The sequence below is a fragment of the Epinephelus fuscoguttatus genome, linkage group LG2 (assembly GCF_011397635.1).
Source record: "Epinephelus fuscoguttatus linkage group LG2, E.fuscoguttatus.final_Chr_v1".
Taxonomy (NCBI): domain Eukaryota; kingdom Metazoa; phylum Chordata; class Actinopteri; order Perciformes; family Serranidae; genus Epinephelus; species Epinephelus fuscoguttatus.
The window spans coordinates 39,220,878-39,363,921 of record NC_064753.1 but is presented as its reverse complement, the minus strand read 5'-3'; the positions used below and the strand labels follow the sequence as shown (position 1 = coordinate 39,363,921).

Here is a 143,044-nt window from a genome sequence, read left to right as displayed (position 1 = left end):
TAATATTTAATTTACTAACTCCATAAAAGTTGATTTAGAGTTGAGTTACTCAGGAAAGATGCACCTTAATTCCAGAGTGATTTGGCTCGCCCAAAATCTTCATAACATAAAAAACAGTTGAACTTCTGCTTTATTAAAATGAAAGTTGTGACATATAGATTTAATTGTTGAAGGTATTACATATATAAATGGGACATAACAGTGTTATTTATTTGTAATCCATCAGACTGATCTCCACCAAAAGTATCAGTATATAGTTCAAATTTTGAGGTATTTATTGTCATATGCACAACAACTACAGAGAAGCAGTTATTGGCAATTATTTATTTCTCATTAAATATGTATAGAAAAAAATCATACAAGTGACAAATTTGAATCCAAGACACAAAATAGTGCAGAAGTTAATACGTAGGGACAACATAAATCATTTTTAATTTATTTTATTATATTAGTATTTATTTATTATAATTTATATATATATATATATATATATATATATTATTTTATTTTTTATTCATTATTTTATTTTATTTATGCTATTAATTTATATTTATACATGCAAAACAATCAGATTCATAATCAAAATAATATTAATACACATTTCATGGCCTAAAATGAACAGGGAGACAAAAAACTATTATGCCTGCCCCTTTCTCAAAACACACACAAAAAAAGAAATAGATAATCTGTCAATTATAGCTTTACATAACAACCAATACTTACAGTAACTTAAAAAAAAAGAAGAACAATCAAGCACCATAGACTATAATTCATATTCTACTAAGGGGACAGATATACATTTGTTTAAACTAAAAAATATTTATATGATATTATATAATATTATGTTAAATTATGTTGTATTATTTTATTTTATATAATATTAACTGTTAAATCAATCAGTAGAGAATTCAACACTTTGACACCGACCACCGAAGTACACATCTGCATTGAAATCGTCTGTACATACTGTTCCTTAAAATGAAATTTCTTTCCATGGGCATCATCCTCTAAGATAAAATCAAACATCTTTTGCCCCTGTACATAACTAATAATGTTAACAAAGCATATAAAATATAAAATCATATGTGGTAGATGGTGTACAGTACTTGCAGAATGAATAAACTATTATGTAAACAGGGATGTAGTAAATATGTATGCATTAAAAATATATACACAGAGATGTAAACAGTAAAACAGTAAAACTATATAAAGGTAAAGTGACAGCGTGATAGGGCAAACAAGGGAAATCAAAATAAATATTCAATTTTGATAATAAATCTACAGTTTCTTGTAAAAAAGTTACATTTTTTCCAAAGCATATATGATTAACTGTTATGCAGTTTGATTTATTTGGATGCTAAATATAAAGCTTTTCTATGATATACAGTCAAACACTCCAAAACTCAGTAAATTAACATTTTTCATGACTCAGGAGCATCACATGTAGGCGCTCAGCCCTCCACTGAGCGGCCTCCTCCTACAATAAACACTATGAGCGTCCTCTCTCCAGTGTTCGCAGGAGGCAGAGCTCAGGCTGAGGCTGTAAACAGTTAATCCACAAGAGGGAGGCAGAGACACAACTCTGGAGCCAGTGACCATCGGCAGTGTGAGTGCTGAAATGTCCATTTTCACTTTAACTCCTGATTCAGGTTTTAAAAGACGACATGTATTAAAGTTACTGAGATGAGGCTCTGATCTCATTCCAAGCACAAAACACTTGTGATGAACAGAAACTGGTCTAATGAAGCCACAAGCTGCGTTTTAGCAAATTAAAACCTAATGAGAAGATAAAATAATGTCATATATCAGCCTGAATGGAGCATCTGTCTGCCAAATAGATACATGTCAGTGGTTATCAAGAGGCAGGACTGTGTCGCTGTGAGGAAAAAGCTTTTAGCTCAGTGTTAACCTAATCCTTCTCTTTGATTGTTCTATCTGCTGCGTGCTATTACTTTTCTTTGGGAAGGTTGATATAGTGGAGCCAATAACAATCTGTAGTCCAGCAAAAATCTCACAGGCTACTGCAGATATCAGGAGCCTCACAGGCCATGTAGGAAGTTAACTAAATTCATCCTTACAAGTGATATCCTGTTTAAATTCGACTTTACTAGAAGGAGGGTTAAATATTCTCAATTGCCCACGTTTGAGAATTAAATATCATTCAGTTTAATGAACAGTCTGTGACTGTTTTGACCCCACTCGAGCCCCTGCTGTCATCGTCTGCATTTACCATCTATGTTTTCCGTTTTGTCAGTTAAAAGAATCCTGTAGTGGCCCATTGTGTTTGTGAAGGAGGCGCAAGTTCAACTCACAATAGAGGAGGCCCCTGACACGAGATTAAACCCCCCGTGTTGTTATAAGGACAAAACATAGCTCCGTGGGTAACTCTTAAATCCCTTAAAACACCCATAGAGCAGTCTCAAAGTGTTTAAACAGTTAGATTTTTTATTGTGTTGGCTCTTTACTCCAGAATACAGAATACAATAGTGGAATACAAGATTTTGTCACATACTGTTGAGTGCTTCAATTTTATGCTGATTTAAACTTAAAATTTAAAAGCAGCACAGGTTTAAGTTAAAGATCGAAGACTTTTCTTATGCACACAAAATACTTTTTTTCTCTCAAATTTTGGTTGCAAATTTGTTAAAATCCGTGTAAGTGAGCGCTTACCCTTTTCCATGTCACACTGAACAAGGCACATCAGATCCTAACTGATTCTTTCTCTAGCGCTTCGTCATGTGAATTCCCTATAAATGTATTTTTTCAAGTTAAAAATGCCCATTTAAGAGCGGCCTTTTATTGTGACCATTCCAGCACGCACCTGTGTTGTAATCATACTGTTTAATCAGCATCTTGACTTGCCACAACTGTCAGGTTTATGGATTATCTTGGAAGAGGAGAAGTGCTCACTAACACTAACTTTTTAACACTTGGTACCAGAAAAAGTCTTCAGTGTGCAGGAAGATATTTGAATTAAACCTGTAAAAAATGGGAGCAAAAACAAAAAATGTGTGTGTGACAGCTTTAGTCACTTTACAGATTAAGATTTAAAATGCAAGGCAAAATGTATGATGCACTGTTTGAAAATAGAATACACAACAGTATCTACAGTAGTTCATATTGGTGAGTAAAATGCAACATTATTGCACCAGTACTGATACAACAGTAGTATACAGAGGTCATTTTTCTGGATGATGAAAGTCAGCCACATGGTGCTAATAATACTTACATATTTTTACTTAAGTGACATTTTAATTGCTGGAGTTTTACTTGAAATAGATTATCCCACTACAGATTTCATATTAATCCATAGTGGAAGTGTCATTTTAAGCACATAGCCCCCAACCCCCAGTTCAAGAGTTCAGTAGGCTATGTGAAAAAACATTTTTTTTGTTGGTGATCCTTAACTAATAAACTGATGTACAATAATATCTCCAGGATCAAATGAGCTACAAAGCAGCACCATAACAGATGTTAAGCATGGATGGATTTCTGAACAGGCCTACCAGACACAGGCCCAGGGGCCAAAGTGTCCCTCCTGGTCTTCACCTGCAAAATGTCACTCAAAGAAACATCTACCGACCACGATGAAGCTCAGTGTAACGACAAAGAAACGTAAAATAACTGCAAAGATGCAGAACAGCTGCAAAGAGACACATAAAAAGATACTAAACATAAAAAGATACTAAACAACTACAATGAGATGCAGAATGACCACAAAAAGAGGTCAAAACAACCACAAAGAGTTATTAATGCAAAAAAAAAGTTTACAATGGGCCTCAAAATTACTATAAGAAGACAAAAAATGACTATGATGACCACAAAAAAAGGTCAAAACAACCACAGACAAAAATATTTGATACAAAAAACCTTACGAGCCTCAAAATTACTACAAAGAGACACAAAACACCACAAAGACACAAAATGAATGCAAATGGACCCAAAGAAACTTAAAAGACACTAAAATTACTACAAGGAGATATAAAATGATCATAAAAAGACAAGATGACCACAAAAAGACACAAAAGAGCTACAAAGAGACTCATGATGACCACAAAAAATGTCAAAACAACCACAGACAAAAATATTTAATACAGAAACACTTTACAAAGAGCCTCAAAATTACTACAGACACAAAATGACCACAAAAAGGCACAAAACACCCACAGTGACACATAAAATGAATACAAATGGACCCAAAGCAATTTAAAAGACACTCAAATTACTACAAGGAGGTACAAAATGACCATAAAAAGGAAAAATGACTACATAAAGACACAAAAAGGTCAAAACAGCCACGACAAAAAATAACAGCAATAAAAAAGGGAAAACAGCTATAAAGTGTGTGTGTCTTGCTCCTATGTAGGAGAGGTGGTGGGGCCTTTTACATGTCTGTGCCCAGGGGCCAAGTGTCTGATAATAAAAGTTACCTGTACAGTAAATTTAAACTGTAGGAACCACAGACATTTTAAAAAGAAGAGGGACATGTTGTGAGACATGATGATTGTGTTTCCTTGGAGTTCATGAGTAGATGGTTTGAACAACTTGTCTCAGAAACAACTTCTTAGATCAGTTTCTTGTTTTCACTTGGCACAGAGAGCTTCAGAGTTTTCTGGCTGCAGTTCGTTCACTTTCCCTGGATGACAAACACACGATTGTTTGTATGAATCTTGGTTAAATTGCCAGAAAGACAAACGTGATATGAGATAATGTGTATGTGTATTTGGCAGACTGCTACCCTCCTCACGCTGCCTGGAATCACGTTAGGACACATATTAGGGTGGTCTGGCTCAAAGTAAGCAACTTATCTTGAATACTGGAACACTAGAAATGCTGCTTTAACCTCATTACTGCAGGACACACAGCAGAAATCCACTCATGTAAACGCTTTGTTTGTAATAACAGCTGACTCATCACTACCTCTGGTGTCCTATCATGTCAGAAATTGCATCTGTGAAATAATTTTTAAAAGGCTTTAATATGCCTGAAGCTGTTTATTGTCACAGGAGAGTTGTTAGTTTTTTAGATTGTTTGCAAAATACGTGTCTCATCCAAATCCAAATAATCCCAAACGTATTTAACTCACAAGTTGTTGCTGCTGGAGAGCGCAGAAACTAAAGCAGCGCCTACACACACACACACACACACACACACACACACACACACACACACACACAGTCTTTATGCAGACATGTTTCTATAATTCTGTTTGAGGAGGATCCTCTGATTTTCTGTGCAGGCGTTCTCTGTTGAAGATTCTCTGCTGTCAGACTTTGAGTTCAGATCTTCATCCACCAAAACAACTTGGTTATGACAGAATCTCAAGACTTGCATTTTTAAGAAATGCCAGCAAGGAAAATAATTTTTCTTGGATCTTACTGAGGCATCGGCAGTGGTCGAATTGAGGGGGGGTGAGGGGGGATGTCATCCCCTTTGTTAGAAAATTGACCAAAAAGCATTCCCCTTGTTAATCTAGAATCTGTCTGTGCAAGCACAGACGTAATTTGAAGGGGGGACACAGGGGACATGTCCCCCGCACTTCCCATATCTGTGCCCTCCGTCCCCCGCACTTTTTACAGCCATTAAAATTGTTCAATTCGTTTTTAACATGTGGTAAAGTGTTTTTCCAAGTTTTTAAATGCACCAGGAGTACGGGTGCCAGGTGGCAGACACACGCTGTCATGTTGTTATCAACCACACTCAGACGAGAGGTGTGCCTCTGGGCAGTACCTCTGTGTTAACTATGTTCAGCAAACCAGCCAGCAAGAAGCAAAAAACCTTGCACAGTTTGTTCCAAACAAACCGTTTAAGTTGAATAATGCTGTTGCATGTAGATAATGTTAGCTAATTTATGACTAATTAATAGATGCCAATATATCAAGTTAAGGTAGTTAATAAGAACACTAATGTTATTGTTACCTATGTTAAATCGCTTGCTAGCTAGTTTCATGCTCGGAAAAAACCCACTCCTCCTTAATAAGAACTTGTGCTCACTATTGCTTTGCACACATTTGTTTAATCTTTATTGCCACAATAGAAAGAGCAGGGTCAGGGAGGAGACAGTGGACCAGAGGTCAGCATGGATGATCATGCAGGGTCTTCACAGGAGAGGGTTTTTTCGGACCTAATTGTATTGCGGAGTTTTGCACAGCGGCGACCGGATCTTTGCTCTCACACCACAAAAAATGTGATGGCACAACAGTCTCCTTCAGTACATTATTCTATGCTTTATTTTGATTTTCACATTGGCTAGTCATCCTGTTTAATTTGTCTTCTGATTAAATCAGAACCGTTGAAACAAGTTGTAGGAAGCCTCTGCAAGTAATTGGTTGCTGGCTGACACTCTGTGCTGCAATAAAATGGTTAATCAGCAGTGCCGTGTACTGTAGAGCCGATGTGCTGCTGGTTCTGCCGGCCTGAATAGAATATAATGTCTATAGCCTTACTGTTGTGTACAGCCTTTATAGACTGAACTGAGTAGTGATGCGCGGGTCGACCCCTAACCAGCGGGACCCGCAAATGGACCTGCAGGTCGGGCATCAGTGATCGTCTGTTAAATCGGTCTGTAAATGATATTTTGACATTACTGGCTATTACTGTCATGGCATCCGAAGGTACTGATGCGTTGAGCTGGTGACAGTCCGCAGTCGTTTTCAAAACACACCTGTGTCACGCACTCCAAAAGAAACTTGTTGAAACTTTAAACAGTAATTTATTGTACAAAACAGGGGAAACAAACGTTGACAAAAACGGTTCCATAACTCATATTAAGTTCAAAAGATAACGAAAAAACAGCTACAAGTTAGAGGGAATAGTGATAAAGTGGGAAAACTTGGCATTGATCCACAGCCAGGTAGGCTATACTATATTTTCACATTTTTAACAATGCAATTTAAAAGTTTTGATTTTCATTGATAGCCTATGTTTACCAACAACAAAAAGACAACATTTAGCACCAAAAAAAAGTAAAAAAAAAAAAAAAAAAAAAGTAAATAAAAAAACAAATATCGAATACCAAATTTTCATAACGAATACCTACCCATAGAAATGAATATTCGTCTATCCGAGTATTTGGGTACAGCCCTACTGCATTATTTGTGTTTTTTAAAGGCAGCAGGTATAGGTCATGCCATTTTTCTTTATCTTGATTAATCTTGCACATGTGTGGTGTCATATTTGATTATGTGTGCACGCAAAAAAATCAAAGCTACATTGCATCCCCCTTGTTAAAAATTAACAATTCGATCACTGGGCATCGGATACTTCTTTAATGAATGTGTGCTACCCAGTGAAATATAAGATAACTATATTGGCAGTACTGAGTGATTTAAATGAATAATATACATTACGTCTCTATTTCTTTTGTGAATTCATAAGGGTTGTTGTTTTCAATAAAACAGATTCAGTCGGATGAGCTCTTACAAGTCAATGGATAGATAAAACAGACTTAGGACAACAGATTAGACTGTGTGCATGTTTTACGCATTAATATAGAGGTTTGAGAGCGAGTGTGTGTATACCTACATATATATATATATATATATATATATATATATATATATATACACTCAGCAGCCACTTTATTAGGTACACCTTGCTTGCACCAGGTTGGACCCCTTTTGCCTTCAGAACTACTTTAATTCTTGATTCAACAATGTGCTGAAAACATTCCTCAGAGATTTTGGTCAAGAAAATATCCCCCACACCATTACACACCACCACCTAATATATCTATTGCGACTATTCAAAAGTCTCAAAAGTGTTTACATTTTTTTTGCAGTTTAAACCACCACTGTGTGACAAGTGCAACCTTTATCTGACAAAGATGAAAAGCAGTTTTGCACCAGACGTGCACCATTATGATGCAGAGCTATATAGACATGACTGTGTTCCAGGCCCCATACTACTATACTGTTAAGCATGCCAAAAAAATGTTTAGTTTGTGAAAATGCAATGAATGTCAAATGCAGTGTGCCAAAAATACCAGGATGTTCTGTTTGTTCTTGTTTCTGTCTATGTAAGCCAGCATGCTCATCTGGCTGTTCTGACCCACAATCCTCTGCACAGTGGACACTCTGTCACATTGACTGAGCCTCAAACATGACAGCTTATTGACAGCTGACAGAAGTCGCAATGATGGATGACAGCACATTCAAGTGACTGATGACCCATTGAACAGTAATAACTGTAATAATAATCCTAATAATAATAACCTTATTTATATAGCACATTTCATACAAGAAATGCAGCAAAAGTGTTTCACAATAAGGCCAGTATAAGCAATGAGGGCTTCACATGAAAAAAGACAGAATGAACATGAAACAGATCTGATTCATAAAGTCATAGAGTTGTAAAACTAAAAATCGTAAAATCAAGTAAGATTTTAAAAGAGTTGCAGCAACGTGAAGCGTAAATAGAGAGTAAAAATGTAAAAAGAAAGCGTTTCAGACCTGTATCAGGAAAGTCAGAGCTAATTAAAGTCTAAAGTGAACAGATACGTTTTTAGCTTTCTTTAAAAATATTCAGCGAGCTAGCTTCCCTGATATCTATAGGTATTGGGGCGTCACTGACAAAGGCTGTTTCGGAACCTCCAATAAACCAGCAGCAAATGATCGCAGTGTTCTTGGAGGCAAATAGTTAACAAGGGAGTTAGCAATGTAGCTCAGTCCCAGCCCATGAAGGGCTTTGTATACAAGGAGGAGGAGCTTAAGAACAATTTTAAATGTAACAGGAAGTCAGTGCAGAGCAGCTAGGTTCTGGTTCATAGCCGAGCTACGGAGTTTAGAGAGGAATATTGACAACCAAAAAAAACGAAATTAACAATGACAGAGAGATGAATATATGTCACTTTACTGTTGTGAATATATGTTAGAATCTACAGTGTATGCAGTTATAATTTAAAAATACATACTTTGCAAAGTAACAGCAACAAAGCTCCTGGAGTTGACTTCTGTCTCTGGGAAGCTCAGCGATGGGCATTATGTTTAATCTCCAAGGTAACAGGTCTATAACCAAGAAGGACAAAATTCAGGGTGCGATGTTATTACAAAGTAGACTGTGTGCAAACTGCATTTAACAGTACATGTTTTGTGAGAGCAGCTGCAGTACCTGCTAACAGTATCAAGATAAAGGATGTGATGCAGAACACAGCCTTGTTGTCTTTCACCCACAAACCTCAGAGCACAGCCCTCACAGATGGAATATAGGGCCCAGTGGTTATTTAAGTGTAAAACTGCTGTTTTCATTTTCTGTTAGTTAGTTTTTATTTAAAGGCCCTGTACACCCCAACAGGCGTTTTAAATCTGAAAACAGTGTGCACCGTTTCTGGGTTGAGCGACATGTTTCCTCAAAGTGGCGTGTCACAGGCTTTAAGGTACGTTTTCTCTGGTTTGATGGGTGTGTCAAGAGGTGTGACCCAATGAGTAGCAACGTGTACAAAAAACAATTACTCATTGTTCATACTTTTCAAACTTGCTTTGGCAATGTAACATGTTTACCATATTAATAAAGCCTATTTTAAATGAATGGAATTAAAACCTGCGGTATTAAAAGGCAGCGCGCTTGCGTAACACAACAGGGCGTTCAACACACCATCTTTTCCATTTAATTACACATTTTGCAATGTTTTGTCAAGGCTGAACGCAGCCCAGTACTGTTTGGGCACATACAGGCTGAGTTTGATCGACATCTCTCTCCTGTTGCACATTTTTTTATTTTCATTGATGTATTAAGTTTGATGACGTGTGATTTCACTTCAGTGTCATGATCCCGGGTTTTTGTTTATATTCTGGTATCATGTGGACTTTGTTTTGGGTTTCTCTGTTTGTGTTCTTCCTTGCTTTATGTTAGTCACTCATGTTTAATCTACTTCCTGTTTTATTTTGTAGATTCTCTCCTCGTGTCGTGTCTGATTTTACTTCCTGTCCTTGTGTGTTTTCTCGCCTGTTTTCTGTCACACCTGTTTTAAACCAGTCTCGTTAGTCCCTCCCTGTTCCCAGTCTTCCCTTCACACCTGTTCTGTATTAGTCTTGTCTGCTCCACCCTAGTGTTCCCCTCCACATCTGTGTTGTTAGCCAATCCCCATTTTCCTCCTTTTGCCCATGTCCTCCTCCTCCAGCTGTGTCTCATTCTTGTGATCACCTAATAGGTAAGCTATGTGTCACAGTAAGAAAAGCACAGGTGTGTGTAAATGATTGAGTCTCATCAGTGATGTATGTAATTGTCTCTATGCCTGTAATTATCTGGCTATGTTTTTTTCCATTTTATCTGCTGTACTCAGGTCTTTTTTTTAAAGATATTTTTTTGGGTATGGGGGAGCTTGAGTCGAACTCAGCCTTATACTCAGGTCTCTAATGCCAAAAGACACTTTGCTCTCAATGAGTTTACTTCGCTTTACGTTCGCTTCTGTTCAACTCCAACAGAGGGCCGAATAAAACATTTCTTTCCAATGGCAAGCAAATTTGTATCTCTACATCATGTGGAGTTAAACCAGCCAATATTGTATGGTAATGGCCATGAAAACTAAAAACTTCCCACATTAGAGATGCTGCCTGGCTGGCAGTGAGTCAGGAGATGGGCATGTAATGTAAGAAAATGTAAAATGTACCAATGACATCAGATTTTGTGATATTCATCAGTAAGCTAGCTAACATGAGCTTGCAAACTGGCTTTCTGTGTGCATCACACCCTGCACTGCCCAAATTCAGCATGAATATCGTCTCTGCAAGTGATTGTCGCTCGCCTGCATTCACACGTGTGACCATGCCTTTAAGGTGATAGCTAACACTGTCATCATTAATGATATTAGTAACATCTGTTCTTTTCCCACTGTGTTGAGTCAAAATGTCTGCTCAGGTGTCTCATCACACAGAATAAGTAACACCTGTGTGTGAGTGTGCAGGGCTTTTAATCTCTTGTCATAAAAGAAATTTGAGGTGATTAAAAAATTTCTTCAACCTGTTGATCAACTTCAAAACCTGCTGCAGAGTTTAACAAAATGCATCAGGAACTTATAGTGTTTGGCAAATGTTAAGTCCCTGTGGTTGTGTTATATTAGTGGCTTTTTTTTAACACATAAATATAATAAAGGCAAAACAAGTATAAATGTAATTGTTGTCATATATGACAGAAATGAAGCATTATCTAAATCTATAAAAAAAATAATACTGAAGGCTTATTGAAAATGTGCTTGTGAGAGAGTTAATGTACCACAAGAGGGCAGTATTTGTAAAGCAGAGATGGCATCAACAGGCAAAATGATGAAGGTGAATAATATCTATTTAATGTTTAATATTGTGGATTAAAGGAGCAAAACCTACAATACAAGCTGCTGATTGTACAAACTCAAGCATGTGTGAAGATAATGAATAAATTCAGTTCTATTTTTATTTCACTGTTGAGAGCAATTCATCACCTTCTTCCTTCGCTATTACATGATCACAAAACCTTTAGACCTCTTTAAAAATGCATTATTTAATGATATAACAAGACACGTTAAACGAAGACATTATTGTCATGGCACAGTGATGGCAGGGAGGAACAGTTGCTGCAGAAATAATCACACTCTTTCACTTTTCTCCACATGGCAGCACTTTATGCCTGTGGTAACCCCGAACTAAAGTGCTCACACACGGGTAGATTTTGCATTAAATCTTTCTCATAATGTTACTTAGTTGTCAGTTCTAATTAACTCATCTCCCACCAGCAGCTGCCTGAAAATTAAGGGAAAAAACCTGAACAGACTTGATTAGAGTGAAGGTTTTCCTCTGCTGGAGTTTGGAGCAATTTGGCAGCTTTCCTGGGCAGCAACCAGGTTTTTTAGATGCAGAATTCAGGCAGGTGTGCTTATAAACTGTGTAAAATCAAAACAGCAGCTGCACTGTCAACGCAGACTTATAGGAAGCAAGAGAAATCTTTCAAGTGTCAGAATAACTCTGCATCAGGACAGGATATAAGAAAATAATGCCTTGATGTTGTAATAATAGGTGAAGAATAAGTGTTGACAATACAATGTGTTTCCCTGTAGTTATATAAGTGATTCTTTTTATTGAGATGTTTCCTTCAGATAAAAGAGGACTTGTTTGGGGTTTGGCTCTGGCCTTGATCTTTAAACAATGCTCCTCCTCGATGCTTAGATCCTCTGAGAGCAGCTCAACTGTTACATTTTCTAATACACCCTAATACTCTTCACAGTATCTGGAGCTCCTGGTTTAACCTGCTGTTGGGTAAAATTAATCACCAACTTGTTAATTGCTTATCGACATAAAAGTCAATAATGGAAAAGCTAATAGATCGATTCAGCTATAACCTGCGGAGCTGCAAAAACACTAACTAATCAATGCAAATGCACAGTGCACTTTACATTAAACATGCCTCTGATAGTGTACTACTAATATGGGAACAATTGCATGGCAACAGTGGCAGATGTTCCTGTAGGTTGTCCCCTCCCCAAATTAAAATTTATAATTAGAAAAAAATGGAACATTAAGGAAAACAGACCCAAACATGTAACGCTAACAATCGGTCTGTACTCCTGACAATGCAGTTCACCTTCACGTGTTCATCAGTACAGAGATCCACTGTAGGGCTTTTTTTTTTTTATCGCTGTTCTTTTTCTATGAGTTAGCTGCTAACTGCTGCCTGCTGCTTTGTAAATCTTCTACAATGGATCGTCAACACGTCACACCCATCTCACCCATGGTCCTGTCCTGCTGGCTGTCCCTCGAGCCTGGTCACTACTCTGAAGTCATCGAAATCCAGCGCTTGGGCAGTGACTTGCTGTGTCCAATGAACGAAGAAAGACATCCTTTAACATTGGCTTGACACGCAGCCGGTTGCCGGTTTAGTTTAACGTTGCCCGGCGGCATTCGGGGGAAATTGATTATAAAACCAAACCATGTTCTTTTTCCCTAAATATAACCACTTGCGTTGTGTTGTTGATGGACAAAAAAACCATCAATTTGCTGTGTTGTACCGATGTAGTGAGTTTATTTTGAAAGAGACTGTATGTAAATGTTAAATTTCCTATGAAATCAGAAGTTTATTTTGAAAGAAGACAGTGCATGTAAGAGGCAGAACTTGACACATCGTCCCAGAACGTCAACAACCAACGCACCCAGGGTACCTTGCACGCATGTAGACGTGGCAAGTCCATGACCAAATGTCAATATGTGATGAGGTCGAAGTGAGAATGTGTTGGTCCCTTTTACACAGATGTTTTTTTGGCACTGTTAGTACCTCCACTGCCAGCTAAAAAGCGAGACAACTCTGTCCTCCCATGATGCGATCATACCTTCCATGCAGAAAGGCAGAAGATAGCATGACAGTATGACAGTGTGGCATGATGACACAATACTTCTGCCTTGAACAGGTTGTGTAATAGGGGCAAGTAAGTGATCATCACTGTGAGAACATACTGTAAGACAGTGAAGAGTAGTTCAGTTTGTGCCTTCTCTCTTCCCTTACAAATGTTTTCCTTGTTGCTAGATGTAACATTTTGAGAGGTTAGCTGATGTGACAACATTATGTATGAGGACATAAAGTTTCAGCAGGCGCCCGTTAGTAAAGGTTGAAAGGTGCTCGTGGCTCATTGCATGGACAGCGCCAGCTTGCTGTTCTGTGCCTGAACTAATGACTGCAATCCAGCAGAGTTTCCCTCACTGATGTAAATAGCTCAGTACTCACCTGCCGAATTTAAGATAAGTGCAGACATTGAAGATTCCTTGTCGTGTGAAGTGATTTCCACCCACGCACATTCAGACAGAGTAGACCAGCTTACTTCTGAAACCGAAAGCAGGACGATACTAGAGCCTTGATTGCACATACTGTATTCTTTTATTGCTCTTTTATTATTGTTTGTAAGCGCCGGGGGGGGGGGCTTGCATAGGGCACTGAATTTGCTAGGTACGGCACTGCATTGCAATCCTTTTGGTTTTCTCTGCTAACATTTCTCTGCATCTGAAAGTCTGTGTCATATGAATGTGTTATATCTTCAGAATCATTTGTTGCATTCAAGATTTTTATTTTATTGCAGTATTTAGGTTCATCAACAAAATTCCAGTCACAAAATACTTTATTAAAATTCTCAAGGTGTCCAATATGACAGCTCATTACAAAACAGTAAGTAGTTTAATCTGTGAGGCTTTCAGTGGAAATGACAGCAACTATGAGCTGAACAGCATCTTAATCAACCAGTAACATAGGCATCAATTGATGAAGCGCCACAGAAAACTTGAAATCAAGCCTTCACAGGGTCAAAGGTCAACACCTTGAATGTTACTTATTTACCGCAGAACCAGAACCAGTAGCAGAACACTGGCTCCTAATATCAATTCCAATGAATTCTTTATAACCTCTTCCCCTTCCTCAGGAGAGCGTGACACATGCAAAATTGATGCGTCCATGTTGCTTGGATCATCACCATAGCAACATACAAGGAGGAGTGCCGAGCGAGCATGAAAGCTCAGCTTCCTTTGTGAGGAGCAGCACCACTGCCGTGCACATAGACAGTAGGGTTCACTAATATGTTCACACATAAAGCCTCACTGTAGCACTGGGTGGAGCAGCAGTGTTCATATCAGACGAGACTGATAGGTACGGAGCCCCGAAGGTCCCAGTGATGGTATTTTTTGTGCGCAAAAGATAATTGTTTTGTGTGCACAAGATAATAACTTGGTTCCACAAGATAATTATCTTGTGCACACGAGATAAAAAAATATCACCTATCAGAACCTAAGGGGCTCCGTAGGGAGGCAGCTTTAGGGGGGTCTTTTATTTTTAAGCCATGTAAGCGGCATGGGTCTGTCGGGCAGTCCGTCACTTCAGTCAAGACTCAAAAATCTCTACAACTATAGGATCGATTGACATGAAATTGTGTGCAGAAATTCATGGTCCCCAGAGGATGAAGCATACTGTCTTTTGTGATCCCCTGACCATTACTGTGATCAGTACCCCTGGCAATGGTGAAATATCTCAACATTGGTTTGATGAATCAGCATAACATTTTGGCAGTTTCCAGATGATGAATTCAAATGACTGATTATCCCCTGACTTTTCATCTAGCGCCAACCAAAGATGTATAATGATAACTAGGTACCAGACTGACTCATGGACTTTACATTGTGATGATGTCATGAATTTTAATTTGCTTTTCTTTGCTTCACAAAGTTTTGCAAGTATGAAACCTCCATGGATGAAAACTTCATTATAGAAAGAGTCATGACTGACCTTGTTTGTAGTTGTCATTTTTACAAACATGGCTCTTACAATGGTGGTAAATGGGGAAAATGGGCTGCAGGGGATTTTTTGGCTGCAATACTGCAAGTGGCCACTGGGAAAAATGGAAACAAACCTCAACTGCGTTCCTGGGGTAAATATCATAATTTGTCTGATACTTGGCCAAACACCTGCAAAAGTGATGACATTTCCATCACCTTAAGCTGTACTCTGTATTTGACGCTAATTGGCAAATGTTAGCATGCTAACACTCCAAGCTAATATGGTTTATATTGTATAGCTGCCTGCTTAGCATCAGCATGTTTAGGGTGATCATATTTTGATTTCCAAAAAAGAGGACACTCGCCCCGGCCACGAGATAGCCTACTTAAATGATACTCGCAGTTTACTCAAAGATGCCTTATAATTTTAATATATTTAAAGTTTATATGTATGGATAGAAAATTCAGTTATATTACAAAATAATATCTCTCAAAGACAGAAATTTAGACAGGCTTCTCAGAGGTTACTCAACTTGCTTTTATTATGCCTAAAACAATAATCTTTTTACAAGTTTCAATTGTACAAAAATAAATATAAATGTAAAATCTCTGGAATGAAATAATGATAGAAATAATGTCTCTTCTGTAAAAAATCAACTTCTAAAATAATAGCTATCTTATTGACAAACTTTTGGTTTGTTGTTTTTGTGTTGTTACACACCTGGTGTTTCTGTGCTTTAGGCTCCTGGTGTTTTTGCCAGAGCGCTCTGAACTCCTCGAGTTGAAAAATCTTCAGCTCAGAGCGGAAAACTGTCCCACGTCATCTCCGCTTCTTTCTCATTGTCCAGTCAGATGATTTGAGAGGCGGCCTCCTGTGGTGGTCATGACAAGTTTGCAGTTGGCAAACAGTGGAGGAGAAACTGGTGGTGCTCAGTCGCTCAGCGGGACCAATAAACTCCCTGCAGTTAGTAGTAAGTAATAGTACAAACTATTTGCTGACAGCCTCTCACCCTCAACCAGAGCTACAGCAAGCTACAATAAATAATAATAACAATAAAAATAATAATGAAAAAATAAACGGTACATTGAGGGGCGGCACGGTGGTGTGGTGGTTAGCACTGTCACCTCACAGCAAGAGGGTTGCCGGTTCGATCCCGGGTGTGGGAGCCCTTCTGTGCAGAGTTTGCATGTTCTCCCCGTGTCAGCGTGGGTTATCTCCGGGCACTCCGATTTCCTCCCACAGTCCAAAGACATGCAGGTTAATTGGTGAATTGTCCGTAGGTGTGAATGTGAGTGTGAATGGTTGTCTGTCTCTATGTGTCAGCCCTGCGATAGTCTGGCGACCTGTCCAGGGTGTACTCTGCTTCTCACCCGATGTCAGCTGGGATAGGCTCCAGCCCCCCGCGACCCTCAAGAGGATGAAATGGTTAGAAGATGAATGAATGAATAAACGGTACATTGATTACACAGGAAGGTTAGGGTAAGGAGGTGATGGGGTGGTTGCCTGGCAACAATGAAAAGTTGCAGTAAGCCTTTTTTTTATTTTACTAGTGGCATTCAATTATATAAAAAAAAAAGGCAGTGCTGTGCGCCTCACATTTTGCAACCTGCAAAACACTTCCTGTGTGATCGAAGCCTAATCGTAGGTGGAGCCTCGTGCAGATATGAACTCTCTTTACATAGTCTTGATCTGATGTTTCTTCTCTATTTATTCTCAGCTTTTTTCACTCAAAGTTCATTACATAAAATGGTTTGCTTTCTAAGTCTTTGAGATCTGTGGATGCAGTTGTTTTTCACTTGCACTATTAAAGTAGCTTGGTTTACGTTATTTAATTACTTAGTGAATTCTTGCCAATAATAGCTTGGATAAGCAGACTTTACATCAGTGGTCTTACTGAACACTGAGCAGGAAATCAGCATTTTAAAGCAAGCTGTGAGGCTGTGAGAAGCCAAGTGTGTGCTGGTGCTTGGTGACCACTGTTTAGTGCCTGTTGACCTGGCTAATATGTGTGACTCCTCCAGCTGTGGCTGCTGAAGTGTGTAAAGCGATCTTAGTGGGGTGAGTAATGCCCTCGATGCCTCTTGATTTCAGTCAGCGGTGTCAGTCCATATGTGAGATGAGTTCTCCTTTCTAAGAGTCAGGATAGTGCATATTTAGCAATCGTGGTGCTGGGAGGAGTGTGTGTTTGTGGGGTGTGAGGCTTGTTGAGCGGTGTGGTGCCCCAAGAATATTTCGCTTTTATCCATAAAAGAATTAGCTTCTTGTACCTCCTGCAAAATTAAACCGCTCTGCATGTGCAAGAACAATGGGAGGTGGAACAAAATGAGCACTCACACAACCAACACCGTCAGTCGGCATTCATTATTCATATTAATTGATTCTGGCAGTTTGGAGACAATACCTTGTAATGCAACACCCATCCAGGACAGGAAGACGATAAACACACACTAATCTCCTGCAGCATGCATACTGAACAGGCTGCTTCCTGCTGACTCCTTCCTCTCACATCAACCTGTGAAGAGTGGTGTGACTCAGGTTTTATTGTTGATGCTGGTGTGTGATTTGTATTGTTATAGAGCCTTGTGGGGCTTATTGTGTGTATATACACTTGTCTTTAAGTGGGAAATTGCCTATATCGAAACACTTGTTAGGCAGTTTGAAGGACTCAGACTCTTTTTAAGGATTTGGCTGAAGTGTTTCACATATTAATCCAGCTGCACATTTCAACACACTCAACATATTTCAAGCAGACTGGTCCCATATTTGTTTATTTCTGTAACTTACTGCCATGGGTGGATTACCACATGGGCTCCTAAGCAAGAGCCTCTGAAGTTGCTGTTATTTAATATGCATTTCTTGTTGCATTGTCAAAGAGCTTATACATTCATGTCAATAACAGAGGCCCAAAACTCCTACAGAAAAATGTAAGGAAGAGCTTAAACCAGTCATACTCACTTTACAACAGAGTGCAAAGTGGCACAGAAAATAAATAGATTCACATACATTTTTATATTGTACTTTGAATGTAAATAAGGTGCCAAAGTGCATGAAAAAGCGTCAAAATAGAGCTTCTCTATTAAAAGATTCAGAGTTAAGGCTAAGCCCAGAATGTCCTTAAATGCTAGAAACACCTCTGTGTACACCTGACCTGTGCGGGGCTGCTGTGCCTGGATTTGCCTCATTTATTCAGTTTATCTGATAAATATTAATAATGTGTGTTTATTAACTGGCCCCTGGCCTCTTGTCATTTTGCAAAAGTGGCCCCCAAGCAAAACAAGTTGAGTATCCCAGGCCTAAACATTCACTCTGAAGTTGTAAGAAAGCATGGGTGTAGATTTCAGGGGGCACACAGGAGACACATCCCCCTCAATATTTAGAACACGTGCATTTGTCCCCACAATAAAAACATTAAAGTAGCAAAATTAAAGACATTTTTTACCATAAACCGATGCAGAACAATTCACCAGAATGCATATAATTCCCCCCAATGTGCAAACAAAACCGGTGCCCTTGTAAGAACGAAACCATCATTATACATTTTAAGTGAGTGTTTATCACCTCAGATTAGAACTGTATGCAATACGGGCCCTTCAGCATTAAAAGCTCTGTCTAAGTAGCCTCTTAAAGGTGCCCTCCAAGTCCATACATAAGGGCCAATTGTCTTATTATGCGCAATGCCATATGCTTCCTGCGTGTTACCATTTTCAACATCCCAGTCGCTATGTGAAACTAGTCTCACATAGCCCGACCTAACTCCACCAATATCCTCTAAGCTAGCAGCCTACACGCTAAAATGTGTTTTAATGTTTTAATCTTTTGCTGGGATTCAGCTATTTTAATGCCAGGTCTCGCCTGCTTACGTGCAAAGGTTTCACCAAAACAAGCTCCCTCCTGACATTATTTGCGAGGGCACTGTCACTGCATCCTGATTTTAGCGCTGCCCAAGACAGCTGTGATTGGTTTAAAGAAAATGCAAACAACCCAGAGCATTATTTTTCCTTAGTGTGGAATTATGATGGGCTCAGCCAGACCTTTCTCCAATGCAGGCACAGTATAAGATAAGCTATGCAAGACTATCGCTCTATTCGCACAGGACTAGCATTACCTTGGGACCGCTGGTAATTTGTAATGAATGCGGAGGTTATTTATGATATTAATCCTGTGCAAATCTGCCATGTCATTAATTTGTCAAGTAAAGTTACCATATTTCACCAAACACAGAGGCCATGTGATGATATTAGACCCATGTAAATCAGCATCTCTGTGATTTGGGGTTGTACTAAGTTTTGTGTTTTCTCCACACCTCGTTTCTGCATCTTTACTGTTCAAGAATTACGAAGGCTGCAATTATAAATAAAAGTTTTGACAGCATTTTGGGTGCAGGAGGCTCATCTCAGCATGGAGACCCATTGGCAAATAAAGTAAACTGAAGAGCATGATGAAAAATGATGAGATGGATATAACGTGACAGTATGTGGAAGAGACAGTGCTGTTTGTTTAACCCAGATTTGGAAGACAAAATAGGGTCAACACTGTACAGCTCCAGTTGTGATGATGTGCTGTGTTTCTATGTTGTGTAGAGTGGAGTTACAAATGACTGTGGGGGATAACGTCAGTAAATTACTTTGCTGATCCCGTGTGAGTGCTCTGCACGGAACTCAGACATGAGAGGTAATTTCAGAATCACATGAGGTCCCCAGGTGATACCAGTCCCATGCAAATAAGGCTTAAGGTAAATTTAGCATTGTGCTGTTGGCTGAAAGTCAGTGTACCTGCCCTGCTGGGGGGTCCTTTATGCATCCAGGAGCCCTTTGTTTCATAATTCATCTATGCAAACTGCAACACCATATGCAAAAGTTCTAATGCCTGACACATGTGCAACAGTTTCCACAACTATGCAAAAGACGTCCTTATTCACGGACGTAGATTATTTTTGTAGGAAGCTGAAAAGCTTTGAGAGCTTTTCTGTTATCATTAAAAACTCTAAATGGTGAAAATTACCTGAGTGCGTGTTTTCTCCGACATCCTTTTACTGAATCACAAGGCTGCTAAGCTGACAAGAGGACAGATGAGATTGTACACACTCACATTTGGTAGAAGTAAAAAGAGAAAGAAGAAGGTCACATGCGTCTTGATGTAGATGGCAATGCACTCAGCATCGCGCTGCAATTAAAATTTAATGAGGCCTCTCCATTCTGCTCAACTACAGCAGTCAGATGTTACTGTGCAGACTCTCTGCTCTTCAGCTTCCCCCTTTCCCGTCACCTGCTAGCTTTTACCCTCCGCTGGCATGCAGTTTCAAAACAAACCGCATGAAAAATAATATTCAGGCTTCTTTAAAAAGCACAGATTGATCTTGATCTTTGGAGTCGGTGCTTGTGTTTCATCTGCTGCGGGATGAGATTTCTTTTGATTATCAATGTGAGATCTAGTTCACATAACAAGGGAAGATTTTAGACCTGCCTCTCCTTGGTTTACTGTGACTGAGACATTTGAGAACGTTAGGAGTACTTATCAGAGAAAGAACATCATTTCTGGTATTGAAACATTCACCATTGCTTCTTTAAGACTGAAAATACAACATGTTCTGCTTCATTCTTTTCAAATACACCCCCATCTCTGTCTGCTGTTAGGTTACTGATATTCTTCCATGTGAAGTGTCACTGTGCACATACAATCGTACATACAGGCAGAACACACTGACACTTTACATATATCTCTCTGTCTATATACAGTATCTGTCTCACACACACATTTACACAGAACATCCCTGCTTGTCCCTAATCATATTTCAACACGGTGGATGATGCATAATTACATATTTGTCTACTGCTAATCTGCAGCAGTGTCCTCGTGTTTATAATGAGGTGGAGGAGCATTTGACACAGATCTGATAATCTGTACAGTATGCAGGAATTAGCCAAAGAGGCTCAATTACAGCACATGAGGTGTAATTTCATAGAGCAAGTGGTTTCTGCAGACTAGACACTTGTTACTTTAGTGTTTTAGCCAGGCTATCGCCGTGGCCCCATGACGGGCAATGACAGATGATCAGTCGATCCACATCCAGACTGAAATGTCTCAACGATTATTAGATGGATTGCTATGAAATGTTGTACAGAGACGGCTGAAGCCTATTGATTTTGGTGATCCACTGACCTTTCATTTTGCACCACAGTGAGGTTTTTGTTTTTAAATGAAATGTGTCAGCAACACTGAACATTGAATGGATTGCCATGAAATTTGGCACAGGATGAATCCTATTGATTTTGGTGAGGCTCCACACAGGTCAAAGTTTTCTCTTATCTCAAGAAATCTACTGAATGGATTGGCTCTAAATTTTGCAGCAACATTAATGGTTCCCAAATGATGCCCATACTGACTTTAGTGATCCTCTGATTTTTTTTCTGTGGCTCTTCTCTGAGTTGGTTTTGCTAATTAGCAAATGTTAGTATGCTAACATTTTCTTGTGCTAATAACATTAGCATGTTGTATGTGTTTGTAAAATGTGTTTATGACAGTTGTTTTGTAGTGAACCTGTCCAATGGAGCCAAATTATGTACCGTTACCTTTGTTAAATGTTGCCTTTGTCAGGTTCAAAATCAAATCAGCGTGTTTCTGTATCCAGTGTGAACCTGGCTTAAAGCTGCCTACTCTTAGCATTAAACATTACGTAAAGCCCATTGCAGGTTGGAGACCATGATAAATAAATGTGTAGGAAAATGATGTAGAAACTCGATTAAAACAAAAAACATAAACATAGACACACTACAGTGAGTTTTGGGGTCGTTTTTGTGAGAGAATTTTGCTTCTGCATCTAAAAACCCACTAACCGGAAGTGACGTAGCGTAAGGGAGTCCAGCCGAGTTCGACTGAGTGTAAATATGGATCCCAATACTAGTTTTGAGACTGAAGAGGTTGAAAGTGTACATTCATATGCATATGACGGCCCACAGGCTTATAATCATGAGCCTGCTAGGTGTCCAAGAGACCAGGAACAGATCAGGGTTAGGAGAAATAACAGCCACAGGAGAGAAATAGAGCTGTGGTGTGAGGAGAACCAGTGGAGAACTGGCAGGTGTCTTGGAGAGCGACCAGCGTTAGCTAATGACAGCTAACGATGTCTAACGCTGTGTTCACATCACAAAATTAAGTTTGCCATCACGTATTAGGTTATAACAAAGCTACCAATAGTTTTGCCACTATTAGATAACTAATGCTACTTACCCATAACAGAAACTATATGCGCAAATGTCAGCTTGTATCAGACGTATCTTGCTATGCGTGTTATAACTCTGCATTACGGTGTGTTGACGTCTGCAGGGGAGAGAGGGAGAGAGAGAGAGAGAGATCGAAGATTTCCTGATAATTTTTTGTATGATAGGTGCTTGTGTGGGAACTGCCAGTCCATGTCCTCTGCTGCGGAGAGTATGTGCTGCAGGGAGGTGGATGCCTTCTGGGCTCTGGTGCCCAGAAGGCAGCAAAACAAAATCCTCCTGTCCAAAATGAGCGCTGCACACGACCACATTTTTGGTCACAGATGAAGCCGTAAAATCGCGCTTCTTCACCTGCACAAAACGCACCCAGGCACGAAAACTAACTCCACTCCTTTTTCTGTCCGGAAAACGGTGGACTCGAGGTCCTGACAGACTCGAGTTTGTGCAACCTGCACAAACACAATAATTCAGCATCATCACAAATGGTGAAATGCACTGTTAACAACCGAAAAAATACTAACTCACAAGTTTACTACCGCTCAGACTCACTACCACCTACTACTGTGCATTGGACAGAGGCAGAGTCAAGGACGCAGAGGCCCTCTTGTGACGTAGTATCAGGCGATGTTGGAAAAAAAGCGTTTTTTGTGCCCTTATGTCGTGTAAACCATAATAAATTCTGAATTAACTTCTCATATGATAATTTCCAGACAAGGTTATGTATATATTTTTAAAAAAAATTAACCTGCAAGTTGCATTTTAACCCTGTAAAATAGGGGTGGGCACAACATTTGGTTTCAATCTGATACCAAGCAACACAGGGCCAGAATCACGATATCAATAACGATAAACATACTTTGTATTTTTAAAAGTGGCTTATATACTGTCATGTAGGGTAAAGCAGTGTGATTATGAAGTCAATAATTGTTGAATAAATTGCTCAACATCACCTCCAACCCTTCAGTTTGAAAATGTAACATTAACCAGTGCTGAAGATCTGATGAGACTAAAATATTGATTTCATAGACACCTGGATATTCTGCGTCTGAGCCTCTTTGATCAGACTCTGCCAGTGAACTCTGTCTCTCCGTCGGGGGTCTGGATGCTGAGGCATTTCCCTCCTCCTCTTATTTTCGGTTGCAGCTCCCAGTTCCTCTCTCATGTTATTTTTTTTCCTCCTTCATTAAGCCATCACTGAGGAATACAGTCATTTATGTGTCGGATTAAACTGGTCAGAGTGCACGCCGCAGTGTGCTGCATGTGTGCAATGCATATGTTATTTGAGTGCAGACAACACAAAAGCAGTGGAGAAGCAAACAGAACATGCACTAGATGTGTTCATGAAAATAGAAAGTTGTTTGCACAGGCAGTTTTACTATTGAAATACAAATAGGTGCGTTGTAGAAGAGAATCCCTTTTTGGTATCAAGCCTATTGATGCTAGGATCGATCTTCAAAATGAAAATGTAGAATCTATACTATCGATATTTTGGTATCAATCCACCCAACTCTACTGTAAATGTCATGTTTATATTAACTCACCCTGTGTGACACTGAAATGGGAAGAACACATTGTTTTTCTCACATGCCTCTGGTGAACGAGGAATCCAAAAACTGAGAAAATTCTTGATGACTTGGATGTCATGATCCAGGGTTTATTTATATTCTGTTATCCTATGGACTTTGTTTTGGAGTTTCCTCTTTGTGTTCTTTGTTTCATGTCATTCATTCATGTTTAATCTGTTTCCTGTTTTATTTTGTAGATTCTCTCCTCATGTGTCGTGTCTGGGTTTTACTTCCTGTCTTTGCTTGTTTTCTGCCTGTTTTCTGTCACACCAGTCTCGTTGGTCCTTCCCTGTTCCCAGCGTCTTCCCTTCACACCTGTACTGTGTTAGTCTTGTGTGCTCCACCCTAGTGTTCCCCTCCACACCTGATAAGTCTACAAATCTAAACATTGTCAACAATAATAAAGTCCCAGTGTCTTTAAAAAAGATGATAATTAAGTCCCAATGTCCTCAAACAAGACGTGTTTAAGTCCCAGTGTCCTCAAACGGGACCATAATGAAGTCCCAATGTCTAAACGAGATGATAATAATGTCCTGATATCTTCTAACGAGACGATAATAAAGTCCCAATGTCTTCAAATGAGACCATAATAAAGTCCCAATGTCCTAAAACAAGACGATAATAAAGTCCCAATATCCTCAAACGAGATGATAATAATGTCCCGATATCTTCTAACGAGATGATAATAAAGTCCCAATGTCCTCAAATGTGACGATAATAAAGTCCCAATGTCTTCAAATGAGACGATAATTAAGTCCCAACGTCTAAACGAGATGATAATAATGTCCCGATATCTTCTAACGAGACGATAATAAAGTCCCAATGTCTTCAAATGAGACGATAATTAAGTCCCAACGTCTAAACGAGATGATAATAATGTCCCGATATCTTCTAACGAGATGATAATAAAGTCCCAATGTCCTCAAATGTGACGATAATAAAGTCCCAATGTCTTCAAATGAGACGATAATTAAGTCCCAACGTCTAAACGAGATGATAATAATGTCCCGATATCTTCTAACGAGACAGTAATAAAGTCCCAATGTCTTCAAATGTGACGATAATTAAGTCCCAATGTCTAAACGAGATGATAATAAAGTCCCAATGTCTTCAAATGAGACAATAATTAGGTCCTCAAACGTGACGATAATAAAGTCCCAATGTCCTCAATCGAGTACTTCCTTATTAACAGTGTCTTAGCTGGTTGCTGTTGCTAAAATTGGCCAAATTTGTTGCCATATCAAACTACAATCATTATTAATCATAAACAAACAAGTTTCAACCATAAAATTTGATCAGGTTTTGGACCTTGTCCACTTTTGTGTCGGGATCAGCTGTAGACTGACTTGGCAGAGATGGCTGCCATCTTGTTTTTACATGGATTAGTGTATTGTGCTCTTACTACCACTAGATGGCACAAAAGTGTCCACAAATGAGGACAACAGGTCTGAGTTAAGTAGAATGAAGTACAAGGTCAAGTAAACCCAAAATGTGATGTCCTCATATGAGAACACAGGGTCTCAGTAAAGTAGCAGTAGCACAGTCCATAGGGGCTTGGGTTGGGAACTGGAGGGTCGCAGGCTTAAACCTCTGTCTGGACCAAGTATGGAGCATGGACTGGTAGCTGGAGAGGTGTCAGTTCACCTCCTGGGCACTGCTGAGGTGCCCTTGAGCAAGGCACTGAGCCACCAAATGCTCCAGGGCAACCCTCTCACTCTGTGTGTATTTCAGGCCTGTGTGTATATGACAAAGGAGTGAAAAAATTTAATTTCCCCTCAGGGATTAATAAAGTATATCTTCTTCTTTCTTCAGTAAACTAATAGATAACATGAGATGATCTATAAAATACATCTTCCCAAACATAAATCTCATCTTACAGTAGTACAGCTGTATTTTCAGTCTCCACTGTAATGGCCTTCACTAAATAACTATTCCTTTGTTAAAGTCTTAGCACAGCAGCAGCAGCCAAAGTAACATGATTGACATTCATGAAGGCAACCACTTGTTCCTCTCAGAGAGAAGCGCCGTGTCCTCAGTCTCCTGGCAGTGGAAAGTTTCAGTTGAGCTCCTTCTGAAAAATCACTGCGGTAAAAACTGTGGAGATAAATGAAACTATAATTTATCTGGTATCAAGAACTTTTGTAATTTTCATAACTTCTCCCTGTGTTAATGTTTTTAACGTCGGGGCCTGATTTGCATAATTTCCATTATCCCATAAGAAGCTTCATAAAGCTGCTCTCTCCTCTTGCACTTGTTCTCATCTGTTCCCACTCTGCTCTTGTAGGAGAATGATCTGCTCGCTTAGTTTTACGAGAAAAGGCAGTTTATGAGGGAAAAATGCATATTGGTCAAACTTAACAGCTCGGGGTTCACAGAGTTTATGTTGTTTTACTTTACGCCCATCTCAAACCTTTTCATGGGGAGATACCGCAGCGAATGCGATGTATTGCTTTCTTTTTAGCAGGCAGTTCTTTGTTATCATCAAGCTCTTTCATGGTCCTCCAAAGTAATTCTCTCTGGCAATTGTAATCTTTAAAAAAAAAAATCCCATTTTCATGAATTTAACAGTAAACAAACGTAATGGATTGTATTTGAGTCATGGGGAAGCTGCAGTGCACTGAAGATGAGCACAATATAGGAACAGCAGATTTCATTGTCAGCTGTCTGAAAAGCTTATTCTCTCCTGAAACCATTTCTATTTAAATTCTTTAATATTTCTTCCTCACTGTCTGCACAGCTGTAACAATGGCAGCTCTGATTTGCCCACACAGTACAGCTCCACTCTCCTATTCTCTCTCAGTGTACCCGAACTCATCCTTACCTCTTGATGACTTTTAACATCTCACCTGTAGGAGGTAGAGACACAGGCTTCCGTTGGCGGAGAAATATGTGAGCACTTACTGTTTTCTCACTGCTGGAAAATTGGTACTGCTGACAAGAAGAAAAAAATGTAATGATAAAGTAATCAACTGTCTTTATTGTTTGGGCCTGAACAAACAATTAGCAGCCACTGATTCAGTGTGAGTTTGCAAAGACTTTAAAGAGAAATCAATACCATTCTTGTTTTGCTCATTAAATATGTCTATAGAGCTGGCAGTGGGTTATCTTAGCATAGAATAAGAAATTACATTGAGAGATATAAAGCCAGTTTATGAGCTTTGGAAGTGCTGTTCAGCAGGCTGTTTGGACAAAGCCAGGCTAGCTGCTTCCCCCTGCTTCCAGTCTCTATGGTGAGCTAAGGCAGCCCGCTGTTAAATGTAACCTTAGATAAAGTCTAAACAAATATGAAAGTAAACTTATAAGCTAACTCTTTGCAAGAAAGTAAATAAGTGTTTTTCCCAGAATACTGACTTATTGCTTTTAGACAGACTGGCTTAATGCCTGCTATTTGCTAATTGCTCCAAGTGCACCAATTTAGCACTCCAGTAAAATTGTTGGACTCATGAGGGGTGGCTGTGGCTCAGAGGTAGAGTGGGTCATCCACTAATCAGAAGAGTCCTCCAAGTCCTCCAGTCCACAGGTCGAAGCATCCTTGGGCAAGATACTGAACCCCAAATTGCTCCCGATGGCTGTTCCATTGGTGTGTGAGTGCGAGTGAATGGTTACTGAGTAGCAGGTGGGACCATGTGTGGTAGCCTCGGCCATCAGTGTGTAAATGTGTGTGTGAATGTGGCTCATAGTGTAAAAGCACTTTGAGTGGTCTGAAGACGAGAAAAGTGCTATACAAGTGCAGTCCATGATGGGCAGTTTAAAAAAGAAGATTAAAACTTGTCATCTTCAGTCCTTACCCTGGATGTGTAAAGAGAACTCAATGCAGCATGGACGTGGAGCCCCATAGAGTAAGCACATTAGAGACTTCCGCAGGGCGCCTGGCTAATTTCAGGTTTAGCCCTCGGCTCACTTGAATGGTGATAACAGTTATTTTGAAATTTTACTTGACAGAAGGGATCAAATTCTGATAATGTAATAAAACATTCTATGGCAGTCGAAATGCTAAAGAAAATGTATTCACTGACTTACAGACTTCTCTTTCACAATGTAAGTGTGCTTTAAGACCTAGAGTTGTCTTGCTTTGGTCTGAATCAGGGACTAATTTTGTGACAAAGTTGTATAATTGCCTAGAGTTGGTTTGTGTTCTCACGGCAGTATTTACAAGCGGACCAGATCAAATGCCTTGTGTGAGAAAGTTGCTCTTGATTGGTCAGAATCTCCATGTGGCAAAAATCCAGGAAGTAAACAAAATGTCGAAGAAGAGTACACTTGCAAGATAAATGCAACACTTTCTAATGTCACAATGGAGGGACAACTACGCAGGTTGATTTTAGCACTGCTCATCGTGGACTATATTGCTGTCATTGTTCATTTTAGTCAAACCATACAGTTTGAAAACGAGGCGTGGCTCCAACTAGAAAACAATGTTTTGATGCATTGGATGTGCTGAATGTGCATATTAAGGCAGTACAGGAGGAGGTGCACATTAATAATCCTCCAGGACTGTAACATGCTCATGTTTAACCCAAACAATGTGTCATGTGACTGCAGTTGGTTCAGATCGAGGTCGGAACACCTTCTCACCACAAACGAACCACACCAGAGTTTGTAACAGGACCGAGACCACCTCTTCAAGAAGGTCTCAGTCCAGTTGTTTTTATGCACATCCGAGTGTGATTGCTGTGTTCACACCTGCCCAAACGAACCGCACTTACAAATTTAAACAAACTTGAGTTCGATTCAACCGAACTAAACAGGGCAGGTGTGAAAGCACCCTAACTCTATGGGAAAAAAGTATTTTTGGGCCCCGTGGCATCATGTCACAGACCAAGAAGTTGTAATTCCATGGCCGCTATGTAAAATTGGCTTCAAAACAGGGTCAGGCTGCGAACAACATTCTGTTCTGGCAGTTTTCCTTTGGACCAGCCCCATTGCTACCACCTAACCACCCCAGTTCTTAGCTCTAGTTTGTTTGTTTCTAATCTGCTCGACATCTGACATTACATGATCAACCGATCCACTTGAGGGGAAGAGGACGGTGAGGTTGGCCACTAACACTGCACCTATGCTTACAATATAGGTAGTCTATAGACAATTTGGGGCCCTGTAACCCCTAATCAGATTGACTGTTCCGTCATGTAGTGGGTCGCAGCCAGCAGTTTTTTTTCCCCTACAGTTTTTTTTCCAACATTGCTGGCCCACAAGGTAGGCCCGCCCATTTAGCATTTGCCAGAATTGCGCGATGGCCAGTCTGAGCCCACTTCGAAGCCCAGCACTGTTCCTGGGGGCTTGTTCCAACTGACAGATTCAAATGACACCATTTGAGGCAATTCATTAGACTTTACGCAGCTCCCTTTGGAGCCACGAAAGGCTTGAACTACTTTTTTTTAAATACTAGCTACTCCCCATGACCTGCACACAGGCTTTGATTTGTAAACTTGGCGCAGTTTCGCTTTAAACTGGGAACAAAAAGCTCATCCATGCTCTTCTCCTGCTGCTGCAAAAGAAAAGCACTAAAGGAAAAACTTACTTGCATACACACGACTGGTTCAGGTAGCCGTTAATCATCCAGGTGTGTATTGACTGGTGTGTGAGGGAAGGTGGGGCCTGGTGACAGTGAGCCATGGGCTGTAGTTTCCCCCCAACGACCAGCTGCACCACCCACCTCCATTACAAAAGTATCTCCTTGAGATTATCAGCAGGACTGCAGCTGTTTTAGAGGCAGGACCCCCCACTCGCTTCTCAGTTTCTGGGATTATTATATATTCTAAGATAGCGCTGTTGGAAAGATGACACATGACTCTGGATTAGCTCTTAAAAACAAATCACGACAGGTTGCCTTTCGGTGAAACTGTGGATGATTCAACATATGCATCCAGTGAAAAGTGCACAGACTCAAATTTGTCAGAGCACGCTTTAGCTTAGTGATGGATTGCAACTGAAAAAGCTGAGCTTTCATTCGGCTGTCAGGAGGAGCTGCCTGCTTCAGCAGTTCTATAACCTCTTTAAAAATGAGCAGCTTTATGGTAATTGCCACAGAAGTATTAAAGTAATACATAACAGAAGCTGTTTTCTGGGGGAAGTTTTCATGTGTTTTAAGAAAGGCAAGAAATCATATTCACATTAGCGGGGCTGACAGCTTTGTCACACTGCTGTTGTTGATTTTGCCTTGATATAAATGGCTGTGATGTCAAATGAGCTGAGCTGTTACACCAGTTAACCAAGATTTATCATCATTTTCACAAACTATGACATCACATTGCATCATTACAACTCTTATCTCTAAATCTGTGGTATGGTTAGCTGCACTGGGGATGCTGGGGTATACAGTCAACGAGACAACTAGTGAGTTTGTATTAATTTAAAGTAAGACTACAAGGCGTGGAGTAGATTTGCTTTTAGAAAAAGAAAACTGAGATTGCTTCTTGGATACTTCTTTTAAAGAGCTTGTTTTCCTCACTCATCAGCCAGCTTTATTTCACTTTGTTCTCTGGTTAAGCAGAACTTTCTTCAGGGGGCTGAGAAAATATTTATAAAATCAACACACCAGTGTTCCTCTCTTGGTGTCTCTCTCTCTTTGCAATGCTCTACTTAAAGTAAATTAAAAAACACTGGAAGCCACAGCACATGAATTTTTTATGACCTTGAGAGAGCCGATAAAGTGAAAGACAAAAGAAGCTCTGCTCACGGCGCACTCTGGACGCTTAGATCAATCAAATGTCGGGCAGACGGACTCATCTCTGGGAGGAATCTTAATCTGAGCGTCTGTGACTCAGTCAGTGCCTTTAAGGGGGAGCATCAAGTGCTAAAGTGCTGTTGTTACACGCAAACTAATGAGATGCTTTTGCTGACCTGCAGAAATGTGGAGATATTTTTCAGATGAAGTTTACTTTTCTCTTTGCGGAACGTTATTCACAGATCTGTTAAGAAAGTCCATCTTTTTCACTTACATAATGTCAACCTATGTTAGAGTTAAGCGTAAAGTACAACATATAGTCAGGCATAGATGTGACAGGGTTTGCTTTTTGAACAGACTTGTGGCTCATTGTTATTACTGTTGTTATTTTGCATGTAAAACCCTGGATTCTTTTATTTTTGCTAGAGACCAAAATTACGAACATACTGTCTTTACACTCACAGCTGCACTCAGGTACATTAGCATCAGCTGTAAAAAAGGTTTACTGGTCTCCCCTATGATATTATAATTTAAAGGTCTGGTATGTAAGATTTAGAGGCTTATATTGACAGAAATGGAATATGATATTCATGATGGTGTTTCAACAGCATATAATCACCTGAAATTAAGAATCCTGTTTTTGTTACCTTACAATCAGCTGTTTATATCCACATCCAAAGCGGGTCCTCTTCCACGAAGTCTGCCATGTTTTAATTTCAATTGGTTGCAGCATTCAAAATTAACTTTTTGACTCACAGGCCAAAGGGACTGGTAGATGAAACGAACCACCAGTCAAGCCAACTCAGTCTCACTTGGAAGTTGTCTAAATCCGGCGCTTGTGCAGTGACTTCAGCGCCAGACACTGATGAGAAAAAGCCCTCCTTTAACAATGGCATGATACGCAGCCAGTCGCCATTATAGTTAAACTGCACTTGGTGGGGGGAAACGCAGTGGGACAAGAACAGCAAAAGTACGAGTTGGATGGGTGGTGGATGGGTCCAACAAACACCAGCCTTCACTCGGGAGAGCAGTGTTCGTGTCCGGCAAGATTATAAAGCCATACCCTGTTTTTTTTCCTAAACCCAACCATGTGCTTTTTTTGTTGAAGGAAGAAAAATGTCAGTTCACAGTGTTGTATAACGTAGCGCATTTATTTTGAAAGAGACTGTATGTAAACAGTGAATTTCCCAGGGATAACTTGACACAGCGTCCCAGAGCGTCAACATCCACCGCACCCGGGGTACCTTTCGTGTCGTATGTGGACGTTGAAAGTCCATGACCAAATGTCAATATGTGACGAGGTCGGAGTGAGAATGTCAAGCATATTTTTTACCCATCAGAATAATAAACTGCCTTTTTGTGCCACATATAATCAGTTTTAGTACATTTCATTGAGATTAGGAGGCCAAGCAAAATTATTTTTAATATGTTGATCAACAGATCGCAAAAGAGGTCCTTAAAGATCAAATATAAAAGTAAATTTTAAAGTTTCATGAACCAATGAAATGCTTAATCATTTTAATCAACTGAAGCCTCCTCATCATGCTCCTCACTCTCTACTGCAATTGACCTCTTCTTTCCAGACCGGCGGCAATTTGTAGTTTAGCTGACCAGCTGATGTTCTGTATGGTAAACAGCGCCGTGGAACCAGGAGGGCTCAAGATGGTCATTTTTCACTGTAGACACACTATTTAGACAAGTGTAAAGACAGATCTGATAGTGTGTGTCCATGTTTGTCCATGTGTGTCTGTGACAGCCACTCTGCTCCCACAGACAGACAGTAGAGAAGCAGCAGAGCAGCGCCTGTTAATGACACCAAAATGTGGTAATGACTCTTTGCTGAGTTTTTTTCTTGTTTTTTTTTTTGTTTACAAGACAAAGTGTTTCAGTTATGCTTACCAACTGCGTATGAGGGCACAATGTTGCTCTTGTTTGTTATTTGGTGTCATGGAAGCTCATGTCAGATTCACCCATTCACAGGCTACCATACATGGTACCACCTGCAACTATGTTTTTAACACACACAGCCATCGGGAGCAATTTGGGGTTCAGTATCTTCCTCAAGGATACTTCGACATGCGGACTGGAGGAGCCGGGGATCAAACTGCTATTCTTCTGATTATTGAACAACCCGCTCTACATCCTTTGAATCTGACGTGACTATTCTGGTGCAAGCATTCACCCGCTAGCGTAGCCTCTTAGATTTACTGGCCAAACGGAAAATCTACCTGCATTTGGTGTTGGCGGATGTTAATTCCGGACCCTGGTTGGTTGTAATCTGCAACCTCACCACTAGATGCCACTATTTCCCACACACTGCACCTTTAAGAGCCACACTATTTTTTTGTAAAATATCCGTCCTCCTAAGGTCTAGACAGACGATTATATAAAAACTCGAGCAGTGTTCATGTTATATCTAAGAAGTTGTGTTCTTGTCTGATAAATCTTTCACCACAGCGACTGTAGTTTTGGTGTCTGATAAGTCCGTGTGATACTGTAGATGACATCTCAGTCTCAGTCTAACTTCAGTGTCTGTTCTCTGTCAAACACACTTTTCCAACACTAACTAACTCCCTCAGTCCCACTTTTTTTTATTTGCTGTTGATAAATGTGTTTCAATGCACCACTTAGAAATAATATAAAACAAGACAGCTTTGCAGGGAATTAATTTCTAAAGCCAATTGCATCAGGGCTGTATCAGTTATGTCCCTCGGTGCCTTGTGTGAAAATTAGCATTTGATTATTTCCCTTTGCTCTCCTTCGTCTTCCATTAGCAACACAACTATCGTTCTCAAGGACCAAGAATGTAAATTAGCAATCTTCCTAACAAACTGTTATCAATCTGAATGGTCTCGGTGGGTTTTTCTGTATTTTATGAGATGGTGAAACTACTCTTCATTAGAGCAAATTATATTACACTCAGCAAAGTTTAGTCTGGTGCAAAGTGTGATGTGGCAAACAAATGCTCAGCATACAGCTCACAGATCACCGAGTGACATTCCAAGGCTTTGGAGAAGAAATGGTTAGATGTTGTCGCCGTGATAAAGCTGTATAAGAGAGACGTTTATTTTGAATGTCTCCATCCACAGCGAGACACCCTCCCCCCCGCCATCTCTGTCCACACAGCGCTGTCAGTCAGTTCATTTCTCTTTCTTGTGCTTGAGGTTGATGTCAGATACGGAGAGAGCACCACATTAAAGTGTCGCACCTTCTCTCCTTTTCCAAAAGTTGAAATGAGAAACAGACTTAGAATACCAATAGCCATAGATCAAATGAATGGTAGGGATTTTGAGCGCCTTATCTCACCCAGTCAGTCAGTTTGGAGTTGGCGCTTGCTACAAAGACCCAGAGAGAGGACTATGACCTCAGAGATCCTCCCAGCTATCCCTCTGGCTGCAGGGGAAACAGCACACACATATTACATTCAATTTTGCCTCCAACATTTTATTATATTTTTATGACTTTCTCAAAGATTTTTTCTATTTTCCTCTCACACTACTTTGCCAATCCTCTGCTGACAGACATTTTCGAGAAAAGTTCAACCGACTCCAGTTTGTACAGCATTTTAAAGGAGGGAATTTGATTTTTAAGACAGAGCATTAAGCCCGCTAATCCCTATTTTCTGCTGCTGTCGCTCTGGAATGATTTCTGACAGGTATTAAAAGTAGGACTGGTGTTTGAAGTTCTTTTTAAAGCTTCAGTGAGTTCACATTTTGAACTTGGAGGTAAGCACAGACTTTGAGAGTTTGAGCCACAGAAAAACACCCTGAAATCTTTCAGCTGTGATGTGTTTAATCAGCCTTTGAGTGGGAATTTAAAAAATAAAAAAAGCGCTGGTTAATTTCCATTAAATTCCTCAGTTTCTCCTCAGCGAATGGGGTTTGATGGAGACGGCTGCTGCGGCTTGTCAACCAGAAATGTGATTAGGCTCGGAAATATTCTCTGTCGATGGAGGAGCTCTTGTTGAGTCTCACCAAAAGCGACTTGCACATTCCCCTTCTCGTTATGCATTCTGCAGTGGAGGGAATGAAAAGGGGAAATTATCTGCTTTGAACTGCCTCTATTTAATCCCAAATTTAAATTCTTGGGTCTGCACTTTTGCGAGCAGTACATCTTCCTTTCAATAGTGATAGTACAGAATATTACTCTGCACAAAGGGAATGACTGGATTTGCATGCTGTATGCATGTTGAGTGGAGAAATGAGCTGTGACTCTACGTTTCCTTTACATTTCAATCTGTTATCAGTCCCATTACCCTCACACCTGCTATCTCTTGATATGATATTATAGTTTTTCTAACAGTTAAAGGTGTTGTGTGTCTCTTTATGATGATAAGTTTCTTGTTCTGGGTCAACATATAGATGCACTGTTCTCCTTAATATACAGTATAAAAAAATAAAACCTACATGATCAAATTACCTTCGGCAGCTCATCTTTTTTGTCACAATCAATTATCCTGGTCAAAGCTTTCTATATTGATTTAAGAATCTCTTGAAAAACTGTCCAGTAGCTTTGGTTTCTTGTCCCTGAACTATTGAAAAACCCCTCTAATAACTAATATAGAGTCCCCAGGCAAGCTGCACATAATCAGTGTACAATATTTCACACTAAAAAAAAAAGCACATAACATTGTCCTCCCACAGTCGCTTTCACACAATGCCTCAAGAAAAAAACATCACCAGGAATTTCCTTGTTTTAGTAATAGAGGGATATTAGACGACTTATAGGCCTAGAGGAACAACAATTAAAAAGAATAGAATGTGAGGTAAATCTAGCTTTAAGGATTTTTCTGCTTTTGGAAACACCAACACCTCAGTGAACAGATATACTCCCATCTCCCTGATACATTTTCATAATCATCACTGAGTTTTTATCTAAGGAGCAAGACAAAGTATCTACAGAATGCTAGCTGCTCTGTAAGGCTTTATATGGCATAGTTAAATGTCAGTGTGAGCATTGTAAAATGCTCACACTGACAAGACTAACATTACTAATGTTTACAAGGTATAATGTTTACCATGTGCACCATCGTAGTTTAGCACGCTAACATTTACTAATTAACACTGGACACAAAGTTTGGCTGAGGTTGATGGCAGTGTCTTTAGTTTTGCAGGTATTTGGTCATAAAGTCAGTCACCCGACAAATTAAAAAACATACCTGATATTAGTGCAACACATTCTCACTCTGACCTCGACACATATCAACATTTGGTCATTGACTTTCCACCTCAAGATATGATGTGCAAGGTATCCTGGGTGTGCTGGTTGCTGATGTTCTGGGACGCCGTGTTAATTTAAGCCTGTTACATGCATTGTCTTCTTTCAAAATACACTTCTGTTTTCACAGGAAATACAGTTTGCATGTTTGTCTGTTTCAGAATAGATGCACTACATCAGTACAACATGAACTGACGTTTCTTTTCCTTCAACAACAAACACGTGGTTACGTTTTGCAAACACGCACATGGTTGGGTTTTTTTGGCTTCATAATCACGGGAAACAAACATCAGCCTCCCAGGTGAAAGTCGGCAATTGTTGGACCCATCCACCACCACTCCCACCTGCTCTTCTCAGACTTTCGTCGCCTTAACTTTTGTTCTTATCCCATAGTGTTTCCACCTGACGCTGCCAAGCGCCGTAAAACTATAACAGCGACAGGCTGCTTATCATGCCGTTGTTAAAGGACGTTTATTTTTCGTGAGAGTCTGATGCCACAAGTCACCACCCAAGCACTGGATTTTGACGACTTCGGAGTAAGACAGGGTTGGATGGAAAGTCAGGGGATCACCAAAGCCAATAGCTTACATTGCTTGGGGACCATGAATGTCTGAAAACAGGGTGGTGCCTTTTCATGGAGTACATGTTAAGATAATCCACTGAATAAGTGAAAATTTGGCCCTCTCGTGGAGCTAGAGGAAGAGTCTGGGGATCATCCCAAAGTCACTAGAATCCATCCACTGGGCACCATGAATATCAAAATTTCATGTCACTGCATCAAATATTTGTTGAGATATTTCATTCTGGACCAAAGTGGTGGACTGACTGAGACACCAACATTCACATCTCTAGAACCACCCTGTCATATGGCTATATACTCATCAACATAGAGAATATCTTACTCAGGGTCTCAGTAACACCTCAATGTTCCTAGTTCCTCATAGTTTTGCAGTGGTGTATTTTTTGTGATTGAATATCAGACATTTCTTTTGCAGCATATGTTAAACATACACAGAAGAAAATCTTTAATTCTCTCAAAGTCCACATGTAGCTTTGACCTTAAACTATTCTGAAAAGAACCTTCAGTGAATATGTATACCTGGTTTTAATTAGCAACCTTGACAAGGACCTCTGCAGCTTCCTTACTACCAGTCAACCGTGGGCATATGACACTCGAAGTGAAAAGTGTGAGAGCAGTTACACGGTGTTTTCAAAGGCGAGATGTTCTATTATTGCATCATACATGCTGTACCCTGAGTTCAGTTTGCCTGTGATGATATCATCTTCTTTTATTCTTTCTTATGGAGTATTTCATAAGATCTGGAATCAGCATATACTAAAGGGAGGAGAATATCTCATTTATTTAAGTCTTCACTGAAATACCCTCATGCAGCCTCATGAAAAAGACATTAGAGCTCAAAGAAAAGCTTGAAATTGCACTTTATGTAACACATTTCAGCAGTGTTTCCTCATTCCCATCAAGAATACTGCAGCACACTCTGCCTTAATCATTAACAATAACGTGCATATATTCCCTGTATTCTTTTTCAGGGTTGCATGGAGGCGTGGGAGACAGTGAATAGAAAGCATAGGAGATTCTGGGCCGGTCACCAGTCTGTCACAAGGCCGATTCCACATTCAAAATCATAATCAAGGAAGAATTATACTCCAGGCTACTCTCTGACATCACAATAAAAATCAGAATCAGCCTGATTGGCCAAGTATGTTTGACTCTAGTTTCCATTGCCTCTCAGTGTTCTTACACACAGTGCCAAGGACAAATATACAGGAAGATACACAAAGACATGGCGCTAAGACAAGCACAACAAAGCTGAACAAAGACAAGCATGCAAAAGCATACATGTAGTCTGTGGAAGGAGAAAACAAACCATTGTGAAGCAACCCACACAAACATGTGAACAACATGAAAAGCGCCAGTTTTTGATGACTTCCAAATGAGACCAGGCTCCATAGTGCTACATGAAAAGTTAACGGAGCTGTACATAACATTTGGAGCAATAATATAGCAACCATTTGATTTCTATGTAGAGACATAGTGGAGTAATGGCTTTCACGCTACTTCTGTGTGTTGTCATCCGAGCTTCTCTTTTCTTTGTTGTGGCAGCCGTGAATGCATGTTAATGCATGTGAGTCCCGTCTGTGTATCCCACTGGCTAGCTGTTGGACTGTGCACCATGCTTATATGGTTACCCCTGATATTGGGTTTGCGTCATTGCATTAGTGTAGCCTCCATCCTTAGCTTCCTCCAAGGTTAACGATATTAGCTGAACAATGATGCCACTGTAAGCACAGTTTACACTGTTAATTGCTGGCTGCCAGCTCAGCCACCTCCATCTTGAGAACCATGTTCAGACAACCAATGAATCATAGTAATAGTGCCTTTTAAAGGAGCTATATGTAAGAAATCTAAAGCAAATAGTCGTAAAATCCTCCTAATATGTCACAGAGACTAAGGAATAATGTTCATATAAAATACTGATCTCACCGACAGCAATAGTACAGCCAGAATATTTGCATTTAAAAAAAAATTTTATGGTCTGCAAATCATGTTTATGTTTTGAATTTGTGTTTTGGCATGTCGCGCCACCCACCGCTGTCTACCAGTCACACAGTCAGTAGAGTATCAGCATCAGTTACAGTTACGACTGAGCTACAGCAGCACGGGAAGCAGCATTAGCAGTGTCCCGGTACATAGCATTAGCAGCCGGCTCCTCCTCAGCTGTATCCTGGCACCAGCGTTAGCAGTGTCCCGGTACATAGCATTAGCAGCCGGCTCCTCCTCAGCTGTATCCCGGCAGCAGCGTTAGCAGCAGAGAAGCCGGACTTGCTTGAACAGTCCGCTGGAAAACTGAAGATCAAGGACACAGCGAAACAGCCCTGCCACGGCAGCCGCCCGTGGGCAAACAAATCTCCAGCGTGCCGCTGTCCAGCAACCTCGAATCTGTAGGGGGGCGGGGGACACGACTCGCAGCAGTATTTTTGAATTTCAATTTTACATACAGCGCCTTTAAGGCAACGGCTCTCAACCAGGTGTCAAGGGACATCCAGGGGATCTTGGGGGACTTCCAAGGGGTTGCCAGAAAAATGGGGAATAGTTTGTTTTTGTTATATAATTCACTGTATAAGAGTCATAAGAGTGATTACTCTGATCATAGGTTTCACTCCTTCTAAGGTTATCACCTCAACTATAGCTGATGTTTTTAGAATTCTGGTCTTAATCATATCTAACAACCAATGGTTGAGAACCACTGCTTTAAGGGATGACCAAAATCATTACAGTTCATCTTGAGGGGGACACAAATATATGTACCATTTGTCATGGCAGTACCGCTACCACTGGCTAGCTTTTTGTTTATGCACTGCACTTTGGTTACTGCTGATATTGGGCTTTGGTCATTGAGGAAGCGTAGCCCCAACCCTTTGGTTCCCCCGAGTTAACACCGTTAGCTCTGTCAACACTGTTGCCATTGTTAGCACTGTTAACACTGTTCATGTTGTAAACACCATTAGCTGCTAGCCGGCTCAGCCACCTCCATCTTGAGAGCCGTATTCAGACAACCTCTGAATCATAGGTATACTCTGAATATGGTAAGAGATTTTTTTAGTCAGTGGATCTCAACCAGGTGCCCAGGGACTTCACAGGGGTCCCAAGAAAATTGGGAAATTTTGGGGAAGTTTGTTTTAGCTCTATAATTCACTGTAGAAGAGTCAGAAGAGTAACTATTCTGATCATAGCTTTCACTTCCTCCAAGGTTATCGCCTCAACTATAGTTGATGGTTTTAGAATTCTGATCTTAATCATTTCAAACAACCAAAACCTTTTCAGATGAAGCAAAGTCCCAACAAACGGTGATCTGTAAGGCACAACGTTTTTTTCAGAAAGAACACATGAGAATAGGAGCCTTCTTTCTCAAGGCCGATTTCACATTTAAAATCATAACCAAGGATGAATTATACTCCAGGCGACTCTCTGACATCACAATAAGAATCAGAATCAGTCTGATTGGCCGGGTGTGTTTGACTCTAGTTTCCATTGGCTCTCAGTGTTCTTACACACAGTGCCAAGAACAAATATACAGGAAGATACACAAAGACATGGAGCTAAAACAAGCACAACAAAGCTGAACAAAGATAAGCATGCAAAAGCATATATGTAGTCTGTGGAAGGAGAAAACAAATAATTGTGAAGCAACCCACACAAACATGTGAACCACATAGAATCTCATCACCAAATTCAGGATGGAAAGGGGAGGGGATGAAATGCACTGTAAGACAGGAATCAAACTCCCACATCACCTGGGGGCCAGACAAATGTTGGAAGCTGGGATCAATCTACTTTATATTGCCACTAGTTTTGCAACAATAGTCATTTTGAAAACAAAAGGTCAGTGTGATGGTGGCGACATTGATCAAAGGTCCTCATAATTGTTTCCCACTGAAACAAAAATAAGCAAAGCTGGAACCTGACAACATTGTTTTCATTCCTATTATTTCTGCCACAAGTATTGTCTGCCGTTGCAGGATTTATAATTATGCAGCGTGGTGTCATTAATGCTCTTGGCTTATCACCAAAGGTAGACGCTTTGTCGCCATGCGAGAATCAAGTGTGTCTCTCCGACTGGAGTGATACAATGAACAAAGCTTGGACTGAGCAAAGTGAATAATGCATTACGCTGAGAGACAGAAGGCAGAACATGAAATGATATCAGAGTGCTGGGTAACATATATGACTCCTCCCCAGGTGCCATTAGAGGACGAATGACTCGTTTAGAAAACAGGATTGTTTTGATTTACTAATTAAATGCTACTTTTTTAGCACTTCATTAATTTTAGTCTTTCTTAGATGTTATTAAATTAAAGCATCATTTATCTTCCCAGTTAATCTCTATATGCCACCTGGGGCTAAGTGTGTCTGTTCTTACAGGCTGTTCGTACAGTCAGTCCAGTCTATATAACCTGTTTCATTAAGATTCAACTCAACTCAACTCAAATAATCAGTTTTAGTTTCATATCTTCCACATTATTTAATCTTAACACAACAGTATAATTTTGATATGACATTAAAGGAGTTTAAGTACATGAAATGCATTTTCATGTACTTAAACGGATACAGTTCTTATGTAATCTCTTATAATCCTAATCCTGAGGATCTGTAATTGATCAAGACCAAGATATAGTGACTTCAGATACAGGTTGCAACTGTTAATACTGACACTGGAAAGTCATCTTTTGAATATGCCGCTCTGATTTACAACAGATCCTGAAGCTCAACACTCCTGTGATCCCTAAGTATGTGCAGGTTGTAGTGATTATGCTCTTGACTAATACATTAATGCAGCTCAACATATCAACGCAGGTTAATATGATTTTACACAAAAGACAAGTGATTATCTTTACTTTTATTTTATCAACGTGATTATTATATTTTGTTTTGTTTTGTTTTATTTTATTTATTTGATTCATTTATATTTATTTAATTTTGTTATTAGGTTTTTATTTTTGTTTCGTATAATTCTATTTATTGGATTCATTTATATTTATTTTGTATTTTGTTTTATTTTATTTATTTATTTATTTATTTTAATTTTGATTTTATTTTATTTATTTATTTTATGTTGTTTTACACTGACCACCAGCAAAACAAATGCTTGGCTCCAGCCGGCTAATTTGATTGGTTCTTGGATATCTCCGAGTTCTCGTCCTGTATCGCGATACCGCAGATCCTTCCCAGTGAGTGAGAAGCAGATCCTGAGCTGTAGTCAGTCGCTGTTGTGGCGGGGAGGCAGCACAGTCAGTTAGTCTCTGTGGTTGAACCGTGATTCAGCCTGAGGTTAAACAGGAGTCTTTTAAACTACCCGACCAACCGAAAACAACTACTTCTGATGTCCCCGGAACAAACTCCGGCTCTTTAGGACACCTTTAATCCCGCAGGTAAGACTGCTAACGTTACGTCTTGTCGGCTCCCTCTGTCCAGACACTCGTATGCAGTGCTAGCTGATATTTCCACAGTTCAGTTTCACATCAGCGAAGCAACATTTAAATACCACCAGTCCTCGCTTCGTCTCCTGTCACATCTCCCTCGTGACACACTCAAGCGTTAAAAGTCTCCAATACGAGCCTCGGCTTGTCGGGTGGCGTTAACGGAACCGGAGGGGGAATACATGAACTTCAAAGCTCAGTGTTGACTCTGTCTCTGGAATGCAATACCCCTGTTAGCTTGTATGCTAACGATACATCTGCTTAGTATAAAGTAGCTGTTGGCTGGCTCACTAGCTAGCTGGCTAGGTCTTCTGTCAGCTCAACACCAAAATATACCAGCGGTTTACGTTGTTGTCCTGTTGGAGAGGTTGTTGTGAGGTGTCTGAGCCAGGAAGCCATGACAGGTTTTTTTTTTTTGTGAATGGACCAAACTTAACTTGTGCCACCGGTTAGCTAACGTTCAGTCACCTCAGGTTTTTAACGGCAGTTTTGTTGTTAGTTTCCAGTTAAGATCTGTTTTCACTCGCGAGCCGTTGCAGCAGAATAACTACTTTTCATTGTTAGTTTACTCTGGTGCTCCTCCTGTCTGAGGGATAGTGTCTGTCTTATGTGCAGTAACTTCTCCATCCTCAAAGATCTCTTCCCTATCCACACCTACAAGCGCCACGCATCACTGTAGCTGTCCTGTTATTACAGACTGGAGATGAAAGACCACTTCTGTGCAGCTGTGCTTCTGGGAATCCAGCAATCAGAAATACAGTGACACTAAATCTACTTGTTAGTGGTCCTTGAATGCACATCTTGAATTTTCTATCCATACTAGTGCTTTGCAGTCTTAACCTAGTGATACTCAATTTACAGCCAGTGGGGTCAGGGTGCTGGGTGGCCCATTGAGCATTTTCCAATTTATAGGGATGCACGATAATTTTGGTACGTTATCAGTATCGGCTGATATTGGCTTTAAAATGAAATATCAGAATCGGCCATTGTGCCTTTTCTTAATTTGCACAATTAATGAATATTGTATACATTAAAAGTATTGTAATTCATGTCTCCTTCTGCTGGTGGGTCATCACGATAAGAGTCTGCATGCACAATATGATGTTTATTTCACTACAGAAGAGACTTGATGATCTCTAACTTTAGATAGGGAAAAATGGACATATTGGTAACGGTCAAATGAGTTGTTACATATTGGCATATCAGATATCAGCAAAAAATCCGATATTGTGAATCCCTACTAATTTACAATGTAAATAAATTGATTCACACTGGAATTTTTTTCTGTACTTTTAATGTCAATGAGGACAGAGTGCAAAATAAGCATCAAAATAGAGCTTGTTTATTTGAAAAAAAGTGCTAGATACGGATCCCCTCCACACCCCCCAGCAGAGGTCCAGGCTTAGCCCAAATATTCTGAAATCCTCGAAATGCCTCTGCATACACCTGACCTGCACGGGGCTGCTGTGACTCAATTTGCCTATTAGCAAAGATGAGTAAGGGCAGCGAGCGTCGAGACAGGTTGAAAACAGGTTGGCTTTTCTGTCATTCTGCAAAAGTGGCCCCAGGCAAAGCACGTTGAGTATCCATGGTCTGTAATCCCTTTATGTTTTGGTAACTTCACAGCTGTTAACAGTGTGCATTGTTTAAGAGCAGCTGTAGCTGGCATTTGGCTATTTTCAGGATACTGACATTCAGTGTGTGTTTGTGCGCATGATGCTTGATATACATGGTTAAATAAGCATGCACTTAGTTTAAAATGTATGCACATACATAGTTAAATAAAACGTACATAAATATACCAAAAGGATATGGGTGTTGGTTACAGCATTCCAAATTATAAGCAATGGATAAACTGCACAGAGAGGTGTAATGGTACAGTATAATTAAAAATAAAGAGAAAATGGAGCTGTATGAAAATAGTTATAATAGGATGGAAACAGCGAATTAAGTTTGAGGCATGTGATAATAATCCCTTCTTGTCGGAGTCAGTGTCCAGCTGTTCGGAAGGCTTTGTACATACTGGAAGCCAGTGGAAGGGAGGATCTCTTGTGGTGTTCAGTGGTGCACCTTGATTGTGTCAGTCTATTGATCTCATATGTTCAGAAAGGCACCAAGGGGCTGAGAGGAAAAAGCCGCAACTGGGTAATAAGCAGTTTAGCTCGGCTGTTTCGCAAAAATTATATAACTGTACTTTGGAAGAGAGGAAATTATTTGAACATGCGCCATGTCTTAACATTGTCTAGATAGATACAGGAAGTCTTATTTAAAGCCTGAATAATGTTGGATTGTTTTAGGATGATATAGATATGATACTTTGAGAGTTAAAAAAAAGCTTACAACAAAATGTCAGGTGATAGCAATATTTATAAACATAAATATGCAAACATTTCTGATACCAATCCCTCGGTTGTTGTTTTATGTTGTGGCCAAAATATGTACTAAGCGAGACATGTACACTTGAAAAATCAACTGGTCACGGTTTCGCTTTGTAATGTAAATGAGCACAGTATATGTCAGGAGAGTTGTAAGACATGTTTTTATTTTGACTTCTCTGTTGGTTTACACCTTGCTAAGTATAGGCTCTCTGAATCTGTGATTTTTCCTCTCAAGAGACGGTATTAAAGAGTGTCCTGGGCTCCTCATGTGTCCTCAACACAACAAATAACCCCATGACTATGCTATCAAATAGCCCGTAAAATGAAAGAAGTGAGCAGATTGGCTTTTATGGCTGGTTTAGGGAGGTCAAGTTTCAAATTGTTATGATGAATATTGTGCATGAGGTACTTTCTGCAAACTGCCTTGATTTGGATTTCATATGTCAAACTACACCACAGGCTATTCTGAGTATTTTTTTTATCACAGCGGCGGACTATCAAATACCTGAAATGCTTCACATTGTGCTCAAGAGCCAGCTGAAACATGTTGAGTGAAATATCAGAATGAAGTTGAGTTAAGGTAATACTCTGATTATGGAAATTGTAATGTATTTGCCATAGTCTGACTACATATCTGAGCTGTGTTGCTTTCATAATCAGTGTGCGCCCAACCTCATTAACCCAGATGGATTATTGTTTAGTCACCGAGTTTATTTTAGCATGTAATAGTCTGGCAGGGGTCAAGACTAATCGTTGCCAAATTTGGACCACATCAAGCATTTCATTTACTCTGGTTGATGCTGTAAACAACCACTTTTTGTGTGTTGAAAAACTTTTAAAAAATCAATATTAATCATTGTTACTTATTTACTCTGTTAGATATACTGATTCTCCATGTATGTGTGAGGTCAGCAGTAATCAGAGTCGTATCAACGCTGAGGCAGCTCCACCCAAATGAAAGAGAAGCAAAGACTTAAGAAGCAAAGCAGAGCAAATAAAGCAGAAGGCAGCTGAGAAAATCAAAGGCAGATAGTTGTACGAGTGTGGACAGCGGGCAGCACACTTGAGAGTATGAACATGGCAAGTCAGACAATCCTGGCACAAGTGTTCAAAAGCACTTACTGAATTCTGAAAAAGAAAAAATCATCTTTACTAACACTTTTCTGTGTATACCACCACATGAAAACATCAAAAAGGATTTTGCAGAAGGGAATAATTTCTCATAGCTAAATCTACCCTTAACTTCGGGATACTAACTTGAGTATGGACGTTCTTTCCTGACCTTGTCAATATTGAGGAAGACTGAGATGTGGTTGAAAGGAGAGCTGATTAATTGATTAGTTGTCAACTTTTAAATACACTTGCTGGTTAATTTGATACTAGATTGATTGGTTTGAGTAGTTTTAAAGAAAAAAGGACCAAGCTCTAGGATTCAGGCTTCTTGGATGTGTATTATTTTGGGGTTTCTTTACACGTCTATGATAGTAAATATCTTTAGGTTGTGGAGAAAACATTTGAGACTGTCATCTTGGCTTTTGGAAAACACTGATTGACATTTTTTTTACCGTTTCTGACATTTTTAGACCAAAGAATAATCAGTTAAATAAGAAATAAATAGATAGATTAATCGGAAGTGAAAATAGTCGTTAATTGCAGCCCTAGTTCAAATTCTAGAAAATGCTACTAAGATTTCATGAGCCTTAGTAAAAGGTTAAACTGAAATATGAGGTGGAATTGTCCATGAACATTACTGCTCCACTTCTAATCTATGATATCATGGCCACCATTCTGTCAACTATGGCAAACAATGTTGATCTCTGGCAGCCAGCCGGGCTACCGTTTCTAAAACTTGCCGTTGGGCGCTGTCTGTTTCCATTTGATACTCTGAATTTACACATGAACCAGAAAGGCAATGGAGTGAAACGGATGCAAAGTAGTATTTCCCCTAGTGGAAAGTGAAGTGGAAGACACTCGCATTTCAGAGGCCCAAAAGTGAGGAGCATTTGTTTTCATGGTATAAATAAGGAATGCATTTATGCTGAATATTGCTCTTCATATTTCTTCTTCAGATATTTTCTGCAAGCTGCCACACATACATGTAGACAGAGACTCAATGATCAAAGTCATTGATGAATTGTGCCACTGCGAACTGTGCCAACAATGTAAATGAGCAGTTCCTGTTTGGATTCAGCTGTCTTGTTCCCATTTTACATGCTATACAGTGTGTGTAATAATGAGTGCTTTTGCATAAATACCTTTCCTCACTTATATTTGCATAGCTGGAGCTGCACATAAAATGCACACCTGTATTCTGCAGACAGTTACACTCTTGCACCTTTATTTCAAAAATACTGAAAGCACATTAATATGTTTGTTTGTATTTACATCTGGATAAATATATGATGAAGATACAGTGACATTTTCATTGTGTGTATGGTCATATCCTGCCTTCTGGTAATGTTAATATCACCTTGGATTATTTCCCAAGGGTTTTCATTATCTGGTTTTGTTTTGTTTGATGTTTTTTACAGTAAAAAATGACATTAATGCTTTGAAATTCATCTAATAAGAATGTGGTGCTAGTTTTGTTTTAATTGATTTAACCATTCCACCATTGCTTCCTGGTTTGCGTGTTTTAAAACTTGCTTTTGCAGAAATAATGCTTTAAACTACTTACTGACGAAGGTGCTTAAAACTAACTGGTGCACCAGGTTGTGTCAGCTGGCTGGTGGAAACAGGTGAAACAGAATTAGTGACAAATCATAGACAGATGAGTAAGAAGTTTGTGTATGTTTTATAGTTTGGTATATGATTTCAGAACTAGGCAGGGTGTCCAGACTTACAAACAAAACCTTGTTCCACAGAGTGTGCATTTGTACTATTTTTGAGTGGTGGCAGATTGCAATAACACTGGCAGAAGTTGGCAGTTTGCTAATTGGGCAGTCAGCTAATCAGAGCACAGAGTTGATGGAAATGCCTAGAAAAGACAGAACACACTATATCACTCTGTGAAATATTGTATAGGCGAACACTGTGGAATCAGTAGTACGTTATAATGCTTTATTAGTAAGAGAGAAGATTCGGAAAGAAACTTGAAATACCAGCAACCAATTTAGACCCAAACAAAGAGCTTTGAAAATCCATAAATCTCAGCACCTGGCAAAGTAAACCTTTAGTCACTGGTATTGATCAACAGCTCTATACACCCCTCTTAGATGTATTAAGGCCATTTCCTGCTGTGGTCCAATATGTACCTTTTGAAAAGTTACTCCTCCAGCAGAAAACAGCATGCAGCATGATGTTTTTTTAAAATCACTTTCACACTACAGTTATGTTCTATATACTTTATTGTATAGTGATTTTACTGCCTAATCTGATACATTTTTATATTTGTGTTAAGACACACGGTATTTCAATTTATGGACACTGACATGGGTGTTTTCAGACCAGAGCTCTGGCAACCTACTTCTAAGAACCTCTCTTTTTGTTTTTGTCTGCACTGCAAGAATTAGGAACAACTGTAGTGTTCAGGGACTGGTTTAGCTCCTATTTCACAGTATGCACTCTCCCAGTACAAGGGGAACCATGAGAGAACTAAGTGTACGTTGATTTGTCCAGACATAGGTGTATGTTGATTAGTCAAACACAGACGATGCAGCACCACAACTGCCATTTTTAAGAATCCGTTAAGGCCCAGACACACCAAACCGGCTTTAAAGAAATAGCAGCGACAAATACTGACTGCTGCATTGTCTCATGTTGCCGTGTCTCAGCCAAAGAGTTGCACACGAACACACCGCAAAGACTACAGCCGACAGCCAACCAGCATGTATGTTCTGTGCCGGTGTGAGAGGAATAACTCTCCATACCAGCGGCCGGTTGTAGTCTGTATTCGTCATTCACAAACAGAAACTGGAAGACCGTCATGATGCTAGTTAGCCAGTTAGCACATTAACGACACAATCCAACGTTGAAAGAACTGTATTGACTGTGCGCCAGTGAACAATAACACAAACCTTCACAAAACGTTTCTGCTAAAGAGCTCGATGACTAAAGAAAAATAATCTCATCTTAAAAAACTTTGTTTTGATCTCACTCCCTCTTGACTTCAGCTTTTGTTTACTTTACTCACTGCTGATTCTCTTCTTGTGCGATGAGCTGAACAGCCAATCCGAATGATTTAATTTACTGACAGGCTCTGTCATCTACAATGCTGATTCCACATGCTGAATTGGCTGAGAAAAAGCCACCTAGGGCTGATGAGGGCCAATGGTGTGGGACATGTCGCAAAAGCAAGTGCAGCAGACACTCACTGGCTGCCCAACACTGACTGATGGCTGACCTTTGGCTTGGTGTGTCAGGCACTTAAGCAGTGTAAACATCAGAGAACACAAACAACAGCTTGTAACGAGAGTGAACGGACCGTGAAGTCCAGGCCTCACTGAGCATATGTGTGGTGGTGTAAATGCACCATGACTTTGACTCGTCTAAGCAAAATGACATTGCTATAACAACTGCTGGCTGGCTTACAGTACCTCACTTTAACGTTCCCGTTCGCAGTGTGAATGCAGACAGAAAAAAGCCCTTAAAGGTACGTAGTTCACAGGGGAGCTTCTCACTGGGCAGTTTCTCTCAGAGAGTCCCCAGAACTCTTTGGTTCCATAGTCACGCTGCCCAATAGAAGCGGCTCTGATCTCTGAGCATGTTGCTGTTTTGTTTGGTGGAGTCTTCTCGCAGTTTCACCAAATCTCTGTGGTTCTGTGGTATTACACATGTCACACTTGTAGTTTTAAACCCATATTTCCCCATTCAGTTTGTCATCTCCAGCAAATATTAAACACGGGGCTCTATCTAGTGCTATCTGCTGAATTTGGCAGAGTGCAGTTTTATGTCGCCGTGCTTTGATTTATTGTTGATGTATGTCCTTCCAAAGCCATTTCAGTCTCTTCTCTGATGAGTGCCCTTAATCAGCACATTTCACCACACTGCATGAGACAGTCAAGTGTCCTTGTGGCTGAAGTTCTCTCGTCTTGTTTCAAATGCATGGTCCATTTAAAAAATGGAGGAGCACAGGACAGGAAGCTGTCAAATGCTAACAGTGTTTCATATTGAACTTTACTGATTTTCATTCTTTTTCTGTGGCACTTTTACTGCAGAGTGGAAGCAAAGTAGAAACCAGATATGCAACGTGTAGCATGCCCGGTCTTTTGTTGTGCACTGTTGTAATTAATAGCCTTAAATCTGAGACCATTACTCTCTCAGCTGCTCTCTGAATTAGGCACTTGCCTGTAGAAGAATATCATTACCTATTATTATACTGTTATGCCTGAGCTTTTACCAAGTAAACATGTCTTGTCCCAACAAGAATCACCAGCAGAAAGATTCAAGTCTCGGCCTGATTATAATGAGTGCGTTACAGTCTGGAGCTTGAATGTCTGAAGCATTGGTAACTGTGTGGCAGTTTATAAACCTGTGTCTCCCAAGGCTACATCCAAACTATTTTCATTTTAAAACACATAATTATTGCTGCGTTTGGGTCCACACTACTTGAGATCTTTAGCCCTGTTTCCACCAAACACTTTCGGTATGGTACCTTTGGAACCAAAAGTAACCCTTCAGATGTGGTACCTTGGCTTCCGCGTTTCCACCACAAACAGTACTCTTAGATGTGGGCGGGGTTGTTGTCACTCGCTGCTCCGCCCAGCACTCATTGTATTTCCTCATTAGCAGTGACACAGATGGAAGTCTGCGCCTCGTTTATTGTCCACAGGAGGCAGCAAAACATCCTTTCATTTTATAGTTACAGTTTACTAGTAAAACTCTCCACAGTATGCACAGTGGTTACATGAGCCTCAAAACCAGCCACAACTCAGCCCTGAGCAGAGTGACCGTCCTCTACTGACCAATCAGACTGCAGTGTTCACAGCTCCACCTTTTAGTACCAGATCTGTGTGCTAGCTACCCCAACAGAGGGGGGACCAAAAATGGGGATGGTACGGAACGGTTCCACTGGTACCATCCACAACTTTTCATAGTAGAAACGTAAAAAAAAAAGTATACCGAACTAAACTGTACTGTATCACAGTGCTCGGTGGAAACAGGGCTTCAGTCACAATTTGTCAAGTCAAAAAATTATAGCTAGGTCTACATACCTTTTGTGATCTCATCCTTATTGTGTGGTGGGTAACATTACTCCTTTGCCTTTACCATTACTTCTTCTGGCAATGGATGTTTCCTCCAACCAGTATAGCACTAAAATGTCACTGTATTTGCGATGTAATGACTCCCAAACAATTTTCTGCTGCCTTGACTTCCTTATACTCAAATGTTACTTTCAGTAACAGTTCCACCTCTTTGGTTAAAGCAAAGAAATCTGTGGTCTTACTTTTTGCCATCTCCGTAGTGTTTTCTGTAATTAAGTTCTGTTGACCTTAAAACATGCATGCCCAGTGTACGTGAATGTCATGTGATATGTGTCTTCAGGTGTGTTGATATTGACTGAGATTATTTCTGAAATGGTGCGAAAATGCCTGTGTGTACGGAGATAATTTTCATTTCAAAACACCATTTTAAAACAAAATTGTATTTGTGTAGATGTGGTCTAAGTAACAATTTATTTCAGGGTGTTAATCCAGCATCTGCCAGCTGATCGTAGAATTATAAATCATATTTTTTGCCTCTGTAGTAGCTACCAGTGTAATAAGATGCCAGCTGATATAGGTACTTTCCGCCTTATTATGTCAGATTCTCTATATTTCAAATTGTGTTTAATAAGTGTAATTTTCTGTTATAATCAACTAATTAAACATCGTTGACGGTGGAGCTTTTTTTTGTTTTCTGATCAAGCAAAGCAAATCTAACATTTATTTTCATCTGTGTTTACAAGACCTTTTTTTTGGAGTGTGTTTATCATCTTAATTAAGCTTTAAAGAAAAGGTCTGCGTGAGGCTGACTCTTTTCTCACACTTTTGAGGCTTTCCCATCTGTTTTCTACCAGCAGCTCAAAAAGATATAATGCTGCCAAGTAATATTAGCTGGAGACATTTAAATATCAAACACTATATTTATTTTTATTGTTCTGTGGTGTTCTCAGCATTCAGTCTTAAGTCGACAGTTCCATCCTAATTGTGCTATGTCTGTGACGTTTTAAAATCTGTACGCTTATATATGCTGCCCCACACTGACTAAATAATCACAACTAAAACTAACTCACTTTGTCTTTGCTCCAGTTTGGTAATGATGTGCTAAGAGAGGTTTACCAAAATGTTTAGGTGGCAGAAAGCGTTGGGCAAAAACACCGTATCATGAGACAGTGGAGATTTTTTTTGGCCAGTACAGATTTTATTAGAATGTTTCTAGCACAATAGCTATCCCCTTTAATATCTGTGTATTAGGATCTGTTTAATATCTTTGTATTAGGCCACTGTGGGCAGTTTTGTAAATCAGCAAGGAGGACTGCTTTATTGGAATACTGGGTTTAGGGATTTTTGCATCAGTGTGATGAAGTACTTTGATTTGTCAGGTACCTTGTTCACAGGATTAGCTAAAAACAGACATTCCCCTCTGGCTATTCTATCGTTTCCTCTACTGAATTCTCAGAAAATGCCCACTAAACCATATGTCCTGATACAGTATAGTACTGTTGTGATGTAAATCACATGTTCTGAACAGAAACCTTGATCCATATTGTCCACACTGAGTGGCAGAAGAGAGATTTTTAGATGTGTGTTGTTTGTGACCAAGCTGGCAGATGGCAACGCTACTGATAATTAGGTCTGCACGATTCTAAATAAAATGTAAATCACAACTATTTTTGTACTTACTGAGATCACAGTTCTCAGGGAAAGCATTTATTTTCTTCTGTAACAAAAACAAATGAATTCTAGTAGCACTACTGAATTTCTTGTGCGCTCTCCGCAGCCAATTATATTTTAAACATGACTACTTTTTACTTGTAGCGCTAGTATACTTTCTATTCAGCCAGTTTACCTCCCATTCAGTGATATTTACACCCTTTTACCACTGCTTTAAGTATTCTATTTCTGTAATCTGCAAACTTTTGGCTGCCTAGTTGATAATACTTCACTTATTGATAGGGCTTGGCTGCCAGCTAGCTTGTTAGCAAAACAGTTCAGCTCATAAAATGTATATAAAGATGGATGATGCGTCTCCACTTACCCCCACTGTTCAAAAATGAAGCCAGAATATCCTGGACGCAGCCACTGGCATCTTGCGCTGGTGACGTCATTTGGAGCCAGAGCCTGCATAGTAGCAACCTCTGGGTGTTTCGAGTTCCTACCCCAATACCCCTGCGACCAATCGTGAGCAGCGCCATTTATTAGAAGCAATTCGATTGGCACACATAGCTGTCAATCATGATGTCAAGCCCCCTATTTTTATAGCATCAAAGAACTTAAAACCAAACTTATCAGAAAAACAAACTCTTAAACATACAGCAGCATGATAAGAATGACCTTAAATGACAGACACTGTCTGGAAAAAAATTATTTGACATGTACTTTGAGTTTTTTAAGTTTGGCATATGTCCGGTCTGCTAACATGGAGGGGGCGGGCTCTATGACCTGTAATGCAGCCTGCCACAAGATCTTTTGGCTTCACATATGTGGAGTTGTCATGTTGTCCATCTTTATTATGCAGTCTGTGGTCCAGCCATGTACATCTGCTTGCCTAGATGCTCTTCAAACTCAGCCATATAACTACAGGGGAGACTTTGAATATCGAAGAGCAATCTTACATTTACAGTCCTGTAAGTGCACAGTAGAAAAGCAAGGACAAATTATGAGCACTCTTTGTAAGTATGCAACTCTCCGAAGCAACTGTGGCAGAACCACTCTCACTCATGATTGTGTATGTGCCTATATCAAGATTGTGATCTTCTAAAAATTAATCGCGCAGCCCTTCTTTTGATGCTCCTTTTTTGCTGAAGTTGACCAAAAATCCTCTTTAAATATTCCCCCTGCTCCTCACATCCCACTATCTACCATGAAAGCAGTCAGACCTGCTGTCTTGTATACGTTGGTCCTTTGAGACCCTTTATTGCTGTGACTCACTTGAATTGCATGCTGTGTAGATGTTGGATAATGATTAAACAGGCCAGTTTTATATCTACTTAACACTTGGGACCTTTGTGCAGATGTTTTTTAGGAGGGGTCTGATCCATCTGGGACTCTTGAGTCCTCCTTATGATCCGTGCAGGGAGTTTCCCAGATCTGCAGGATGTTTGCAGCTGCAACAAAGATTCTTCAAGTGATGTCATGTTTTTTACCAGATGACTTGAGAATGATCAAATGTTTGAGACAGGGTTTTCTATACATTCATTTATCTGTGACGGCCAGCCACCATATCAACGTCTGGCGCCTCATATTGATTTATTTATTTATTTATTTTTTTTTAAACTGGGCCGTTCATTAGGAGCACTGTTAGAACATAAAGGTATTCATTGCAGCACACTCTCTGAGCACAGACTGTACTCTGGGCACAGACAGAGCAACAAAAAGCAGGCACATTGAAAGTGCTGGGTCTAAATGTTTGCTTTCGCCTGCCTCTGCAGCAGCTGCTCCTCTCATACGTCGATTTGATCTGATCAGTTATAAACCCTGAAACTCAAACTCCACAAGTTAATGCTGCTGAGGAAAAGAATAACTCATGAAGAGTTCCACCTGCACTGTGTTCAGAGACCCGTAAAAACCTTTGAATTTAGAGAGAGGAAACGGAATGATACAAAAGGACACATGCACACACACACACACAAAACAAACAAACAAACAAAATAAGAAAAAGTTTCGGACACTACCTAATGGTGAGGGCTCTCTCTGATTAGCCAGAGTTAGCAGCATGGCGTGTATAAGATAAAATAGTGCCTGCAGACAGAATATAATTAATCCATTGCTGCAATATCCAGATTACAATATTGCAGTTTTTTTCGGTGTGTTCATCCTGCAAGTTGACATTCCGATGACAATTAACAAAACATTGTACTGTGCTGCCCTCATACAAATCTTAAATGTCTTGAAGGTTCCCAACACAAAGGCACAAACTGAAGACTCAAAAAAACAGCACGCACATCCAAAAATGATAAATACTGGGTGCTGGACAGAAGAACAAATACAAAAATACAAAAACAAGTCCGCACACCAGAAACTGCTCCTTTTGGAAAAACAGACATGAGATGCCCAACACAAAGGCACCTGAAGTGACAAAGAAAAGAAGAAAGCTGCCTCGTATTTGTTACTTAATTTTCCATTAGCACGTATTTTAAAGAATATTTAAGAGCTACTGTGAAGTGGAAGTTGCTGATGCCAAGCTGTTATACCATCTTTATTCAATGTCGTTGATGCCTCTCCTACAGAATGCCAGCAGTCGTTTTCTGTCTGCCTCTCTGCTGGAGCTGCTTCAGCTTGCTCATGCTGAGATTTTTTGTCTCTAATGCAGTGAGAAGCCAGGTATGCTTAATAATAGGCTAATGGACAAAGGGTTGCTCTTTCTTGGCCGCATGCATAAGGCCTAAACCTCTTGAAGCACATGATTGTTACAGTGCATCTGGTAACTAGCTATCTAATATTGGTGTTAATGAGCAGGCTGGTGGAGGATCATTTGTCTTCTCTGTGAAGTTCATGATTGATCTCACAAGAATTCAATATTCTAAACTTTATAAAGTATTTTTGTTAGGTGATGTTTCTATTTTATTATGCCAGGACCAGTATTCACTATATTTTTGCTTTTTCAAATGATCACATATGATTCAAAAGAGCTCCCAGTGCTCGTTATTTGTAACCAACAACTCTCCATATCTGTCACGATTGGTGATTATGTGGCTGATAGCATGTAGTCTGGTCCTGGCATTGGATTGCAGGTGTCCATAATATAGTGCACACCCTGTGTTTGTGCGTCACAGGGTTTAAAGATAGTTATTTTTCCTCTAGCAAGTAATAGCTTGATGATGGTTTAGAAATATTGTCAACCATTGCCAGATTGCCATTAGTTTAAGCCCAGTTCAGAGGAGAGATTCTCAACGAGACAAAAGTGTTTTGGAGCTTTGGAGAGAAGGTTGCTTGATGTGAACTGGCCAGTCTGAGCTTGTCTCAAGGTAGCTGATGGTGCCATCTACAACTAAGCTTATCAAGCCGCCAGCAGCTGGTTTTAGAACTTAAGGTTCATCATCTGTTTCAGCAGCCAGTTGGCTTGTGGCAGAGTCCGCCGGTTGAGTCAGTTACAAGATGTCCACAGACTGTGTGTTCTCTTGCTGCAGCATTCTGAGTCCCTGTCATTTACATCCTTGCGGCTGTTGTCACATATGTCAGTCTCTGTCCTTACAGTGTGTCAGTGGGATTGTGAGTCGCTGCTTCTGCTTGCTGTATGTGCTCATCTCACACACGCATATCTTACCATAGAAATATCATTCTGTTTCTAAGTAGCCTTCTCACTGACTGATTAATGGGCATGGTTATTTAAATTATTGTGAGGTATCATCACCTAATGTTTTTGCTGTTTTATCACAACTAGAAATTCAACTCTTGCAGCACGTATCTCTCTATTACTGTTATTATTCATATTTTAAGTAGCTACAAATTATATTCAGCCTGAAAAGCTGGAAATCAGAACAGAAGTACTTGAAGTCATTGTTATAAATAAATAACTATACGACTATATGATAAACTTTCTCGTCTAGCCGCATTGCAAGTAGTTGTTTCCTGTGACGTAACTGTTGTAAATCGTCTTGTCTAGAATCTTTGTTCTCAACTGGGCTTTAGGACACAATTGCTCTACGATTACAAACATTGCATTTGGCACGCTGACTTTACAGATTTCACAAATTCAGGCCTTTGAACAGAAAACACTAACATTTCGGTCCTCCTGAACCATCGTCAAGAGTTATGAGCACCATTATTTACAACACTGAGCTTAAATAGAAACTGCTCCACCCATTTCACAGATGCGTATAGGTGTGGGGGAATTAATCAGCTGTAGGTGTGTTTCTCAGTAACTGACACAATCTGTGCCCCATATGTCACATAGCCCACAAACGAAAGAACAAGGGAACCAGAAGAACATGGGAAAGACCTAGAAACCTTTGGCTCCTGACACAATAAAGTCTATTGCAAGATTATTTACAAAAGATGCTGATCTCATGAATAAAAACGTCGGCCTTGCAGCTCTCATAAATCATTCAAAAGGTTCAGCATTGTGTACTCTGATGCCATTATAAATTCAGGTCTACCTTTTTGTTTTGTTGATAGGTTTTAAGATGCTGTTTTTAATTGTCTAAGTCATCAACTTCACTCTGCTTTGAATTTCTGAAGACTCAAAAGTTCACAACCCAACAAGCACATCATAATGGCTGCTTTTGTTAGTTTTTCAAGCCGACATTCTGTGTTCATTTTTGGCAGTGGGTTGAGGGGGTGGGATGAGTCCAGACTCTCTGTGGGACACTGCTGTTGTAAACCGTTGCACCGTGACCCTCACAGTACAGCCAGCCATGGCCTGCTTGAAAGGCGACACGCAGACAGCTTATGTCTGCATACTTTGGAGCCATAACCCTCCCCCAGGCACGTTCCTCTATACCCCTCCTCGATGCTAAATACCAGCCACCCCCCTACAACAAAAGACAGTGGCCCCAGTTGCCCCCAGGCACGCAGACAATAGACATAGACCTATGCTCCCATCTGATTATCACCATACTTTTTGGCTTCTAGTGAACAAGTCTTTCAGAAAAAAATGTGTCTAACACTGGTTTTGTATTGTGGGTGTCGCCAGGATTAAGAGCTGGTAGGTCCAAACAGGCTTTCCAAGGAATTGTAACACTCTACGGGGAGCAAGATCTTCCGGTTGGCTGGCTCACGATCATGTGTGGAGTGCTTGTGCTTTTGCCTTCTGTCCTATCCGTTACAGCATCAATACCCAAACCCAAGAACCTCACAGTCCTGCCCCTTCATACACAATGTTCAGCCACACATTCAAGCCAGTAATGTAGTGCCGTACTTCTCAGCCACAGCCGTCTCTTGTGGCAGTCTGACTCGCAAGTGTCTTTTCAGTGGCAGTGAATAGAGATGCCACTGTGTTGTCTCTCAGCTTGTGTTCTGTGCAGCCAAAGTTGATTACACTTCTCCAGTTATACTGACAAGGTGAATGCTTTTCACTTTATTTTTTCCACCACAGGCTTCATGTCTCACTCATTTGTTAAAAAATGTCCAGTTCAAACTGGAATTGAGGTTAAAAAAATTAATCCAGCACCAGCTACACAAATGGCATGTTGGCCTACTCTGCCCTTAGTTGTTTCTGTTTGCGCCTGTAGTGAATTGACTTTTTGTTGGGGGGGTTTGGTTTTAGTTAATGCTACTTTATATTCATTATATATGTAAATTTCTGTAATTTTCTACCTTAGTCTTATTTTCAAAATCGTGGACATTGTTACCAGGGCTGCAAGATATTGGAAAAACTTACATTGCAATGTTTTTTTCTGCAATATACATTGCGATATGAAAAATACAGCAGTCTTCACCAGATGACTTGAACAGCTCTATTTCAATATAATTTATCACTCTACAATTACTCATGTAAGAGAGTGCATCTGCATTGAAAATAAAAATAACAAAAGCTGAAAATTTAGTTTTAATATGAAGACTTTTCTAAGGGGAAGAAGGGTAAAATCAGGTTGTTTAATACCGTGGTTGACACCATGACACCGCTGTATTCATATAATACTCTTCTATCAATCCAGGCCAAAGTCAGTGATCTAACATGTCATATTAAAATTAAAGATGTTGCCTACCCTAAAATAAGGCGGCTTCCTTATGTTGCTCCCCTCCTGTTCCTTACTTATTTTCAGGTTGAGGTCAACGACTAGCAGGGCGTGCTTTGGTTGTTTATCACACAGAATTCTCTTTTGAATTAACGTTAGTATTAACATTACCTCTCCAGTCTTGTGGCTCTGACCAGTAGTTTAGAGACCTTTGGTTTCTTTAAGCTAACTGAATTAGCTTGAGCCTGGCTCCTAGGCAACGCTAGAGTGTAGAATGATAGTAAGACATTGTGATAATGTTGAGTTAAACAGATGCTTTATTTCTTCTGTGGAGCAAGTACAAAACACGGTGCTTCTTATAGTCGCTTTACTGGAACTTGAGCTCATGTAGACACTCTCTGCTGAATACCGTAGCTTCAGATAAGCACATGCTTCACTGTGTCTGCAGCATATGCTGGCCCAGTTATGGTACTTTTCTACACACATGCAGGAGTCTCACTTCCAATAAGAAACGCTGCCAGGCCATGTCACATACATGCTTGACCTGTGTCAAAGGGGAAGGCTTGGCCAGTAACATAAGTCATGGAAACTGAGAACACTGAGTTTTTCCTTTGTATCAAGCAGCAAAAAAGTTGTAGCATGATGTGTTTGAGTTAATTTACCTTATTTTACATTGCATGTCCTGTGATGCAAATATTGGGCATGCGTACATTCTATAGTGTCGATGCTGGAACAATATATCGTGTAAACTACAAGTCATGCTAAACATGGATCACTAATCATGGACTCTTGCAGAGACAACATCTGTCTGTGCAGGCAGATTTAGTTTTACATTTATCACGTCACACACTTATCTCTTGGTCGAACTGAAAGTAAACACAGGAAGTAGACCCACGTCACTGTTTCAGTCTGGTATTAATTATCAAGACCACTCTCCTTTACCTCATTTAGGTAGAAATTCAATGTGTTATATTCATAAGCTTGAATCATATCTGACCAAAATATCACCAGGAACAAAAACTGACAGAATGCAAGGAGTATAGTTTTAGATATCCAGAGGGCTTTTTTTATGAGGAAACAGCTGCAGGAAGTGCTGAGTTTGGCTTTATTATTTGATTAATATCGAGAGAATTCATCATAGAGCTGAAACGAGTGGGATCATCGATCGGCAGGAAATTAAACTGCGACAATTTTGATAGTCAATTAATTGTTTGAAACCTCATTTTTCAAGCACAAACACTAAACATTCTCTGGTTTCAGCTTCTCATGTGTGAAGATTTTCTGCTTTTTTTTGTCTTAAATGATATTAAGCAGAATGTCTTTGCATTTTTGACCGTTGTTAAGACAAAGCAAGTAGATTAAGACCATTATGATATTTTTCACTAGTACTCCCGTCTGTCACATGAAGATTTAAAACAAGAACAGAGGAGTAAAAGTCTCCAAATGTCAGTGACTCCTGCATTATGTAGGAGCTACAAAATTACTAAACACTCGTACGTTTGAGCAGTTGACCGTGATGTCGGTACAGCTCAGTTGAGGATGGTCACAGTCTTGTCTTGGCCCTGCTCCCATGCTAAAAAGTGTGTGTTGCATGGAACTGTGATTATTTAATTTTTATTTTATTTTGTCAGTGCAGGAAAGAAGAGGTCCAGAAGAAAAAAATTAAGGCTAAAAATTATATTAAATTTATGAAGGAGTTCTTTTCCATCCAGTTTGATAATTGAGGCGCTCAGTGACTTAAATTTGTGAAGTGAAATGTCTCTGGGCTGCCATTTTACTTCACTCTCATAAGAGCCATCCACTCTTACTACCCAATGTGGATAAAGGATGTCTTAGTTAATTGTTTTAATAGCCATCTTTACAACTTAACACTCTCCAATATTGCAAAAGTGGGAGACTCTGAGGCTCTCTCATCTTCCCTGAACAAAATTAGCCTTCCACGACCCTCCTTTGCTATGCCTCTCTGACATTCACACATGATTAGGCTTGCAAATGAAGTTTTCCTTCTTTTAAGGTAGGAGGCGCGACCTTGGCCCCAGAGACCTGTTAAGTCTTTATTGGATTGGCTGGACATATTAAGCTCGGAGGATGTCCCAGCAGTGTTGTGCTGCAGTCAATGCACCTGCTTCATCAGCACTTGCTTCAGTTTTTCCTCATGGCTCTTTTGTAGCCTCGCGTCTGAACACTTGGTAGTATCCAATAACTTGAGATAAGGATAAATTACTGGTGGTCAAAAGAGCCCCCATTTATCCGTTGATTTACAGTAAAACTACCCGATCTATCAGCCACTTCACTTCCTATAGCTTACAGGAACAACTAAATGTAACAGAGCCACCATTAAAGTTATTAATTACACCTGTGCCTCCACTGGGAGGAAATGCCCACAGTGAGAAAGGTCTATTTTTTAAGTAAGGCTTGAACTACCTGTTACAAGAAGGGTGATAATGATTGTTCTCATGGTTATTCAATATTTCTGCAAGAACTTTGACAGTGTACGTTGCCCTCTGGACAGTGAAGACTTATAATAAAGTTAAGAGTTATTTGAATGTGGGAATGTTGGCTCTGATATGCTTTTTTTAACAGTAGGCATTTTGGTCTGCCCTAGTTAGAATGGTAGAGGTGTTCTGTATACAAATACACTCAAATTTCCCAGAAAGTTATGAGAGTGAGCCAGCATGCACAGTATACCAGGACCCCAAAACTGAAGCAGCTAAATGGAATCCAGCAGCCATCATTATTTTTATTAATTACACCTGGTTTTTTCTCTGTGACATGGCAGATGTGTGCCCCCAGAGGTCAGCCTTTACTGGTGGAACAGGCAACTGAGCTGAGCTGAGAACGATGGCGACTGCAAGTGGTGGCAGAGTTTGCCACATATTTGATTATTTGTGGTGGCCCGCGACAATATCAACATCTGTAACCACGTACTTATTTCTATTTTTGGACCTGGACCATTCATTAGGAGCCCTGCTGGAATATATATATACCACTCAGTTATGTGTTGAACCACACTTGCAGAGCACAGACAGAGCAGCAGAATACCAGGCGCAACTTAATAATTCATTATGCTGGGACAAAAGGTTTGCATTCACTCGTATCTGCAGCAGCTGCTCCTCTAGTCTATTGATTTGATCTGATTGGCTGTGATCAGGTCAACGGATCAATTATCCATCCTGCAACTCAAACCTCCTCAAAGTGCCACTCATAATTGAAAGAACTCCTGAAGGCGTCTGCCTGCTCTGTGTCCATGGACCCACAAAAGTCTTTAAATCTTGAGAGGGGACACAGGATGATACAAAAAACCCTGAAAGTTCTTTTTCCGTCATCAGTTACCACCACACATAGATTCTAATTTTGTGGGAATCACTGGGTGGGGATAACTTTACAGGACTAATGCTATTAAAAGTAACAGCAGAGAGAGACGGAGAGGCTGGTGAGTTTTATTTAGTTGTGTGGAGATTGATGATGTGTGTTACCATGAGTTCACAAGGCAGTTAGTCTTAGTTCTGTGGACGAGAGAAACTTTAATTTAGAAGGTGTAGATGAGATAAGGAAGCTAAGAGAGCTATAAGCTAAGCTGAAAGAGCTTGTGGAACACAGCGAACTTGCCGCTCCCGCACACAACTACTTGCATATACTGTATATCTTGGTGAAATGTCAAGAAGGTATGAAAAAAAATATATACCACTAAAACCAATTTTGATATAGAGCGATTGGTTTTATATTTCACTGTTGTAATGTTTCACTGATTCTTTGTATACCAACAAATAATGGTGAAAATGTAACTTCTTGGATTTTTAAAAAAATATTTAAGACAAGATAAAATCTGCTAGGACTAGTAAGACTTATATTAATCCCACACCAGGGAAATTCACATGTTTCACAGCAGCTCAAGAGTCAGATGCAAGAGAATAAATAGGAAAAAAAGTGATTAAGAGACAAATAAGGATAAAAATATATCAAAAATACAAACTGGACAAAATGGAAATAAAATAATTTAAAATGTGCATACACTGACTATACTTTTTCCTTATACAGATACTATACAGTATGTTCATTATTGATAGTTACTCATTTTTACAATATAATGCAAATTTTTGAATATTTGAGATTTTATTAATTGCTGTTGGGGCACCATAAGGACCAGGCACTATACCAGCATGAAACTTTTGGGTTTAAATGCATTTGAAGGCAGTATTTATAAGAACTGTGTGGCCTTTATTTGCATCATGTCTGGTTAATTATGGTGTTGAGCTAAACTCACTGCACAAGTGACTGTTTGCCCCAGAAATGTCCACACCTTAAGTATCTGAGTTCCTTTGATGCATCTCATTTCTGAACAGAAAGGGCATGTGTAATCTGTTAGAATCGCGTTAATTAATTGAAACAGCAAATTAGCAGTTTTGATGATGTCTTAAACCCCAGAGGGTACTGGAGGTATTTTATCTAATTTTATCTGGTGTCTGTAAAATGTCTGGAGTTTATTTAATTTTCTGCAGTAGAGCATTAGCTGTAGTCCTGCTGATTTTCTTCCCATTGCTCTTTTCTGTCCTTTAACAACAGGATATTTTTTTCTAATTTCTGCAGCCTCTCTGCTAATGAGCTTCTGCTCAGACTTGCAGGTCAAAGGGAATTGAAACCGAAGCTAACTTGTCAAACACAGACAAACTTTGTGCAACATTTAAAAAATTACTCAGCTGTTTACAACACAACAGGGCAGCAGAGGAGCTCAGTAGTTGGCAGAGTTGCCAAGAAGGCGAAAATCTGCTGGTCTTTCTCTGTGCCGTTTGCTTGTTCTCCCCATGAGTTCGTCTCCTCTGGGTGCTCCTGTTTCCACCCACAGTTGAAAGACATGTAGGTTAGTTGAACTGGAATCTGGAAATCGCCCTTAGATGCAGCTCACAGGAATCAAAATTTCAGTGAGTTATTAGAGTGGTATTCAAAGTCTCAGCGGAGTCCCAGATGAATGCTGTAAATCAGTGCTGGCTAGTGCGTGGTAGAGGAGATGTAAAAGTGCCTTTGTTCTCAAAGTTTTGAGCAGGCTTTAGTCAATCACGCAAACACAAAGAGACTGGCTTCAAGAGAGATGAAGGCTGTAAATTTCTCCTACATCAGAAGCTGCATGACTGAGGCCATTTTAGAATTCCTCTCCTGACTGGCCAAAAGCAAATTTTAAAGTCAGTTTCCTTTAGATTAGTGGTTGTTAAAAATGATACTCTGAATTCAATCACTTGCAATATTTTGGACAATGCACAAACAGAAAACATAAACAGTTTCTGTCAGATGGCATGCAGCACCTCTATTTGCCCTCTTACATGGTGATCTCCTGTGTTAGTTAATTTGAGTGTCAAGCTAGGAGACAGTGTGAGCCGATCATTTATTTTTGCATGAGAGTTTAATGATTCCTCTTTTTTCTTTTACATTTTTGCCACATCTTTCCTCTCATTATGAATGCTGCTGGAGTCTATAAGCCTTGGGAATGCTGACTGTAGAAAAGGGTGTGAATTTGCTGTCTCTGTGGAGCTCCACATATGAAGAAGTGCAGCTGAGTAAATAGGCTTTGCTGTACCATCAAAGCACCGGCATGTCTCCTCTCCTCTGCCTCTCACTGCCCGTACCTACTGTACAACCGATCCCATGCCTGAGTAGCACATTTGCCATTCAGCTCAGCTCTGACAGCCCTGTTAGCAATGACGGATTTGATGGACCGTGGCTATCTCAATGTCATATCTTCAACCTGCTTTATCCATCTAATGTAGAAAGCACAGTGTGATTATAAAACCAAGGGAAGAGCCTTGTTTGTGTTGGTTGATATAATGGACACTGTACATGTAGATGGGTCATTGCAGAAATAGGTATCTATAGATAAAAGAATAAATTGTAATCACCCAGTTGTCACTTAGTTAATTTCAAGCTGCGTTTTGTTGTCCAGGGTTTTGTCTAATGGACCTTTAGACTCATTTCTTTTGGTTTAGCACCATTACCTACCACAGAGGCAGGTTTCTGTCTTCAGGTAGTGAATGAGGTCATTAATGTCTCCACCTGCAGTAAAGATGGCTGTGCAGCACAGCTCTGTCGGTCCCTAACTACTCCATATATAATATACACTCAGTACTTTACGCTGTAGTGAGCATTAAATTTCGGGCACTTATGAATCATCATTATTTTGTACTGTATTGAGCATAAATAGCACATTTGGCCACACAAATTAAATGGGGGAGTGTAAATATAGTGCACTATGCACTGGCCACTTTCAAAGGTACACCTGTGCAGGCTATTGCAATTTAATACAACAGCTGTGTAATGAATTCGACCTTTTTCTTTGCTAGCAGTGGTGTTGTACTGCACCACCGAGATGTTTCTGATTCTTTGTCCTCCCTACTTACACACATAAGGAGGGCAGAAACACCTTTAAAAACACCATCACTAATTATGACCTCAATGCTAAAACATAAGTGAAGTTACACCTTAATGATGTGGTCAACAACAACTGAACATTATAGGCAACACCAAAGTAGACTTCATGGAGAACAGTTAGATTGAATTTCATTAGATTGTACAGGAGTGTATAGTGATTAAGCAGTGATAAAAAAAATTGGTGTACATGTAGACCTGGCCTGACACATACTTCAGACAATGTGTGCACAGGACTTTTTAATAGAGAGCGACAGGTGAAATTATGAAGTGGAAATCATTTTACCTTAATCATGTATGGTTTTAGTGTTAGCACTGTAAATTGAATCATTGAAAACCATTACTTATCCCCAGGAGGGAAAAAGGGAACAGACCAGCCAGTGCAGGAGCAACATGTCTTGTTATCCTTGGTCTCTCAGAATGTGTGGTTTTTCCCATTTTCTTTGAGACTGAAAGCCTACACAATACTACGTGACGTTCAGAAATGATCTAATGAACACTGCAGCATCCAGCTAAACCGAACCGGCATTGAAGCCTGTTTCTTTTTGTCATGCTTGTCCGATCTAGCAACAGTGACTAAGGAGGTTGGGACAAAGAATTGGTTCATTGGTAAAATAGCACTACTAACATTATCATTTTTTCAGTTATTAACAGAATGGTGAAGTGGGCAGATGTATTGATGTTCAAACATTTGATTAAGAACAATAAACATAGTTAAATTTCAAACTGTAATGTACTGTTCGAATTAAAAATCTACAGTCTATGAGCGCAACAGGCCGTTCATTTACAGACTGTTAGCACAGGATACCGGTTAATTTAGTTTCTAAGCTTTTAAGTTAGTTTGCCTTGTGTTTCAGCAGTGGTTACTCTAAAAGTTCACCAGCAGCTTGACCTGTTGCATGCCCTCTTGACCTTTAAGTAAACTAAGCTTAAGCAAAGACACTACTGCTGTTTGCTACAAAAACAGAGGACGTTGGCGAGCAAAGCCATACTGAGTGGATTTAACAGTGGAAAAATTATTAGCAAAGACAAGGCTGTATTTTGTACAGAGCTGCTCTGATGACAAATCTACGGACTCACCTACTAACGTTAGCTTGCCACCCAAGTGAGACAGCTGAGGCGCTTCAAGAATTCATTCGAACAAATTGCATGTCATTTCACATTGGTTCGATCTTGATTTTTGGGAAAAGTGACAGCCCCAGTATGACTATATTAAAGGTACCTAATCATGGTGTTGTAATAAACAGTGAGAACAAGAGACTTCTTCAGATGCTCCACTTCTGAAATGCTTCCAGTAGACATTTGGACCATGGCAGGAAATCTTGCAGCCAAGCCACATGGACATTCTGGGTTACAAACCGAGTTACAAGCTGATAGACTTGTGAACACTGCCAAAGAGTTGGCATGGCCTTGTTGTACAATCTGTAAAAGTAGAAGAAGATTACATCCCTGAATCACCAAGTATAACAGCCTTACTGCCCTTAACATATTCCTGTGTGATCATATTTACATATATGATGGAAGGATGAACAGAGAGGGAAGAAAATGGCCTGAGAGCTGCAGAGAGAGGTTGAAGAGATTTATATAAGAGCAATTATAGTGAAGAGCGAAATCGTGAGATTGACAGGACGCTAACTGGAGTAATAATTATCTTGAAAAGGGCATTTATTGGTAACCCTGCAGAATATAGCAAAGACAGACTCAGCTGGGAAGAACCATTAACCCCTCCTCCATTGCCAGACATGTTCAACCTTGTTGCTTGAGTTCTGGTGAATTCTTCAACTCAGTGAGCCAGGGTGCTTTACAAATTAAATCTCTCAACAGACCATCTTAATTATTCAAACTGTGACTCTTTAGGTCTTCACCTTTCTTTCTGAAATTGAATATGGTTTAACCAAAGACTGCATTCAAGCATCAAGGGCAACAACTTATTCTTTCCGTGACTAAAGAAAGGACGTATCGCATGAGACATGTTATCTAATCTCTTTGCAAAGTGATGGTTAATTTTCTAACTGAAACAGGAGTGCCATTATTAGATCAGCATGTTTGGCTAAGAATGACACAGTGTGCCTTTGTCTTTAAATCTTTCAGTGGGAACCTGCTGTTTCTGTAATTATTCTTGCAACGACCGCTGGTGATCCAATCATTTCATTAGGAACCTGACCTTAGATTCCTCCGGAGAGAATTGGATGAAATGCTTCCTCTCCCACACAGAAATCATAACAAAGATTTCGCTCTGCTTCCTGCCTCCATCCCCTCTTCTTCTTCATAAGGAAACTGTTTTTTCATCCCCACACCCTAATTACTGTTCCTTCTCCCAGCAGAGGACACACTAGACACGTAAAGTGAATCTTGATTCATCCAAAAAATTTTGTACACTTGGGGTTTCATATCTACGGATGCTTCCTTCCACACAGAGTGCAGACGCAGCATTGCCAGGCATTATAGCACCAACATATTCTTTACTTATTAATGCTGTATATGTGGTCTACATTTGGACATTACTGGAAGTGAGACAACTGCCTTACTTGAGTGTGCCTGTTACGAGAAATGACCTGAAACATTATGCTGTCCCACTTTCCTATTTTTTTTCTATTTCTGTCTCTCACGTGCTATCAGTCTTTCCAGTCAGAAGTCTTGACATTTTAAGAGCAAGTCTCTCTGATTGCGGAATAATGATATATGCATATGCAGAATTCTGAGAGGAGCAGAATAACCTCAGCCAGCCTCCTCTCTCAGAAGCTCTTTGTTCCCTTATCTTTATTTCTTCATTCCGTCATATCTGCAGGAGATTGAGCGATATATACCATCAAAGCCTTTTTGAAGCTTCCCACTCTCTTCCAAAATCCTTTTGATTTCCGACAGCATGAGCTGCTTAATATTCCAAACTAGTCGGTGGCCTTTTCAGAGAACTAACAAGGTTCTGAAGATGCAAGTCTTGTCTTCATGTGAAAGGCAGCTGGGGCACAGCCCTCTGCTTTTTCGGAGCTCACACCGAGGTGTCTGTGCTACTAACAAGTTCAGAGCTGTTCGTCAGATACACAGAGGCCAGTAGGACGTGTTCTCGTGTCAGTTGTCTTTCTGTTCTTGTTCTGCACGAGTGCTCATCATCTGTCCTTTCAAAGACAAAATATGTTTTCGTGCACTCTTTGGCCCTTTATTTTGGTTTTTGGGTCAGGGGAGTCAGGCAATAATTATTTGTTTTTGGTTTCTGAAAACTGTTTAATTTGGTTGAAAGACATCAGCTCCATTTTAGTTGCCTGATAACAGACAGAATTGTCAACTTGTTACACTGTGTTGTCATCTTGAGTCTGGCATTGCTTCCGCTCTAGTGATTGGTCCATGAAAATCAAATCTGCCTCCTCACGCAAATCAGTTAGCAACCCACATATCTGCCTGAATCTGGTTTTCATTTAAAGTCCACACTGACGTATAGCCATGCCAACATACTTGTTTTGCTGAGGTTTTAAAAGTGGGGCAAAGTGAAGTAAAAAAAATACAAAGTCAGTCAGTATTGAGAGGACAGCCTTGAAAGCAGCGTCCATCTTGTCTGTCGCTCTCGCCATAGTTATTACTCGTCATCAGTGCTGGCGCACCACTTGACAGTGCTTGACAACAGCTTGACATTGGTGTTAGTCCGGACCTTGGCATTGATTAGCTAGCCATCAGCCCCCTGCGGCACTCACTTTTCATTTTTTATTTTATCTGAGAAACTGCTGTTTGATGTCACAATGCCAGACGACTCAGTAAATTTAAACAACTCGGTGGAGTCTGCATATTCAAAGATCTTGACCCAGGCAACCATTTTAGAGCTAAAAAATTTCAACAGAAAAGTAATTGTCAGCTTTTTTAATATTCAGATAATCATGTCAAGCTAAAGCCTGTCACATTTACTGGTTCTAGTTTCTCACATTTAAGGATTTGCTGCTTATTAGTCCTTTTTACACAGAGATTGCACAATAGGGCCGCTATAAAGTCCCATCTCTACAGCGGCTTTGCATTTTTATGCAGAACCAGACAACACCAGCATCATGACATGTTAAAGGTGAGACAACTCTGTCTCTCCATTCCGTGATTGTTCCTTTCCCCAAAATCTACAGATGAATCGATAACATAAAATAATGGTTAGTTGCAGAACAAATATGATGTGATGAGTTTTGACGCTGAGCTTGCAGCAGTATTAAATATGTGTAAAAGAAGTCTCATGGGCACTAGTTGGGTGGATGTAAGTTTGCAGTTTCACCTTTTGCACGCTTAATGAGATAATAAATAATTCCTGTGCTTTAACTTGTTTATTGCTGTTGCTAAAAGTTGTTGTGTATGTTTATTTGCTGCTTCTGTGACTTATTGCTGGAATCCAATGCTGAAGTCTTCCCGCTGCCAGTTTTTGCCTACAAACCTGAAAGCAGAGTTCACTACAGAGAGCACCACAGGGTCTTGACAGGCACCAAGGGTATTTACTCAGCTTCCAAAAACTTCCAAACTCTTATTTACTTTCATCTTGGCTTCCTCTTGCAAGCTTGTCTTTGCCGCCTCCCACTCCAAGTCTTATCCCTTCATCCTGTTTCTTCAGTTAAGAGTTGGAGTGCAAAGCAGGAGTGGCTCTTGGAGACGCTTCAGTTTTTGAAGTTTCTGTGTTTTGTTCTGCGTTTGCGCACTGAGTCAACCTGCTCTCCAGAGCCTGTTTGTGCTTGTTGCCTCATCCTTTAAGTGTGTCACTCTCACGCTGATGTTACCATGATCTAATGACTGAATGCAAAAAGTAGCTAAAGAATGTATGTTTATTTAAGGGTAAGTAATTCATGATGCCACAGGTGAAGTGTGGAAATACATAGTTTACATTTAGGGTGTTCACAAATAGAAAATAGTATCTGCATGGGAAAGAAGGGCACAAACAGTGGATGAACAGCTGCGCCCAATCTGGGCACAAAAAAGGAGTGACAGAGCCCCTAAATATATGCAAAGCACCACTAAATAACGTCAGAATTTACTGTCTATATTCCTGAACACTTGTGACAACCACAACACATCTCCCAGCATGTGATGCAGGCCCACTGAAACCCCCTTTGTTCACTAAATCCAGTGTGAAAATTACCCTAATGTTTTGAGAGTTGGGAGAGGTTGGCATGGGGCCGATGCTTTGGGAGGATATGCCTAGCATTGGTGACTAGCTCGGGCCCTAAGGTTTGTGGCTTTTTCGGGGGAATGGGGGGGAGTAAAGATCTTTGTTTTTGGCAGTGTCGTGATTTTTGGGTTATGCATATTTCTGTGATTTAATTAGACCATAAATTTACCAAACAGATCATCAAGAAGAATGGGCCTCATTCACCAATTATTCTTAAGAAGAAATTCCTCCTTAAAACCCAGAATAATTAGTTATTGCATTTTCTTCAATTCTACAGTAATATTAAAAGACTCATATTACAATAGTAATTTTATAATTTATGATCACATTTTTTATTAATTATTTTGATTACTTTACAAAAAGCATCATGGTCTTTTAAAATAAACACTAACACTTTAATACACATCAGTTATGTTAATGGGAACCATGCCATGTCTAATAATTAGTGATTGATCATGCTACAAAATATTAATGGCAGTTGAGATGGGTGGGACAAAGAAGTCCCTTTCTACCAAACATTTTCTGTATGGTACGTTTGGAACCAAAAGCAACATGACATGGTACCTAGACCCATTGCGTTTCCACCATAAACAGTACCCTTATCTTCTCTCAGCGATCATCTCTGTCTTGAGTCCTGACATGATGCTATGATGTCGAAAGTTTGTGGTTTGTGGGGCGAGTGGTTGATTAATGCGTATTTTTAACATGTCATGCATCTATTTTATGTCATTGTTCATCCAATCCTGATGCTACTAAATATGACGGCTTGTTTGGCGTTCACTTTCTGCAGAAGTACCTCCAGTTTTTTCGTCTCTTTTGTAATTTTTTGGCTGGATTCCAGTGCTCCACTCTTTTCAGATTTTCAGTTGGACATTAAAACTCTCAATTTTTCTTCTTCAGTTTCTGTGTACACACATCCCTGCAGTCTCATGGCCTTTTATGGGGATCGGCAGGGCATTAACCTATGCTAATTAGGATCAACTGGGACATGCTCTCAACTGAAGAGGACATTTGGATTTATTATGATAAGAACACAGGTGCAAACAATGCTGCCGTTTAAGAACGTCATGAATCTGATGTAGACTCTCCTAAGAATAAATGGCAGAAAAAACTTTGGGTGAATTTGGAGAATAATGCCTAATATTTGTTAATTGCAGCTCCAAACAATAATTGAAAGGAAGACTGTAAAACTGACATTTGTATTGAATCTGTAAATGTGTTTATCACAGTGTCTCTGGTTTGTGTGCGTGTGTGTGTGTGTAGAGGCAGAGTTGATGAAATGTGCGATAAGAAGTGATCACATTTAATCAGTTCACTCCAGCTCTGCAAGCAGAAATCTCAATTAATTGAGCTCTTCACTTTGCAGACGCAGAATTCTTGGATATTGCTTTGGGCATCAGATGGTCAACGATGGTTGGCGTCATGGTGGCATCAGTGGTGCGATCATTCAGTGTTTGGCCAGCCACTGACTCCCCAGAGAAAATGGATGTATTATGAATGCCCAACAGATGGGTCTCCATCTCTTTTTTTACCCCAACTACAAGTCCTGATAGATGGCTGCTTGTGTCACGATGGCAGCAAATGAGGAGCAACTAGAATAATTAATGACCTAATATCATTCTCAGTCAAGGCGCCGTAAAAGAAATATCCTCAGCCTAATGTTCAAAATATATTCACAGGGGAGAGCTATAAAGTTGATGTTCATGATTCATATGCGAAGTGTCAACTCCTTGCTTAAGAAAGGTCGATTGAATGGGACAATACGTAAAGGCTGTGAAAATGGTGTCAGCGCAGTGCTAAGCTTTGAGAGTCACATGCTAAGCCACCTTGAAGAGGAGCTGGAGTGCTTTTTGGCTTTCATCGCCCTTCATAACACATCCTTAAGAGATTATTTCTATAACCCATGCTTTTTTTCCCCTGGATCTAAATTTAACTTAAGAAATTAAACTTCTGCAGAAATTAAGATCTTCATCAACCAGTCTGGCGTGATGACATTTTCTTTTATTATTATATCAGCAAATAAGTTTTGTTTTCTGCTGCAGTGATTGTTAGAAGTAATTTATACCACAGTCACAGAGGATGTTTATTTATGATAAACATGTAAAGACGTGTTTATTTTTATCAGTCCATCAACTACTTTTTGCTTTTTTTATTTATTTTTTTGGCAGTACTCGCTTTTTTGGATAAACATCTCTTGAAGATAAGGAGTGTTTTGAACAAGACAAGAACAGTCCAAAACATCTCTTACACATACTGTCACAATCAAATGAAAAGTGGCAAAAATAACCACTTTTTAAAATCCTTAAATCATTTAAACTTTGTTTTAAAAATCAATCTATATGCAGGGTTAACTCCAGGACATTGGTAATCAGTCACCTGCTGAGCTAAATCAGACACATCCTGATGCATCGCACCTCATTATTAATGTAGTTAAAAGGTGTCGTCTCACTGATGAAGCACCACTTCTTGTTTTCCCTAAAGCTTTAAGGGACAATTCATCCTAAAATAAAAAAATATATATATTGTCCTCCTTACCTGAAGTGCTATTTATCAGTCTAGACTGTTTTGTGTGAGTTGCTGAGTGTTGGAGATATCGGCCGTAGAGATGTCTGCCTTCTCTCCAGTATTATATAACTAGATGGTACTCAGCTTGTGGTGCTCAAAGCATCAAAAAATACATTTGAAAAACTCAGCAGCAATGTCTCTTTACAGAAATCATGACCTGGTTACTCAAGATAATCCACAGACCTTGTTGTGAGCAGTTTCATGCAGGAACTATTTTCTTTCTGTCGAACTACACTCGACAACAGAACGAATCACAGCACGGAAGGAAGCGTGCATCGACTGCTAGCTTGCATAGCACCACTGTGCTAGCTAACGTTACAGCTCAACAGAGAAGGTTGCCATCAGTGTACATATTGTCCTTTTTAAACAAACTGAACTCAGTCCTCTTAAAGTGCACCAAAAAGTGGACCAACAGAAAAGGGACTCAGTTCTTTTTGTGTTCACATTGTCAGTTCATTTGAAAGATGACTCAGTTCTTTCTGGTCGACTTCAGGTCTGATGGGGCCCCAGTCCTCTTTCTGTTCACACTATATATGTTGATATTGTTTTGTTTTTCTCTGACGTGGCACTGCAGCGTGGTTATGAAGCCCCTTGTTTTCAGATTGGCTTAAAATTGAAAACCTCAGTGTTTATCAGCTGTAGACGTTTGTCGTTTGATGTATTCTACTTCCCACATCTGGGGACGTGCAGTACCTACCATGGACCAAACTACTCCTCGTCCTGTGTCCTTGCAAGTGTTACAGGCCGATGTGTTTTTTTTCTGTTTTTTCAAGCACCTCAGTGCAACAGCAGGTGATCTAGAGGGCTGAATACAATGGCAAAGAGCAAAGCAAACCTGGAGCACTGTGTGTTCACAAGGCACAGGTTAAGTGAATAGGTCAAGTTAGGGCCTTGTAGCGAACAGAGCTCAGAGTACCCCCCGAGCTGGTCTGAGTTCGGTTCATTTTAGAGAGTTCTCTAGGAGTGCTGAGTCACTGCTCAAGTCCACTTATAGGGCTGAAAAGACACAAGTGTGAAAATACCCTAGGACTCTCGCCCATTAGTAGCAAGGGTCCTCCTGCGTGGTGATGCAACTGGCAGGTGTAGTTTGGTAAAAAGCAAATGGCTCCTACATGAAACTGCTCACAGCAAGATCTGTGGATTATCTTTTGTTAGCAAGTCATGATTTCTTAAAGAAGAAATTGATGTTGAGTTTTTCGAATGCAATTTGTTGGAGCTTTGAGCACCACAAGGTGAGTGTCCTGACCTCTAGTTCCATTATATTTGACAGGAGGCAGACATCTCTACAGCCGATATCTCAAACTGTTTGACAGCTCACACTAAATCTAGACTTGTAAATATCACTACAGATAATAGGAAAAAATATGTATTATTGATGTGGGGGTAAACTGTCCTTTTGATAAGCTTAATATTACACTTAGCTGCCAGTTTATTTGGCACCCTTAACTGAAGCTATTGCAGCCTATCCTATCTTTAACAGTCCTGCAGTAAATCTGATCCTTTATGAAGGTTATAACATTCAGATTTTGTAGAAACTGTTTTTAGAGAGGTGTTAATTCAACATTATGATCATTTTGGACAGTGTAATTTCTGGTGCTCTCAAATTATATTGCCTTATACTAACAGGTGTTTCTACTATTTTGCACACGCTGCATCCTTCAAAATGATCAAGGATGTAGCGTGTGGAGCTGTTTACCTGTATTGCAGTATACATAGAGGTGCTTCTGTTGTTTGGCTTACCTTCAGTGATATAAATGAAGATTACAAAATAATAGAAACACCTGTTGGTATCGGGCAATACAATTTAAGAGCACCAGAAATTACATCGTCCAAAATGATCATAAAGCTGAGTTAACACCTCTGTAAAACAGATTCAACTAAAGCTAAACATTGTAACTTTCACAAAGGCTTGATTTAATGCAGGACTGTTGTATTCGGCTGCCTTAGTACCTAATAAACTATGTTTTGTAAATATGTAATCATTTATTTAGACGCTAACAGGGAACACTATAAAACACTGCAGGGGAAACTAAGATGTTTTATTAACACTTTTATTTCATCTTGAAACAAAATGTGCTCTCAACCACAAATGCTTTTCCAAGTGCATGTGGTGTTTCTGTTGGTTTAACATGTATGCGTGCTATTTTGAATGGCCTCATATAACAGAATGTATAGATTGGTGTGTTATTCTTGACTGTCTGAATTTGGCCTCTGTTCGTGGATGCCTGCGCAGCAGCTCAGCTGAGATGCTCCTTTCAGCAAGACGGCACTATATCCAGATGTTCAGAGAGAGGAGATATCTAGAATGAAATGTTGCCTGGAAAATGCATAGATGGCAGGAGTGGTGCAGGATAAGCTCCAGGAATAATGAGCTGCTCTAGGCTGACGTTTACTCTCATTTTCTACTTCTCACCATCTGCCTGCAGCACACCTGCCTCAAAAAAGCGTCAGTACACCCATACAGTAGCCGGGGAATATTGATTAAGACTGCTGACATTTCTACTTCCTTTTCACTCTGTCTGGGTACAACATGTGCCATCGTTCAAACGAAGGCAGGTTACATAAACACACATCCTCCCTTTGTGCAATCAGACCATAATTATCTCAGAAATATTTAATTTATTTTCTTTCTCAGACCTCTATACAGTCTTTATCGTATATGTAGGAAGTAGCTACAGGTTTTGAGCATAGATTATCTTAAATAATTTTAGAAATTTTGTGTTTTCATCCAGGGATGGTATACGGTAAATATTGTGACAGACAAAAAGCCTTCACATCTGTCTTCAACCTGTAGTCTGAAAGACACTGAAGGTGAATACCAGCAAAAATCTGCATCAGCATTAACTCTCACATATTGATTTGGCCGGCGCTTTGACTCATTTAACTTATTCCTAATTGGATTGAATTATATTATATGACATGTCGTCCATTTCACCTTGTCCTATTCCAAGCCTTTTTCTCTTCACGTCCTGTAAAACTACAGGGGGCCCCTGCGATGACAGAAAGAGCCCAGCTGGTTTTATGACTACAATATCTAATTTAAGTGCTTTGTCAATAAGCACATTTCATAAAAAGATCAATATTCTCTCTTTAATGTGGCGATTTAGCACCTTCTTTAGTTTAATGGCCTGTTTCAACAGGGGCTAGAAATACAGTGGTGAGATTAATTGCAGAGTAAAGTATCCATGTCACTCTCAGTGTATTTGCACTGATAGATTGGTTATACATTAATGACCCTGCTGTCAGAAAGCCTACAAATTCATCATGGGCACAATTACAATTATGTATTTGTTTCCTCGTCTTAATTTATAGAGCATCAGTGTCAGAGTCCATGAAGCATTGATTTAAGGTTATAATTAGCAGCAGTGGGAAAGAATTGCAACAGCTGATGATTTTGTAACCCTCAGAAAAGTTTGTATTGAAAAGCTGCTTAGTGTGCAGGAGCAATCAATCATAATTTACCTCCGGAAACATTTAGCCTGTTAAAGGATTTCATGTGGAGCCTGTTCAGACCAAGATGCTCAAAGTACTGAGGAATTCATTCTCCTGCATAATACTTTAAATCCTGTCAGCTATGTGAATATTTAACATGTGGTAGACCTGCTACCTGTCCACTGTTTCTAACTTCCCCTCAATGCATGCTGGAATGAACTCTGCCCAAACCCCTTACATTTCCACTCCAGTGTGACCCTGAATAACAATAAGCATGCATGTGAAATTGATGCACTTCAGTGACAAATGTCATTTTGTCGACAGAAACTTGGGTTGAATGCAAGGAGCAACACAAGCCTATAGGGCAGTGGTTCCCAACCTGTGACTCGGGACCCACAGAGGGAGTCACAGGATGAATCTAGGGGTCGTAAATTGTAACAGCAAACACAAACCTGGGCACCTGATGCTATTATACTTAGGGCAAACACTTGTCAAAGGCTTGCAGAGCTTGGCTGTCCGTAATCTATGGGTTATAAGTTGTAGTCGTTAATATTAAAGCACAAAATTCTGCTGTAAGTTACGTTTATTTTCAGGACTTTCTCTTTGTTTTCCTTGTGAGATACAGTATAGTTTTACCTCTTTAGACAAGTTAAATGATTCAAATGAAACAATCTTAGAAGGGAAAATGACTATTATTAGTATTACTATAATAATTATTTATCTTTTATAAATAAGTTTAAGCCATAATAATGGAGTTCTACTTTCTTCTCTGTCACGTCTAGGTGCTGAGGAAGCTGCAAGCAAAACATACCAGACAAACGACCTGTGGAAAGACTCGGCGGTGAATGTCAACAGGATGTCCAGCCAGTTGGCCGTTTCCTTGTGAATGGATTAGAGGTCAGTATCAGTATTGTTATAGTCCTCATTGGGGCAACATAGAGTCATGTTCGAGTTCCTCACATATCAGTGAAGTAAGGTTATTATTCTGATGTCAGTAGGGCTGAGTATCAACTGATATAACCCAGACCCAAGTTGTATCAAAACGATTCTAGTCAAACGATACCTGCATTCAATTCTTTTGCACCAGAGATCTGAACCTGAACCATCCAAACTCCCTGCCAGATCAGCAAATTTTCTGTTACTGCCGCCTCCAAAGCCACTCTCCTCCCACGCTGGTGAACAGTCAGTTCACTGTCTGCCAAGTTAGCATGAACTAACACAACAGCAGCAGCTAACATCCAACACAGAGCCGCCAAATGGTCCCAACTTGCACTAACAAAAAACAGCTAGACTGTGCAACCAGGTGGACTCTCACAATGTCCCCAGCACAGAGCTCATATTCAGGCAGCAGTTGCTACAACCCATACAGTCTGTGGTGTGGAGAGACTGGGCACATTGTATTTGACAGAGTTGGAGGTTCAGTGTGCCGAGATGCCATTAAAACATTCCAAAGCATGGCCACACTACGCACGACTCCATTCACCTTATGGGTATCAAATTAAATGGTGTTGCTAATAGTTAAGTGATTGGGTGAGACAATCCGATTACAGCTGGCAGCTTCTTGTTGTTTGAACCTACCGATACACGCCCAACAACTGGGATGATCACTGTCCTTAGATGTCATGTAGCGTAGATAAATTGCTCATGCACAGCCCATGATCACAGTCTTGCTGAAATAAATTTTTGTTTTATGAAGTAAACTTGATTACTGTATGTGAGATTAAATAACATACTGTATATACAGCCCAATCTCTTCTGCATGCCAATTTGTTCTGGGCTTCATTATATGGGTAAATTAAATCTCACATTTTCTGCATGCTCTTTTGTCCCCTGTGAAAAATGGCCCAGTCTTGCTTGTATGATGAAATGATTAAGCATAGCTGTAACAAGTCCCCTGAAGCCCAGCGTTTCTCCCCTTGTCATCACTGAATCATCTTTGATAGCATAAGGAAAGATGGAGCTCTTTGAACTAACTCTGGGTTCATTAGCTTGTATAACACGGGTAGTATGTGTGTCTGCATCAAGAGACACACACCCCCATTCAGCACGAGATAATCCCTGGATAATGGCACACCACTTCATACCACATCTGATATTTGAGACAGCCATGTCCTGTGGTTGGTGTGTTATGATAAATTCTGTGTTATGAAATCATCAACAGCCAGAGCGAACACACTATTTAGCTTGTATTGGCCTCGTTAATATATGCTGGCACTTATTGCACAATTCCTCGTACAATTTGTTTGGTAATAAAGTTATAAAAAGTAAAAGTATTTAATTGTATTGTTTCAGTTGTGCCTTGTTTACATGTGTTTAAACAGAGTTAATGATGAGGCTCGGCTAGTTGCATAACTTAACGCCTGATTTGTTAGTTGTTTGGTAAATATGAATCTCACACAGAAAAACTAAAGGAGCTGTTTAATTCAGAAAATTTGCACAAAGGAGACATTTACAGTCACAAAGAACCCAAAAAAGAAGCTGAAAGATGTTTACTTTGGTTTCAAGCTTGGCAATCTAATGAGCTTCCTCTTCCCCTTTATGTAAGAAGAAAAGATGACACAGTATTACTATGTATATTGCTTCTAATTGGAAAATACTTGAGTCATTTCATGTTGTTTTTGTTAAACAGTTTATTAAATAGTGCTAGAACATGGTTAAGCTGCAGGCTTCATGTCAGCGTCATTAACATACAGAAACATGGCTGCAGTGTCTTTAGGACCTCAAACCGTAGTATCTAAAAACAATAAATATACACACATACATGTGGATAGTAAACAAATTTATTAATTTTTTCATGACAACGTATTTCATAGGGGTTGTAACAATCCATCGATCTGGATTGATACATTGATTAAACAATCAACTATCCAATGTCATTGATGCAAAGTAAAAACGTTGATCAGTATTGTCATCTTTAGGATGTGCTTTTATTTTGAAAGTCTGTGTCACCGTCAAACAGCAGCAGGCAGACGGCAAGCAGCCAAGAGAAAGACAATGAGGATAACGTTATTTACTCGGGAATAAATCAGCTGTGTAAAAATATTTTGGATTTCGGAGAAAATACAGGTCATTCATGTAAACATTGCTGTTACAGGATAAAACACAATGTAATGTTACCTGCCTTGATGGCATCTCACTCTGCTAAATTCTCACTGCAGCAACATTAGCTGCTCTGTTTTAACAATGTTCAGCTGAAAAAAGGTGCACGCAGACTGATATTCAACTGAGTTGTTGTGTCAGGAGATACAGTGACTTAAAGGAAAAAATCTGCTAGCCGCTAGGCTAATTTATGCAATGTTATTTATTTATTATTTATTAACCTTTATTTAACCAGGAAGATCCCATTGAGATTAACAACCTCTTTTTCAAGGGAGACCTGGCCAAGATAGGCAGCAGCAAGTATGAAACACGGTTACAAATTACACAGATAAAACACAAACAAATAGTATTGAATTTACAAGCAGATTATGAAAAACAAGTACATGTAGTGGAGTCGGCCTCAAGTATTCTTAGTTTGGATTTAAAGGTGCTCAAAGAAATTAACCCTGTTAGTTTCCAGTCATTTTGCAACATATTCCATGCTGAAGGTGCAGAGTAGACAAAAGCCTTTTTACCCAATTCAGTACGGGCATATGGAACAGAAAGCAACAAGTAGTCTTGCGAACGAAAGAAGTAAGGACCAGCACTTCTCTGTGCAATTAAGGAACAAATGTAGGAAGGCAGTAGACCAAGTAATGCCTTATATATAAAAGTATACCAATGACTGAGCCTTCGGGTGGCCAGAGCAGCCCATCCAACCCGAGAGTATAACTCACAGTGGTGTGTCAATGGTTTACAATTAGTAATGAACCTCAGAGAAGCATGGTAGACAGCGTCAACCATATGAAGACATTTAGCAGACGCATTCATATATAAAAGATCTCCATAATCCAACACTGGTAAAAAGGTAGCAGCAACAAGTCGCTTTTTTGCATTAAAAGAAAAACATAGCTTATTTCGAAAGTAAAAACCCAATTTTATCCTCAGCTTCTTCACTAATTTCTCTATATGCGGCTTGAAAGTGAGGGAGGCATCAATCAAAACACCCAGGTATTTATACTCGTGAACCACCTCTATTTCATTTCCCTCAAGAGTGGTCACTGAGGGGATAATTTGTGGCCTCTTTCTAGAATTAGAGAACAGCATAAGATTAGTCTTGTCTGCATTGAGAACAAGTTTCAACTGAAGTAATGAATGCTGGACAGCAACAAAGGCTTTCTGCAGGGATTCAATGGCCTGAACAAGAGTTGATCCACAGCAGTAAATAATTGTGTCATCAGCATAGAAATGCAAATTAGCATTTGTCACATTTATACCCAAATCATTGATATAAATAATGAATAAAAGGGGACCTAATACAGAACCCTGTGGCACCCCCTTGTGGACAGTAACAATATCAGAACACAGGCCATCATATTTAATGCACTGAGTCCTATTACTGAGATAGTTGGTGAACCAAGTAACTGCTTGCTCCGAGAGTCCTGATTGCAAGAGTCTAAGTTTTAAAATAATGTAATGGGCAAAAAAACAATTGTTTTGTCCATGAACCTTGACAGTTGTTACTGAGCTGAATTTGATACTTTTGTTAAATGATGTTTTTGTTCATGTATTATGGCTCTTTGGAGAAGTTTGCCTTCAAAGCTTTAAGCCTGTTAACCCTGAAAATTTATGAAACAGATGATAATTTAGGTTAAAATGAAAATATTTCTTCCAGAAAAGTCTTTCTTACAGAAAACCCTGAATGTTAACTTATCCCATGTGTGTTAGTTAGGTTAAAGTTAACTTAACTGCACTTCACATTATTTATGTGCTGTTTTTATTTTTTTATGGTGAAAAGAAAAAAGAAAGGGGTAGCTGCGTCTTCTGTAACAGATAATGTGAAATGATCTTATAATATCATTTCATAACGATTGCAGGCCCCTAAATCGCATCGACTCGAAATTGTGTTGTGGCAGATTTTGTAATATCGGCAAATATTGTATCGCTGTCCAGAGAATCAATATAATGTCGTGATGAAACTGGTGATTTACACCCCTAGTATTTTAGATTTTTCTGCCAAAACAGGTAGGTAATTTTGCAATACACTATCAAGACTCAAATTAACAGTCTTTCCCTAAAGTCAATCAACATACATTTATTGCCAAATCCTAAGACAATAGGCTTTATTTTTATGTTTTTTTAGAAAATGAAATGCTGTTAACGATTACGTTACTAAAAAAATGCAATTATGAAAGCAGTTAAGTACTATACATAGATAATTTCTAGGATACTGGGTTGTTGGTTACACTGCAGTTTTGTTTACTTGCTAAAATACAGTTTTCAAAATATGAAGGGCTCTGATTGTTTCTGAAGAAAAAAAAAAACAGACATCTGCCATTTCCCTTTAACTGCTAGTTTACACAGTCCAGATTATCGTTCCCGCACCTGTATACCATGTGCACTAAATCCTACCATAGCATGATTTGTTTCTAAACATCCTTTGTTCCTTCCTTCCACATTTGTTTCTATGATGTTGTCGAAGAAGCAGCTAACATGACCTGCCTCAAAAATGATGCAGAAAGATCTTGTTCATACATTTCTCTCTTGTCTTTCCTCCATTTGATGAGGAGTTTACTAAATCCCTCAGTCGGCCTCAGTTATAAGCTTTTTGGTAATGACCTGCTTAATCCTCCTACTAGAGATAAAACGCACAGGCACATTAACTTTTAAGCAGTTTACTCACTTCTGGGCTGCCTCTAAACAAAGCTTTATTATTGAGCAGTGATGCAGTATTGCTTGTTGGTCTGCTGTGTTGGTTTGTTAGCTGGGCATCTGCCTCTCTTCTAAGTAATGCATGAAGAAAGGTTCACGTTCCAGTCTTTGGTTCAAGTTTCAACTGTGAGGATTTACTGATGTACTTTATCTTATGTTTCAGTAAACTGAATATTTTTGAGTTTGGTCCTGTTGGTTGACAAAGCAAGTCATGTGTAGATGTGACATTGGGATTTAGGAAATTGAATTTTTTCTCTGTTTTCTGGCATTTTATTACCTTGTAAAGCAGCTGCATTCTCAGGATGTCACAAGACCACACGAAAATCCATCTTTTCAGGACTTCAAGTAATGTGTGCGTGTCAGTGCCACTTGTTGTTTGCACGAAGCAGCGCCCTGTGAGGAACTACTGGCAGCTACGGCATGGTTTAGGTGTGTGTGTGTGTCGACACAAAGAGGCGATTGATCATTGAAAACAGCAATGGTGGCTTCTAAAAAGGTTATCATAGTTGCTGCAATAGCACTAGATATATCAGAACAGAGAGTATTTCTTCACGCCAGAAGAGCAAAGAAAGACGTAGAAGGCTTTTCTCTATTCAGAAGGCATTTTCGCTCTTCCCCCGACTACATTGATTGTTTTTTTAATTAGTTATAGATGAAACAACACCCACTTTAGCATTATGAAAGCAGGCAATGGCACGCAGGAAGGCAGGCGCTGGCTCATAGAGGCATCAATAGCTGGGCACCCCATGAAGTGACACAGCTTGAGGTAATCTATGGCTTTGAACAGCACTCTTGCCAAAAAATTCCCCCTTCTCAGCCCTTGCCTTAAAGGCAGGGCATTGAGTTTTGATGCCGCTCTACCTCTTTTATATTTCTGTTGTGTTTACATGTGTATGCCTCCCCAGTGTTTATCTGTTTTTACTAACAGTCACTGTCTGACTTTGAGTTACTTCAGCTGTTAAAGGGAAACTTTGCTGACTTTTAACCAGCTCTTTCATTGCAGCGTGGAGTTCCCTGGAGCTGGCAGCTCTGTGGCAGCATGGGGCTAAGCCAAACACCGCTCATCTGTACATACTGCTCACACTGTGATGACAGAGCTGGTTGGAACTCCCTTACTACCAATATGCTATTTTTCTAAGTGACTGTAGCTGTTGTATTTCGCGTAGATGGACATTCAGTGGCTATAGCAACTCAAATTCAGCCCGTGTAAACCTCAGGGCCGGGGGTCTGATACCGGACCACTACCCGCGAGATCACCAAACTCACTGGCTTTTTAGTTTCAGAGTGATGGGGAGAGGTGGAGGGACCGCTGAGTGGGCGAGCTAGTTAGTTAGCAGCAGTCTCTTTCAATGGCACTGGCAAGCATCAGACTGGCAGTCAGTCATTGGACCTTTATGTCTGGCAGCGTGTTTTCATATGCAGAAGTGGCCATTGTTTGATCTAAAGTGGGTTGGAAAAAAAGATACATGCCTCCCGACTTGCTTCGGCAAGAGTTTGATTTATCAGCTGGTCCCACTGGTAGGTTCTTTGGTCTGACTGGTTAAAGTTGGTTGATAGATGGTGATAGACACATAGCTCATCCAATCACGTGGAAGTGCCTTACCTTTTCCAAACAGTTTCCAATGACAGCTTCTCAGACGGTTCTTTGTAACAAACCATCTGGTTAGGCACTGAGCAAAAAGTGAATTGATTAACAGACAAGATATTCTAAAGATTTGTTTTTAGGAAACTAATGCCCAGTTGCAGCCTTGGTGTCACTTGATTTGGTGACTTTTGAAACCCTTTAAGTAACTCTATTTTGAAAAAGACTCACAACAAACCCAGTGGCTGTTGGGCAGACATTAGTGACAGTACATCAGGCAGTTTTCCCTAAAGTGAGTCCTCCGTGCTGCTACATGAATATTCAGACCTCTCCACTCGCTGTGGCTGCACTCTGTGGTTTAAGCTGCAGTCAGTGAGACAGAGAGGCTCTGCAGACACAATGACCAGGCTCAAATAGGTAACTGCAGATTCTGCACATTTATAAAATTACAATGGCTCTGTCTACTGAGTGTACTTTACCAACAGGCAGGCCCAGCTGACCTTCTTATTTATGCCTCCATGCTGGCGATAGCTGTGGCCGGCGGTAGTATGTTTTTGGGTTGTCTCTTCGTCGGTCCATCTGTCCGTCCCATTCTTGTGGACGCAATACCTCAAGAATGTCAGGCAGGCCAGGTTATCCTTTTTAGTGCCTCCACGAAGGCGATAGCCATGGCCTGAGACATCATTTTTTCAGGTTGTCTGTCTGTCCCATTCTTGTGAACACAATACCTCAAGAATGCCTTGAGGGAATTTTTCCAAATTTGGCAGAGATGGCGACTTGAACTGAGTAATGAACTGAGTAGGTAATGGTGGTCAAAGGTCAAGGTCTCTGTGACTTTGCATCTGTCTCTTTCTCATGAACATGATATCTCAAGAACACCTTGAGGGAGTTTCTTTGAGTTTGGCACAAACATCCACTTTGAGTCAACAGTGAACTGATAAGATTTTGGTGATCAAAGATCATGGTCACTGTGACCTCATCCATCTCATTCTTGTGAACACAGTATCTCAAAAACACCTTGAGGACATTTAGTTAAATTTGGAACTAACGTTACCTTGAACTCAACAATGACCTGATAAAATTTTGTGGTCACAGTTCAAGGTCAGTATGTGACCTTTCATCTCATTCTCGTGAAAGTGCTATCTCAAGAACACCTCAAGGGAATTTCTTACATTTGGCACAGATGTTAACTTTGATTCAGTGATGAACTGATTAGATTTAAGTGGTAAAAGGTCAAGGTCACTGTGACCTTGTTTGTCTCATTCTTGTGAAAGCAACATCTCAAGAACACCTTAAGGAAATTTCCTCAAATTTGACACAAACGTCCACTTAGACTGAAGAATAAACTGATCAGAATTTGGTCTAATGTCTAATACGATGCAATGATGAAGTGATGACATTTTATATTCAAAAAGGTCAAGTTCACTGTGACATCATAATATTCTACGTACAACAGTTTTCTGGCCATTATACAACGTCATATCTCAGGAACAGAAGGGGAGACACGGTCAGAAACTGAATTGGTGACACCAAGTTTGAAACTGTGCTGGTTGAATAGATCTGTATAGATCATCGCTGCTGCCAGGGGAAGATGTGATGGATGTAAACTGTAAGAGAGAAACTTGACTGGTGCACAGAGGCATACAACCATGGGGCAGTAATTCTAGTTTTCTTACAACCTTGATATATTGTCATATTACACAATCTCAGGTGACTTACAGTTGCACCTCTTTAAAGGCTCAGCTTCATTTTGAATGGAGAAGTTAATGACCCAATAACTGACCTCACATCAGCACTGGCTTTTATATTTGTGACTCAGCCTCTCGTAGTTTATGATCCTTTATGACACCACAAGTTCTAATGGTTTCTGTGATCTGTTGATTGTAGGAATTGAGTAAATCATGCCTGGGAGGGACTGCTAACATATTTTGGTGACAGACAGATCTGTTTATGATGTTCACCAACACGTTGAACAGTGTCTTTTGATGACATATTGTGTAATGGTTCAATAATGTGAGCGTCAAAAAAGAGATTTATAGGAACTCTACTCACATACTAAATGGCTGTGGGATAAAGATGCAAGTTATTTTTCCCCCTGTCAGCTGTTGCCTTGAATTCACCCTGATGCCTACACAGTATAATAATCAGGCTCACAACCACAACAGACACCCACAATACACACGCACACACGCACACCAGTCTCCACTGGAGCTAACATGCCTTACAGCTTCAGCATGAGATGATAATTTACAGGCAGTCTCAAACCCCCACCTTACTTCACCTGTGGAGGAGAGCAGTGAAAATGTCAGGAGTTTAGTTAGGGCTACAACACCTGCATCTCACGCATACACCGCTTCTGCTCCAATAGCTCCCCAAGGGTGGCTCATGAGCACTCAGCTTTTATTGCTGTGATGACTGCTCGTGATTTTTACGCCAGAGGACAGCAGGAGAAGAAAAACAACTCCATTCCGCTATCCCTATGCTTACTGCTGCAGCAGTTTTAACATGTTGTAAAGGTTGTACATATTGCACTGGGGACCAGGACAGAGATTAGCAGGTTGTTTTACTTGAAGTGCATTTAACAAGGTCACAGTGAAGACATTTGATTTCGTGAGACTCTCTCGAAAAACACCTTACCCTTTCTCATCATTAAAAACAATTGTAGTATTAAGTGCCTGCTAGAATTTTCCCAGCCTTGTTACGGGGGATTTGGGGGATAAAGACATCCAAATATTTGCATGTGTTGTCTGTTTCAGGCAGAATTAATACCCATAATATTGAGCCAGGGGATCACTTGCTGCATTTGATGAAGCAACCATCAGTGCATCCAGTGATCCCTCATATGTTACAGTCCATCACAGCTCACAGGCAAATGTGCACAATCAAAGTCTAAAGCCTTTGCTGATCTGCAGAAGCAGCAAAAAGGATGGACATCCAAGCACCCCAGGGACCTCAGGAATTCAAGACTGTGAAGTTGCTTGTGCTGTTATTCTGTGAAGCCGATGTTCGCTCAAGTAGCTTCAGTAGAGAGCTGTCAGAGATATCATGTAGGACCTGTCAGCCGGAGATCATTAAGCTCTTACAAAGTCAGATGGGATTTTGCCAGCAGCTTGTCACTGTTAGCTGTACATTCTGGATTTAGTTATCAGTAAACATCAAAATAAACATGATGTTCATGCTTATTTTGATGCCCTGACTAATAATATGATTTTAATTACATGCAGCTTATAACTATTGTCATTATTGAAAAATCAGATGGTTTCTCAACTGATTAATCATTTGGTCCATAAAAGATCAGAAAACAGTGGAAAATGTCAGTCCCAGTTTTCCAGAGCCCCAGGTGACGTCTTCAGATGTCTCGTTTTGTCCAACCAACAGTCCAAAACTCAATGGCATTCCTTTTACCATCACATAAAACAAAGAAGAAGAAAATGAAAAGTAGTAAATTCTTGTATTGGAGAAGCTGAAACCAGTGAATGTTTGTCTTTTTTCATGTGATTCATCAAATATTGAAACAGATGAAGTTCCTGTCGGCTGACCAAACTTTTGATCAATTAAATGTTTGAGGCACTACTGCAGTATGTTTCCAAATAGCTAAATGGGTAAATTAGGCCATTTTCTATTGATGAAATAAATGGCACTTTTACTAAGTTACCTGCTGATATGTCTTTTACAGAAGCCTAATACTTTTGACAAAAAAAATAACCCGTTTTTCTTAATTAACAAGATTCTAATCAGAATTCAGAGGTTTTGGGGTGTCAGTGGCTCAGTGGGTAGAACAGACTCCCCATGTACAGAGGCGCCGTCCTTGTTGCAGCAGCCGCAGGTTTGATTCTGGCCTGCAGCCCTTTGCTGCATGTCATCCCCTCTCTCTTTCTCCCCCTTCACGCTTGATACACTTTCCTATCCATTAAAGGCAAAAGCCCAAAAAAATAATATTTATAAAAAAAGATGAATTAATTCAAAAAAAGAAGAATTCAGAGGTTTTTATGGGGGGAAAAATCTGCTTTTCCCTCCTGAATTAATGAGATCATTATCTAATAAATTCTCATTTTTCTGAATTGGGATTGTAATCACATTATTTCAGAAATACAAAGCAGATTTTTTTCTCAGTTAAATGCATTACGCTCTCATACCTTTTCCTCCAGTCCATACATAGCCTGTAAATGTGTGAGAGGCCTGTAAATAAGTAGAGAGAAAAACAATTTCAAACATGATGCAACCGTCTTTGCATTGTTTATTATGAGCAAATATGTTTTAATACAGTTTTCCACTAATAGTGCCAAGCTGTTAATATTGTGCTAATAATTACTGGATTTATTCTTTGTATAGGGATGAAGCACTCAAGTGTCGACGACGTTCTTTACATTCTTCCTGCTTATGTCAAGTGGGGGAAAATTACTTTAAGATGCACTTGATACACACATCTCCACATTGTATATCAAGAGTGAGGGAATGTCACAGATCAGTGATACATTTTAATGTGATGTGTTCATAGTCTATTAAAAGTCAGCATCATTGTAACACAAACCTTGACAATGTGCGACTTATTTAATTACAAAACATCACAAATTGCTTCATCATCAGTTTCATTCTAGAAAATACTTGGCAGAACATTAACCCCAGAGCGCTGTACTGTTACGAAATCATAGACCTTGTGGTTTTGTAACAGTAAGTGAAATATGGGTGTTCCCTTTCGGTTGGTACACTCGGTACAACACATTAGTATGGGGATTGCGTCCTCGCGAGACCAACCTGAAGAAGCTTTTTCAACACGCCTGTCAAGGCCAATGAGACTGTCACAGGCAAGGGAAGTCCCACCTTCCCTCGGGGCTATAAAATACCCTGCACAGTCTCATTTCCTCAATCTTATTGCACTTCACCTCGCATAACCTGAGTACTGTGGAACACTTGCTAGCGATTTAACTGTCCACAGGAGGTGAGCTTGCTCCCTACCCAGGGCGTCGCTATCAAGGCTGTTTCTGCGTTGCGCTTGTTTAGCTTGCTAACTTGCTGCTCTCTCGTTTAGCCTGGCTATGGTTATTTGTTTAGTGGTGCTAACAAATACCAGTTTCGACGTGCATGTTTAGCTTGCTAACTAGCCGTCCCTCTGCCGTATAGCCTAGCTAACGACTATTTGTTTAGCCACACTAACAAATTTCCATTCCAAAAGTTTAGCTCCAGTTAACGACTCGCCTGTTTAGCTTGCTAACTAGCAAAGCGGAACGGCTCCAGTAAAGAAACGGCACTCTCCTAGGGGGTCTAGCAAGGCTAGCTCAGCTAGGAAGTCCAAGTACCGTCCATGCCCGAGTGCTTGTGGTTTTTCCCTGTCGGAGATGGATACGCATGATGCCTGCCCACTGTGTCTTGGCATGTTGCATGCGAAAGTGGCACTTTCTGGCCCGGAGTCCTGTGTGCACTGTTGCCAGCTCTGGAAATCGACCCTGGAGAGATGCGTGAATTTTCTGCCGAAGGCGCTGGCAAAATCCGCCGCTCTCTGGGACCCCATGCTGTCCGAGGTCACCGAGTCACCCACGGAGTTGGAGCTTGACGGCCTGAGCTTCGAGTGCAGCGTGGGACAGTCCTGGGGGGACCAAATGGGCGAGATACTCCCTACCACTGACTATGTGGGCATGGAGGAGGATGCGGTTGATTTCACCGTCACGCTGGATAACGCGCCGTTGTGTGTGCCCTCTGACGATGAGCTCTCTCTAGCCGCTTCGGGCGGTTTCACGGAGGGCGAAGCGGAGGGAGAGGGAGAAGAGGATGCTGATCACCGCCAGGTCCTTGAATCGGGAGATTTGCCAGCCGAACCGGACGGCACCACCCCGGCTTTGATTGACTTGTGCCGTCGAGTGGCCAAGCGTCTCGAGGTACCATGGCCAGCTCCGCCTGTCCGCCAGCAGCAGACCCGACTTGCCGGTAACTATTTTCTCCCCCAGCAGCCGGCAACGGTGAGACACAAACTACTGGTCCTCCCTGATTTTACACTTGAGCTTTCGCAGACCTGGGCATCCCCCAAGGCCCCGCTTTCCCTGCCTTTTTCCCAGTTCCTGGACTTGGAGGGAATGGAGTCCACCGGACTAACCAACATCCCTCCTATGAATGAAACGCTGGCAGTGCACCTGGCGCCGAAGCCCAATTCAGTGGCCAGCAAGCCCACTCTCCCCAGCCGGCAGTGCAGATTCTCCACCTCCCAGCTAGAGAAAATATACCGCGCCCAGGGGCTAACCGCTCGTGCGCTGAATACGGCTTCTATGCTGCAGGCATACCAGGGTGAGATGTTACGGGAGCTGCATGAAGCTCTGGTAAAGAAGGAGAACGCAGCCGGAGCGCTGGATGAGGTGCGCAGAACCGCCGACTTTATTCTCCTTCTCTCCAGCACGGCAGCCGTGGCCCTGGGGAAGAGCATGGCCGAGACAGTGGTAGCTTAGCGTCATCTGTGGCTAACGCTAACCGAGCTCCCCGAGACACAGCGCTCTGTATTTCTCCACCAGGTGGTTGAACCTACCGGACTGTTCGGACAGGCTCTGGATAAAATTCAGACTCTCTGTGGCCAAAGGAAGAAGCAGGAGGAGGCTCTGCGAATGAGCATACCCAGGCGCGCATACGCCCAGCCGCATCCGCAGTCTCGCAGTGACCAGAGACGCCCTCGTCCCCAGTCACACTCTCTCACTCGGCGCCCTGCTCAGAAGAGGCCCTCCCCGGAGGATTACTCTCATCAACGGCCATCAGCTACACCGGAGCCACGTCCCCAGCCGAAACAGTCAGCTTGGACTAAACAACGTTTTGTTCCGAGGCAGGCAGCGGCCCCAAAGTCGTCTCACACATGGAGAGGGAGGAAGCAGTCTTCCGCCTAGCTCTCCCCGGGACGGCGGGGGAAACAAACAGGCAGGGTGCGCCTGACGTCTCCCCGCAATTTATGGACTCTCGACTGACAGGGCTAAACCGAGAGATGCCTCACTTACAGTTTGCTCCGGTTAAGCATACAGTTGCACCCAAGCACACACATACAGCTCCCTGCACTCACAAATCCCGAGTCACCGGGGCCGACATTATCACTTGTTGTTTATGCCACAAAAGGAAAATGTTGTACTTGTGCAGTTACCAAAGACACAGTGACATGTTTTTGTGTTCACAATGTTCAGAGCTCCCGTGTGTTAATAAAGGGCTGTTTTCGTCCCACTCAAAAACTCCATATGGCGTAAATAAATGAGGAAACAACACCTCGTCTGCACACTCAATCACTCTCTCAAACTCCGCTCGGCCAGTGTGCGGGCCTACCAGCATAGGGCGCTATCATACCACAAATGATTATGCTCGGCAGGCTGGCCGCAAGGCAGGCACCCTGGCGCGCATGCTCAGCGTCGAAGTGGATTATGGGCCCTGTATCACGGCTACAGACTCCAATTCCGAAAGCGTCCTCTGCTATTCAGAGGCATTGTGGTATCAGCCATACATCCGTCCTCGGCCCCAATACTGAGAGAGGAAATTCGCACACTTTTGGCGAAACAAGCAATAAGGGCTGTCCCCATGCATGAGACTCAGTGCGGATTTTACAGCCGCTACTTCGTCATTCCAAAAAAGGACGGGGGCCTCCAGCCGATCTTGGATCTGAGGAAGTTAAACAGACACCTATGGAAATTCAAATTCAGGATGCTCACCTTATGTCAGGTGATGCAATCTGTCCGACCGGGGAATTGGTGTACTACAGTGGACCTAAAGGACACATATTTTCACATAGCAATACTGCCGAAACACAGACAGTTTCTGCGTTTTGCTTATGAAGGCACTGTGTACGAATACCAAGTTCTGCCATTCGGCTTGTCTCTCACGCCGCACATCTTTACCAAATGCCTGGAAGCAGCGCTAGCGCCAATCAGGAGTCAGGGCATATGGGTCCTCGACTATCTGGACGATCTATTAATTCTGGCAGACTCGGCTCATCAGGCAAATGTCCACACAGCCAGATTAATGGCGCACCTGCAAGCACTGGGGTTTGGACTCCGTGGACAGGTTGTCATCCCGGAGAATTTCTGCTTTCAGTTGCTGTCTGTCGCAGTTTCAACTGCATCACATTGTCCGTCTCCGTCAATGTCAGCAACAGCTGGGATTTATGGCCTCAATGATTCCAGCTGTGCCTCTGGGCCTGCTATTGATGAGGAAATTCCAGTGATGGGTGCATGCAAAACAATTATTCCCCGCCCACCGGAGCGGCGAGAGGGTGCGGATCACACCCGCATGCATGGACGCTCTGCTCCCGTGGAGAAACTCTGTGCGTCTGAGCGAAGGAGCGCCTCTTGGACGGGTCCTCTTGCGTGTTCTGGTCACCATAGACGCCTCAAAACAGGGCTGGGGAGGCATTTGCAGGAACGTTCACGTGAACGGGTCCTTGACGGACGAGGAAAGAACATGGCACATCAATACGCTGGAGTTATACGCTGTATTTCTGTCACTGAGGCATTTTTACAGGGCAGGTCTGCTGGCCGGCCATCATGTTCTGGTGCACAGCGACAATGCGTGCGTAATTGCGCACATAAACAAACAGCGAGGGACACGCTCTCTCCCACTGCTCTCTCTCTCCCACAGTCTGCTTTCATGGAGCAACAGGCACCTGTTGCCTCTCAGAGCGACACACATCCCGGGAGTGTTGAACAGCGGAGCGGACCTCCTCTCCAGGGGCTTTCCCTTGGCGAGAGAGTGGAGACTCCACCTGGAGATAGTGGGACAGATCTGGGAACGGTTCGGCAGGGCTTCCGTAGATCTCTTTGCCTCAAGAGAAAACACACATTGTCCCATGTTCTTCTCACTACGGGACAGGAGCACGCCTCTCGGGTTAGATGCGCTAGCCCATCAGTGGCCGCGGACGCTCCTGTATGCGTTTCCTCCGGTGGCGCTGATTCAGACCACACTGGAGCGCGTGCGCCTAGAGGGATTAACTATGATCCTGATTGCTCCTCGCTGGCCAAGGAAGGCATGGTTTGTGGAATCGTGGCGCTGTTGAAAGGGGAGCCCTGGTGCATCCCCGTGCGCAGACACCTGCTGTCCCAGGCCCAGGGACAGATATGGCACCCATGGCCGGACATTTGGGGTCTGTGGGCCTGGCCCCTGAGAGGGAGAACCTGACGGCTGCAGATATACCAGATAATGTGATCGATACGATCCAAAGTGCCAGGGCACCATCCACACAGGGACTGTACACGCTCAAGTGGCGTGCTTTTGAGGCTTGGCGTGTGGAGAGACATATCTCTCCTTTTCAGAGCTCTGTGGTGGAGATTTTAACTTTTCTTCAGAAATTGTTAGAGAAAGGGCTTTCCTCCTCCACAATAAAAGTGTATCTTTCAGCCATTTCTGCCTGTCATGTGGGATTTCAAGGGAAGTCCCCTGGCTCTTATCCCCTGGTGATGCGTTTCATGAAGGGTGTGCTTTGAAAGAAGACCTTGTTCTGGTTTTGGACACGTTGTGTGACGCACCTTTTGAGCCACTGCAGTCTATCGGCATTGACATGCTTTCGTATAAGACTGCGCTCTTATTGGCCTTGTGTTCAGCAAAACGCACAGGGGATTTACATGCTCTCTCCGTCATGCACGCAGTTTGCGCTGGACTATTCTAAAGTGGTGCTGCGCCCTAATCCGGCATACATCCCTAAGGTGCCGACCTTATTTTACAAGGCTTTGACTTGTGAACTGTCGTCCTTTTCGCCACCTCCCTTTGTATCCGCTGAACAGCAGTGTTTGCATAATTTGTGCCCGGTGCGTGCGTTGCGCGCGTATATCGACCACACACGGGAGGTACGAACTACGGACCAGCTTTTTGTCTGTTTGGCTAAACCAGTTAAAGGCAGAGCGCTGTCCAAACAGCGCCTCTCTCATTGGGTTGTTGAGGCGATCTCCCGTGCCTACACCTGTAAAAACGTGCGGGTGCCTGGCGGAGTGCGCGCTCACTCCACCAGGGGCATGGCTGCGTCCTGGGCTCTGTTTAAAGGAGTTTCAGTGGAGGATGTATGTTCAGCGGCAAGCTGGGCCTCTTCACATACATTTATGAAATTTTATTGTCTGGATGTGACAGCTCAGGATGTCACTCGGTCTGTGCTCTCAGCAGGGAAGTGATGTAACTGACATCACGGTTGCTGCTGAGCTGGGTCTTCTCAGTCAAGCTGCAGGGGCGTCTCGGGGCTTGATGATAGGTCCCCATACTAATGTGTTGTACCAAGTGCACCGACCGAAAGGGAACTGGAGGTTATGAATATAACCAATGTTCCCTGAGGGAGGGAAACGAGGTACAACACAAGTTAGCCCCTCACCGCCTTTTTCATTAGGCTCGGTGAAGTGCAGTTTAGATTGAGGAAATGAGACTGTGCAGGGTATTTTATAGCCCCGAGGGAAGGCGGGACTTCCCTTGCCTGCGACAGTCTCATTGGCCTTGACAGGCGTGTTGAAAAAGTTTCTTCAGGTTGGTCTCGCGAGGACGCAATCCACATACTAATGTGTTGTACCTCGTTTTCCTCCCCCAGGGAACATTGGTTATATTCATAACCTCCAGTTTGTTTGCATGAGAGGAACAGGATTTGATTTATTAAATAGATAACAATATGCCAAAGTTTCTCTTCATTCCCTCTCTGCCCGATGTAGTTTGATCATTCAGATATTCAGAAAAATGATGCCATGATATAAAAATCCAAAGTCTCAACAAGTCACCGGCTGCTATTTCAGGCACTGTTCAATTTTCCGAGGCGGGACACAGAGAGCACGTAAACTGAAAAGCTGCTTTTGTTTTCCAGTGTCTTTTTCCTTAATCTGTCAAGCATGGAAGACTTTTATCCTCCAACAGGATTGTCTTTCACCTCCTGTCCAGTTGCATCTGTCTTTTTTATATATTTTATGTCAGTGTAGTTTTTCCTTCCCACATCAAAACCGTGTTATTACCAGAGGGATTATATCTATGCCACACTTCCAGAGTTGAGCTGATAACAAGTGGATTACACAAAGGTCCATCCATATCTTATAAATAAGTCCTCATACCTAAAGGATAGGATAAAAACAGTGTTCCAAATCTTTTTCTGATCCTCTAATGTCTGTTTTTTTATACCTAACCATAGCCACAATCATTTTGCCAACCATTAAAGAGTTTTCAAAGTACACTGTCGGTAGGAAGCAGGATTCAAACTGCAGTCTCCGGTGTTTAATCCACACAAGTTGTACTCTCAACTATTCACTCTGACCTCCTCCCTAACAGCTTGTGTGGTTGTATAACACACCACTACTACACTGCTGTCTTTGCTACTGAGAGAGGACTGTCATTATTCAAACAACTGAAGAGGTTGCTTGTCAGGGAAACTTAAACACAAGTCATTCTGAGTTTTTGAATAAACAACTGATGCTGTTGTTTTTCTGGTGAGAACAGACTCCTAATAGATGTAAGTGAATTTGGGTCAAAATGTACCAGAGACAATACAGCTACTATCTGAGGAACTAGCTAAATGTTGTTTGTTTGCCTTGTAATTAGCTCATGCAAAAGCAGCAGATGTGATTTACAAACATCCTCATTTGAGGAAACACAGTAAGGAGGACATTAATAACAGTGTTAAACTGAATTGTTTTGTTAACTTAGTTAACAGGACATAAAACAAAATGTTATTGCTCTTTATGTGGATTTAAATACACACATTTATTTAAATTTAGAAAGATTGGAGAGTTTATTGGCTCTGCTGCCTGAGCAGGGATTTAGACCGAAAACAGTCTTGCATTAAAACAACCCACTCACAATGAATGGCAGCGTACTGCTGTTCTAGCTTTCGGGTCTGTTTTGTTTTGACTTTATTGTTTCAGCGTCCTTACCCATTACCTGTAACCACCTGCTTTCAGTGTCTTTATTGCATGTTTCCCACCATAAATGATATTAAATATAACATGGAACAAGTCAATAGAGATAAAGAACAGCATACGTTAAGATGACTTAAACTCACAGATTAGGAGCCTGCGCCCATTTACACATAGACCAGCATCTGACAATTTACATTCACTGAAAGTGCTTGTTTTGTCACTGACAGGCTCAGATTGCAATAATAAGTGTCTAACAACATTACAGAAAGGACCCTTCAGAGAAATGAAACATTTTTCTTAGGGCTGCCCCCAAATAGTTGGCCAAATGTTAGCCAACCAGAAAGGTCATTTGTAGGCAAGATTTCACTGGTCACTTAGTCGCAGAAAAAACAAACAAAAACAATAAACGTTAAGCTCTATTAGGAGCTGTGCCTTGTCAAAATAAATCAAAACCTATGTGACTGGACCATGTGGGAATTTAATTTGAAAGGACAGACACAGGAAGTGTCCACGCTCAGCAGTCAGACAGGACTCAGGTTAATTTCCAGGGCTGGTACCTGCGGTTATTCCACAGGCTAGTAAATAACATGTCGGGCAGGAAATCCAAAGTGTGGGATCATTTTGAGAAGGTGAAGGACGAACCCAAGGTGATATGTAAACTCATCTTCATTGGTCGACTACAAACATGACCTATCACCTGAAACATGGAAGCAGCTACATGCCCATTAGCCCACAGCATCATTAACAGACGGCTCGCTCAGTGTGTGACGTGCATTTGTAGATAAAATATAGGCCTATATTAATGAAGGTTCATTAGTACGGTTTTGTATTTCTCTGTAATGTAGCACAGTGTTAACAATGTTACTGATACTATTCTTTCTCACACCTTCAACTCAAACCATTGTGTTGCCCCGCTGAAAATATATAGTTTAATAATTCAGTTAATATCGTAAACATGCGGCCGACTTGTCGACTAATGGTCCTAAATGATGACTATTGGTCGACATGGAATATTCTTAGTCAGGGGCAGCCCTAATTTTTCCTTACCTTTCGCTGATCCGTTCTGTTTGTTTGTGTGTGTAAGCAGGTCTCGATCAAGCGGAAGTGTTGTGCAGAAATCTTGTGGACTTTTTCACATGGTCGGAATCAGTTCAACATTCAGCCATAACACTGAAAATCTTGTAGATGTGTAGTGTTTTGTATGTTGTCAAACACTTCTAATAACAATCTGAGCCTGTCCGTGGCAACAACAAGCACTTTCGGTGGACCTAAATTAACGGTGCACAATTGCCCATAAGGATTATATTGCAGCTTGTTTCGCCACTGTGGCTGCAGCAGTCCGCTCAATACTGGACCAATTTCAAAATTGTTGTTCCCATTAGTCACTTATCCATGAAAACATGGGAAAATAGGGCACAGGTTCAAAAATACGGAAGTTTCCCTTAAAGCGAATTTTGTTGTAATAACCCAGGCTTGATATTTGCACAAGGCTTTGCCAAATCTATCACCGTCTGACAAGTGAATTTTCAACAGTGTGTTGTGTATACCTTTCCTTTTTTATCTGTTGCTAAGTTTTATCTCATATTGTAATGGAACACGTAACAAATACAGTTTAATTTTTCATTAGTCTCTTTCTCTCTCTCCTCTGCACTGTCTTGCTTTGTTTCTCTTGCTCTGCTATAAATGACATTTCCTTCGACCGTGTTTAAAGTTTCACCCTCTAGAGCTCGTTTCAACCAGGTGGTAAATGAGCAAATGCCTATTCATGTGCCAGATGTGGATGAGAAATAAACAGCGAGAGAGAGCTATCACCTGAATCAAAACACCCATGATTTTTGATCTATAAACAAACTGCATCTTGTGACCCGTGACATTGACTCCTCTTCCAGTGTGCTTACTGTAGCGTGTAAATTACATTCAGGAAATGGGACATGGCTTCAGACGAATCATCTTGTAGTCAGTGCGAGCATTAGGATACTCTCCATGCTGCAGTGCTTAAGCCCATGTCTATCCACCTTGAGCCTGAGCTCAACACCAGCGACGAATCACTATAAAAAGAAGCAATTATTTATAGTCGGTTCCTTGACAGGGCCGGTCCTACTTATCTTTCAGGGTGCAGTCCCCAGGCCCTCTCCTTCGCATTCGCAGCTTTGTCAGAGCTGCTGTCGGCCCAATCTTTCATCACTGCACCAAGCTGACATTTCTCCAAATATCAATGATAGTTTGTATGTGTGGCAATGATTTATCAGGTGCAGAGATATAACAAAGCTTTTTTTTCCACTGCCTGGAAGACAACAGCAGAAAGTTTTAAAGTCTCTGGACGCCACTTAGAGGGCATTAATACAGTAGCAAACCACTATTTGCTATGTAAAGATATCGTTATTGGGTCCTGTGCATATAATGAAGTCACATTTCCTCTGTGTGTGTTTAAATCTAAGCTTTTCTGTCCTTTGTTGTGGTAGGAGGTCCTGCCATGCCATGTGTGTTCATCCCACTGGCTTGCTAATCACTGCCACTCTGTGCTCATGTGGCAGTTGCGGCTGTTATCCGGACGATGTCATTGCAGAAGCTTGGAGCCCACCCTAGATATGCTCCGAATGTTGCATACAGCTGCTTTAAACTCAACCGTATAAGAAAGAATATAATAATTGTCCTCCTTTTTGTTATGGAATGAAAATTATTCAGTTGTGCCCTGGAGAAAGGGATGCTTTGCCTGTTTGAGTGGACTCATCTCAACCCCTTTATTACACAAGCAAAGCCTAAATTCAGTGTTTGGCTCTTTCAGTTTTCTTCCTAAGCCTTAATTTAGAGGGAGGCTATTCATCTTCTGGAACTTGGACTCACTCAACATTTGCTTGTTAAAGCACTCTGGAAGTCCACTTTCCTATCTGGTAAGAGTCATCTAAGACATTAACTTTGTTCAAGAATCCACTAGCCCTGTAATTTGACTCTGCAGTGCTGTAGGACATTGCTATCGTCCAATTAATGCACATTAATTGAACTGACCTTTAGTAGTGCCTCGTTTAAGGTGGGATATTGAAATGAACTTGGGGAGTAATGATTTTCCTCCTCCTTCCTCTGTCATCAGAGGAGTTTGTCGTCACTGTAATGGTGAATCCTTTGAGCAGTAAGCTGTAATTAGTGTGGAGGAGGAGACCTCAGTATGTGTATTGATTCCTCACTGGCTTGGTGAAAATGCCAGAGAAGCGCAGAGGACATGAAAACATGGATCCAGACTGATTCATCCAGCAGCATCTCTCATTGCATTGTGAGAGGTCTCCGTTTATATGCAGTTAGGCCAACAGCAGACCTATAAGAAAAATTGGAGTTTGTGCAATCTCAAATGTTGTTGAACTGCTATTGAATATAATACTGTGAGCAAGTCAAGTCACTTTAATATTAAATGTTGACCAAAGTACAGAGAAGTTTAAATAACAGAGATAACTGCAGTGAAAATAGATAGATGTACAAATCGGAAATGTACAGAACCCAAAATCCGATAAAGGCAGAATATAAACAATCATATAGTGACAGTAACCTTTTCTGTAAAAGAAAATGTTTCTCAAGACTGGATTTAGACATGTCAATATACAACTTAATTGTGAGTGATAGCGTAAACCTTTCGAAAGGGTAATTGGGCTGAAGGATGTAAGGAAACTGGAGATGCGATATGGGCTGAGCAGGTCAAAGATAACAAGACTAGGTCAAAACCATAGTATATATGAAATAATTGACGTAGCGACCGTGACGTCAGCCTTGAGTTCGGCATTTTGGCAGTCACCATCCTATTATTAATTATTTTTTCTTTTAGAGCCAGAAGTGACCATATTTGGGAGACTGGCGCTGTGGAGGAGTAAGGGGTAGATCTGACTGTGAAGCCGAGGACAGTATCAGCCTGACAGCCTGTTACTTGAAGCAGTCTGCCCTTAATTATGTGTAACTTTAAGCTGTAATACAATGTTAACCAGTGTTTTATATAAAAATTCAAAACTGGTTGTTGTGCCAGGGTGTAAACATGTTTATTTCTGCTGTAAGGTTGGACATTTTAACATGGGAGTCTATGGGGATTGACTGGCTTCTGGAACCAGCCTCAAGCAACCGTTCAGGGGACTGCAGTTTTTGGCTTCATTTTTCAGCTCAGACTCGGACTCATTTTTCAGAGGTTTTCGTTTGGTCAAAGCCTACTATATGGCTGGACTCCGTATGAAATGCAGGAAACAGGAAAACACGCAAGATATAACCTGTTAAACAGTGAGCTTTGGAGGTTTTGATATAGAAAGTAGAGTTTGTTGCCTTTGAGCAGAGCCAGGCTAGCTGTATCCCCATTTCCAATCTTGGCTTTGCGGAAAGTATCATCAATGTTCTCATTTAAGCTAATTAGTATATGTCCCAAAATGTTAAACTGTTTCTTTAATTGCGAGTGTGCCAGATAAAACCGTTTATGAGGTGCAGTGAGGAGCAGAAGTGACTTGAAAGCATCCCAAAACAAGAAGTAAAAATGATGGATGAGTCGACCGAAAGACCAACTGCAGACAGTAGTCGTTTGTTGGGTAGTAAATGAGACGCACATGCACAAGGCAGCAATGAAAGCACAATCCAGAGCTTCTTATTGGTCACAGACCTGCCATTACGCATATGTGACCACACCAGACTTGGCTTTGTTTGGAGAGTACAGTCTTAATTATTAACAGACTCTACATTTACCAACTCATGTCCTCATGTGCTTGACTCATCCACAGCTAGACAGACTTCTCACCAAACAAAAGTGAGCAAAAAATGTGTTTGACACAAATTACAACTTGTCATCTATTTAGGGAAAGTTGTTCCAAGTGGCAGTCTCTTGGGTTTCTGCAGTGTTTCATGAGAGCATGAGACAATCACTGGATAACACTTGTACTGTACTTGACAGTTGCTCAGTGGTGTTATTTACCATGTAGCTCATTTGCATCAGATGTTTGTCTACTTTCTTTTGGCTTTATTCAAATTATTTTTGATGAATGCTGACCTAATTTATTTAATCTATTTTGTACAACTATAGTTAATATTAATCAACTGATTTTTCACTGATCTTGAAAAATTATTGAGAAAAAGCAGAGTGGTTCTCTCGCCTAGTGCGTTTACATGCATTTAAGTAACCAGGTTACAGTGCACTTTCTCCAGCAAGGTGATTCTTCTTTTTTTTAATATAAACTAAAAACCCAGATTCAGTAATCGTGAGGGGGATTAGAGATTTCCCTGAGGTAGATTTCTCCTGGAGAAAGCTGATGTCTTGTGTCCATGTATACGGGTTTCTAATCAGCTTTTTAAATGCACACGTGTGCATAACAAAGACTTCAAACAGGGCCCGCTGTAACAAAAGTACTGCAGGATGAAAGGAAACATTATTATGCATAGCAATGCAACCTTGTTTTCAAAATTATTTTATTCAAAGTCTGACTAAAGCTGAAACTGACACTGAGAGCCCTCTAGAAGTCTAAATAAGTGAGTTTCCACTGCTAAACATTTGACTAATTGTAAAATTCAGAGCCATTCTTGCTGAAAGGACAAACTGTGCAGACACACACAGCCTATCCATCTCACTGCAGTCAGTCCAAATGCTCCGGCAATAAAAAGTATCTTTTAAAGTCGTAGCTCCAACTCAGGGGTAGAGGATAAATCTGATAGCTGCATGTAAAGGCAGATTTTACAGTAACCTTGTCTCTTTTATGCATATAAATGTACTCACTGTTGTTAAGGCTGCACTATAGGTCATAAACCTCACCCCCTCCATTTTAGTGGATGGGACATGGGTCAAACTATAATATCAATATACACGTCAAACAGCTGAAAGGCAAAGCTTAAATTTACTGGTCCATCGACATCCCAACCCTCGTCTATGGTCATGAGTTCTGGGTAGTGGCCGAAAGAATGAGATCATGGATACAAGCGGCCAGAATGAGTTTTCTCAGTGAGTTGGCTGGACTCAGCCTTAGAGATAGGGTAAGGAGCTCAGACATCCGGAGGGAGCTCGGAGTAGAGGCACTGCTCCTTCCCGTCGAAAGGGGTCACTTGAGGTGGTTCAGGCATCTGATCAGAATGCCTCCTGGAAGCCTCCCGCTGTAGGTGTTTCATGCACGTCCCACTGGTAGGAGGCCCTGAGGCAGACCCAGAGCACGCTGAAGGGATTACATATCTCACCTGGCCGGGAATGCCTTGGGGTCCTCCAGGAGGAGCTGGAAAGTGTTGCTGGATAGAGGGACGTCTGGGGTGCCTTGGTTGGCCTGCTGCCCCCATGACCTGGCCCTGGATAAGCGGTTGAAAATGGATGGATGGATGGATGGATGGATGGATGGATGGATGGACATCAAACTGTTTTTTCCCAATGATCTTTTTCTTTCATTTTAGGTCGTTATCTTGCTAATGTATGTTCAATTGTTTGTTTTTCACATAAGTTTGGTTACAACTAGTTATTAGATACTATAAAACAGTGGTTTGACAGCATGATTGACAGCTGTGCGTGCCAGTCGCTATGCTCACCAACAACAGTGCTGCTTGCAATTTGTTAGACGACAGGAACTCGATATCCTAGAGATTGCTTTTGCAGAAACTCTGGCCCTGGCACAAGATGGCAGTGGCTTCATTCTTGCACAGTGGGAGGAAGTGGAGACACATCGTCCATCTTTTTATACCGTCACTGGTCAATACTGTTTGATCGGCTTTTAAAAAACAAGGCTACAAGGACTTACAGATAACATGTTAATTTACCTGACCGTTTCCCAACAAGTTATCAATCATACATGCTTCTAATGTATCCCTTGTCTTTGTGTCATGCAGGCGAGTTGTGACCATGCGCTGCCTGGCTGCTCGGGTGAACTACAAGACCCTCATCGTTATCTGCGCCCTCTTCACACTCATCACTGTGTTGCTTTGGAACCGCTGCTCCAGTGACACCACCCTACGCTTCCTGCCCCGCGCTGCCCTGGTGGCTCCAAGTCCCAAGGTGGGAGATGCTAGCATCAGCAGCCAGCAACACCCTCCGCAACCTCCAGAGCCCCCGCCTGTCGTCGGGGTTGTCGCAGGGATCAAGAATGAAGAAATCGACTGCCTGATCAATGATGAATCTACAATCAAAGGCCGGCGAGAGGGCGGGGAGATTTACCTGCCCTTCAGCTGGATGGAGAAATACTTTGAGGTGTACGGCAAAGTGGTGCAGTATGACGGCTACGATCGGTTCGAGTTCCAGCACAGCTATTCAAAGGTTTACACACAGCGTGAACCCTACCACCCCGACGGAGTCTTCATGTCATTTGAGGGATACAACGTGGAGGTCCGTGACCGTGTCAAGTGTATCAGTGGCGTGGAAGGTAAGTCTTTGTTTTATGAATGTTCATCACAGGAATGTTTGAGAATACACACCTGTGTCAGATCTTAATTTTTCACATGGTGGTTTTAACAGTTTGATGCACTATGCAGCTAATTTTATGTTATTTTATATTTTTAAGAACCCCTTAAACTTAAACTATCTGTTTAAATACTAGAGAAACAGATGTGAAAGGCTTTGTGTCAGGTGTGTGGAGCCAAAAGCAGTCTGACAAAAGAGAAGAGGCTCTTTGGATGAAACAAACAAAATTAGTTAATTACATGTATTAAGCACAACAAAATGTTGTAAGATGCAAAGACAAAGCGAGTGTTTCAGTCATAAGACAACCTCTTTTTATCATGTTCATTCTTCATTTTTACACATTGTTTCACCTGATTGCCAAATAAGAAGCATTGAGTAATTGCAATTCTTAATCTTCAGTTCTCAAATTTGTTTGAATAATTGATAGATTATTCGACAATCAAAATAGTCATTACTTGCAGCCCCACTGCAGAGCATCTCTGTCCATATGCAGGCATCTTTACCTATGATACAAGATGCAGTAGCCAAGAATATCCAAGTCAGATCCACGCAATCAATTTCTCACATTAACAGACGAACTATATAAAAGAGTTCGGTTTGAACTAACTTTTAGAGGTATTTTCCTTCCATGCAGCTCAAAGCTACCCACCAAATGAATACAATGTACAGTGAGTTTGATGATAAACTTTGATTCGTCTCTGTCTTTAATAAACCCCATGTCTCTGAGAAATATGATTAACTTAATGAGGTGTATTCCAGCTAAGCGATGCATCGGAAATTCTCTATTTGATCTGTAAGAAAGTGAATCAAGAATTCATTAACAAGATAGATCAGATTTCAAAAGCACATACTCAATCTCTGCCGCCCATTCCCAAACACCATTAGCCTTTCTTTAACACCACCAAATGTAATTTGTGTGAAGTCAATTTATTAATGTATCTTTTCTTCACTCAGACACCGTCAGCAAGTCTTTGTGTAAATGTCTTGCAGGATGTCTGTTAAGTGAGTGTATCCCCCCGCCCCCTGTTCCTTCACACTTTTGAGTCCATCCTCAAAGTTGCTTTCTCTTCAGGGTACCTTTTAAAATAATTACCAGGAAAGATCAATAGCTCATTTTAAAAGGCTATTAGTTCAAACCACATTGTCATCAATATAGTTCTGTGCCTCACTCGCTCCAATAAGTGGCCCTGTATACTTGCCTGAAATTACAAAATAGATATTCATTATCCTTCTTTTATTGTCAAATAGGTGGAGCCCCCGGTGAAAGAAAATAAACGCCATCACACAGAAAAACTCCTAAAGCCCCCTAAAACATTCCTTACACATTCAAACACATCAGTGAAAATCAGAAGAAGAAGATTCGTAGTTTTTTGGCCCCAGTCCTTTCCCACTCAAGACGAAAGCTCTTGAATCGGTGGATCGATGTAATAAAAGGTGATATATATCTTCTGGCAAAGTGTCAGTTGCTGAGGTTAGCGTAATGAGGTTAGCTAGATGCGTAATGATAGCCTGTGTCTATAGGAGCAATTTGCCAGCAGTAAATAGGCATTCTTGCTGAGATGGATTCCCCACAGTTTTTTTTTTTTTTCGTTTGGAAGTGGTGGCACAAATCAGCTTCTTTGTTCATCACACAAACAGAACAACACACACGGCCGTTTTCTTTTTAGTAAAATCTCTAAGAAGTATGTGTGACACTCTGTTATACACTCTCTCAGAGGCTTTATACAGATGCAGAGAATACTGAATTATGAGGCAGGTCAGAAAGTCTAATAACATATTTGATTGATTAGTTCCAATGAGTTTGGCTGATTTTCAATGAATTGCATAGTTTCGTTTATGTTGTTCTCATTACTTTTTTTATCGGAACTGCATTCCCAGGAAAGGTTGGATTTTTTTAAAGTGGGGTTTTATGAGGTACTTGTCCACAGTCAGTGTATTAACTCCAGTAATTGCTGTTACCTCAAAATGCTGTGGTTAAAGGCTGCTTGCTAGAATTTATTTACTTGAGGAAAGTGGCCTATACAACGCATTTTACTGTGGACAGCTTCAGCAAATAAGGTTGCATGAAGGGTATGATGTGCTTCATGTCTGTCTCACTGACAAATACTACTATCCTGTTGGCTAACACTGTTGGAGCCTCACTGTTATGACACACCCACAATCAAATCTGTTTTCCAAAACAATAAGGCTGAGGTCTAATTTGTTCATTCATTAATCCAATCCATTAATCCATCTCTCCCTTGTCCTCCTCATGATCTTAACCCGAGTGAGGTGTGTGTGGAACCACTGGCCGGCTTTGAGCCTTTAAACCTGCCCACTTTTTAGTGGTCCAATAAAATGTAAAGGATTTGATTTAAATCTGTCTTGTAACAACTGACCAATAAAACATTCTGTTTTACTGGGAAATTCGTCACAGGACAGGAGCTAAAGGTGATCTGACTTCTGTTTCACTGAAACTATTAACAGTTATTGATATTTTTAGGTAGGGTCTCTTTTTTTTGTGTGGTTAAAATACATTTTGCTGGGACGTCCAGTAGCTCATCTAGTAGAGCAGGTGCCCCATGTACACAGGCTACATCCTTGCCACAGCAGCTTCAGGTTCGATTCCAACCTGCAGCCCTTTGCTGCATGTCATCCCCTCTCCCTCTCCCCCTTCATGCTACCACATTCCTATCCAATAAAGGCCAAAAAGCCGAAAAAATAATGTTTAAAAAATATGTTTTCTTGCTGACCCCTCTATAACAGTACATTCCTTAACTTCTGTGGCAGTACTCCACCCTGCTTCTCTAAACTCAGGGTGAGCTGAGCGTCATCTCCTGTAGGTAATACACTGTTGATGAGTACCTCATGCAGTCCCTCTCAAAAAATCCAAACTATCCCTTTAAAGACCCACTGCAACACATGTATGGGAGGGAATGTATATAATGGGGAAAAAATGGGTCAGAAAGGAATCTAGCCAAATCTGTTGGTACCTCTGGGCTGAGCAGCGGGGAGCCAAGTTATTCTCACCCTCTCATTTCATGCAGACCGTTTCTTTTAGTCCAAAATAGAGGAAACACAGCTACACTTCTATACCCACACACACACACACACAATTTAACAAGGTCCATTAATTAAGCCCAAGGCTTCTTGCTATTTAGCACTCCACATGCCCAAGCATACAACTCTTCAACTTAGCATATTTTTTAGGTGAAAATAGCAGTTCATTAATTATCCTGTCACAGTCCGAGGAACTGCAGGGCTTAAACAAGGTCATGGGAGCATTTCACTCCCAATGCACCCTGCTACCCACGGAAAAGTTATTTAACAGGACCCTCAGCAATATTCATTAAATGTCCTGATGGCCCTTTTACATCACTCTGGCTTCTGCCATGGTCTGTTGGGATGTGACTTGTGTCAGGGGTCAAACCAGTTGACATGCACCCAGATTGTACTGCTATCTCAAGCCTCTTTAAACTGTGATAACACTGGGATGAAAAAAATAGACTTAAAATTAAGAGGATTTCATATAAATTAGTCTAAAATTCACAGTCAGTCTTTGACTACAAAAATATGCTCTCTAGGTTTTTATTTTAGGACAGAGTCTTAAAGTCGTATCACCTTTATGTGCCGTTACTTGTCACATCTCCTGCAGGGCTTGTGGTTTTATAGTAGAGGGTTAAAAATTGAGGTCTTAGTTTTCCTTGTTGCAGCAGGGCCTCCATGAGACAAAGAACAAAAGTTGAGAATAATGAAGCCCCAGCAGCCAGAGCACTATCATTAGTGGAAGTAGTTAATCCTCTCTAACAACAGCCTCTTAAATCATGTTCTCGTTTTTGTGTCTCTCGCTTTTTCTTGGACCGTCTTTATCTTCGCTCACAGTTCCGTCGCAGACCGCCATCACTTAAACATTTTCACCAACACATACACACACAGTTTCACAACCTTTTAAGCACTTAATACACACGCACTCTCACTTACACCCTGGGTGCAAACACATGCATGACGCGTGATCTCTCTTAACCTAACACCTGCGCACATTCAACCAGCTGACCAAGACGGATGCAGAGCTTCCTAGTGAAGACAGAGGAGGGCTGGGATGAATAGTCTGTGAATCCAGGACACTGCTGTAAATTATGGTGGTTGCAGCTAGGTCACAATGAGCCCTAACCACAAAATAATTTAAATAGACAACATTTGAGTCCCAGTTTTTTCTGTCAAAAAATACATAAAATTATGGTTTAGATTTGGTGTGCAGACATTACTCTTTTCATATGTGCTGATTTCCAATAGGCTTACACGTACAGTACATGTGATTTGCATGTAACAGCTGGGATACAGCTGCTGTAGTTGAAGTGTTGAGTTCTTGTGTTTGGTAGTTTGAAGTGGTATATTCAGTAAAATAAATATAGTTTGATTTCCCCAAAGTGTTTCATAATGTACCCAGCTGGATCACCCAGCCAACGATAAATACCCAATGAAATGAAAAATACATTTTCCCAGTTTTAATCCTGTGTCCCTGTAGTCATTGATCATTTCTGTCTTGTTATATGCCAAAAAATGTTTGAAATAATCAGTGTTTGAATGTTTTTACAGCAAAATCCCTATCTGTTCTCTTCCTGTAAAACCAGGTAAGACGGTTTCAAATGTTTGGTTGCTCATCCTGCCTTCATGGGCATTTACAGAAGTTCATCCAGTCAAATGACAGTCTTGGTGACTAGCTAGCCACACTAGTCATATAAAACTACATTTTACAATTTGTGGGTCGTCGTGGTTAACAGAGCAATATGAAGAGACATAGGACAAGGTATGTGTTTGGATATCACTGGGCAAAGCACAAGGTTGTACACTGTTTTGAGGAAACATTTCATTCAACCATTTTTTAATTGAACGTGCCCCAGGTAAGGGAAGTGTGTGCTGAGCTAACAGTCCGCTGTAGCTCCATATTACACTAAACTCTAAGCCTGCTCACTTTTTAGCAGTTGAATCAAATGCAAAAGATTTGATTTAAAGGAAATGACCACTTTAGCAAAAAAATACAGACAGTACTTACTCACCCTCATGCCAACAAGAAGAGTCCAGTATAGCATAATTTATTATTTATATTTATATAATTTATAGCATATAGCTTTTATAGCATAATTTCTCACTGTGGTCAGTTAGCCTGCAACTTGTGAGACTTGAGAACAAGAACGTCTCTGAACGTCTTGCGCGTCAGCTGCACTACGCTGAACTTTCCCCACCAGTTCACTTTGCTTCTTCACAGTGAGATTGCCTGAGCATGTTTGCTCTAAAACATTTTAAAAGCTGCAAAGACCTGGTTAATTCTCAGCATTATAATCGACCCTTTCACATGACACATTAGTCATTTGGTTCAATATTAATATTAAACATATTGCTTAATGGAGCTTTAATGTCTACTCACCTTCATCCAGATGTCACAGTTTTGCTGACCTGCTAGAGGTCAAAAACAAAGCTTGCATAACAATGAGACGGTGCTTTACTTTTCCCACTATATTAACTTCTTTAGGCTTAAAGTCTACTGTAATTGGCAGAAGACCCAGTTTTCTAGAAAAGTCCACTCTCTGGAGTCATAAAAATATGTGCAGGCTTAACAGTCAATTCCACATGGATTACTTAGTGTTATTCAGTAAGTAGCACAGTGTTAGGATTTTGACAGTCATTTGACTTAAGTTGTCAAGGGAGACACCAGCAACAAGACAAGCATGGAGAAAAGTCTGGCATGAGATTGGAAAGTGTGTGTTTGAGCGGGGATGTAAAAGAGTTTGTGCATGTGTGTTTCATTTGCTCTTTCATGAACACATAAATCAGATGCATCAGTTGTCAATCAGGATTTGTTTATGACGACTTTACTACCTAAATGTGGAGGCATTAGTCTATAGTATGTCCCTCTATAAATAAACATGAAAATAGGCCATACATTTATGTCCCGCTCATGATGTGAAACTGCATATTTCCAATGCATTGCTCTGGGGACAGCAGGGAGGAGGGACCGCTCACACACCTTACTGACAGTCATCTGTATCTCACTTTGACTTCTGAAAGGAAAATAAATCAAATGAGAAATCTTTGTGGATTAAAGTGAATCTATGTGGATGAACTGTCCAGATAGGCTCTCTGCATCGGAAACACTGCAGTGGAGCAGTTGGAAAATATACAAGGTCTCTTTCTGGTGCTCGTTAGTGACTGCCACTCTGCAGTTATCAAGCTATGATTGTTTTTATGCAGTAAATTTGGTCTGTCTGAAATAATTCTCCATAGTAATGAAGATACAGTTCATGAAAATAAGTGGATCAGGGGAGGATGGAAGGTTAGTGAGAAGCTCCCTGTTGATGAGTAAAAACTGATTTCATGTTTGAAGGGTGGGGGGTTTGAACCCAGGGTGGGGGAGCCCGTCTGTGTGGAGTTTGCATATTCTCCTTGTGTCAGCGTGGGTTTTCTCTGAGCGCTCCAGCTTCCTCCCACAGTCCTAAGACATGCAGGTTAATTGGTAACTCTAAATTGGCCGTAGGTGTGAATGTGAGCGTGAATGGTTGTCTATAACCCTTTTTAAATAGGAATTGTGCAGATTTTTCACTGCCAGATTTTCCACGAATGTTGGGCCGATTTGCCGGCCAGCTGCGAGCATTTATACACACAGAGGCGGATTGGCGAGTTGATCCAAGGTGCCCAATTTTCCGCCTGGTAGGGTAGTCATATTGGCGGAACCCTTTAAGTTTAAACAGACCAAGGCGGCCTTCCGCAACGGGAGGGGCTGTTGATGACTTGTGGGAGGAGCTGTTGATGGCGCTGCACGTGCGAGCCACTGGCAGTGGATAAACAGGAAACAGCTGATAACAGGAATTAGCGAGCAGCTAGTAGCAAGAGGGAAATGCAAACCTGACAGACACTGTAAAGATGAGAAACTGGGGAGACAAGGAATTGCGCGCCCTCCTTGTCCTCACAAACAAAGAGGCCATTAACCATCAAATGACGGGGACGGTGAAGAACGGGCCGACTTACGAGAGAATCGCCGCCTGACCAGCCGTGGCTTCCCTCCCACGTCACTGTTTATGTCACACGCTGAGCTACACGTTTTGTTACGTGCTCACGCCCCCCATTGCGCCAAAAAAGGCGCATTCTGTATAAACAAAAGTAGGTAGGTGGCATTTTGCTGCACTCCCCGATTTTGTTTTTATACTGCCAATGCTGAAAAAAGGCTGATTGGGCTTTCCTGCAAATTTGCACAATTCCTATCTAAAAAGGGCTAGTCTTTTTTCAGTATTGGCAGTATAAAAACAAAAACGAGGAATCAACTCCACAGAGGCGGAAAGGCGGATTCCAGATTGGTAGAAAATTTGGAAAATAACAATTAATATCATTTCAAAGAACTATAATCTATTTTTGGGGTTGTGTTAAGTCTGCATTCATCATTTCAAAAGGGAAACCGGAAGACAGACAGGATGGATTCAAGATGCCAGTGTGCCAATTAGCACATTAACAACACAACCTGATGTTGAAAGAGCAAAGTATATTTACCGTGCGCCAGCTAACAATAGCACAAACAGTTACAATCTGTTTCTGCTAAAGACCTCATTGGCTAAAATAAAATAATCTTACCTCACCTGTGTCAGGGCCCTTACCCTTGTGCCATCCAAAAGAGAGGCGGGGGAATTTTAAAAGATCGGAGGGAACAATAAGAGCCGTTTGTCACGCAGTTTATGAATAACATACATGTATAGACAAGAAAACCATGTCTTTATACTTACGTTAAAATGACCAGTGATCCAGTATTACATGTGTGTAGAGGCTGATGATGTTATACTCACTTTAACCTCTAGTATTGAAAGATAAAAACGGATCACAAAAACAAGCCTTTTGTTTAAGATGTGTCCCATTAGGAAAACGCCACAAATGACAGTAAAGAAACTAGAACCTAAATGATCAGCTGTGTGTGCAGTGGTGATGGGTTTGACAGGAGGAGGCACATCATCGCCCGGCCCTAACATGAGTATATTATGTTCTTCTTCTCAGAAGGATGGGGCTTGGGTTGCACATGTGCTCTCACTGTCACAAGGTCTTTAAGTGAACTATCTGTTAATCAGAGTGATTCTCCTGCCTGAGCTATTTCTGGCTGCGTGAACAGGGAAGCTCGCCTCCGGTGAAATGCAATAGATTAGCTTGAATTTCACCACATCGTCCAATCATTTACTATAGCTGGTGGCACTTTTTTCCCCAACCTTTTTATGCTTTTTTTTGTCTTTATCTGTGTTTATAAAATAGGTCCAGATTTAAATCTTTGTCACTGCCATAGTCGGTCTCATCCAGTTACTGAAGAAATTCTAAATGTGTATGTTTGATATCAGAAATTAATTTTAGAGCAGTTTTATTGATATGACTGTGGCAATGAACTCAATGTGACACTGCCTGAGAAAAATTCTGTTCTGACAACTGCCATCTGAAAAGGAGCATTTACTTGAAATAGACTGAAAAGAGCTTTAAAGATAAACCTTCACATAAACAGGATGAGCATGTAAACACAACATTTAGAGGCATTTAAAGACACTATAAAAGTAGACAACCAACTACCTAATGAGTCGTCCGTGGTCTCTTGTATATAAGGAGGTTATTTTTATTTATTTAACACCATCGTCCTCCTTTTCTGCCTCCCTCTTTTCCACCCAGGTGTGCCTCTGTCCACTCAGTGGGGCCCTCAGGGCTACTTCTACGCCATCCAGATCGCTCAGTACGGCTTGAGCCATTACAGCAAAAACCTGACGGAGCGCCCTCCCCATGTGGAGGTCTACGACACAGCTGAGGACAGAGACAGCCGAGCCAGCACGGCGCCCTGGAGTGTGCCGAAAGGTTGCGGTCTGAGCCGTGTCCACGACAAGACCAGAGCTACCTCCGTGCGTCAGTTCAGTGCTCCAGGTATGTAAGCCCTTCCATGAGCCCAGATGGCCTCGGGGCAAGGAGCTTATCTCCCGTTAACTGTGACTGTAGGAGGCTCGGTATGAAACTGCACCCTCAGGACAGGATGATAGTCTGCAGTGAGTCACCGTCACTGTGCGAGAATACTGGCTGGTTGACAGTGGACCCACCACATAATGACAGATTCCTGAAAATTGTGATGATTAAAGAAGCAGCAGACACATCACACATATCATCCTATTTTGCTCACTGAGTCAGACATTGTCACATTTATGTTGTCTAAATGCATTGTGAAAATTCCTGCTGATGCTACAGACAGAAACACATTTAGTCAACATTTTTTCCACTACAGGCGTCTCCTGTTAATCCAGAGCATGAATATCACTGCTTGACATGAGAGCTGTTGTCTCCAAATTTTATCAGCTGGTGTCAGTTAACCTTTATCGTGTTTGTTGGTCAAAGGACAGAATAAATCTCTCGGCTGCTGTCTGGTTAGTGGGCTCTTTGCAAACCGCTGAACGCACCATATGGGCTGTAATGAAAGGTAGTTAATTCTTGCCTTCTGTTGTTCAGAAGTAAACAATGTAGTTGATTGGTTCAGACAGGTGGTCAAGTCGGCTACTTAAGATACAACGTTGAAAACACACCAAGCAGCGGCAAAGTGCGTCCTGCAGTGAGCTGCCCTGTAATGTCTATACAAAACTGCAGCAGCCACTCTGAGCTGTGGCTGTTTGATTCTGTGGTGAAGTGCAGTCAAAGTAACGGCCAAAATACATGGGACGTGGATGTAGAGCTGCTGCTCCTTTGTGTTAGAAGGGGTCAGTTGAAGTGGTTTGGGCATCTAATCAGGATGCCTCCTGGGGGCCTCCGAATGGACGTGTTGTGGGCACGTTCCACTGGTAGGAGGCCCCGGGGCAGACCCAGAACACGCTGGAGGGATTACATATCTCATCTGGCCTGGGAACACCTTGGGGTCCCCAAGGAGGAGCTGGAAAGCGTTGCTGGGGAGAGGGACGACATGGGTGCTTTGCTGGGCCTGCTGCCAAGGCATTAAAATAGATGGATAGATAGCGAGAAAAGCCTTTTATGTTCATTTGCAGCTTTCAAAGGGGTATCTGGATGCTTAACGTTATTAAGTTTTTCAAATTTTTAATAAGACGATTTTGATAAGAAACTCACCCGTGAAATCCAAGTTGTTGTTGCCTCAAAGTTTTCCTCTTCTTCTTCGGTTACTAGCAGTTGGCAGCCATTGGCAACTAGTGTAGGTACAGCCATCTCGCGGGCTGGGGTGGGAAATACACTTTATTGTCGACAGTGCCGCTGCGCGCCACTGCCAATGTGTGTTGGGGGACGGCACTTGACGGCCACAGCGCCACACCGGCGGCAGTGTGTGTTGCACTTTAGACTCCTTCAGCCAATCAACGTAACAAATTAACTTTAATTTAAAGAGTATGCAGTTTTTAACTCTATTTCTGCATTAACTTAATTTATGGCTATGTTAACTCTACTGAAGTTAGAGCTGCCATTCGTGTTCTTTAAGCTGCGGCCTGCATATTACGTCATCTCTGATTAGTTGCTTACGTTGCTTAGTTGGTTACGAGTCCAGACTGATACAGAAAGCAAAACAGAAGGTTGAGCTCACGTCATCAGGATGGTCTTAGCAGCGCAGCTCTGCAGCCCATAAACAGATAAAAACTACAAAGAACTGAGTAAAAATGAGCAGCGTCTGTTTAAAAATGATTAAAATGAATACCTCATCATACCAGAGGCAATGTGAGGCTGCAGAGTAACCTTGTGGGTGTTTTTACATTTCACATTAAAATATATCAATCAAAGCAATTCATCCTAAAATGATCCAGTTAATTAATTCAGTACCAATTGAGATAGTTGATGCTTCCAAACCCTCCGTAATCAGCTGCATTATCACTCTGCAAAACTCAGTTTATACACATTAAAGCAGGCAGGAACCACACACTACCGAGATGTAGTCTGTGTAGCAATTCACAAACACCCTGCTCCACTCCCATTTCGTGATGTCTGTGCCCCATGTATTTCGGCTGTAAAGTTGACGACAGTTGAACTTTAAATTCAAATTGCGGCCAGAGAATACACGCAGCCAATCAGTCAGTCCTGTGAATCTTGGGACATGCTGACCTGTGTTACGAAGAACTCCGTACCATCCAAAACACATGAACACGCCTCCCAGCCACAGAAAAATATAATTAGAGCTGCACTTGGCCACTGCTTAGTGTGTTTCTGGGGTAAATCTTTACAAAACTGCCACAAATAATTACTCTCACAAATCAAAAAAGGCTGAGTTTACAGCAGCAGGCCGTTAGATTGACTGTAAAACAAACTACACATTAGCTGTCAGGAAGATGCATGTCACAGCACTGATGTGTTATTTATTGTTTGTGGACGACAATGGAAGTCAGTGGCACAGAGGAACACAAATGTTTTATTCCTATTAAGCACATCATATTAATTATGTTCATATTTTAAGCAAATAAGCCTAGTAGCTCTGGCCGGGGTTTTCCAGGATACAGAGCTGTGAAGCAGCTCAGGCTGTCAGTGTGTGAAGCTAATGTTAGCTCATTCTGCTGCAGTGGAGAGCACTCAGTGCCGTCATTAGGTGGTCATCAGTCAGATAACATTAGCTTTAACATAATCAGAAGTGATTTATCTACATATATATATCTGGTTATTAATATTAACCAGAATTTAATATTAAACAAACCATATTCATGTTTGAATATTTCAGAATATATTACATGACAAGCAGTATCATAACAGAATAAATTTATAAGATATGAAGGTCACTGATGAGGCTTGGAGCTGATATCAAAAAACTGTCACTGAACATTTTTTTGTTGTTATTTCAGAGGGAGTTGTTGAGATTTGAGCGCTACAGTCAGAACTAAATCCCTACAAATACTCACAATATTATCTGTTTAATTCTCCATCAGTGTAAAGTTAACTGGCCTTCAGAAAACGGAGTCTCTTGCCCCTTGTAATGAACCTGACTGAAGGATGCCACTGTCCTTGGTGCCTTTTTGCACAGTTTCAACTCCAAGGAATCTCATTTAATTCACCTCACTCTCTTTGTATCAAGGCTCATACCATACTGAGGACACTCAGACTGCACAGACGTTTATTGTGTGCAGCCTTCTCCCTTATGCATCAAAAAATTGATCTATAAAGAGGGAAAATATGAAAAAATAAACTGTCTCCCTCTTCACTCCTATTGTCCTTTTCATAAAGCTCCAAACAGAATTGTATTCAGGGCTGCAGTGTGTGTGTATATCTATATAGACTCACTCAGGTGTGAGCTGAAAGAGTGCCAGTTTTCACATCACAAGAGTGAGTTAAAGTTTAATCTAAGTTTAAGCGTTGGTTTCATCAGCTATAATGACGTAGGTGTCTTTACTCAGCTGGTGTCAATTAATATTCGTTCTGTGAAACCACAGAATATAAATCTTGGCCGCTGACTGGTTCATATGTTCACTCTCTGAATGCTGATATCTATAGATTTATGCTTAGCCAAAGATGGTTTTATAGAGGAAGAAGCACCACTCTGTTATTTCTAATGACAAAATAAGGAGTGGGTTGTGTCTTTCTGCCCTGTAGTGGCTACTTTTTTTCTACATTAACAATCTCTGTATTCGCCTCACATCAACTTTTTGCATTATTCCAAACACAATATTCCTTCGAAGCTGTTTACTTGGCTAATGAAAATAAACATTCCACTAATATTACGGTTTACAGGTAGCCATGTATACCCTGATAAATGTGTGGCAAAGTGGAACAGCTGGAGTTCCTTGTGCCATTTTCTTTGTGTCAAAACAGGATGTTTTCCAGTTTTCCACCAGTGGCTGACTTGAATGTGAACACAGCTTCCCTCTTTGATTCCTTCAGCCACTTTCTTTAAAAAAAAAAAGGACAGCATTTCAGTGACTCCACATATCCAAAAACCTGTTGATATCCAAGTCTGTCATTATGTTTAAAAGTAGGTGTATTTCGTCTTCCGACCACAAATGTTGGCTTTGGACATACATCTGTACTCCAGCCTTGCAAACTGTTAGCAAGTTAGTTTGTTATCAGTGTATCCATGACAATGCACAGAGCTGAGCGTAAACAGGCAAAAGGTTGTGTGTGGCAAACTGCGGTACAAAACCCTGATCTAGACGCATATTTTCAGTGTGCTGTATAAATAAATGAATGAATGACTTTATTTTGGACAAAAGGAGTAGGAAGAAGTGTGCACTTATATAATCATACCCCCTTCTCCAGTATTCATGTCTCATTTGAAAAGGAAACTGTCAACAACTGTCAAAAACTATCCCAATTTCCCAAAAATCAATTCCCCCCTCCCTGTCACAAAACATCTTTTGAATATCGCCCAGAAGTAGATTATTTCTAGCTTTGTACATTAAGTCAACGAATTTTAGTGCATGTGACTTCAAAAACAGTGTGTTCATGTGTCCCCTACATTATGTACAATCCTGATGGCTTTTTTTTATATGTGTAATGTAAATAAATAAATTGCTTTTATAGGTGTTTCCCCAAAGAATGCTACTAAAGCCAGAATAATACCGCCATGTCCCACTTGTCTTAATCAGTAATTGTTACATTTAGAACAAGGCCTAATTTGAAATCATATTTGGGATAATAGAGGACTATAACTGTGTATGTAAACATAGTCATTGACAGCTGGTAACCAGAGGTGTTGAACCTCTGGTTACCCTGGTGGTCAGGGTGTCTACAGGTCCTTAAAAAGCCTTAAAATGTCTTAAATTCAACAATAAGGCCTACTGCAACAGCATTCTCCATGGTACTCCATCCAAACTCCTAAATAGCCTCCGATACATCCAGAACTCTGCTGCCCGTCTGCTCAGCCATCCTGAACCCGTGATCACATCACCCCTATCCTTCAGAACCTCCGCTGGCTCCCTGTCCCACAACGCATCCAATTCAAAGTCCTTCTCCTCACTTACAAAGCCCTCCATAACCAGGCCCTCTCCTACCTCACTGACCTGCTCCACCGCCTCACTCCTTCTCACAGTCTCCGCTCCTCTGATGCCACCCTCGTGACTCCACCACTCAGGACCAAGCACCAAAACTGGGGCGACAGAGCCTTCTCCAATGCTGCCCCCTCCTCCTGGAATGCCCTACCCAAACATATTCAAGACTGCACCGACTTTCCCTGATTCCAGCCTCTATTGAAAACACATCTTTTCAAAATGGCTTTTAGTGTGTGAATGATGTTGCGTGTGTTTTATTGTAGTCTATTTTATGATCGTTTTTAACCAATGTAAAAAGCATCTTTGAGTTTTACTTCATACTTTTACTTCCCTGTTGGCAGAATCTAGACAGACTTAACTCGCTCTAATAACCATATTCCTACAACACTTTCCTCTGCTAAAGACCACATATATACTACTTCTCTGCGATGCTTAAAAAAGTAAAACATGAGTTGTCCAATAATATGTCTGGTTATAAGATGTCTTTTTGAATGGATCTTAAAAAGCATTAGATTTAACTGTCAGACATCTGTAGACACCCTGTTCATATATGTGTGTTAAATTGGTCAATATTTCAACATTAAAACTTTTTTCTCTGCCTGGTGGAAGACTTTGAACTCCCCAGGACCTCAGCAACAAGCAACAGCAATATATTTTATGATTTTATTAGTTTAGAAAGAATAACTGTTTGATAACACTTGTGATATATTTAATAGTATATAGACCGTTAATACAGACCTGCAGCTAAACTCATGGAAAAATGGTTTCAATTGAAAGCGCAATATTGGTAAGAAAAATTAAACCGGTTAGATATTTTTCTTAAATTGCTCAGCCCGCAGTAAACATACACTATTGTAAATATCTGAGTGGTGTAAATATCTAAACTATGAGAACAATCCGGCTGTTTATTCTGATAGTGGCCCAATTTTCCAACAGTAAAATGACCACGGCCACGAGATAGTTGGCAGAGTTATTTTTGGATTTGGGAGAAGTCAGAATCTTTTACTGAGTGCTGACTCTGAGCTGTCTTTATTCTCCTTTGATCTCCTGCTGATATTTCCAGGACACACTGTGTGTCCTCTGCTGAGCTGCTGCCTCTACTGTAATTTCCCCCTCCTCCTAATTCCTCCGCTTTCAACCTCTCATCATCAACAACTTCTTTTCATTCCACCGCTCCTCACTTTCCTTTCTTTCCCTCTCTGCTCCCTGCTCACCTCGCCTCACAGCCTCAACTCGCCATCATCAGCTCTCTCTTTCCTCGACATCATCATGTTTTCATCATCGCTCCTCAGCCCTCCCTCGGCAGTCTTCATTCTCCATTAATCTTCCTCGTCCACCCCAGATTTCAGTCAGTCTTCCACCCCTCTTTACTCATTTCCACCCACTTATCAGCCCTCAGTGATCCTCCTAAACATTGCAATCATATTATGCTCCATTTTAACGCCTCATTCTGCTCTGTCATCCAAACTTTTCCTGTTTTCTTCCTCTGCTGTCAGTTTCTCTTTTTGTCTTCACCTCCCTCCACCTCCTCCCCCTGCTCCCTTCCCTCTGTTTGGGTCTTTTTTCCTCCTTACTGTATCTAGGGCGCTGGTGTTGAACAGCCTCTCAAATCCTCTGACAAGTGGATCAGTCGTCTGTCCCCTGATAATAACCTACCATCTACCATCTGCACATTCCTGCACGAACGCCGTCTGCTACTGAGCACCTTTATTTTCTCAATCCCCTCGTGGTCGTTTGATAGTTCAGAAATGCAGTCTGAATAAACTAAACCTCTCCAGAATTAGCGAGGCGATCTACGTACAGAAATCCAGTGGAGTGACAGCTGTCAGCGGCTGCGTTGGAAAGTTTTATGTTTCATTGTCTCACAACATTGAATCAAAGTTAAAGTGACTTTAGTGACACTTCAAAGTTCTAATTCTCAAGATTTCAGTCCTAGTTGATTTGAAGATACCCGTGGTTACCGTGGCAACAGCCACACTCGTGAGTGGCTTCTTTTTGAGAAACAGAAAAGCAACAGCTGGTGTCTTGGTTTTTTTCAACCAAACAAACTTGCATTGTTTTAATTTCGATGTCAGTCAGTAATAATTGCAACATTTCTATTACTTCCTTGCAAAAATTAAAAATGTCCTACTGAAAATTAGTCTTGTCCTTCGGATGCAATTTTGATAAATGACTACAGACGTCACATAGATGTATAGTAATGACTGGATACTGGACCCCTGTTCAGTCCAATTGAATTACGTACTCTTGTGCAAAAAAAGTTCGTAGCTTGCAGGTTTACATCCCAGGTATGTGACCCGCTGAATATGTGCAGTAGTGTTCCACTCACTGGCCCTGCCCGCGAGTTTCCGCTTGGCCCATAAGGCCCAGACACACCAAACTGACTGCAGAGAACTAACAGCAATGAAAGCAGACTGTTGTGTCGCCTCACGTCACCTGTGTCTCGGCCAGAAAGTTGCACAGGAGCACACCACAAAGACTACAGCCAATGGCCAACCAGCATGTATGTTCTGGTCCGGTGTGAAAGGAAATAACTCTCCATAGCAGCAGGCGGCGGTAGTCTATATTCGTCATTAAAAAAGGGAAAACGAAAGACCATCTTGGCGTGAGTTAGCCAGTTAGCACATTAATAGTCGGCACCATAAATATCAGTTGGTTAAACCAAGTGTTTTATTTATGTACAAAGCTGCTTAACTGTCAACCACTAGCCCGCCGCTAGTGGGTGCTACAGAGCAGTCAGACAGCAGTCCACTTCCCCGTGGTAATGCTTGAGTAGACTGGAGTTTTAAAACAGCATGGTGGGAAATAAGAGAGATGTCCTCTCACAAAACCAGCACGGTTTGACAGTACTTTGATCTAAAAAATGAATTCAGCAGAAATTCATCTTTTTTAAGATGATATATTATTTACGTCAGTGTTGTCAGATAATGTGCAGGTTCACATTCATACTGCACGGCGCAAAGTGTCTCGTACTTCAGCTGCATTTAAAATCCGACATGGTTGTTGAAGATTGTGATTAAAGGCTTCAAAGGGCTCTTAATGCACACAGTATTTTTTGGGACAATGTTTCAAATACTTAACGATAAATTGTGCTAAATTTTTACTGTTTTCTGAGTGTTTTCCCTTTTTTAGACTAGTCAACTAGGCTTAATTAAAGTTTTCATTTTGTCGACAGGGAAATTAATCGCCAGGAACATCCTATTGTTTACCCTCCTCACTTACGTTTCTCCTCTCATGCGTTGAGCTGAACTGCCAATCAGCTGATCAGACAATCAGCAAATCTGAACCATCCCTTGAAGTTTTGGACAGTTGGCTGTGTCAAACGAGCAATTGTTGCCTTGAGCTCTGGGAAATTATGACAGGCATTTTGCACCACTTCTTGGACAACAAGATAAATTGAAAAAATAATTGGCTGATTTATTGATAAGGAAAGTAATTGTTACTCGCAGCCCTAAAAACATGAACATTTCCTGAGGGGGGGGTGAATACTTTTTATAGACACTGAATGTCCTGATGTAGTCCCAAAGAGATGTGGATAAATAATCAAAGTGCATCGACTGTTGTCTTGTCGCATGGTGTCTTTTGTATCCTCACATGCACAACACACGCTGAACATGTGTTTTCAAATGTTCATCGTGCCCACTCATGTACTCAAGCTTTGTTTGTATGCCGACATATTTGCAGCTGCATGTCATCTCTGTCTCCTGCCTGATTGCTAAACAGCCAGAGAGCAAAGCCGAGCAGAGGAGGTGGAATCTCGTCTATATTCCCTGCCCATCCTTTATTGATGCCAGAGTAATCACAGGGCCAGAGTACAAATCCACTTACTCTCTGCATTGCCTTAAGTAATGGATTTATGAGTGCATTAAAGAGCCGTAGTCATCCAAAGGCCCCTGCCAGACTGGCTCTCTCCTCCATTCTCCTCCTGATCGACTGCCTTTGTGTCTCAGGCGGCCTCATCTGCTTCTGCTTCCCCAGCTCGTGTCATGTGAGATCTGATTCTCAATTGTCTTCTCACTATTGGCTCATTTTCACTCTCTCCTGTCTCGGGCTGGCTTTAAGGGCACTTGAGGCGATCCATCATGCCATTACCCTCCTTTTTCTTGACTCCTACACTCTTTCTTTTCCGTCCTTTCGGGAGCTTTGATTAGAAAAGGTTGTTTTTTTTAAGCTGTGCAGACGGAGTAACGAGGCCAAAGGAGAGATCATTCCAGAAGCTGTTAGTGTTTAAGAGCGTTGAAATGAATTCACAACAGCAACTGAAGTGCCTGGTACTGAGTTGGTATAATGTAAGAGGAGCGGTGGCAGTGTGGCAACTGAATATCATTGGTTACTTTGAGCTTTGAAGAGATGAGATGTGGAGATGCAAATGGAAAAGTTGGTGCAGTGCATAAACTTACTCTTTCACTCTTCTTCCCACCACTCTGTGTCTTTCCTCCCTCTGTTCCCTCCCTTATGTCCTCCTCCTAATTAAGCTCTGTGTGCAGTGACACATCTGTACTGTACATCCCATGAGAAGCCTGTCTCTGTGTGCATTTGGAGACTTTCTCTCTGTCTCACACTCACACACACACAGTGAGGCACTTCACACAGGTAATAACGCTACAAGACCCTCAGTAATAAAGAGTCAGGTTTTGACCACAGATGTTATCTGACTGTTATTGATCATTTCAGAATGTGACTACAGAGTGAATCTTGGGAACATGAGGACAAAGACGAGCTTTTATTGAAACATCAAAGGAGACAGGCGCTGTAAAAGGCTTCCAGTCAGTCTGCTAAAAATAGACCATTTTCTTCCAGAGTTTGTAAATTCAGTCAAATGAGGTTAGTCATGGTTTTTTTTAGACCAGATGCACCTGATGAAACACGACAAAACCTGTTTTCTACTGCAATTCTTACAAGTTTTTAAAGGTATACTGTTACTGTTTGTAAACACACCTGCCAGCAAAACTGAAAGTAAAAGGCAACCCCAGATTGACTCTCATTTGGCATTTCGCCTCGTCATATTTGCGTTTTTCCCAGTGCTGTTTCTCTTGGATGCCTGTTGCTTACGGTCTGGCACCTGGTTACTTCCTTTGTATCGAGCACCGAGCTCAGCCGAGCACTGTCGGGGCGCACGCCAATAAACGTCCTGAACACCGTAAATAAGAAGAAAATTAGAAAATACAGACAGAGGGCAGATTCTCTGCAGAAAAATACACCATCGCACACTTCTAAGTGATGATTAAGAGGGGTTACTGTTGTATGAGTCTAAATGTTGGTTTTAGAAACATTTTGCATCGTGTATAGGGATGCACTGATATGGATTTTTTCAACTGACACTGATAACCAATAATTACCTACTGCTCATGGCTGATAACTGATAGGATAACCAATAGTTTCACATTTTTGTTGAGTATAACCTGTAGTTTATGTACACCTGAGGGTAAGAAAGGCGAAGATGTGGGGTGTTGGGCAGTCAGAGATCAGACCCTCAGCACAATCCTGTTGTCTTGCTCTGAACTGCGAAAGACGTCCACACCGCGACATGTTTTGCCCTCTAGACAGCGTACTGCAGTTGTTGTTCTTCTCTGTGTTTATTAGTGGCTTGCAAACCAAGGTTAAAGGTACATGTACCACCACACACTGTGTTAGGGTGTGTAGGTTCTTCCTTTGTTAAGTCAATGAAAGCAATCTGGCTTTGTATTATCGGGGCTATTTATCAGCGATAATTTTAATTATCGGAATAATGCAGAATTACAAAAATGTCCCAATAGTGTACCTTTAACATCCTCCTCTCATCCCGCCACCACAGAGTCCTCCGAAGGCGTGTCCCTCCAGCTGGGTAACTCCAAAGACTTCATCCTCAGCTTGGACATCAAGTTTGTCTCCAATGGCAGCGTGTCTGTCGTCCTGGAAACCACAGAGAAGGGCCCGCCGTTCACTATCCACTACGTGACCAGCACACAGCTCATCGCCTTCAGAGACCACGAAATTACGTATGGTGTCGGGCCACGGACCACCTGGAGCACTCTGACCCGAGACCTGCTCACCGACCTCAGGAAGGGCGTCGGGCTGTCCAACACCAAGGCTGTGAAGGCCACTAAGGTCAGTTTGTGTCAGACGGTTGGTGCCGAAAGTACCTTTAATAAAAAACACCTGTGTTTAGATAACCATGAAACTGGACGAGAGATGATACTGTTTATTCACTGCGTTGATAATTTAGTTATCCAGGGGTCCCACACATTTTCATTGACAAAATATCTAAACTTTTTTTTTATTTTTCAACATTTTCTGACATTTTGTAGACCAAACAACTAATTAATCATTGAGAAAATAATCGACAGATTAATTGACAGTGAAAGAGATTTTGAATTGATGCCAAATCATAATTCCAGTGTTCAGTAATTTTGTCTGCCCTTGCGTCTGTGTTTCCGCTCAGATCATGCCCAGACGGGTGGTGCGATTAGTCCTACATGGGCGTGGCTTTGTTGACAACGTCACCATCTCCACCACCGCCCACATGGCCGCCTTCTTTGCCGCCAGTGACTGGCTGATACGCAACCAGGACGAGCGAGGTGGCTGGCCCATCATGGTCACCCGTAAACTAGGTGAAGGCTTCCGGCCTCTGGAGCCCGGCTGGTACTCGGCCATGGCTCAGGGCCAGGCCATGTCCACTCTGGTGAGAGCGTACCTCCTCACCAAGGACCAAGCGTACCTCAATGCTGCCCTCAAGGCAGTTGGACCCTACAAGGTGCCTTCAGCGCAGCACGGGGTCAAAGCTGTGTTCATGAACAAATACGACTGGTATGAAGAGTACCCCACCACGCCCAGTTCCTTTGTCCTCAACGGCTTCATCTACTCCCTGCTGGGACTCTACGACTTGACTGAGACAGCCGGGGAGAAGCTCGGCAGGGAGGCGGGGCAGCTGTTCAGCCGTGGCATGGAGTCGCTGAAGGCCATGCTGCCGCTCTTTGACACAGGGTCTGGAAGCATCTACGACTTGCGTCACTTTATGTTGGGAACAGCGCCCAACCTGGCACGCTGGGACTATCACACCACACACATTAACCAGCTGCAGCTGCTGGCATCCATAGACAACGCTCCCATCTTCAAGGATGTAGTGAAGCGCTGGAAGAACTACTTAAAAGGGATTCGTGCCAAGCACAACTAGATAAACTGTAACCCACATTAGCATACAGCTGAGATGATGACTGACAAGGTGAATATACGCTTAATGATGATTGAATGTGAGGCGGATGCTCACATTGTGTGTGTGTGCGTCCCAGTTTTGGTCGAGGTTCATAATCTAAAGGATGAGTTTATTCAGCTGCAGCTCTCAACACTAAAAGTTTCTCCTGTGCTCTGTTGCAGGTTTTATATTTTCTGCAACACTGACTGTAGCTCTCCTCTCCTGTTTCTTTCCTTGAGCTAGTGTTTGTAATTATGCACAGACCTAGTTTCAGTGTGTGAGTGTGTGTGTGTGTGTGTGTTCAGAGAGAACACGGCTGTGTGTGTCTGCGTGTGTGTGTGTGTGTGGTTTAAAGTAACAATATATGACGTTAGAGAAAGATGAAACCGCTTGAATCATATTTCCGACATTTATTGCATCCACCACACGTCTCTTCTCTAATTGTATTTTTTTACCGTCTCATCCTAGATTTGCAAAGCTTTTTAAAACAATAAAACACAGAATATATTATAGATAATTTGGAGAATGTTGCCAAAATAATATTCTTATTAATATAAAATCAAACATATTGGATTTTATTTCTCCGCTGCAACCATTTTTTTATCCTACAACCTGTAAAAGTTTTAAATCAAGAAGTATTTTTTTAAGTACACCATGTTTAAGCTGTTATGTGAGATAAATTGATTCGGCTGTCATCCCTTCTCAGAGAAGCATCAAATACTTTATGCCTCCAAACTGGCAGCTTCCACTTCTTCTCTGAAGCCCCCAAAACACAGATAGATAGTAACTGATTTTAGGGGGTTATGTTGTTACATCTTCACTGAGTTCAACTTCTTTAAAAATGTTTTTCCCTTTTCAATATAAATATCAAGTCGTGGATTAGGTGCCTGTCGAGCCTCTCTGAGGAGTAAACACCTCAATCCACCATATTTGATTTCAAATGGTTAAATCGGCTCCGTTACCAGCAGGTCTCCTCGGTCCCCACCCACAATCCCACTGTGTTTAGCTGAGCTGTTGTGTACGCACATCAGCTCAGAGTTGTTAAAGTTATGTGACTGTTGTGTTTCAGCTGAGACTGCTCACTGTTCCTGGTACGTTCTCTGAGATAAACCCGTCAGGCTGACAACAATCTTCAACAGAATCCTATTGAATCATTTATCCGAATTAGCCACTGAAATGCTTTTACCTTGATGGAAGATGACAAACTGTGTGCTGCCAGTCATAGTTGTAACCAAACCCCACTAACGTCCCTCAAAAAAAAAAAAGTAATAATCTATGTGCCACTGCAGAAGAACAGTTGTGCATCACTTGGAGTTTAAGGGTGCTTTCAGAGTTGTCTTGCTTTGGTCCAAATCATGGACTAACTTTGTTTGCTGAAGCATCATGCAGACGGGTCCAAATAAATGCCCTGCAGTGTCATTTTTAAGCTCCCTACACCCCATAAGAAATGCACACAGGACATGCTTTAAACCAACACTTGTATTTCATTAAACTGTCTTTAACTTTAGCGTCAGATGAATCTCTTGACCCGTCATTGTGAAACATTAAAATCTTTATATCCCCTTATTTCCCCCGGTTTGATCATCAGCACCATTAGCTGCATTGCCATTCATTTTCCTGCCCCGCTTCTGACCTTTTTTGGAAACTCATCTGTAAAGCTTCTCTCTATAGCTCGTGCTTCCAGATGATAATTGCAGGAAACAAGTGGAGGTGGAGGTGGATGTATGTGTTGTGTATTCGGGTAGAAAGACACGTGGGCAGCAGAGGCACAGCTGCATCTCGCTAACACGTCAGTTTATAACATTTAAATAGACAATGCCGGGAGTACTGAAGGTCGAGGTCAATTCTTGACAAGCATTAAGAGGCTGTCGGTCCCAGCAGGCTCTCATTGCTCCTCTCAGCTGCTGTGGGTGCGTGAACTCAGCGTTTTTAATCTGAGAGCCGACCTGTTGACCGCTGTACGAGGAGAAAGAAAGCTCGCCGAGACACTAACAATTCACCCGGCTAATAGGCTGGAGAGCCTGCACACACAGTACAGTCGCTAGTCGGGGATGAGTCAGCACTCACAAACAAAACAGAGTGGAGCCTTCAGCATCAATGAGGCTTTCATCGATCTACCTTAAAGATTATTAATGGAGGAGAATCAGGCCAGTTTGTTCTTCTGAAGGTGTCGATGGTGAATTTTCTTTGGTCATTTTCATCAAAACTTTGAGATGAAAATATTCTCCCTGCTTTCAGGTTGTCATAGTGTGAGCTAATTTTTGACTAAATCAAAAAAGCATGTGATTCATTTTGATGTAATGGATAAAAAACAAGTCTCGTTTTCGTTCAAAGTGATTACTAATTTCTTCGGGTAGTTCTTCCTCACTTTATCAGCTTGTTGCATTGAGAGCTAAGTGAGTGTTTGTGACAGTAGTGTGCATTAGGGCCACAAAAATAACATCAGGACAAAAATAATCTCAGATTTCAAGAAATAAGTGGTAATATTTAAAGAATAAAGTGAAAAGACATTTTTTGCATGGAAAAATAGTAACTGTTTAACACAGCTTACACAGTGCATATATACTGTGATGTTCAGATACTACCAGAGGTGTGGGCCTGAGCGACATGGCTTGGAATCGAGTCAGACTCAAGTCACAAATTTAATGACGTTAGACTCAACTTGACAAAATCAAAAAAAGATTTGCAACTCGACTTGGATTTTAACACCAATGACTTGTGACTTCAATTGGATTCTAACCTGACCTTTTGAATACTTGATATCTTCCCCCAAACCCAGAGATGTGATTTAAAAAGTGTTCAACAAATCAATTCATTCCCAGCAAGTCGACGCTTAATTCTCCAGATTCACTGTTTGAACTAATCAGGCAGCAAGTTTCAAACGAGAGTCATGAACAAAGATTGATACCAAAGATGAATTCATTGGCATACAGCCTGGTACAAAAACTGTTTTGGTCTCTATAGCTAACTTTAATTGTCATGACAACTGTACAGAGATGAATTTTAATGACTCATTCGTTTACATTTTATTATGGCTTCAATTACGCATAATTAAAGGTGGGCCGCTTTTAGTGTCAGGCTGTCTGCTGATAGTGTCCTCGGCTCCTCAGTCAGATCCACCCCTCGTTCCTCCACGGCTTCAACCTCTGGTCCAAATATGGTCACTTTTAGCTCCAGTAATCCAAGATGGCGGCAGCAATAATGCCGAACTTGATGCTCCCAAACAGGAGTCCACAAACCAATAGGTGACGTCACAGTGGCTCTGTCAATTATTTTTACAGTCTATGACTTGACTTGGGGCTTGACTTGAGTGCAAGGACTTGAGACCTGCAAAACAATGACTTGATCCCACCTCTGGATGCTACTAGTTCACATGCACATCTAACATCTGCCCTGTTTAGCGATGATAAATTACCATGACACAATTCTAATATCGAATTTTGTCTAGAAACATATTATCAAAATATAATTATTTTATTCTTGAAATATTTTCTTGAAAATCACCACTTCCTTGTAAAATGATGCCTCTCTCCTTGAAACAACAACTTGACTTTTTCCTCTAAAATATTTTGACTTTATTCACAAAAACTGAATTAAAAAAATAATAATCTCAAACCTCTAACCCTCTCTGTGTCAGTGAAAGGAATTACATTTCTGTTCTCTTTTTAAAGTTAAAAGGTTAGAATATTTCCCCAGAGAAGAGCCACGAGTGCACGCTTTGATAATCCCATTTCTTTGTACGCTTGCCGATCCTTGTTTTGTTCATTTCCTGGTGGTTTTTTCTTCCCATGAACACGTGCATAATTCACGCTCTGCCATTTTGACAGGACGGGTAGAAAAATATAGTTTAAATGGAACATTCAGGAATGGAAGTTTTGTGTGTGAATCTTTATTTTGTTTATACCAAAGTCATTGATTCAAGTATATTTGAATTTGTCTATTTTTGTGCGAACCAGTTTCCGTTCAGCATTTAACGATGTTAAGTCTCCTCGGAGATGTCACAGAGAGACACTGCCTTTTGACAAATGCTAGTTTTTCAAGCGTAGGTCGAGTAGATTATAGCGAAAATAAGATGTGTAAAACTTGCTTATTGTAAAGGGGATGTGTGCAACTAGAGATTAGCATTTAGTCAGCTACGGTTTAAAGGGAAACGAGCCAGTAGCTGCAAATTCTCCTTGCAAGTTTTTTGCTGGAGTGTGTGTTTGCATCATTCATCATTTGTTGGAATCATTTGCAGAGATGTTTTGCTAGATAGACAAAAGCACAACCGCTGTTAATTGTCACATGATTTCTTTTGGATTGCTTTGTATTTTCTTTTCAGGACAATGTGCAACGCCTTCATTAAGAAAGCTGCTATTATTGTTCACTGTGTAACAGGTATGAGAGCTTCTTTCCTCATTTTACTGGTTATTTTTTTCTGTTTTTCCACAACACATTAAAGACTTCAACAAATGGCCGCCGAGGTCAGATGTGATTTATGCAATAAAATGTTTACTGGGGTCTTGAACACCACAGGAGACCCAGAGCGGATGTACAGACTTTGCAATTCAAGCACAATGTGCAAATGCTACCATTTTTTAGTCCAAGGAAGAGAGGTGTTTATATACAGAGTAAATCTTTGTGCTTTAAAATGTGCTTTTTAAAGGTGTACAAAATAAAAGCATTTTTCTTAAACTTGTGGTGGAATCTTTTCCTCTTTGATGTTTAACAGGACCTCAGCGGTTTAATGAGGATCTCTACACACAACTTGGTCTCACTCCCAACTCACTCCCAAATACTGACATTTGGTAATTGGCCTCACGTCAGATACTGACGCACGGAAGCACCCTTTAGCTGCAGTATAAGGTGGTGGCTTTTTGTTGAAGCTCTGACCAACTGGAATGAGAAAGTCCACATGAAGACTCTGGACTTGCTGGGAGACCATCATTTATGTCCCATGTGACACCAAAAGTCAACCAATATTATTGTAATAACAATGTGGCATGCTAGTACGTGTAGCATACTCCACATATGACATATGTCACATGACATTAGGAACAAATGTCCTTATTTTAAGCCAAACCATGATGTTTTTTCCTGAACCTAACGTTTGTTGTAAACTTCATAAAGTAGCTTTAAAACCAATGTTTTTACCTTTGTTCTGACTTTATTTTGACATGAGACTGAATGTATTTAACAAGGGGTACATTTGTACATTTCCTGTGAATACAGGAATTTATGGAAAAGTCCCAATGCATGTAACAAAGATATATTGACCCGCCGCCCCTGAGCGTCCAAAACTGACGCTGTAGGAGCATCTAGAGTGTCATTCTGACGTGTAGGGCCACTGACCAAGTGTCAATATTTGATGAGTTGGGAGTGAGAGTGTTGCTGTACAAATGTATGACTGCTTTATTATCCTTCATTGTAGTGCTGACACAATTTATCAATCCACTGTGCAAGTATTTTGATTATTGATTATTTGTTTTTGCAATTTTAAAGATTTGCAGAATGTTTTAGTTGTAAAGATTTGCAGTTTTTTGCAGATTTTTTTGTCTGTTGTGGCCAAAAACTATATCTTTGTTTTTTTGGCTCTTGATCAGACAAAACAAGTGATGTTAACATCTTGAGTATTAACAGTTAATCAGTTGGGAGGAGAAAATAATCATTAGATTAACTGATACTGATGTTTACTCCCTGTCAGCATCCAAACAGGAAATACAAAAGGGAACCACTGAGAATGTTTATGTTGTCAAGTTTGAATCGGTCCATATATTTTACTGAATTGTTAACCTTATTATCATCTCTAATCATGCTTGTGTATCTGTCTGTCCACAGCTAATCTCACAAACTACTGGACCAATCTGCCTAATATTTTGTGTGCATATTTCTGACTGTATGCTCAATGATCTCTGGTGGTTGTAGTGATTCACAACTGTTGAAAAACCTCTTTTTTGGGCTGTTTTATTATTGACTGCTGACTCCTCACTGGTCTTAATCAGCTGATAGGGGCCGCAAATTTTCTTGGAATCATCTCGGCTGACATCTGTTGCAGGCCAGATTTTGTCCTTTGTCACGTATCAAAAACTGACATCCATAGAAAGGTCTCAAGGTTTCACGTTTCAAAATAGCTCAGCTTTACTGAAGTAAAAATATGAATGAACATCTCTAATATTATGTGTATTATTCAAAGAGCTGTACCCTGTTATGTTATTCCTATCAGCCTAAGTCTAATGAAAAACTTGCCTGTAGTATCTAACTCTCCAAAATTTCATTCATTGCTTATTGGAAAGGACATTTTTTAAGGACATTAGAATCAGTTCCTTTTTATTTATTCTGATATTGTTTTTTTTCTAATAGTTCAGGTTGAGTTCAACCTAAAACAATGCTTTTTGATTTAGCTGCACATGTCCATTGTTCAGCAGCTCTGACTGCAGTACAGAAACAGTTTGTTCATACTGAACGTCATCTCTTTGAAACTGCTCAGAAAAAAACCCAATCCTGATTAATAATTTATCCTAATTAGGCTATTCTGATCCAGAGAGAAGCACAGACACCTGAGAAGGACTGTATCTCCTGCCACCCGCTTGCATTTTTCATTACCTTCTGGCATTTATACAATCCAGCCATAATTTCTCCCTCACAGCCGCACACTTCGCCTCACACAACTCATTCCTCTTCTTTCCTCGACGCTAATGACATTACTGTCCCTCCTGACAGCGAGTCTGTCTCCCAGTCCTGTAATTAGCCCTACATAAACCCGATAAGCGCCGTCTCTTCATGGCCTCTGCGCCGGCCTCTTCTGCCGCCATCAGATGCCTTTGAGATGGCCGTGATGACATTACAGTGAATCCTTGGTCCTGCGGCGTCTGGAAGCCACAGGCTTTGTGGTGTCCATAAATTTACCCACTTGATGAAATTAACACTCCGTTGAACCCTGCGTTATTGGATTTGTTTGTGTGTTGCTTGGTGGTCTCAGAGGAGGTGGGGAAGGAGAAACTGGATGTGGAAGCATCCAGTGAAAAGAAAAGAAAAACAACTCACCTGAAATTTGACAATTTACGTCCCAGCTGAGAAACTTTTTCCAAAGTTTTTGTCCTGAAGCAAAAAAGCAAAAGTTTGATATTATGGGAAGTGCACTTCTCTGGTTTCTGGCAGTAGGTTAGAGAGGAGGAAATCAATACTGCTCTTATATCTGTCCATTTTACAGATATGAGCTACAGCTAATGCCCACCATACACTGGAAGACTTAGACAGGACTTTGAACATACGTTAGAGACTAAACTCTTAAACCCTCTCACATCTAAAGGCAGTGTGAGTTTTTAGTCACACACTATAAGGTTCTGAAAACACTGCAGATCACTGTTTGCAAGATTACAAATGGATTCCTCTTGAGATTATTTCCCATCTTCCCCCTGGTGGAAAATATGACACCACACTCCCTTTAAGAAATATAAAATATTAACAATCCCTTTCGTGTTCACAAAAATACAAACTTATAGAAACACAAGATAAATGCGTCACTGGACGACATGTATTCATCAGTTTGACATCGATATAATCCATAAAGATAAACTGTATTTGCATACAAATTTTTCTTTTTGGATTTTACCCAATGATAATAAAATTCAGTTAAATTAGATAAAACAACCATCAGTTGCAAAACAGTGGTAAAAAGCTGTGTCTTAAGGTCACGTTTAAAAGTTTCAACACACCTAGAGCCCCTCAGACCCTCAGGCTGTTCCAGAGTTTAGGAGCAATACTGAAAAATGCTGCCTCTCTGTGTCTTTGAGTTCTGACCTCTGGAACAATCAGAAGGTTTGAATCAGAGGATTTTAGGAACCTAGCAGGCACATGTATGTTGACCATGTCCGACAGATAAAGTGGGGCAAGGCCATTCAGTGATTTAACAACAAATAAAATAATTTTAAAATGGATTCTGTGACCGACAGGTAACCAGTGTAATGATTTTAAAATTGGAGTAGCATAATTCTCTTTCACAGCTCCACCAGTTTCTCCTCCTTTTAGGCTCCCTATCCCAGCTGACCTATAAATTTATAAATTTGTAATACATGACAAAATGAAAGACACATTTCCTCCTTTGCCTCTCTCCACTGGAGTTACCTATCTGGCTGTCGCCACTCCCTCCCTGTCCTTAAGTAGGCCCCACAGCTGCATGAAGGGGCGGAGCTGTCCTCCCTCTCTGTCCTTCACATACTGTGTGCGGTCCACATCCTTCTTCTCTTCATTATCATCCACCTGAATATCACTATCTGACCTGTTGAAAGTGAACTATTTGAGTTATGAAATAATTCTGTGCGCCCTGTTCCTCTGTCTTGTCATGGCTTTGTCCCGATGCCACATTTCTTCACTGATTCTTGGTCAAACGTCTCTGAAGGCTCTGACTGAAGCGGAAAATGCAGTAAAACCGAACCTGTTCCGAATTTTTTTTTTTTTTTTTGTACTTTATTTTTATAGAAAGAACAAACACAACATACAGCATAGAAAACAAAAACAAACCATAGAACAAACATTTGGTCACCTACACATTCATACATACATTATACTGATGGAGATACAAGTCAGTTCATACAGTAATGGCTCAGTTATCATCTCTTGTGGTCACAAACATAATCCATTTTTCCCAGTATTTCAAATACTTATCCATCCGTAGACTTAGCGAAAGGTCATCCTTTCCATATTTTGAATATTAGTCACAATATCTATCCAGTCTGTCTCTGTTGGAGGTGTCGCCTGCAACCATTTTCGGATTATAGCTTTCTTGCTGGCTGCTAATAATATTTTTAAAAGATATTTGTCTTGCCTCAGTAAATGGGGTGCAATATTGCCCAAACAGATTGTAGAGAAAGAGCAGTAAATTTCGTCACCAAAAATATTTTGTATTACTCGTATAATCTCTTGCCAGTATGGCTGAATAGCTGGGCAGCACCAAAATATATGAAAATGGTCTGCTAGCTGTTCTCCACAGTTCCTCCAACATAGACCTCTGACCGTCTCCCCTGTCTGCACACTTTTTAACTTAGGAGTTATGAAATACCTGACCAGATTCCGCCAGCAAAAATCTCTCCAAAGACCAGAACTAGTGGAAGTTGACTGCACAGAGCACATATTCAACCATTCTTCCTCTGTGATGATAGTTCCAGATTCTTTCTCCCATTTTAATCTAACCTTATCTGTTGAGTGTTTATTAGATCGAATATGGGAGTACAGTGTTGAAACAAGTTTCTTATTGTCCTTATTTTTGTACATGTCAATAAATATGTCAATTAAGTTAGTCTCACATTCCTCTGTTGGTTTTATCTCATCATTAAAATAAGTCCTGGTTTGAAGATACCTAAAAAAATCCAGTTTTTCTAACCCATATGTATCCGAAATTTTCTGAAAACTATCAAATTCTCCCTTCGATGAAATTGAGCAGTAAGAAGTGATTCCCCTTCTATACCAGTGTTTAAACCTCCCGTCAATTCTAGCGGGTTTGAATTCGGGGTCAAAAGCAACCCATCTTAGCAGTTTAGACTGTCTTTCAAGTAATGGTGATTTACATGCCTTAAACCAAATTTCAAGGCAATCTCTAGACCACTGATTCAGACTACTAGAATGCTGCTCATACAGTGTTTTACTACCCAGTATAGATTGTAACGGTATATCTAATTGTGAAGTTTCCAAATCCTTCCATTTTGCTGTATAATTTGGGTTACAGCAGCAAGCCAGTGGTCTTAATTGCGCTGCCTTATAGTAGTCTGCTAAGCATGGTAATGATCTACCCCCTTTCTCTTTAGAGAGTTGCAATGTTTTGAATTGAATCCTTGGCCTTCTATGAATCTTGAGATCCACTTATCCCATTCGTTAAAGTGCATTGGTGTAACCATTACTGGCAGGGATTGAAAAAGATATAAGAGTCGAGGAAGTAGGTTCATTTTTATTGTTTCTATCCTATTGTGCATATCTAAAGGCAGCTGAGACCATCTGTCAGTATCTGACTTGATGTTTTTATTTATGGGACCATAGTTGCTTTCATAGATCTTAGATAGATCTTTAGGTATTCGAATCCCCAGGTACTTAATTTCAGATGAATTCCATTTAAAATCAAATTTATTTGGCATGTCTTTCTGAGGAGTGTAATTATAACATAAAATTTGGGTTTCTGCACATTTAATTTATATCCAGAATAGGTTCCAAAGTTTTTCAGTGTAGACATCAACCTAGGGATGCTGACCTCTGGCGCTGTTATAAGCAATAACACGTCATCCACATATAGGCAAATCTTTTGCTCCAAGCCACTGACCATTATTCCTTTTATTGCCGGGTCATCCCTAATTGACTGTGCTAAGGGTTCGATAAATAGCGAGAAAAGAGCTGGACTGAGAGGACAGCCTTGACGGCAGCCTCGCTCCAGCTCAATGGGCTGTGAGTGATGTCCGTTAATTTTTATTCTGGCATCTGGAGAGGAGTATAGTGTTTTAAAACATCTAATCGAGTCATCTTTAAATCCAAATCTTCTCAGCGTCAGATATAAGTACTCCCAGCGAACCGAGTCAAACACCTTTTCGGCATCTAGACTGAGTGCTACAGCTCTGTTATTCCCCTTAGTCACATGATCAAGTACGTGCAGCACCCGTCTAATATTGTCTTGCATCTGTCTATCACGCATGAAGCCTGTTTGATCTGGATCCACTAGGTCTGGTATTATATGTTCTAGTCTTTTAGCCAGTATTGACACATACAGCTTATAATCAATATTCAGTACAGAAATTGGTCTATATGCACTACATTCTTTTTTATCCTTCCCCTCCTTATGAATAACTGAAATTATTGCTTCCCTCCGTGTTCTTGGTGGATCCCCTTCTTTAAGTGTATGGTTAAAGCAGTCCAAAAGTATAGGCACTATTTGCTCTTTAAAGGCCTTATACCATTCGGCCGGGAAACCATCCGTTCCCGGCGCTTTATTGGCCTTCAACTTAGAAATCACCTTTTCTATTTCCTCCTTTGTGATATCTGCCATTAGGGCTTTATTCTGTTCTTCACCTATGGAGGGTAGATCTAGTGATTCTAGAAATGTATTTATTTCCTGAGGACTAGTTGTATTTGGTTCCCTGTACAGTTCTCTGTAGTAGTTTTCAAAAATGTGTTGTATGTCCTCTAATTTGTGGCACACTTTTTTAGTTCTAGGGTCTCTAATTTCAAATACGGAACTCTCTGCCTGTTGCTTCCTTAGCCTCCATGCCAGAAGTTTCAGGGCCCTAGAGTCATTCTCATAATACCTCTGCTTAACAAACTTGGCTTTTTTCTCTAAATCCTTCTCATAGAGTCCATTTAATTCCTTTTTGATGGTGTTGATTTTATTTAGAATGTGGGGATCCTTCCCCTCAACATGTTCCCTCTCTAACACTTTCAGATTTTCTTGTAGATCAGATAGCTTTTTATCTCTTTCCTTTTTCTTATGTGATGTGTAGGCAATAAGCTTTCCTCTGATCACTGACTTAGCAGCGTCCCACAAAACACTTGGTGATACTTCCCCATTATTGTTGTTATCCATGTAGTCTTTAACTTCCTTTCGTACATAATTCTTACATGTGTTATCATTTAAGATACTTGTATTAAGTCGCCACAACGTGTTTTTCTTTTTATTGTCTAGGTGCAGGGTTAGATAAACAGGCGAATGGTCAGAGACATCTCGAATCCCTATACTGCATTCCTTGAGTCTGTGTCTGTCTGAGTTATATGTAAAAAAATAGTCAATTCTTGAGTGCACTCTGTGACTTGCTGAGTAAAATGTGTACTGTCTTTCTGTTGGGTGGAGCTCCCTCCATACATCAATCATCCCGAGCTCTGTCAACATATTCTTCATTACTCTAGTGTTGGGAGCAGGTCTCTTTAATGTGTTGGAGGAGTCTAGCTTACATTGTAGCTGGATATTCCAGTCTCCTCCACATATTAAAACCCCAGTGGCTTCAGAGGCAATCAAATCAAAAATTTCTCTTATACAGGAATTATCCTGGCCAGATGGTAAATACGCATTAACTAGTGTAACTTCTTTCTGTTCAAGGAACCCCTTAACAAATACATACCGACCCTCTTTATCACAGAATTCAGCAACCACTCGAAAATTCACTCTATTTGGAATCAGTATCGCTACCCCTCTTTTCCTCCCTTTCTTACAACATGAGTAAAATGTATTTCTAAAACCATATTTTTTTAACTTTTCATGTTCAATTCGGTTGAGATGGGTCTCCTGCCAGAATACTACATGCGGTTTCTCCCTTTTCATCTTTGCAATAACCTTGCCCCTTTTAATTGGATTGTGTAAGCCATTTACATTAAGGGTAACTACCCTATATTCCTGACATTGCATTTAATCCCACAGTTAACACAGGTAGGTGAAGGACATGTTAGAGGTGACCAAACCTGAACTGTTTTTGAACTATAAAACAAACTCGAAACATTACAAGATAAAACAAACCAACACATTAAAAAACTCAAGTAGACTTCCATTTTGAAGTAGTACAACACTTATTAAAGTGGAGGGAGTAGTCTAGTGAACCACCAGAGCCCCCCTTCAGTGCAACCTATAATATCCCTGCTCCAAGGGTGTATTTGTGCACTAAGTTTGTCAAGATCTGATCTCTTTCCCATAATTGTCCGTCAACTATATTCACTATGGGCTAAGGGCAAACACACACAGTAATAAATTTAAAGTTTGGCACCACATGAAATTAGGAACTGGTAGTTGTGTATTAAATGAAAATGAGAAATAGAGAGAAAACAGAAACAAAAGGTGCTCAGTCTTAGTGGAGAGGGGGGGAGTCAGCTGAAAGAAAACAACAAAACAGCAGGTGACATACAGTTTTTACTCCCAGACACTACAGTACACCTCCACCCCCGGTCCCATATCACTAACGGTTTTAACTGGACTGTAGCTCTCAGTCGAGTCTCTGCTCTTATAATGCAAGATCGTTACACAGTCTGTTACCTCCCGTTTACGTTGTCACTGTGTCTATCATGGCCGCTGAAAACCTCGCAGCCTTTGCTTAATCCACTCCTGGTGGGACTGGGTGCTGGCTGTCTTCGCTGGACGCTGCCAGGTGTTTTTCCGTATTTTCTCCGGAAGCCCGGATTCATCAGTGCTCTCGCGTTCAAGCGGGAAGCCCCTCTTCTTCAAATCCTCCGCCGCACTCCCGTACGTTACCGGTCCGCTGTCGAAGAAAACTCGTAGCTTGGCTGGCGGTGGTGGCTGAAACCGTATTCCCTTTTCCCGCAAAAGTCTCCTAATCTGCGCATACGCCTTTCTTTTTGCCAACGTTTCTGCAGGGTAGTCATGGTCGAAATAAATCCTCCTGTCGCCATAGTAGATCTCCCTCTTCTTCCATGCAGAGTGCAGCACCAGTTCTTTGGTTTTAAACTCCTGAAAGTATACAACCACTGACCTTGGTTGTGCCTCTTTTGGGTTTTTAGGGCCGAGCGCTCTGTGACACCGTTGTATTCCAAGTTCAACTCCGGCGAGGGGCCGCAGCTCTTTTTTGATCACATTGTCAATAAACTGCTGGATGTTGTTTTCCTCAGCTCCCTCTGAGATGCCATAAATGCGTATGTTATTACGCCTCGAACGTGCTTCCAGGTCTTGTAGTGACTGACTCAGCGCCTCACTGAAGTCCACGGTCCACTCCTCGATGTCAGCTACACGGCCTTCAGCTTCGCACACTCTTTCGGTTGTAGCTTTAAGGTCGGTTGCTACTTCACTTAGCTTATGTTGAATTTCCTCCCTTATGTCGGCCAGTTCCCTTTTCAAATCTTCTCTGATGCTGTCTCGAAAATTACCCATCAGACTTCATCTCCGTGACCATAGTCTTTATGCCTGCGCAGATGGTGGCGATGCTAGCTTCCATATCCACTGCTGCTAGCTCAGTGTGTTGTCCTCGTCCGCCATTACCGTCTCCATGTTCCTCTGCTGTGGTCCCTTCTGTCGCCAATTTGTCGCCCTTCTCCGCTTTCCCGGGTTGTTTACCCTCGCCCTTCTTGTGTTTTCCCCCTCCATCATTAATTAGAGCAAAGCTTGGAGAGTATTTGTATTTAAATTGGGGAATAAACTCCGACCGACCGGGAGGGATTATTTATGCGGCCATCCGCTTCAGTCGCTCCACCGGAAGTCCTGTTCCGAATATTTTAATAACGGACCAAAGGTTCGGATTCAGTGTGCAAGCATTTGATTTCTGGCTCTGAGCAGTAACTTGCTCCACTGGTTACTGGTTGCCAGACAAATTATCAGTTTCACACATTGGTTTATGTACAGATTAAACAAGCTAAATATAGTGTGAACTTTAGAGAAGCTGGTAGGTGGATTTTGTGATATTTGAAAAGAGCTAGGCTAGCAGTTTCCCTCTGTTTCTAATCTTTGTGCTAAGCTAAGCTAACTCGCTGCTCGCTGTAGCTTCATATTTTGAAGGACAAATCAGAGACTGATATCAATCTTCTCATCTCCCTCTCAGCAAGAAAGAAAAACGGCATAACATTTCCGATAAGCGGAATTGGTCCTTTAAAGCTCTGCCCTCTTATTAGCAGCTACCTGAGCAGTCCACTGCAAAGCTTTTCTAAATCGTCTCCACCTTCAAACATCTCCTCTTATCTGGTTTCATTTGTGCTACTGAGCAGACAGTGTTATCAAATTCAGCTCAGTCTCTTCCCCTCTTCCAAATGAACACTAGAGACAGTGAAACTGTCATTACACTAAAATAAAATAAGTCTCTTGCCTCACTTTCCAAACCTGGTAATTGCTATATTTTGCTCATTTAGCTGGCACACTTTGGTTTAGAGAGAATCAGTCTTGAACGGTGCAATCACCAGCCAGAGTCTGAGACGACGGCGGTGCTGGAAGAGAACAATAAGGAGACAGAGCAGCAGCAGGGGGTAGAGTAAATAGGAAAATGATATAGAGATGAGAAAGCTCTGTGGTGAGGGGATTTCTAGATTGAGCGGAGAAGAAAATGCTTTGAAAGTCTGAAATTCAACAGAGAGGAAAAAAAACAGTGCCTGGAGTCTAACAACTATTAATAATGTATCAGGGGGGCGTCTGCCACGCGCACGCTCCTCATTTGGAGACACAAACGACACCTCATCAACCAAAACACCAGGGAGGCAGCAACACTGTGAGCAGCTGCAGCGCAGCAGCCTGGTTCACTGAAGTCTATCGCACATCTGTCCCTCTGTAACCACACCGCCACAACAGATCACAACACAAACGCAGCAGCACGTCACAATACATTATTTTTATTATTGAAATAGTGACTGTAAAGAAGGAAAATATTGTTTAAATAAGTAGTTTAAGAAAGACAGAAACAAGATCATGCACCTAAAACTCTTCTGTGTACATTTACTGTTTATTCTAACGTATAATCACACACTGAATGTGCAGAGATGGAATATAACTATATACATTTAACTGCTACCAACTACTGTCTGCTTTACTTGAATATTGTTCATTGCACAGAGTACAAATACTGAGTAATATATAGTATCTATATATACAGAGTAAAATATATAGTATATGTATATAATTACATAAAATATAGAATAAACAAAATGTGTAACAAACAATGAGGGGTATGAATATGGTATGATATATTTAGTATGAGCACGGCCGCCTGTAAGGGGAGAAAAAGGAGAAAGCTCCCTGGGGCCCATGGAGGCCTGCAATAATCATGTTAATCCTACATATAAGCAACGAAAACCACACTTTATTTTGAACCAAAATATCCACCATTACTTCTTAAGCCCAGTTCAGACCAAAGATTCGTGACGAGATATCCCCGTTTTAAAAAGCTGCAGCAGTGTGAACTGCCTGGTCTGAGCTCGACTCAAGCTGGTTGATGGTGTCACGTACAAGCCGCCTGTAGAGTATTAATTATCAGTAGAATCCATCTGATGCTCATTTTCTTTACATTTTTTGTTGTTTCATCTCCACTACAAAATGTAACTGCAAATTATATTCAGCCACAAAATAAACCTGAAAAACTGCAAATCACAACAGAGGTACAGAGAGTTGTTGCATAGAGATGATACACCATCTCATCTAGTCGCATTGGTGTGAACTGACAGGTTTTCAGAACCTCGCAGAATGGCGCATTGCAAGTAGTTGCCTGTTTCAATTTGTCTTGTCACAAATCTTTGGTCTGACCTGGGCTTAAAACCAACAAAAATAAACATAAACCAAGCAGCAGCCTTGAAGGCTGAAAAATGAAGCCAATGTAGATGTGCCAAAAACTGCAGTTCCTCTAACAGCCACTTGGGGCTGGCTCCAAAACAGAATCAATTCCAATAGACCCAGCCACTTCTGTGGGCGGGGCAGAGTGTGAGCAGTATGAAACATGCACAGCAGTTACAATCGGCAGCGCAGGTAAGTATAAGTAAAAATATCTGTATATACACTACAGATCTGATATGAATAATAGATGTATCTCCTCCTTGCACTTCTACTCCACATTTCAGAGGGAGTTATTGTACTTTGTACCACACTATATTTACTTGACAGCTGTTACCTTAGAGATTAATATTTAATATAAAAAAAACACAGTTTACGATATTCTTTTAAAATTTAACACAAATATATTACACTAACGGCATAACGTTAACTAACGGGTATATAATGGTGACAATTACTTTTAGTTTGAGAACCCAGAAAGAAAATTTTATTGAGAACTGGACGAAATGGTGAGTGTCAAATTTCAAACATTAGACCTGAGTTTGTCTGAATAAACACTAGAAACACAATGTGGTGTGATCAGTAGCCCCCCACTGTCTCCAAATGTATGTCTTGATTCAATATCCTTGTTACTTGTAAAGCTTTTTATTTGAATTTAAATTTAATTAAATTTTAATTATTTTAAATATAAAAAAATTGTTTAATTTTATTTATTTTTTGTTTTGTTTTGTGTGTGTTTTTTTCTATTTATTCTTTATTATTTTGCTCGTGGCCTTCATGTTTAAACCGAAAAAAGAAAGTAAATTTAATAATAATAATAGAAAAAATATAAAAAAGTTGTGATTAGTTCCATCTCAGCGAACTACAACAGGTGCATAGTCTACGAACATAGTTTATGAAAGTTCCAGAGGAAATTTATCTGCGTTATAAATATTTTTAGTTTTAATTCTTTAAGTACATTTTGCTGATAATACTTTAGTACTTTTACCTACATTTTACATTTAAGCCTTTCACTTTTTGTGTTGCAGTATTGCTACTTTTACTGAAGTTAAAAATCTGAATATTTTCACCGTTTTCTATAATTACTGTATCATTATTATTATTATTATTATTATTATTATTGGTACAGTAACACACATGAAGCAAATATTAACATCTTCATATGTTGTAAGGTAATTTAATTCATAAACTGATTTTACGTTTCGTCTGTAAATCTGAATCTGCAAAGTAAAATCTGTCAGATAAATGTAGTGGCGTAAAAAGAACAATATTTCCCTCTGGAAGATAGTTGACTAAGTAGAAAGTGGACTCATGTGAAGTACAAGTTACCTCCACCACTGCACATATGAAAATTAAATATATATTTTAGTTGTGTTTAGTCAACATTAGAGAGTTAATGATATTTGTGTTGTAAGTCGTCTGTCGTAAACAAACACAAAGTTGTTTCTATATTAAAGAAAACAGTGTTTGCATCAGCAGCATCTCACTGAATGCTTAATGTGAGGAGCTGCATGGTCGTTGTGCTGATGTTACACAAACATTCAGGACTTGCCACAGGAGGCTCAGTTTGGCTTGCATGAGAGAGAGGAGGTGGGAGGAGGGAGTGTGGGGGCTTTGGCCTGAAGCGAACTTGTTACTTTTTCTCATTAACAGTCAATAAAAGGAGCACACAGCGCTCCAAGACCTCTCTGTCCCTGGAGTGATGCACTTTAATTCCCTGTGATGTCTCAAAAAACATGTAGCTTTGTAGTCCAAGGTCACTGAGAGATAAATGAATTAATAAAACAGAGAAACAAAAAAAAAGCAAAACATAAAATCTGAGGACAAAATGTGAGGACACTGAGCTCCTTTAAAGAAAACCTTCGAGCGGATCTGGTCCTCATACATCTTCATAATCACCCGCAGTACCTGTTCACGCCCACACCTGTGCAGCTTCTGTTTGAGAGCACTGACACCCTGTGGTGAGACGAGACGGTACAAGTATCTGAAATACACTGTGACTCTATGGCTCCAAGAGACTGTGTTCAGACTCATGTTTAATTTATGCAGATGGGTGACACATTAAAGGATAAATGAATACAAAGCTCCTCATTAAAGGACTGCTTCACCCTCAAAATAACAAGTTGTGTATCAGTTACTCACCCGAAGGTACTCTGATGAAATTTGTAAAGAAGACCAGCAGTGCCCATGTTCAGCAAAATAAAACATACTCTTTTTGTGAATGGAGTCTGGCTTTGAAGAGAGAATATATAAGTGTCACTTTTAATTCAGTTCCTCGTCAGAAAGAGCTGTCTGTCTGAGAAGCATTGAGCACACCACTGGATAAATGGGTTTTACTGCAGGAGTTGTGTTGGTGTTTGCAAACCAGAGGCCTGTACTACTAAGCCACTTCAACTTATCCAGAATATCCTCTCGTTATCTGGTTTGACTAACCCCAACGTTGGCCGTCAGGGTAACAGGTACTACAAAGCTGGTTATAAACTAGTTCAGTCAATCTGTAATCTTAAAAAGGAAAATCCAGAAACACTGAAAACACTATCCAAAAATTCACCGCCATCCGAGACTTAAATCATGTGCAGGTATCACTGAGCTATGGGCCTATGTGACAAAAATATTAATATTAGTACAGTTTAAGTATTTTTTTTTTTTTGCTGTTTAGTATCTCCAACACTCTGAAGTTAACCTGCTCCGGAGCAGGTTAGTTGTTCAGCATAGGTTGCCATGGTGATTTATCCTGATAAAGAGAAAACCAGCTTGAAGTATTGAAAACCCAGTTAAACCTGAAGTGACCTCGCTGACTTCAAACCCTGCTTCATAGTACAGGCCTCTGATGTTTTGATATAGTTTCTCTGTTGTTGGACAGACCCCTGTGACACCAATCAAGAACTTTCTCAGTTTCTGGAACCGTGGATGCACGTGAGAAGTACTTCAGTTTTCTTCACAAAATAAACGGAGCAGGGGATGAGTAACTGATGTACAATTTCTTTGTGTAACAACTGGTGAACCAGGTGGGATTGGACTCAAACACACGACTCTGGAGACAGTTCTGGTAAAATAACAGTCTTTACTGGTCAAAAGGTTGGTTTGGTACACAGAAGGATCAGTGGAGGCAAACAAAGCCAACAAGGATGAGGCAGAGTAAATCAACAGGCTAAATTAAAAAAATAAGGAAAGGACACAGGGAAACTAAAGGCTGGAACGCTACACAAGGAGCTAAGATGAACTGGCACTGACACTGACACAGGTGAAGTCATCTAAAGGGAGGGAAAACACACAAGGACAGGAAGTGAAAGATCACAACAGCCAAAATGGTGAACTCATCAAAACATGAGTCTACAAACCAACAGGTAATGTCACAGTGGATACGTCCAGTATTTCTATAGACGCTTAGGTTGTTATCCAATTTTTTTTTATTATTGTTGTCGTGGCCCATCCAGCTGTGTGTGCATGTGAGTCCCTGTGAATGGATGAATGAATGAATAATAAGAAATACATACAAACATATTAAGAATATTAAAACAGATATTTGCTAGTTATAGGCTATATTAAGAAGATATGTTTTGAGTTGTTGTTTAAAACTGTCCACTGAGCCAACAAGTCTAATATTGTAAGGCAGGCTG

At 40.8% G+C, this 143,044-nt stretch overlaps 1 protein-coding gene across 1 annotated transcript; it reads left to right on the top strand.

Moving 5' to 3' along the window:
- The first annotated feature begins 41,649 nt into the window (after positions 1-41,649).
- glceb (glucuronic acid epimerase b) lies at positions 41,650-127,906 on the top strand. Its single transcript, XM_049593326.1, has 6 exons — positions 41,650-41,834; positions 76,338-76,452; positions 101,563-102,092; positions 110,795-111,040; positions 121,856-122,148; positions 122,483-127,906. The coding sequence occupies exons 3-6, from the start codon at positions 101,576-101,578 to the stop codon at positions 123,212-123,214; spliced, it is 1,788 nt and encodes a 595-aa protein (XP_049449283.1). The 5' UTR covers positions 41,650-41,834; positions 76,338-76,452; positions 101,563-101,575; the 3' UTR covers positions 123,215-127,906.
- The last annotated feature ends 15,138 nt before the right edge of the window (positions 127,907-143,044 follow it).

What these genes read in the sequence shown, in the direction of transcription:
- glceb (XM_049593326.1), top strand. Translation starts at nt 101,576, where the DNA reads ATGCGCTGCCTGGCTGCTCGGGTGAACTACAAGACCCTCATCGTTATC. An exon ending in GTGTATCAGTGGCGTGGAAG is followed by an intron (nt 102,093 to 110,794) that starts GTAAGTCTTTGT and finishes TTTTCCACCCAG; the next exon opens with GTGTGCCTCTGTCCACTCAG. An exon ending in GCGTCAGTTCAGTGCTCCAG is followed by an intron (nt 111,041 to 121,855) that starts GTATGTAAGCCC and finishes CCGCCACCACAG; the next exon opens with AGTCCTCCGAAGGCGTGTCC.